Source organism: Myotis myotis, unplaced genomic scaffold (assembly GCF_014108235.1).
Source record: "Myotis myotis isolate mMyoMyo1 unplaced genomic scaffold, mMyoMyo1.p scaffold_m19_p_2, whole genome shotgun sequence".
In the NCBI taxonomy this organism is placed as follows: domain Eukaryota; kingdom Metazoa; phylum Chordata; class Mammalia; order Chiroptera; family Vespertilionidae; genus Myotis; species Myotis myotis.
Window position 1 is genome coordinate 5,305,770 of NW_023416324.1, and position 141,753 is coordinate 5,447,522.

At 55.0% G+C, this 141,753-nt stretch overlaps 1 protein-coding gene across 1 annotated transcript; it reads left to right on the forward strand.

The window, feature by feature from the left end:
* The first annotated feature begins 15,600 nt into the window (after nt 1-15,600).
* On the forward strand, nt 15,601-61,296 carry DISP3 (dispatched RND transporter family member 3). Its single transcript, XM_036352655.1, has 21 exons — nt 15,601-15,853; nt 33,254-34,340; nt 34,989-35,208; nt 38,079-38,215; nt 39,097-39,231; nt 40,005-40,165; nt 42,171-42,310; nt 44,141-44,289; nt 44,550-44,711; nt 45,508-45,669; nt 48,125-48,238; nt 49,788-49,924; nt 51,040-51,224; nt 53,127-53,257; nt 53,330-53,502; nt 54,276-54,402; nt 54,887-55,032; nt 57,569-57,728; nt 58,528-58,641; nt 58,996-59,162; nt 59,978-61,296. The coding sequence occupies exons 2-21, from the start codon at nt 33,257-33,259 to the stop codon at nt 60,338-60,340; spliced, it is 4,167 nt and encodes a 1,388-aa protein (XP_036208548.1). The 5' UTR covers nt 15,601-15,853; nt 33,254-33,256; the 3' UTR covers nt 60,341-61,296.
* The last annotated feature ends 80,457 nt before the right edge of the window (nt 61,297-141,753 follow it).

Consider the following 141,753-nt stretch of genomic DNA (forward strand, 5'->3'; position numbering starts at 1 on the left):
GAAGTGGTGGTGGCCAGGCACTCCCGGGTTAACCCGTCTGCCCTGACAGCTGCAAGTAGCCTGGCTCCTGAGTTAGTTTCCTAGGGCTGCTGTAACAGAGTATCCCAAGTGGGGGGGAGGAGACGCTTAAAAAAAACAACAGAAATTTATGGCATCACAGTTTTGGCCACCAGAAGTCCAATATCAAGAGGTTAGCAGGGCCACGCTCTCTCTGGAGGCTCAGGGAAGGCCTTCCCAGCCTCTCCAGCTCCTGGTGGTGGCCCCAATCCTGGGCGCTCCTCCGCTGTGTCCCTCCAGCCCTCCTCCGGCTTCCCGGGGCCTCTTCCCTCACGTGTCTGTCTTCACGTGGCCTTCCACTCCCTGTGTCTCCTTCCTCTTCTTATAAGGACACCAGTCACCTTCCATCAGGGGCCACCCTACACCAGTCTGACCTCGTTTTAATGAATTACATTTGCAACGATCCCATGTCCGAATAAAGTCAGTCACCGGTCCTGGGGGTGAGGGCTTCAACATACCTTTCTGGGGGACAGAGTCAACCCATAGCAGCTCCCATGGCTCCCAGCAGTCAGGTCCCTGCCCTCCCCTCCGAATCCACCTCTCATCACCGCCCCTCACACACCTGATGCCCCGCCATCCCGGGCCACACCCTCCTATGTGCTGCCCCCTCTGCCTGGGTGCCAGACTCCTGTCTAACGGCTCACCTGCCGCACCCCAGGGTGGTCCAGCTGCTGAATGCCTCCTCCTCATCCATCAAGGTGAAGCTCGGCTGTCACCACCCCCGGGAGCCCTCGCTGGCCCTCTGCCTCTAGGCTCCCTTAATGCCCCGTGCTGACCTGCACTGCGGCTCCTTACCCATGTGCCACTCCTCCTCAGGCCCTGAGCTCCCAGGCTCCCAGTGGGCGGGATCTGCGTCTTACCTCGGCACCCCTAGCACACGGGTGCCCAGGAAATGAATGACTGAGTGAAGAGTGCTATCAAGCAGCATTCATTGAGCACTTACTGGGTCCTCATGCCCGGCACTGTCCTAAGCCAGTGGTCGGCAAACTGTGGCTCGCAAGCCACATGCGGCTCTTTGGCCTCTTGAGTGTGGCTCTTCCACAAAATACCGACTTCTGCGCATGGGCCACAAAGTTTCAATCGCACTGTACGTGCGCGCCCGCACGTGGTATTTTGTGGAAGAGCCACACTCAAGGGGCCAAAGAGCCGCATGTGGCTCACGAGCCGCAGTCTGCCGACCACTGTCCTAAGCCCTTTTCTTACATTAACTCACTTAATCTCCGCAATAACCCTATGAGCGAGGTGCTGTGGTTAGCCCCATTTCACAGATAAACAAACTGAGCTCAGAGTAGTTAAGCAACCTGCCCAAGGTCTAATGATTGGTAAACCGCAGAGGTGGAGATTTGAATCCGGCAGCGTGAATGAGGACCCTACCCCACCCTTGGAGGGCCACGCAGCTGAGCAGACAGGAAGGTTGGACGTCAGGGTCCAGGGAGAGACCCCGAGCTTCGGTGTGGGAGAGGCCACGGCCCGCAGGTGTGTCCCTGGACGGAGGAGGTGGTGTTCTTGCACGTCACCATGCTGGGGCCCCGTCATTTGATCATGAGACTGTGAGCTCCCTGGGGGCAGGACTGTGAGTTCCGACAGAGCCCTGCCCACAGCGGCCGAGCCTGGCATCTCCAGGTGGGGGTCCTACCCAGCGGGGCCCTCTGCATCCTTCTCCATCACTCCAGAGCCGCCGTTCCATGAGGCTCAGAGAGAGGCAGCTGCAATGTGCTCCAACCCGCTCTGACAGGAGGGAAGCGTGGCTTTGGGGTCACCGACTGCTCTTTTCCTCTCGGGGCCGCCACATGCCAGCTGTGTGACCCTGGCCTGGTCACTTACACTCTCTGGGCTCTCCTTTCCTCGTGTGGACGGGGGTGAGGTGTTGGGGGGAAGACAACGCGGAAAGCTGTGACAGACAGGTAGGGAGCAGCAAGCTAGCAGGCAGTCGATGGCGGCCATTACGCCTCCCCCGTCTCTTCCTCCATGGTGTGATGGATGCAGCTTCCAATTCCTTTGCCTTTAACTCACTTACTTAAATTTTAACAATTCGTTTAAAGAAATGAAGCAAAACACAGATAAACAGCCATTTAGAATCATGGCTCCATAATCGAGGAATTCTCTTCGCGGTGCAATCTGTTCAGTAATTGTTTGTGAAGTGGGAGGGAGAACCTTGCGCAGCCGGAGGCTCCCGGGGAGGGGCGAAGGCCCTGCATCTCCTGGTGGGTCTCTTCTCCCCAGAAATGTCACTGGGCGGCAGCCTAGCGAGGTACCTGAGAACCAGGTGCGGTGCTGGATGGATTAGCAATGTCTGCTGGGGGAGCCCCATGCGAGGGCAGCAGCCCTGGTGGGGCCAGTCCCCTGGTTTACACACGTGGGAACTGAAGCCCAAAGGGGGCGTCCCTCGCCCAAGGACACACAGAGCCGAGGATACGGGCTCCTCTCCCGATACGGGCTCTTTCCCCTGTACAGATGGTTCTCGAACTTGAGGGAGCAGCTGAGTCCCCTGGAGAAGCAGGAGAAAGCACAGATTCTGGGCCCCGCCCCCAGCGTCTCTGATTCTGAAATCTGCATTTCGAATGCCCTCCCAGTGATGCCGCTGGTCAGGTGACCTCACTGTGGGAACCACTGCTCTCCACCGACCTGCTGGGTTGAAAATCGAGGTTCATTCTGAAAAATGGGGCTAACCGTCCCCTCCTGAGCTGCTCGGGTGGCAGGGAAGGGCATGTCAGGTCAAGTTGGGGGGTGTGCTCTGCAGGTTAAAGCAGAGGCCTGCACCTCGGCTGCACGTTAGGTCACCTGCTGCTGGACCTGGAAAAGTCCTGCTTGAAAAGAAATAGTAATTGTGTGACATGGCGGAGGTGTTAGTGATGCTGCGGTGTGAATCATTCTGCAACACATCAATGTATCAAACCAACACGTTGTACACCTTAAACTCACACAAGGCTCTATGTCAATCATCTATAGTAATAAAAGCGTAATATGCAAATTAGATTGAACGTCCTTGCTGAGGAAGCCGGGGCTCTGAGGGAAGCCCGGGTCCCGGGTGCCAGACGGAAGCCGGTACCGGCAGCTGGGGAAAGGAAGGCCTACTCTTGCATGAATTCCGTGCATCGGGCCTCTAGTACCTCAATAAAGTCCTGCTGCTCAGGCCACAGCCCAGACCAATTAACTCAGAATCTCTGGGGTAGGTCCAGGCTTCAGTGGTTTCCAAGCCTCCCTGGTGATTCAGTCAGTAGGTCCAGGAAGAGGCTGAGAGTCTTCCTTTTAAGCAAATGCCCAGGTGATGCCAGCGCTACTGGTCCCCAGACCACACTTTGAGAAGCAAGATCCAGAGAGAAAGAGCCCCTGCTGTTATCACCTGAGCCTGGGCACCCTTCGCGATGCTTTAAGGAGGCAGGTAAGGGTCCACCCTCAGGTTGGCAGCCCCCCTCCTTGCTACCAGTGTTAGCAGCATGCCATCCTGACTGCACTGTTCCCACTTCCCTGCAGTCCTGGCTGGAGGCATGGGGGATCCGGGACCACTCCAGAGCTCATGGCCGAGCGCAGCCCCCGCAGGCCCCATGCTGCGTTGTCAGGCGGGAGCCCAGCACACCATCCACCACCACTCATTTGCTTCATCTCCATGCTGGTCTTTAGCAAACGGCGTCAGAGATGGTGGATTTTTTTTTTTTGTTTGCAAACCCAGCCTCGAGGCTGGAAATTGACATCATCCTCTCTCCTGTTGCATCCTTTGTGCCCCGCTGTCTTTTTGCCCATGATTCCTCCTTGCCAGTTGCCCACAAGGTATTTCAGCTAATTCATGCACTGGTTGAACACCTACTGTGTGCAAAGGGGATAGCAGTTTGCTCTATGACCTTGAACAAGTCTGTTACTCACCCTGAGTGAGAAGTTTATGGGTTGGGATCTCGTCTTAGCCACCTTGGTGTCCCTGGGGCCTGGTACAGTACCTGGCAAGTAGGCAGTGCTCGGCCAGCACCTGTTCAGTAAACGCTGTTGAAGGGATGAAGCCAGGACTTCTCAGAGCCTTTGTTTCTTTGCCTATAGAACGGCCTGTTTCATAAGAGTGCAGTGGGGCTTATCATCATCAGGGAGGCTACCCGTGTGCAGGTGGGTAAACTGAGGACAAGATATGCAAGCAGTAAGGCACTGGAGAAAGCTGGGCGAGAGCCTGAGTCTATGACACTCAGGAACCTCCATCTGGGGCAGAAGAGCCATTTGCCTTTGAAGGAAGAGCGGCCAGACCAGAAGTGAAGCTGGATGCAGGATGGGGTTGTGTTTGCCCTCTAGCACTTCTGCCATCGCCAGAAAAAGAACATAACCTGTGCACAGGCGGCAGGCCCTGTGCCTGCGGAGGAGCAAAGCCAGTGGCGCCCCAGCAACTGGCAGAGGGAAGTGGCCCAGGAGCCAGGCCAGCCATCGGCACTTTTGAGGACTGGCTTAGCAGGTAGAGAAGCCGGGGTGAAGTCTGAGCCTTCCTCTCCCTTCCTGAAGTATCTGCTCAGAAAGCTCAGCCAGCAGCAGTGGGCACTGGTGCCAAGCTGGGAGTTGGCCACAGTGGGCCAGGCGCCTGGCTCAGAGGAGTCCAGTCTGGGGCAGCCTTCTCTGTCAGCCAGATGCAGCCCTGTGGGGGGGCATCTGCACCGTCCACCTCCCTCAGAGCCTCCCTTGTGCTTCCCAAACCCTCGTTTGCAGCAGCTTCTCCTAGCAACAGTGCTTGCTCTGTCCCGGGCAGCTCAGACCCCATCTCCTTCTTGGGTGAGGGGATGAGAGGGCGCCATGTAGAAACACAAACATGAAGGGCTACAGGTTGGTGCCATTGCTGAGACCAGGGAGCTGGGAATAGGTATCTCCTTGTACCCAGCTCACCCAGGCCAGTGTACAGTCTGGTATCTGCTGCCGCAGGAGCTCCTGGTAGAGGGCAGCTGTGCAGGCTCCAGTGGGGTGTGTAAAGGCATCTCGGTCTCTCCCCTCCTCTACACCCATGGCTTTGGGCCTCTCCCCATGAGATTCAACAAATTTATCATTCTAAGCATCCTTGGCTCTCGGTGTCCAAACTTCTATGATTATAGGGCTCCAGTTTTATGTAATCAAGACTCTCAGTTGCAACCAACAGAAAGCCTGGTCTCAAAGCTGAAAATTCCAAAAGCAGACTAGGACTCCAGGCATAGCTTGGTCCAGGAGCTCACAGCAAGTCTATCTCTGTGCCTCGGTTCACGGTGAGGTTGGCACACTTTATGCTTGGAATAGACCTGATGGCTAGTGGTAACCTTCCTATCCTCTCAGTTTCAAGTCCTGCAGGACAAATAGAGTCTCTTCCTGGCTTCCTCTGACTCCTCATATCAGGCCCAACAAGCTGACAAAAAGTCCAGGACAGAATTCTGACTGGTCTGTATTTGCCATGAGCCTATTCCTGAACCAATCACGGGAGCCCAGGGGACAATGGGATACTCTGATTGGCTTAGGCCTGAGTCACATGTACATCCCCCCACTCCCATCCAAATCACATGGATTGAAGGGGAATAGTGATTCTCTATTGAAAATTGGTGAGTTGCTATCCAAAGAATGGCATACAGATTCAGGAAGCAAAATTAAAAGTATTCCCGCACTGAGGCTCTGAGATGAGTGATGATGCTCTGAGACTTGACTCAAGGTTTCGAGGAGTCCCTAAAGCTCACCTCTCAGATTTGGGACAACGGGTGGTGCCAGAGGTGGGGGTGAAGGTAAGTCTCCCCCACTCTCCGCTCTTCCAGAGTTAAACCATGTGTCCCTTTACTTTTCCTTGACATCTAATGCTTGGAGCCCAAGTATTCTCTTCGCATTTCTTCTCTGTTGTTATGTTGCAAGGAGTGGCTTCGGGGGGACAGTCAGCTGTCAGTTTGAATCTGTAGGAGGGAAGGAGGAGGTACAAAAACAGCACAGAAGATTGAATTATTGATCCCAATTCTTCGTTCCCCTGGAGTGGTACTTTATATTCATACCTTTGCCGTGGCTACATGGTGAGGCGAGTCTACTTGGCTTTGGGCTTGGCCAGGTGACTTGGTCTGGCCAATGGGATGGTAGCAGATATAATGAGAGAAGAGGTGTGAGATGTGTGGTGGGGTTGTGTTTGCCCTCTAGCACTTCTGCCATAGCCAGAAAAAAGAACTTAACCAGGTAGCACGGCCCCTTACATGACACATGGAGCAGGCATGAGCTGGCCACACCTGAAGCAGAGCTCTCCGGCCAGCTTCTAGACTGTGAGCAAAATGAAAGTGTTACTGTCGAATGCGGCTGAGATTTTGAAGTGGTTCGTTATGCGGCATTACTGTGGCAGTAGCTGACGGATGAAGGTAGCAAGGAGGATAAGAGGCTCTGGCTGACCAAGAGAGTGTGGGATCAGCCCTGAAACTGGGGCTTTGGGGACCCCACAAAGTCAGGAGGTGGGAGCCCGGGTTCTGGCATCTTCCCCCAAAGTGCCATAGGATCATGGGAGGTCATCCCAATAACGAGCCTTGACTGTCCCTCTTCTAAAATGAGAACAATGTCTGACCCTGACTTCTAACCTCAGTAGCCAGGTCCTGGAGCAGATGGTCCCAGAAGTCCAGGCTCTGCTACTGCTTGTGACCTGCCCGCTCCCCTGGCCCCAGCTCTTGCCTGGGAAGTGGCCCCCCTAAAGAACCTTCACGCACCCCCACACCCTGTGCACCCTCACGCAACAGACTCTATATAGAAAACAAGTCAGACTGTGATGGGTGCAGAAATAGACGTGCGAAGTTGTTCTGGGAGCAGAGAGGAGACAGAGCTGAAGACTCTGGGGGAGAGAGTGGGGGTGGGTGGGGGTGACTGCATCATAGAAGCGAGGAGTTGGGCCTGAAGGATGAGTAATGCTTCAGCTGGTGCACAAGAAGAGAAAGCATTTCAGGCAGATGGAGTGACGTGAGTAGAGGCGGGGGCATGACGCAGCCTGGTGTGTTTGAGCGATGATGGCAGCTTGGCAGCTAAGGGCTGAGTCAGGGCTGTTGGGGGTGGGGTGGGGGCTGCCGTTTGATGAGGGTGGAAAAAGGCCTTCGAGGAGAAAAAGGCCTTGAGTGTTGGGGCTGTGCCCTGTGGGCAGCGGGGAGGGTGTGGGCATGGAGCGCTTGGAGCAGCAGACCCTCCTGCCGGGAACAGTGGGAGTCACTGAGGGTTCCTGGATGTCCCGGGTGCTCTCCTGGCTTCCCCAGCCCCCTGTACTATCCGCAGGAGAGAGCAAGGCCTGGGAGCCCTGCAAAGTGAGCAGGTTTGGGGGCGGAAGAGGCAGGGACTCTGAGGGAGTTGAAGAGGAGTCTGCTTGAAGTAGATGATGACCAAGTGGGGAGCAGTGGGCTTCCAGCTAAGACTAGAGGAAGGAAGAGGGCGGGGCGGTGAGCTCTTCTGGGTCACAGCATCGAGGGGGCTGACTGAGCCTCTGGTGTGGCCACAAATCCTGTCCTCTTACACCGCAGACCTATGGTTGCAGCGGGGCACCCTAGGTCCAGCAGTCAGTCAGACCTGGGTTCAAATCTTCACTCTGCCATTTACTAGCTGTGACTTCAGGCTAGGGACTTAACCTCTCTCAGTTGCCTCTTTTGTGAAGCAGGGACTATACTATCTGCTTTCTGGGATTTTTGTGGAGATGAAATAATAACAGCTGGCGTTTACTAAGCATTTATCATGTGTAGACTCTGACCTCAGTGCATCCCTTGAACCCCTGACTCCTCAGCACAGCCTTAGGATGTAGGTACCCTTTACAGATGAGAAGCCTGAAGAACAGAGAGGTTATATGAATTCCCCAAAGTCACACAGCTAATAGGTGGCAGAGCCGGGATTTGAACCCAGGTTGTCTGGCTCCAGGGCTTGTGCCCTGAACCCGTGTGCTGTATCTGAGATGACATGGACAATTCACACATAGGACACATACAAAAAAGGCTGGGGATTCCCTTGTTATCTAAAAATCCTACCAAAACTATTTGGGAGAACAAACAATTCTTGGGAGATGAGTTGCAGGGAGCCCTCCACAGGTGGGGAGAAGATCCTCTGAACCTTGACCCCAAATGAGACCAAGCAGGACAATGACCTTGCCCACGGACTGTTGCACGCCAGTCACACTGCATATGCCATCCTCACAACCAGCCCTCGAGGCGAGTCTTGTCTCCCTTTTAAGGTAAGAAAATTGAGACTCAGAGAGTTGAAGCAATACCACCTGGCCAGCAAGTGACGCAGCTATAAAGGGACTCAAGTCTGTCTGACTCCAAACTCCATTCTATTAACCACCTGCCCTGCAGGCCCCTCAGTTATTCATGGATTAAAGTGATAATGATCACAAAATCCTCCGGGGATTAGCACAAGTCCTCTGCTCTTGGTCCGGTAATGCTGGGTCCCACGTGTACTGCTCTGGTTCCATTTTCCTGTCTTAGCAAACGTGATGAGTGTTCGCTGACTCCAGGTGGCCTCTACATGCACGGGGAGGAGAAGGGTTGGAAGGTACAGAGAACAGAGCAATCCAGGTGAAATCAGCTTAGAGTTTTAAAGAAAAAGCAAAAGAAAGAAAGCATCTACCCCACAATCCATCCAAGGCCAAAAGAGACTGATCGCACCCCCTCGGGCCCCGTCACCCACAGGTGACGAGGTGCTGTGGGCCCCAGCAGAGCATGGGTACGGGAGAGTGTGGGCTCCAAGGTCAGCTGGGCCTTACACACCCTGGCCCCTCTGAGCCATGCTTTGCTCATTCATAAAAGGGAGATGGTTATTCTCCAGGGGCTGTTGGGAAGATAAAAGAGGATGGTGTATGTAAAATGTTTATACGGGGCTTGTCACACAATAAGGGCTCAGTAAATGTTTATTACGGTCATTATGAAGGAAGGGGATATGCATAAAGGAGAGAAGGTGGGGAATTTAGGAATTTGGGGAAAGAAACAGGAAAGAAAACAAGAAGAGGAGGAGTGGGGAGGAGAGGAGGAAGAGGAGGAGCAGGAAGAGGAAGGTAAGGAGACATACCACCGGCCCAGCTCCCCAGCACAGCCAGCTGTGCTGGCCTGGCCCAGGCTGCTCCCCCACATGTCACTACTCCTGCATTCCTCCTGCATCCTGCTGCCACGTCTGCCAGGCAGAGCCCTGGATGCCAGGGAGAACAGCTGTCCCCACACGTGCCCAGCTGCAAAATGAGGACCCAGAAGTGTTGTGAAGGACACAGAGGCCTTGGGGGGATGCCCCAAAGGGCAGTGCTGTTAGGAGGCAACCACACCGCTGCAATCACCTACCCTGGGCCTCAGGCTCCCATCGGTAAGTGAGAAGTCAGGAGATGACCTGGCATTTTCTGTGCCAATCCCGTAGGGTGTTCACAGCCAGGGGCCTGGGCCCCTGCGTCTTGTCCTGGAAGGGGTGAGTACAACCCTGCCCTCCTGGGTCCTGGGGATGTCCTGCCATTTTGCAGTATGGCCTTTCTAGTTTGCATGGGCGAATCTCATCAGACAAATCAATTCTCGAGTTGGGATGTGGGCTGGGTCGAGAATCCTTCCCTTAGCAGATTTGGGCTCAGAGAGAGGAAGTGACTTCCCTGATGATGAATTGGGAAACTAGCTTAGCTGTGTTTTAGACATGAGACCTGGTGCCACAGTAGGGGCCTCTGAGAGTGGGCACCCAGCAGGGACCTAGTTCAGCCAGGAGCAGTACAGCGGAGCAGATAAGTGTGGTATCTTTGACATCAGGCAAACCTTGGTTCAAATTCTTTCCATCGCTGACTCTTTCTGTAACCCTAACAAAGTCCCTTAACCTCTCTGACCTTCCATTTTCTGTCTGTAAAATGGGAATAATAACATGGTAAAGAACTTGGACTATAAACTCAAAGTGCCTGGGGTTGAGTCCTCGGTATTTATCTGCTGTGTGAGCTGAAACTTACTCTCTGAGCCCATTTTCCCACCTGGAAATAAGGATGGTAAGAGGACACCTCATGGGGTGGTTGTGAGTTTAAATGAAGTAAATAATGCATGTGTACAGGAACTGGCACTCAATAAAGGCCGGCCATTCATTATTATTGATGCTGATGCTCTTAGTAGCCTCCCTCGCTGCCTAAAAGGCATCCTATCCGCCTGGCACTGACGATCTATCAGCCAGTCCTTTATTCCAGCTCAGAGGCCCGGGCCACAGAGTCCTCTGGCACAGAACATTCCCTCCCCTGCCCACACGGAATAAGCCAGAATAGGAGCTGGCAGTGGGGCAGCCCATCAGAGCTGCACAGACTCCTAACTGGGAAAGTGCCAGAAAAGCTCTTTCTTGCTGTCACTGCAGAGGTCCAGATGGAACCTGGTGGTCAGGGTTAAAGCTGGCCTGGCTCTGGCGCCAGTGGGCCAGCCAGACTGGCTGGGGCAGGGCTAGGTGCTGGCCAGCTCGTGCCAGGAAGCTGAGGCCAGAGGGACAAACAGCAGGGCTGGGTGAGAAGATGGGGCTGAGATTCCGTGCTGAGTCATGAATGAGCTCACACAAAAGCAGGTACACCAGGAGCCCTAGGTATTCCTGAGGAGGGGCGGGGGGTCAGGCCCTGTAGATCACCCTGCTCTCCAATGCTTGGGCAGTCCCCTCGGGCACTCAGAGACCTCCACCAGGAGTGAGTTATTCTTGAACCTCAGCATTACTCACAGAGAGCATCACACCACCTCCAAGGATTCAACTCAGTGGCCAGCTCTATGCTTCTCATCCCTTTGCCCTCACCTCAACTGTGGATCGGGTTACACCAGAATTAGCCACTGTCCGTGGTCCTGAAACGCCCCACTAACAAGGACTGCTGGTGTGTGTGGGTGTGGGGGGCGGGGAAGGTGGACTTCTACCTAGCCGCTCCTGGGAGTTCTGAAGCAGGTGATGGTTTCCTTTCCAATATCTGTGATCCCTTTTACTAATACAGAACCAACAAATTCTCGACTTTAGGCCTAACTATTTATGTAACTGGTTTCGTGTCCTTTTGATGTTCCTTAACATTTACCTCTGCTGCCATTCATCCCTTTGAAACATTGGGAAGTCCATATTCCCCAAGGCTTGCCACCCATTCTAAACTCATTCCCTCTCCCCATACTCTCCTGGGAGATCACGGTTAGATCTTTAGCCTCATGTCATCATTTGTCAGGTCAACACAGGCCAGAGTGGGAAGGGCACCAAGACCACAGTGTAAGTTAGAGCAAACCTGGGCCATCACATAGGTCTCCTGACTCCCCATCTACCTCACTCCCCATTACCCCACACGTCTGCTCCCCTGCCAAGGGAAAGGGGACCCCCAGGCAGCATGGAATCTCCTTCCAGGGCCCTTTCCACAGAGAACATCATAGCTACCATCTATTTCCGCTCCGTGCAAGCACGGTGCTTCTGCATAGGGTCTCCCTCCTCCGGGAGGTGTGATCACTGTCCCCAACTTACAGGTAAGGAAATGAGCTCAGAGACGTGAAGGGATTTTCTCAAAGCCACACAGCTAGTGTGCGACTGACCTGAGATTAAAACCTTTTTTTTTTTTAAACCAGAACTTATCGGCTATTTCTGACCTTTGCCTTTCAATCCAGTCGTATTAATAAGACCCTCGGGGAGTCTGCTTTAAAACCCTTAACTTGGAGGTTATATTCTCTCCCACACGATGGGCTGGTCTGGTCTTTGGCTAATGCTGTCCTGTCCAGAACTTTGACAGGGTCCTGCTCTCCCCTGCCAGGACTTTGGCCCTACGATGTGCGAACACCCTGGGGTCCTGATCCCTTATTGACTTCCACTCTTGAAGGCCTCAGCCATAGCCCGTCTTCTCCAGATGTTGGGGTCAGACCAAGGCCCCTGAGAACATGGGTGGGAGATGCGGGGGTCATCTTGTTGGGAGAGCATTATGTGGCAGCGTGAATATTGATGAAGCTGTAATTGGCTCCCTCTTTCAGAGCCAGGGCGTCTGCAGGCCCAGGCGCCGGGGCTAATTGTTGCAGGCAATTAATAACTTGGATTGTGTTCACTCTGGCGCAGGCTGCCTGCTTCCTTGGAGGAAGCAGGCAAGGCTGGGAAAGGAGTGCTAGGCCGGCTGTTTGCAGAATTCTGGAGGAGGCGGGAGTGAAGGGCTGCCATCTGCTCAGCCTCTCTTACCCCAGCCTGGCCCTATCACCTCTCCCCAGATCTCTCTCTCCTCTCTTGAATTATTGCCCCCCTTCCCATCCTCTTTCCCCTTCAACTCATACTTGCCCCCATGAACAGAGCGCCAGGAAGAACGGGGCGTGGAAGAGGAGAGATGGTGACTTGGGAAGAGCTCAGGATTGAAACCCGGGAGGCCTGGGGCCAACTCAAGCTCTTCCACTAACTTGCTGCATGACCTTCAGGTGGAAATTCATTTGCCAGGAACTTGGGCGAGTTTTCTGAGCTCTTTTGCATCTATTATATCACATGAAGTGCAATCAACCCTGAAAGTCATGGAAACAAGGACTGGTCATTCTATCATAATCTCTCTAACTCTATAACTATAACTATATCACTACATACATATATGACTAATTATCACCTATAAATCTGTGCTCCACCTCAGCTGAAAAGATCATTGCAGGCATAGTATAAGCAGAGGTCATTAGACTCCCATTTTGCAGTTGGGGAACCTGAGCCTCAGAGAAATGAAATGATTTACCCAAGGTCATACCATTAGTAAAAGACACAGAGAAAACTCACTCAGCCTTGTAAATCTGAAGCCCTTTCCCGCACACCTCAGCCACTTGCCTCCACTCACTGGCCAAGAGCTCCAAGTCAGGGTGTAGCCAATTGAAGGAGGGCTACTTATACATGTGGTTACTCTATTCCCTGATGCTGGGACAATGAAGAAACTGTCTTAGTCTATGGTATTTTAACAGATAAACACCCAACCTTCCCCATATACTCTTCCCCTCAGCTATTCAACCATCTGGTGGGAGGACTTGATTCGTATACAGTCCTCCTCACCAGGGCTGGGGCTAGGAAGTGAGAGGTGTGATGGTCACCGCTAGGCCATCTCTTACCCAGCAGGTAAGGAGAAGAAAAGAAGAAAGAGGAGGAGGAGGAGGAGGAGCTAGTATTTATTTAGAGTTTGGTTTATGCCATGCCCTGTGCTAATGGGTATTTTTGCACTGAGTTTATTTCATTTAATATATCTCTGTAACCACTGCTATGAGGCAAGTGCCTTTCCAATCCCCATTTTATAGATGAGATGACTGGGGCTCAGCGAGGTGAAGTGACTTTCCCAAGGTCACATGGCTGGTAGGGATGGAACCAAAGTATGGCTGTGCTGGGATCCGTGCTGAGCTCAGAGGCTCCACTTCAAACACAGTCGGAGAGAAAACAGGAATAGAAATAAAGGGATGGGAGCTAAGGACAAAGCAGCCCTTTATGGCTCAAACCCCTTACAGAAGAAGGCTTTTCAATTAGCGGTGAAGACAGAGTCCAGGGGAAGCCGCCTGTTGGCGCCAAGAGGCATGTAAAACAGACCCGGAAAGAGCTTCCACCAGACAGCTCTGGAGTGGAGGGTCGGGGGGGGGGGGGGGGGGGAGACAGGATCTTATACTCTGCAGCCTTTCCATTGGGCAGGTCATTTGGGCGCTGGAGCGATCTTTAATTAGCATCTGGAGTTAAAGGGGGCTACAAGGTGCCCCAGGTCGGACAGGGATCTCTGAGTCCAGCACCCCCAGGCCTCCATAAACAGACGTCCTGCAGGCAGAGTTGGAGCAGGGGGAAGGGAGTTGGACGATGAGGCCCCAGAAGGAGGATTCTCATGACTTTCCCTGCCCGCGCCAGCTCCCGCTGCCACCACCAGCTCCACTTTATGGCAGGCATATTTCAAAGGCCCGGTTCCATTTGCATTTTTAAAACCTCGCTGATGGCCTGGGAAAATTGTATTTTCCCAATGTTCCTGGGTACCACACTCCTCCCCTCCTCCCCCACTCCACTGGGCCTCCATCTCTACACCCTCCGTTCTGGGAAGGCTCCCCAATCAAGGGCAGAGCAAGCCCAGCCCCCATTCGGGATCATCTGGAGGTCCCGGGAGGCCAGAGACAGCTTCTGGGAGGGTGTGGAGAAGGTGGCCACAGCTAGGACCCCGATCCACTAACTCTAGTTCGCCAAGGAGTGGGGGCGGTGTCCCCCGCGGAGGGCGGAGGGTGTTGGGGCACCACAGGGCACATCACTGGCTCTCCCTGAGGGTTTGTCAGGCTGAGAGGGTTTGTCAGGGCAGGCGCTTTGAGGAACTTTGAGGAGGCTCCTGGCAGCAGCCTTCACACCAGCTGAAAAGAGTAAGCCATTCACGCAGCAAACAAAACACTTTGCTCTCAGCTGGGCTTGGGAACACACTCTGTCTCCCTATTGCTCCTTTAAATGCCAGTCTTTTCCTGTTCTTCCTCCCACCCTCTCCCAGGGCGCACATTCTCGGCCTCCCCTCTGAGATGTGCCAGGAGGGGCTGTCCTCTGCACTCAGATGTCAGCTTTGGCCTCTGATGTCGGAGCAGCAACACATACGCTCTCCACCTTTTGGGTGAGGACTCCGGTCTCTCTCTGTCCGCCCTCACAGCTCAGGGCGGCACCCCTCATGCCTGGAGCTGCTCCCAACACTGTTCTCCAGGCCACCGGGAGCTTCTGGAGTCCCCTACAGACCTGGAAGCCTGGCAGTGGCTCCCCTGGTGACCCTGAGCACATAGGGAGTGAGTGCTGGGGCAGGGACACGGCCTCAGGCCATTTGCTTCTGCACAGATGTGCTCCCCAGTCTTCCCTGTTCCTCCCTCAGCACACACTCCGTGGATGTATGACAAGCTCCCGGCTCACCCCTCACACAGCAGTGGCAACGGCCTCCCTTCTTTCTGGCTTCCCTCGGTCCTACAGCTGGGGACTGGCAGCTGGTCCTCTTTGGAGGGATCCCCGTTGGATCTCCCTGGGTGACACCAATGCCAATGCCCCCTGAGCACTGATGGAGAGAAATGGGCCAGACACTGGCCACCGCTCCCCAGCTGCTTCTCCTGTGGTCCTCTGGCCAGGGGTATCAGGACAAAGGGGTGTTAGAGCTGGAGGGATGCCGGGGCCAGGAGTTGGCATGACTCTGGGCTCTGGTGCCAGAGAGGTGAATGGAGAAGGAGGGAGGGAGGGACGGTGCCAGGAGCCTGGGCTTGGCATCTCCCTCTGGGGAGACCCAAGGATGCCCTCGAATGTCAAGGAGGCTGGTGACCTGCCAAGGCTGGGTGACTGGGAGAGGAACCTAAGAAACTCCTGGGGAAGGGAAGGCGGCCCCCGGCCTGAGCCATTTGCAGAAGCGAGGACTGACCCCCAGGGGTCGCTGCGCCGCTCGCAGCCCCGGCCGCTGGCAGTGGGAGCCCGGTTGTACCACCGCACGGCTCCCGCAGGGGGAGCGGCGGCCACCGTGGCGCCTGGCGGCGGGCTCGGGAGACAGCAGTGCGCGGTGGAGCGCAGGCCCTCTCCCGCCACTGACGCAAGGCCGGGCGGTTCAGAGGCCGGTGGCGCCGATGGCTGGGGGTGGGGCCCGGCTTCAGAGCCTGCCCTGGACACCCCCACATCCCGTGGTAGAAGCCGAGACCCAAACAAAGGCGGGCGGCGAATAAAAGGCGGCGGCGCGGAGAGCTCGGGGTTGCGCGTTGGGGACCAGATTCCGCACCAGGCTGTACGCGGTCTGTGCGCTCTGGAGCGGGACTGGGAACCCCGGCCTCCGCAGCTCCGAAGAGCTTTTCCCTGCGGCTTCCGCGAGGAGACCAGTCCGCCCCGCTGGGTGGCTGCAGTCCCTGGCCGCTCCGGCGCGCCTCCCTCCCGCGCCCGCGGCTGAGCCCGCTCAGCTTGGCCAGCCGAGGTGAGTGCGACGGCCGCTGGGCGCCATCGGGGTGTGGGCTGGGGGATGCATTGCTGCGGGAGCGGGGCAGGTCCTCCGCGCCGCCCCTACCCCGGCCTGCGCGGGGCCGTGTGTGAAGTTCTCCCGAGCCCCAGCCAGCCCGGGATGCGGGCGTCGGAACCCACCAGCTCGGGAGAACCCAGAGCCTGTCCCCCGCGGCCGCTCTCCAGCTCCGCACCAACTCCCCGCGGACCCAAGCAGCCTCGGTTCTGCACGGGTCAGTTTGAGATCCAGAAACCACGAGGCATCCGACCTGCGGGGCGCCTTCCGACCTCTGGCCCCCTGCTCGTCGCGGCGGGTGGATGACTGAGTCCATAAAAGTTGTCAGCCTGAACCTGTCCCGAATCGGGCTCGGGGCCGGGCTAGAGCGGAGGGAGGGGTCAGAAAAAGGTTTGTGACCGCCACGCCACCTGCTCGCCGCCTGAGCGCACTTACGCTCTCAGCGGGACATTTCCCGGGAGCCGCGGCCCCGTTAGCCGGGCTGCAGGTCCGGCGGGGCGGGCGAGGGAAGCCGAGTGAGAGTGGAGGTGGGGCGGGCAGCGGAGCAGTGGCGCGCTGAGGATCGGGGAAGATTTCTGGCGCGAGTGGTGCTGAGTCCCGTGAGTCAGCCCCGCCTCTGGGAGAACTTTTCCCAACTCCCGGGGGTGGGGGTGGGCGCAGCTAGGCTTCCGGGGCCCCTCTCTGCTGAGGAAGCCCACGCCAGATCCCTGCAGTCCCTCGGGAGGCGTGGTGAAGAGCCCCGCCCCTCCACGCCCTGGGTCAGCACCGCGGACAGCGCCTCGCGGGGGAGCATAGCCTCAAACCCCACCAACCCACATGCACCTTCACGCAGATCTACAGACCACCCGCAAACAGCCCCCACCCGGATTCACAGTCCGTTCACGCAAACCCATATCCACCCACCGTCCGCACAATCCACACGCCCGGGAAGGTCCATCCACACGCACGTGGACAAGCTCATATCTTCCCAGGAGCCCCTGCAGCCTGGCAGCCTCTTCACTCCAGGTCCAGTTGTCTCCGGACCCAGAATAAGCCCAACTCCAGAGCTCACTGCTGAGTCCTCACAGGGATGCCCAGGACTCAGAGCCCTCACCACACACACACACACACACACACGCACGCACACACGCCAGTCCTGCTCCTGCCAGGGGAGCAGAGCACACCTCCCCCCCCCCCCCCCCCTCACTCCAGTGCAGAACTGGGCAGGAACCCGGGCCTTTGCCAAATGGAGGGAGGAGCTTCCCGCCCAGTGGAAGCTTAGCTGCGGGCAGAAACCCAGCCTCCCCAAATCTTGGTTTTAGGCTCAGTGCGTTTTGCTGAGCCCCCCTTCTTCAGACCTTACCCCAGACAAACCTCCTTCGACAACCAGGGTCTGTGCCCCTCGCTCTCTGCATCATTCTTCACTTGCACTTTCTGTGTCTTTGTTCCCCTGTGCTGTTCTCCTCCTCTGTGTTTATCTTTCACACACACACACCCCTCCTCTTTCTTTTGCCTTTTCCAGTTCCTCCTTCCCAGGCACCTTTACTCTCTCCCCAACTTTCTTCAGTCAGCCCACTCCCCTGTGGGTACAGCTGGCTCCTACGGGGAGCTGACTCCATTCTCCTGGCAGATTCTGCACCCCTACTTTCCTCTTTGGGAGTCTGGCACACACACACACCCCTTTCCACCCATGGCCTCAGCAGCTTCTGCCCCTCCCCAGGAAAATGTCCAGGAATAGATGCACCCGAGTCCCCACGGTCTCTCCAAGGGGCCGGGATTCCACACCAAGTGGCTCCATCCCCACCTCCCTGGGGACCTGACTTTTTGACAGGCCTGGTGCCCATGCCCTCGCTTGCCCTTTGATGCTGCTCCTGCTGTCGCCCTTAATATCCAGAAACTAGGCTCCAGCATGATGTGGTGGGAGGAGCTCTGAGTGCAAGTGGGGAGGCCTGGGACCTAGTCTCAGCTTGGCCACAGATCAACTGTGTCCTTCAGTGAATTCCCTTCTCCGAGCCTCAGGCTTCCGGTCTGTACAAGAACAGGGCAGGTTGAGGTGACTTTCCGGGTCTCTTGTTGGCCCTAGTAATGTGGGACATTGACTGTCTCATGAGCCTCTTGAGTGTGGGTGGGAATGAAATTTTCGGTTCTAACCCCAGAGCTATTGTACCTTTCCCCTTCCTCAGAGCACCCACCACTAGTGAAGTCATCCTGTCCCCTGAATGAGGGATGTTCAGATGATTTCCTTTATAGGACCAGAGATGTCAAGTAATTTTCTTGGGGTCACACAGCTGAAATGCAATCTCCATTGGGGCAGGCAGTGATTCCACTGTCTGTATATCCTCTGTATGAACCACAGTTTTTGTGGTTGGTGGATGCTTAGTGAATAAATGAACAAACGAATGAATGAATGAAAGCATGCATGCATGAATGAATGAATGAATAAAAGAGTGGAGACTTAAACCTGGATCTCCCGATCCCCAGAGCCTTGGGGCCATGGTTTAAGCCATTTTCTCTATAGTTTAGACATGTTTTCCTTGTCCCCCCCATTTCCCTCCCACTTGCCTGGTCATGCAAAGGCAGGTGAAGTTGTCTAAGACTCTTTCTCCCCAGGACTGACTCTGATTGTAAATGACCACGGAGAAGGGACCAGCTGAGAGCAGCTTTAGAGGGCCTGCTGGTGGGTAGGGCCTTGGCAATCAGCCCCAAGTCCCTAAGACACGAAAGTAGGCTGTGCATGGGCAGCTGGCCAGGATCTGAGGCTGGGAGAGAAGACAGTCATCCTTACCATTTGGCTAAGCAGCCACTTCCCACAGCCCCATGAGCTGTAAAAATCACCTTTACAGATGAACAAAGCGAGATGCTGGGAGAGAAGGTGGTTTCCCTAAGGGCAAACAGCCCGCCCACGGTCAGCCATAAAAATAGGCACCCACACATGGAGGAGGTGGTGGAGGTGGCTGATAATAGCACTATCGCTGTTGATAATGATGGTAGCATCATCATGATTGGAAGTTCAGTGATTGGCCTCTTTGGTTCCCTTTCTCCTCTTTGAAATTGTCTCCCCATGGGAACCTCTTATGCTCCTCCCCCACCCAAATGTGGAGAAACTGGGGGCTGGGACAGTGAGACAGGGGGTCTGGTTGTCCGTTAGTCCCAGCCGAGGAAGAGGGCTTGTCATTTGACATCCTCCTCCTCCTGCCCACCCTCCCCCACCTGCGTGCGTCTCTGCCGGAGAACCAGTGTCCGAGTCCGTCAAACACCCCTCCTCGCTGGGTTCCACATGCAAGGCGCAGGGAGAATAAATAAAGAGCAGTGTTGGCCCGAAATAGACTCACAAATATGCATGTTTTCCCAAAGTCGCATTTCACGGGCAAACATTTTGATCTGAAGGAAGGAAGAGCCCTTATTTTGCCCAGTGCTCTCCATTATTTTATTTATTTAGGTTTAATCCTCACCCGAGGGTATGTTTAGAGGAAGTAGGGGGAGAAACATGGATTGGTTGCCTCCCATCTGCACCCGGGCCAGGGACTGAACCCACAACCTAGGTATGTGCCCTGACTGGAAATCGAACCTGCAGTCATTTGGTGTACTGGGTGACGTGCCCAGCAATGGAGCCACCTGTCCAGGGCTCTGCATTATTTCTGGTATTCGTTCATTCATTCATTCAGTAAATATTTTTTTTTTTGTGAATGTAAATTCCTCTGCTCCCTGAGTCAGAGGTGAAGGGCAGTACTGTCACCTGACGCTGGCTCTGGCCATCTCTCATGGGCCCAAGGTGGGGACTCCAGACTTCTGAGCTAGGGCCAGAACTGACTTCTGAGCGAGGGCCCGAACTGGGTGCCTCACCTTTGCATCTCGGGCTCTGTCTCCAGCCATGAGAGCTGTAATCCGTTTGCCTGGGGGATGGGCTCAGGCAGGAGTCCCACTGTGAGGCTTGGGCTAGAAAAGATCTTTAAACTCTGTAAGAGGCCAGGGCTGCACCTGGGGATGTTGTTTCAGGGAGGCAGGTGAGCTGCCCAGCATCACACAGCTCGTTGGCCGCAGAGCCTGCATCTCAGCGTCCCAGCCGGGCATGCCATGCCACGAGGGGAAAGGCAGCTGGCTCCCGCTGCCCAGGGCCTCTCCTCCGCGTCCCCTCAGCATCGAGCCTGACCCTGTGGCCTGTCCCAGGTCCCCAACTATTCATCATCACGAACACTAGCACATACAGAACACGTGCCATGTGCCAGGCACTGTGTAAATGCTTATATTAATTGATGCGATCCCCACAACAGCCAAAGTGTGCTTGTTCCACTTCACAATGGGAGGACCAGCGGCTAGAGAGGTTGACTCCCCTGCCTAAGGTCACACAGCTGGTAAAGAGGCAGGGGGGCCCACAGGGCCTCCATGAGCAGGTTCACTCTGGGGGTGAAGGAGATTTGGAAGCAAAGCCGAGGGAGGAGGAGCAAACGGACAGCAGCAGGCTATTTACTCGACCCCTCCTGCCATTGCTTGCTGGCATTTGTGCCGGCAGAAGCGGTGCCTCTGCCAAATCCTGGAAGGAAGAATCCCAGTGCGGGGTCCTGGGGCCAACCCCTGGGGGACGTAGGGTCTGGGTATTTCTCCCTGAACTCAGGGGAGAGACTGAACTAGGCATGCAGAACCCCGAGCATGCGCTTGACTCTGACATCTGCTTCCTCCCTCTGAGGGACCCAGAGTGGGGACCTGGGCAATTTGGAGAGGGCCATTGGGTGGCAAATTAGGGTCTTGCTGTCTGCAGTGAGCTTGGCCACTGGGGACGAGGAGGTGGCGGGGGCAATAGGAAGGACTGACTTGGATTTAGATGCCAGTGGGAACCGTGCAGGTCTCTTATAGGGGAAGCTCTTTGGAACCCAGAAGTGATGTCCCAGGAGACAGTGCCCAGAGGTTTAAAAAGCCTTCTCCTCAATCCCCACCCCAAGTCCCTGCCTAGCAGCCCCACTGTGCGCCAGGCACTAGACATGCGGAAGTGGGGAAGCCTGCCTCTGTCCCTGTAGAGCTCACCAGTCTCGCATCCCCGCCCCTGGTACCTTTTGCCCCAGCGGAGGTGAGGGATGAGAAGGGATGGCTCACCCAGGCCCCCCACCAGAAGTAGACGAGGGACCCATGTGTCCCCTGGGACTCAGAGGACATGACCCAGGCACGTGGTCATTCCAGGGTCAGGAGAGACGTTTCCCACGGTGGTGCCTGCAGGACAACTGAGTGTCCACCCCTCACCCCCCGCCCCGGCTTGATGTCCTGGTGGGGGGGGGGGGTGCAGCAGGGAAGATTCACACCTGTCCAGCCATCTGCCCAATGCCTCCGGCACACATACTGGCACCTGGACCACGCGTCCTTTGCCAGATCGTGTTAATAAAGGGGACATGACTTCCAGCTGGAAGCCACTCCTGTCCTGAAGGAGAACGTGGTGATCTGCTTGTCTCTGGGGAAGCAGCTCAAAGGGGCTTGGAGTTGGGGCCGCTGTGGCAAACGTGTTCCCAGGATGTTTGGGGAGGAGTGCCGCGTGCTCCCCTCCCGCGTTGGCCTCTGCACTTCCTGGTGGGCTTCTCGCGTTCTTAGCCGGGAGAGTTCTGCAGGGTGATCGCCCGGAGATAACGATGATGACAATAATGGCCAACATATTTTGAATGTTTACTCTCTGCCAGGCACCGGGCTTAGAGCTTTATAGGTATTATCATCCCATCTTCATCCCAGCCCTATGCAGAGTTGCCATTGTTATTTCATTTTAAGGATGAGAAATGAGAACCATAGAGAGACTGAGCAGCTTGCTGGTAAGCCATGGAGATAGGAGTCAAACCCCAGGCAAGCTGGCCCCGGGGATGCCATAACCACGGCCACCACAAGGCAACTGAAGCTCACACTCTGACCTTCCTATCAACTTGATTTGGGTCTTTAAAGATGAGTGTGATTGAAACCCAAATACCTTTGGGATCCTTCAGTAATCTGGGTAATTTGTACATAAGGATTTGAGCTACATCCCTGTTGACTGGGTGATGTGGGTTGACCGTTTGCCTCTTGACTGCCGAGCAACCAAGCAGATCCCTTTTCAGATGTCCAGATGTGGGCAACATCTGGCAGACTGGCAGGCCTTTTCTGGCAGTCATCCAGATGTTTCCCCTTTTCGTTTCATGTAGACACAGCTGGGACTTGCATCCCTCCAGATATGCTTCCATGTGGGAAATTCCTGGTTGAAAGCACTTGTTGGTTTAATTTTATTTTAATACTAGAGGCCCAGTGCATGAAATTCGTGCAATGGCGGGGGTGGTCCCAAAGCCCAGCCTGCACCCGCTCACAGTCCAGGAGCCCTTGGGGGATGTCTGACTGACGCGGAGGTGGGAGAGCCTCCCGCCACTGCCACCTCAGCCGTGAGCTCAGCTTCTGGGAGCCGTGAGCTCCCCCTGTGGGAGTGCACTGACTACCAGGGGGCAGCTCCTGCATTGAGCGTCTGCCCCCTGGTGGTCAGTGCGTGTCATAGTGGCCAGTCATTCCACCACTTGGTCGATTTGCATAATAGCCTTTTATTACATAGGATTGATTTTTAGAAAGAGGAGGAAGGAAGGAAGAGAGAGAAAGAAACATTGATATGAGAAAGAAATACTGTTTGGTTGCCTCCCACCTGTGCTCTGATCGGGGATCAAACCTGCAACCCTGGAGTGTGCCCTGACTGGGAACGAACCCACCATCTTTCAGTGTACAGGGTGACGCTCCAACCGACTGAGCCACACGAGCCAGGACCATTTGCTGGTTTTAAAGCATCACCTAGTGACTTCACAAAGGCAGGATGGTGGCGTTGGTTCCTCTCTGCGACCCAGGCCTGAGAGCCTGGGCTAAGCTGGAGGAAAACCGGGCTCTGGGGAAGTGGCAGCAGGTAAAGGAGAAAACCTCCTTCCCTTCTCAGCCCGGACGCTGGGGCGAGGCTGGCTGGTGAAGGGCATGCGGGCGAGTAGCCGTTGCACACTCCCTGAGAAGTTCCTGACTTTCCGACCCCGTCCTCCGGAGGCTTTGAGCAGATGGTCCCCGAGTAGCAGCAGGAATTGGTGATGAAAAGAGACATGTCGGCAGAGAGGCATTCTCGGGCATTAATGAGCATGAGAATAGATCTGGGGTGAGAAGGTTCCCAGAGCCTTGGGGAGGAAAGGATTTCAAGACATTGCAAGTTAAGATCTTGAAAATGTAACAGAAAGTCCTTATTTTATATAGCGAGCACCAACCAGTGAAGGAATTAAGACTATGAATGACTAAGGGAATGAATGAACTGGTAAATGTAGAATTGGTGAATGAGGCTGATGGACTTGGACAGCCAGGGCCTTGATTGGGTGGGGCCTGACCTGGTTCTCAGTACTGACAAAGGGAAGGGTCCTGTTCTTGTCCCCCTGGAATCCCCTTTAGCTCAGGGTCAGAAAGAAATAGGATGAACCCCTGAATCTCATCTTCTTACTGTGCACCGCACCCCCCATCCTGTTCTGCCCCGGTCACGGGGCTCCTCTGGCTCCTGGCCATGGCAAGGTTGGAACCCCAGGTGGCTGCAAAGCTGATGGAGGCTGCAGTTTCCACACCCCGAGAAATCTGCAACCCTCGTCACCTTCCCAGCTGCTCCCCCAGCCCTAAGTCCCCCCTCCTCTCTTGTCACATGTCTGTGACTGGACCTTTGGGAACTCCAAATGACAGAATTGGGAGGTACCTGAAAGCTCATTGAATCTAGCTCTCCCATTGGACAGACAGGCAAACTGAGGCCCCAGGGAGAAGGAAAGACTTTCCCAAGGTCACAAGCAAATGGGAGACAGAGCCCATTATTGTGGAAGGACTAAGGAAGTTCCCACCAGATAGGATAGCACCGCGTCACTGGGCAGGGGCAGCAGGGGCCTGGGATTCTTGGGCCCAGGGAGCGTCCTTGGGTCACTCCTGGACTCTGGGGCCAGAGTCAGTGGTTCTATATTTCTGGGGTCCTGAACTTCCCAAGCATCTTGTGGGAAAGGCGGCAGAGTTGGGGGGTGGTCCTTGGGGATCTGCCCGCCACCCTGGGCATCCTGTGGCAGCTGCTCAGCTCCAGCCCTGACCCCTGTCTCTAGGCAGCGGCACCAGCGTGGAGGGTGGGCTGAGGCTGAGGCCAGTGTTAGACACCCCACCCCGGCAGGGGCCTCTGTGCTGGCCCTGGGTGCGAAGGGGCTGGTGGACTTTGACATCCTCTCTCCCCACTATGCACACCTGAGCTGTCAATCAACAGTGTAGCCAGGAAGCCCTTTCCCCGAGCCACTGACCTGTGCGGGCACAGGGGTGCGTTTCTACCTGGACACCCAAGATGGTGAAGTTGGGTGTCAGTTCCTGATGCTCTTTTCTCGTCCCCCTTTCCTGGAAGCTGCCCCACAGGCTGGGCTGTGCCCAGACTGTGGCCAGAATGACTCCAGGGGCAGGCACTGAATGTGTATGTATGTGTGTGTGCGTGCGTGTGTGTGTTTGCGCGTGTGCGCTGAGTGTACGCATGATTGTGCATGTGTGCAGGCCAGCAAGGTTTAGGAGGGCTGGCTCTAGAATTCTGGGAGTTTTCAAACATGTAAGATTCTAATACACTGAGAAGAGGAATCAGCTTATCAGAAATCAGGTTCAAAGAAATCCCTTTTCTTAGCTTCAGTTTTCTTGTTTGCAAATTGGAAATAATCCTTACGACTGGAAACGTATAGGAACATGATCTCCAGTGCCGCATAGATGCAAATCCTTCAGTCCCCCAGGCCGAGGGGAGGGGACAGGAGATAATGGCTCTGACCCGGGAACCGGGACCGAGGGCCTGAGCAGCCTCCAGCATCTCCTTGCGGTGCTCCTTTCATCAGTGCTAGCCTCCTCGACCCCCCACAAGCCCAGGCGGCTGGGGCTGGGGGAGCCCCGAGTTTGCAGAGGGGGAGATTTGCCCTAAGGCTTCTCCCTTTCTTTCTAGGCAGTGAGGCTGGAGGTACAGTCCCTTCTCAGATGCCACCCAAACCAGTCCTGGTGGCCCCTTGGGGGGCTTGATTGCTTTGCATTAAATGCCTTTTTATCTTTGCGCTTCCAGCTTACCCTCAAGCTTCTCTTTGGTGGGGAGACCCAGGAGAGTCTTGCAACATCCTGGACCCACAGATGTGTCTGGGTGTGCTGCGGGGAGCAGAGGGAGACAGGCCTCCAAAGCTCCCCCTGAGCTAAGAACTGGCAGGCGGCCACCTGCCGTGTCCCAGTGAAGCCCATGGCATCAGCACATACTGGTCAGCGGACCTGACACGTGGAGTGATGATACAGCAGGACCCACCCTGTGTGCTCCCCAGTTAGACAATAGCTTCCGATTAGGGATGAAGGGGAGGCCACTTTAGAGAGCATCTCCCTCTAGATGGGGGACCATCCATCCAGAGATGGGACTGACTTGCTCTGGGTCACCCAGCAGGCTGGTGGCAGGGCGGGGCCCTACTCTAGCCTCAGGGGGCCCCTTGGGCTGCCCCACGCACCCATCCCTGCTTCCTCTCCTCCCTGCCTCTGAGCCTGAGTTCCCAGGAAGAGCTGGCTGGAGCTGAGATGCAGAGATGCCCAGGGAATTGTTTTACATATTTGTTAATCGGGTCTCGGAGAGAGAGAAGGGCCCCGAGCTCATCAGCCAGGAAGGAATCCAATTTGGCTTTTATGGCCATGGTTATTGGTCTTATTTTGCAGGGATCTTTTTATTTGTTATTAACGCAGTGATCTGGGGGCTGGGGAGCTGACTGGCTGCTGGGTGCAGGGGGTCCTGTGGGCTCACTCAGAACTCCAGGCAGCGGCCGAGACTCAGGGGTGGGGGTGAGGGGGTGGGAGGAGGCGGCCTGGACAGGTTGGCCAAGGCATGCAGTGAAGGTTTTCCGGAACCTTCTGACCCTGCAGACAAGGGGCGTTTGAGGGGCTGGCTATAACTCGCGGTTCTGTATGTTGCCGGTTTTATTAAGCTTTTATTGCCTTTTCCTCAGAGATGCAAGTCTGCCAATAGGTCTGGGATGTGAGGCCTGAGCTGTGTAGGCAGAAAGGGGTGGAGAAGAGAGGGCAAGAGTGGGCCAGCTGGGGTGCAATTCCTCTGTCAGAGCAGTGGCTACAGGATGGGCTCTGACCGGCCTGCAGAGGCTCAGGTCCCAGCCCCCCAAACTGCCTCATGGAGCTGAAGCTGGAACAGAAGTGGCATTAAGTAAAGGGCCCAGTGCTGGGTGGGCACACAGAGTGCTCAGTGGGTGGGCAGCTCCCACCCCAGCTCCTCGAATGGGGCCTGGCAGGCAGGGAGCCGTGGGCCTTCTATTTTCTTCCACTGCCTGGCCCCACCAGGAGGAGCTGGTTGGCAGATGTGGGTGGCCTGTTTGTGTGCCCCACCCCCCGGGAACATGGTCCTGTTCCTGGTCCAAACGTCATCATTTCTCCCCACCCACCCCCACCCCACCCCCATGGCTGGAAGAAGAGGCACTTCAAGGCATGAGTCCTGGACACAGATCCGGAGGCTGAGTCTACTCCCAGTGCCAGGGGGTAACCAATGTGAGCCCCGGTGGAAGGCAGGGCAAAGGCTAGATCATGCTGGGGGGGGGGGGGGGGACGGAACAGGGGAGAATGGTCCTGGACCATCTGCAACAGAATCCCCGAGGAGATGGTGTAAAGGGATGCCCCGTCCCCTGAGTCTGGTTGGCTAGATCTGGTGTCTGTCCCAGGCGTTTGCATTTGCACCAGGGACTGGTCCCCATCCCAGTCCGAGGGCCGATGTGGTAGAGAATGAGAGTCAGCTCTGGCCGACTTGCAGACCTGCCATGAGCCGGGGCCAGATTCAGGCCTCTCCCCAACTGCGAAGCTCACAGTGATCATACTATGTGACTCAAAAGGTGGGGTACCACCATCCCCACTTTACAGATGCGGAAACTGAGACTTGCCCAAGGCACCCAGCTAGTGGCAGAGCCGGGTGTGAAGCTAGGCCCATCTGACTACAAAATCCATGTTAGCACCCTCCTCCCCCTTACAATCAGGCCCTGGTGCTCTGGGTGCCTGGTATACCCTCTGAGAGTGGGGGGAACAGTTCTGGTCCCCTGAGCCCACTAGCCAGAGAACGCATGGAACGGGGACAGTCACAGTGGCTGTTGTGACCATTAATGTTCGTTCCTCTGGTGCCGACTGGTTCCCCGGGTGATATATTGGCGGGAGCAACGCTTGTTTGCCTGATATATATGGAGCTGTTGGGCTTACGAGTCAGTGCCCACAGCTTCCTCACCAGCTGTCAGCCCAGGGCGGCCATCTGTCCTTTAAACGCTTCATCCCCACAGACTGCCCTCCTTTGAGAAATGAGGGTCCAGGGCAGGACCACCACAGAGCCCTTGCCCAGCTCTCTCCCCTCTAACCCCCACCTGGGCTCCCAACAAATAAGTCCAGATTTCATTTGAGGGGAGGAGCCCTTCTCTGAATTTCTCACCCTCTGCTGGCCACGGTAGCCCATAAGAATGGTATGGATTCCTTGCGGGGAGGGGGCAACAGGTCTGATGGGAGAAGGTGCAGGTACCTGCCTCAGCTGCAACCACAAAGCAGGTTTTCTCAGGGCTGGGGAGGCAGAGAGGTGGTAGATTTAAGATCTTCTTCTGGGGGAAGGGCTCAGACATGTGCTCGCAGTCACCTGGCCAGGCCCCTTTCTCTACAGGGCTTCTCCTGGCTCTATTGCCATTTTCATTTGAGATCTAAGTAGGACTTGGGGCTTCTGGAGATAAAACTTTAGGAGGGGCCTAGGATGCAGCTGCTAGGAGGGCTCCCTGCTTCACCCCCACTTTCCCTCTGGGATGCTTTATGTCCCTTTGTATTAGTCAGGGTTCTCCACAGGAACGTTTAAAGGACAGATGACCAATAGAGTATAGAAAGATGGGTGGATGGATGGATGGAAGGATGTGTGGATGGGTGGATGGATGGGTGGGTGGATGGAAGGAAGGAAGGATGGATGGATAGATGGATGGATGGATGGATGGATGGATGGATGGATGGATGGAAGGAAGGATGGATGGATGGATGGATGGATGGATGGATGGATGGATGGAAGGAAGGATGGATGGATGGATGGATGGATGGATGGATGGATGGATGGATAGCAAGGAATTTGTTCACATGATTGTTGAGGCTGAGACGTCGTTTCTGCAGCTGGCAAGTTGGAGCCCCAGGACAGCCCATGGTGCAGTTACGTCTGTGCTTGGGGGCCTGACCACCAGGAGCGCTGATGCTTCGAGCTCCTCTTGGAAGCCAGCAAGGACCAGGAGCAGCCGATGCTTCAGTCCGAGTAGAAGGCTGGAAGCACCGATGGCCCAGCCCCAGCAGTCAGCAGAGAGTTCCCTCTCACTCAGCCGCTCTCAGGGCTTCAACTAATTGGATGGGGCCACCCACACGAGGGAGGACAAGCTGTTTTACTCCGTCTGCACACCCAGAATTGTGTTCGGTCAAATGTCTGGGCACCCCTGGCCCAGTCAAGTCGACACATAAAATTAACCATCACACCCAGGCTCCCACCAAAGGGAAGCTAGGCTTCTGAAACTGGTAGGCTTCCTTTGCACCATGCCCTACAGAAAGCAGAATTGCCGAGGCCTGAGTGATCTCCGGTCCTGTGAGGATGGTGCGGGCTTGCTAAAGGGCAGTGGGTTTCTGACATCTCAGCTCTCAGGGAACTCAAGCGCTGCTGGGAGTGGGGCAAAGAGCGTGGGCTTTGGGATGGGTAAGTCTGAGGTTCAAATGCTAGTTCCACCTCTATTAGCTGTGTGACCACAAGGGAGTCACTTTACCGCTCCTATTGTTTCTTCCTCTGTGAAATACTCATGATGCTCCCTTGCAGGGCTGATGTGAGTATGAGAGAGGGTGGACAGAGTGCTCGCGCACAGCTCATTATTATGCTACTAGCGGCCCAGTGCACGAATTTGTGCACCAGTGGGGTCCCTCAGCCTGGCCTGTGGGATTGGGCTGAAACCGGCTCTCTGACATCCCTCGAGGGTTCCCGGATTTCAAGAGGGCACAGGCCAGGCCGAGGGACCCCACCGGTGCATAGCTGGGGCTGGGGAGGGACCATGGGAGGGCTCCAGGGCGAGTCCAGCAGCAAGCTAACCTACCAGTCGGAGCGTCTGCCCCCTGGTGGTCAGTGCACATCATAGTAAGCAGTTGAGTGACCTTAGCATATCATTAGCATATTACGCTTTGATTGGTTGAACAGTCGACCAGACGACTGGACACTTAGCATATTAGGCTTTTATTATATAGGATGAGTCTCTTAAAGGATGCCAGAGTTTCTGTATGGAGCTAGCCCAGCTTTGGCTTCACCCCATCTGTGTGATTTTGCCCCAATTTGACCTCCATGTCCTCAACGATTCTGCAGCCTCTTGGCCCAAGGGGGAGTGCTGGGCTTCTGAGAAGAATTTGGGATTCTGGGTGGTAGGCACTAAGCCAGGGCATCTGAGTGGTGCAGGCCCTGGGGAAATAGGGAACTAGGACTAAGATGCCTAAGAGGGACAGGACCCTCCTCTTCCCATTCCTGCCTTCTCCTACTCAGATGAGCTATATTACCAGAGGGCAGGGCAGACCCGTACCCAGGAGGCAGTCAGCGTTCAGGGGTAAATGGAGCTGCTCGACTCACAATATCTCATTTTGAACTTCCACTCACTCAATCTCTCAGCCCAAGGATCAAAGGCCCCAAGATGTTTTCCCAGGAGCAGAGCTGAACCAGGGAGGCAAAACACCCCGAGACACGAGACAGGAAGAAAAAGCTGATGAGCTCCTAATTGCCATTAAATTATAGATACATATAGGTATTTTAAGTTGAATCTGCATGTCTAATGTGATTTTTTTGGATTACATTTTCATCATCTGGCTGGGGTGGGGCATAAAGAGGGAGGGTTCCGTCACCCTTTGGTGGCAGGGAAGTTGTAAACAGGGCTGCAGGCAGGCTGTGGGTGGGGCCACATCCCCAGGGGGCTGCTCTGGAAACAGCCAGGCCAGGAGGGAAGCTGGGGGTGTCTTTGAGGCAACACTGCCTCCCATCAAAGCCCCATTGTGTCTAGATGGGCAAGTCCATCTGGCTGGTGACTTGAAGAATGCCTTCTTCCTTAGACCTCCAACTAGCTTCCCTTGGGGTGGTGAACACACAGTACAATGTACAGATGATGTTTATAAATTGTACACCCGAAACCTATGTAATTTTATTAACCAGTCACGCCAATAAATTCAATAAAAATATTTAAAAAGAAAATTAAAAAGATAACTCCCCAATTATGGCTCTTTGGGTCCAGATGTCATCTTCTCCTGGGGTTGCCAAAAGCTCCTCCCAGAATCTGGTGAGGGAGCAGATTGCACACTCCTTCGAGCCAAGAGTCCTGGCTCTGCCACTGAAATATGACCTTGGGCAAGTCCCTTCTCCTGGCAGGGCCGCGATTTCCCCGTGTGTAAACGAAGGCGTTCCACTGGATGTGCCCGGATGTCTCCTCTGGGTCCCGTGGGCCCTGACCTGGGTCCTGCTCATTTTACAGAGCCCTCTCTCCAACGGGGAGCAGGAGGCTACACGCTCATCCACCCACTGGGCCTTTGCCAACTCTCTCCCCAGGTCCTCCTGCTTTCCAACCGGGATCTCCCAGCCGCCACCTGAGCCAGCTGGGCTTGTTTCTCTCCTTGGGGGGACAGAAGCTCCTCCCACGCCTATTATAGGAGCTCCTCAAGGAGTTGAAGGCTCTTCGCAAAATCTCTTCCACACACAGGCACACACGTTCTATTTTTAAATAACATTTATTTCTGATTCTAAAAGTAAGACTGTACCTGCTTATTGCAGAAAAAGTGGAAATAGGCAAGTATGAGAGAGAAAATAAAAATCGCCTGCCATCCTCCAAGTGATAACCACTGGTCATGGGTTTTCTTAAATGCATATATTTGTGGATTTATTTTTTTCTGTTATAAGATTGGGATTATGCTGCAAAGGTGACTTTCGAGGCGACCACGCCTGGCCCTTGAAACTGGGTCAGGTTCTTCCTTCGGAGGGTTGCTGCTGCCTCTTAGGCGACTTCCCCACTTGCTTTTTCCAAGAGGAGGGGACCTTGTTGTGTGGACGAGTGTCCACCTCGGTGCATGGGCCCCTGGGAGGCCCAGAGTTTAATTTTAACCACTTCTGAGCATGTGTGTGAGTGTGGGTGTGTGTGAGTGTGGGTGTGTGTGTGTGTGAGAGAGTGTGAGTGTGTGAGAGAGAGAAACAGGCAGAGGCAGAGGGAGGGACAGACAGCAAGAGAGCACACGGGTCGGTCACTGAGCAGGAGCCTATGCCAGGGCCCACCCAACGGGAGAGCATAAGGCGTGATCACAGTCCCTTTTGATGAGCCCTACTTCGGGCTCTTTGTCTGAGCCAACAACAGGCACCTTGCAGCAGCTGGAGCTCCTTGCTAAGCTAATCAATTCCTGTCATTTGAGAAAGGAAGACAAATTCGAGATTTGCAGCCCATCCCATGGAGGGGCCTGGGGAGGTGGTTGTCGGCGAGGCATCAGAGTCAGACCCCGCCCACCAGCGGGGCCCCCCTTGGGAGGGAGTCCTCCTCTCCATTCCTAAGTCATCTTTACCCGGCAGCACTGGGGGGCAGGGGGAGTGTGTTCAGATCTGAGAAGGCTTCTTGGCAGAGGTGACTCTTGAGTACGGCCTTTAAAGATGCTTTAGATTTGGGCAGCTGGGAAAGGGAGTAGCATTCTTAGGGGAGCAGCAGCGGGATAGAGGGGCCCCCAAGTCACCCAAGGAGTGCTGCTGTGACAGACCCAGAATCCTGGCCTTTGGCATCCTAACAGACGAATGCATTGTAAACCTATACCCTGAAAGGAGGCTGAGACTAGGGATGGGGGGGGATGGACTTGGTCCCCAGAAAAAGTGGCCCCTGCCCCTCTCCACTCTCACCTCCAGCTTCCTTTGAAGGCTGGGAATGGGACCCAGGCTCCACGGGCACCTCCACGTGCAGCCTGGGTTTTGCTCTTCGGAGACAGAGTGAGTGGAGCCACCTCCGGCTCACAATCAGGAGTTTCTGCTAATACAAATCAAGCCTCTGCGGTTAGTATGTCTTCGTCAGGCTCGCTTTAGGGCGCCGCAGAGGGGAAGTTTAATTATTTCATGGATAGGAACCGCGCAGAGGACCGGAGCAGTCCCGCCCCTTCCCGGCCTCTCTCCCTTGCAAGTCTTCTGCTTTCCTAGTTCCTCTCCCACCCACCGTCCTGCTCACTCTGTTAATCTCTTCCTTTGTTTTTCTATTTGCATCTCTATCGCCCCCCACCCCCCACTTCCCCTCCCCTCTCTGATCTCTCCCCTGTCCTAGTCTCTTTGTCGGTTTCCTTCCTTTCCCCTCACCCTCTGTTCCCCACTTTCTCTGGGCTAACGGCAGCCCCCTCTCTACCCGGACAGACTGTCTAATTGAAATGAAGCACTCCAGAGAATGTTAATAGGAAAGGCAGCATTAATTAGCCAGCTCTGGCATAATTAGCTTCCTTCTCTCACTGCCTGACATCTAACCGGATAATGAGTCTCTCTCCATCCAAACAGAGGGCAGGCAGGACAAGGGGGACAGGCCCTGCCCAGGGATGCCAGGAGGCCTCCTTGCCTTCAGGCCACCCTGCTGGAGTCCTTAAGCTGCCCGGCCCTGCCCTCTCCTGCCAGGCCCCCTCCCCCACCCCCCCTGCTGCTTGTTCCCAAGTCACAGGGAGACAGATGCCTGGCCCCTGCCTGTGCCCAAAGGTTTGCTGTTGCTGGAGCTGCATGTTAAGTGGTCTGAGCCTGACAAACAGTGGCTGCAGCTGCAGCGTCCCACAGACGGGGCGGGGAGGTGTTGAGAGGAGTTCTTGAGGAGAGCCGTGGCCTGCATCTAGCCCTGGCACAGCTGCATGGGCAATGGACGGGCACCTTACACTCCCCAAGGGGTGGGGGTGGGGGACAAAAAATCTGTTTATGTGACAGAAAATAATTAATGTACTACACAGACTGCAGAGCGCTTCCACCCTGCCCCCACCCGCCCCCTCCCCGCCCATGGTATGAGGCAGGAATGGCCATCTCTCTTTTACGAAGGCTCTGAGGTTCAGAGGTTCACTGTCTTGCCAATGTTCACACTGCCGGGACCCAAACCAGGGTCCATCTTGTTCCAAAGATCAAGTTCTTTCCCTCTCCCTTCATACTTCTAGAAGGTACTTTATAGTTGCTCAATATATGTTTTGTGCACATGTGGTTGAGTTCAGTTCTGTTGAACTGAACTGCTGGATGCAATTCCATTGCGGTATTTGTCCGTGTCTATGACCGGGCAGGGTTAATGCCCAGGCCTGGGCGACTGCAGCCGGGGCCCCCTCCTCCCCTCTCTCCAGCCTGCTGACCCTCTCCCTCCTCTGTAGGCTATGGACTCAGAGGATGACCCGTTGTTGCAGGATGTGTGGCTAGAGGAGGAGCAGGAAGACGAGGAAGCAACGGGTGAGGCCTTTAGGAGAGCCCAGAAGCCGGGGCCCCAAGCTGGGGCAGAGGGACAGTGTTGCTGGCGCGGCTGGACCTTGCCCTCCCGGCCCCCAGCCTCCGGCTTCTGGAGCACCTTGGGCTGGGCCTTCACCAACCCGTGCTGCGCGGGGCTGGTGCTCTTCCTGGGCTGCAGCATCCCCATGGCCCTGTCGGCCTTCATGTTCCTCTACTACCCGCCGCTGGACATCGACATCTCCTACAACGCCTTTGAGATCCGAAACCACGAGGCCTCCCAGCGTTTCGACGCTCTCGCTCTGGCGCTTAAGTCCCAGTTTGGCTCCTGGGGGCGAAACCGGCGCGACTTGGCGGACTTCACCTCCGAGACGCTCCAGCGCCTCATCTCCGAGCAGCTGCAGCAGCTGCACCTCGGCAACCGCTCGCAGAGGGTGGCCAGGGCCCCACGCGCGGTCCCGGCCGCCCCAGGGTGTGGCCCAGGCCCGGGGCGGGACACCGCCACCGCCCGGAAGCCAGCAGCCAATCAGAGTGGGCGTCTTCGAGACGCATCGACCCTGGCAGATCTGGCAGCCAACCACAGTGAAGCCCCGCTGACCCAGAGGCTGGACCGGAATGGGCGGGGCCAGCTGGGGACCCCGCCCACCCTGGCCAATCAGAGCCGTGCCCGCCGGGGCGCCTCGCGGTGGGACTACTCCCGCTCCTACGTGAGCACCAACACCCAGACCCACGCCCACTGGCGCATCGAGCTCATCTTCCTGGCCCGTGGCGACGCGGAGCGCAACATTTTCACCAGCGAGCGCCTGGTCACGATCCACGAGATTGAGCGCAAAATCATGGACCACCCCGGCTTCCGGGAGTTCTGCTGGAAGCCCCACGAGGTGCTCAAGGACCTGCCGCTCGGCTCCTACTCCTACTGCTCCCCGCCCAGCTCGCTCATGACCTACTTCTTCCCCACGGAGCGGGGCGGCAAGATCTACTACGATGGATTGGGCCAGGACCTGGCGGACATCCGGGGTGAGCAGGACAGGGTGCGGGGTGTGTGTGTGGGGGGGGGGGGACGGGAGGGGGGTCTGTAAGGGGCAGGGTTTGAAGCAGCCTCGGGGTGGGACTTGTAAGGAATGGGGCCTGAATGGGACTGGGGACAGGGTTTGGAGGGGTTGCTTGGAAGGTTCAGTACTTCAGGGACTGGAAGGAGGCTGGGGAGGGACTTGGCTGTGAGACTGCGTCAGGCTGGGGCTGAGCGCTGGGCAGGCCTGAGGGCCATGTGAGAGAGGGTTGGTAGCAGGGTTGGGTGTGAGATGAGAAGGAAGGTTTGGGCGCGTGCCTGGATGGAGGGGGATTGGGGGTTAGTCTATGAGCCTTGGAGTTAGCTGAACCTCAAACAAAAATGAAAATGTCAACTAAGTGGGAGCTGCCCGCCCGTGGGGTAGGCTCAGTCTCCGCTGTCCCGCCTTTAATCTGCCTAGAACCTGCCCACGCCCCCCTTAAACCATCCCTCTGCCCCATTAGGAACAGCTTGGGGCTGCTCGAGGGGCAGTTTCCCATTTCCTTCGAAGGGGCGAGGTGTTGAGGAGGGGAGGGGGACCCTGATGCAGGGCTGGTGGGAGCTGACCTGCTGAGCTCTTTACCCGCTCCCCCCCACCCCCACCCCTGCACCTGCAGGTTCCCTGGAGCTGGCCATGACTCACCCCGAGTTCTACTGGTACGTGGACGAGGGCCTGTCTGCAGAAAACCTCAAGAGCTCGCTCCTGCGCAGCGAGATCCTGTTTGGCGCGCCCCTGCCCAACTACTACTCCGTGGACGATCGCTGGGAGGAGCAGCGGGCCAAGTTCCAGAGCTTCGTGGTCACCTACGTGGCCATGCTGGCCAAGCAGTCTACCAGGTAGGCGTCCGGCCACCCCCGTGAGTGCCTGCCCGTGCGTGCACCAGGGAAGGGCTATATTAGGATAGGCCAGTGGTCGGCAAACTCATTCGTCAACAGAGCCAAATATCAACAGTACAACGATGGAAATTTCTTCTGAGAGCCAAATTTTTTAAACTGAAACTATATAGGTAGGTACATTGTTATTCACTTAATTAGGGTGCTCCTAAGGCTTAGGAAGAGCCACCCTCAAGGGGCCAAAGAGCCGCATGTGGCTCGCGAGCCGCAGTTTGCTGACCACTGGGATAGGGAATTGGTTTCCAGGTGCTTCTTTCTCATAAGCCCCAGATCCCCTTCCCTGCAACCTTTTCCCTAGGAAGTCTTTCTGTCCAATCAGGGGCAGAGCCAGACATAGCCTCGCTATCCTTCTGACAGGTCAAAGGCTCCTCTTCTTGGTCATCACGAATGGTTAGTGAGCCTGACAGCTCTGGAGGAAGTAGGAAATCCCAGAACTCTTGCCCTGGAGGTCTTGGGTATTGATTTTTTTTTCTCCCTGCAGTGGTGCTTGAGGGCTTTCTGAAAAGAGTATTAACCGGGGATTGAGGAGTTCCTCTCTTCCTCTATGTCCAGGGAGATAGCTAACAAGTCACTTCACTTCTCTGGGCCCGTTTTCCTACTTGTGTAATGGGGGTGACGAGTGCTGCTACCCTTCTGAAGTCAGGAGGAAATGAGCTAAGTAAGAGATTGGACGGCGGGCGGTCCAAAATTACAAGGCCCACAGGAGGTGGGATGGGGTTGAAACCCAGGCTCTCTCATTCAAAGTCCCCACCCCTGGGTTTTCTATGCCAGTTGCTGCGTTAGGAGCTCCTCCCAGCCCTGCTTCTTTGCCAGGCAGACCCCCGTGTGTCCTCTAAGATCCAGCCTGGGAAGATTCTTCCCTGAGGCTTGGATTAAATGCCCTTCTACCCCCTGCCACAGTCCCCCTCCTTCTCCCCAAGGGAGGCAATAAAGAGCGTACACAGGCTTTGCAGTCAGATCCCAGTTACTCCACTCAGCTGTGGGAGTTTCAGAGACGTATTTCACCTCTCTGAGCTACAGTTTCATCATAGCCCTTGCCCATCTGTATTTCAGTCGTTTAATTCCTTGTCACTCGAGGTGCGGTCCTCAAATCAGCAGCACCCGCAGTTCCTGGGGCTTGTTAGAAATGCAGAATCTCAGAGTCTCCAGGCCTTTCCTACACCTACAGGATTTCCAGGTGACTTGTTTGCACATTAAAGTTGGAGGAAGTTCTGGTTTAATTATGTCTCACTAGAGTGTGAGTTTGTTGAGGACTAGGATTGCTCCTGGCTCATTTCTACAGGCTTAGCCTCTTGCACAGCGCCAGGAACACCTTAGCAGGGGTTTGTCTGGGGGAGGGAAAGGTACTTGCCTGGGTTGGGAAGCTGGGAGGGGCTGGCTGTAGAAGGAACTTCAGGGTTTCAGATACCAACGCCTCTGCCTGATACGCGCAGCTGCTGAGGCAACACACCTGCTCTGGGTAAAAAGGCTCTCTCCCCCTTCCTGTCCTCCCAGAGCTTCATGGGAGTAGTGACAAGCAGGACCTTTGTAGACGTGACTTAGCACCTTCCTTTGGATTAATAAAATCTTTTTTATTATTCTATTATTGGTTACCCAAGAGATGGTAACGTGCACCTTGACTTATTACAGAATAATACAAATTGTCACTTTTACTACTTCCATGATAATATTAGAATCTTAGAACACGGTTCACTGCATTTATAACCCTTCAGCCTTTTGCATTTTTGTTGCATGCATTTTAATTCTATATGCATTTTAAACCTCATAAGACACTACAGTATTGTTTTACTGAGTCAATTTTCATTTATATTTACTCACATATTTACCTTTTCTGTTGCTCTTCATTACTTTCTACAATTTTATGTTTCCCTCTGGGATAATTTTCCTTATATCTGAAGAACTCTCTTTAGTATGTTTTTTAGTACAGATTTTCTGGTGACAAATTCTCCTTTGGTTGCTGAGGAAACTTCTTTTACTTTTATTTTTTTTTTATTTTTTTTTTTTTATTTTTTTAAATATATTTTATTGATTTTTTTACAGAGAGGAAGGGAGAGAGATAGAGAGTTAGAAACATCGATGAGAGAGAAACATCGATCAGCTGCCTCAGGCACACCTCCTACTGGGGATATGCCCGCAACCCAGGTACATGCCCTTGACCGGAATCGAACCTGGGACCTTTCAGTCCGCAGGCCGACGCTCTATCCACTGAGCCAAACCGGTTTCGGCTTACTTTTATTTTTAAAGTATATGTCTGCTGGTTTAGAATTATAAATGGGCAGTTATTTTCTTTTAATGATGTCGATCCATTGTGTTCTGACTCCCATCATTTCTGTGGGAAAGTCAGCTGTCCATCTTTTTGTTGCCCTTTGAATGATTGTCCTTTTTCCTGTGGCTGCTTGTAAGATTTCTCTTTGTCTTTGGTTTCACCAGTCTTACTGTGATTTATGTTGGTGTGGTTTTCTTTGTTCTGCTTGGGGTGCACAGAACTTCTTGAATCCATGGGTTGGTAACTGGAATCCGTTTTAGGAATTTCCTGGCTATTGTCTCTTCAAATATTGCCTCTGCCTCACTTTCTGTTTCTTTTCCTTTTAGGATTCTAATTACATGAATGCTAGCTCTTTTCACTGAGTTTCAAATGCTCTTCTCTAGTTTTTTTCTTTTATGTTTGGGTTTAGATATTCCAGTTCACTGATCTGTCTTCTGTTGTATCTAATCTGCCATTTATGTGGATAACACCTGGTGCTCCTCAAGTGTTGACAGCCATCTCTAATCCACTTCCATCTTTCTCTGTCCATGTTCCTTCCTTCCCCCAGCAAAGTCCAGGTTCTTTATGGGGGGACAGACCTCTTTGATTATGAGGTGCGCAGAACCTTCAACAACGACATGCTCCTGGCCTTTATCAGCAGCAGCTGCATCGCCGCCCTCGTTTACATCCTCACCTCCTGCTCAGGTAGAGCTTCTCTGGAGGTCTTGTCTCCTCCCAGCATGCTCCTATCTGGACAAAGCCTTCCTTCTCAAAAATGCCAGAAATAGTCTTCTCTCCACCATGTCAGAGCTGGTGGGGAAGGGTGCTCAGAAAACACTTTCCAACCCCAGGCAGGTAGGCTGAGGTCCAGAGGCAGGTGGGCCTTACCCAAGGGCTCCCACTCCCGGGACCTCACACAGTTTAACCTTTTGCCCTTTGACCATTATTGTTCTTGCTGGTAACCTTGTTTGGGGGAGTCTGGAGTATTGGAACCTTATTATGGATTATTCTGCACACTGTTTTAGTCCCAAATCAGCCACATTTCTGTCCCCCAGTGTACTTTTCCAATGCTACCTCCCCATGTACCCTAGTTCTTCATACTATGTATACAGTAGGAACTCTCTATTGCCCAAATGAAAATGAAAAAGACATTCATTCATTCATCCATGTAACAAATATTAACTGGGCACCAACTCTGCCTGATGCTCTAAGGTTTCAGGGATCCAGCGGTAAACATCACAGACACACTGCCGATCCCCACGGGGCCTTTGCCTACTGGGATGGCAGGCACAAAATAAATATGTAATGTTTGCAATTTCCTAATGGCCCTTGAGATAAGTTCTGCAAAGATGAGGGCCCTTGAGCAGACTGCCTTACTCAGAGATGGCTTCCTCTGCCCCTCGGGTCTCTGGCTTAGCCCCTTCTCTGGGTATGGAGAACTATGCTGGGCATGGAGGGGGTGCTGAAGAGTACTCCATGGTGGGGGGCAGGTGTGAGGCAGGACCAGCCATGGTCAGGGACACTAAAGAGGGGGTGTGTTCCATGGGGTCCCCCCACTGTATTCCCTGTCCCCTTGCCCCACCCAGTGTTCCTGTCCTTCTTTGGGATCGCCAGCATTGGCCTCAGCTGTCTGGTGGCACTCTTCCTGTACCACGTGGTCTTTGGTGTTCAGTACTTGGGCATCCTCAACGGCGTGGCTGCCTTCGTGATAGTGGGCATTGGTGAGTTGCCCCCGTTGCCATGGCGACGGGCTTCCCACTTGAGAACTCTGCCCCAGAAAGGGCCTTATCCCAGGATGCAAAGCCTGGCTCCTGTGAAGTCTCCAGAAAGTCCCTGTCAGACCTCGAAGCCTCAGAGTGTGGTGGGAGGTAGAATAGGGGTGAGGAGCAGAGCCCTGGCATATGGTGGTGGAAGCCCCAAGGGTGGGAGGAGCAGGTGAGTCTGCTGGATAGAGGTTAAGAATGGTGGGGGAAGTCTAGCAGAGGCAGGAAGGAGGCAAAGATTTGGAAGAAGGAACCTCCTGGGAGTGGGGTGTGGCCAAAGAGCACGGAGGATGGGGCTTGGACTCCTGATGGGTGGACCCGAGGGTCAGCTGGGTCTTTCCGAACTCCAACCTGAGAAGCAGGATTTCCCTGGAGCCTGACCTCTCAGGGCTCCCCTCCCGGTTGGGCCAGGCCAGTGATGGCAAACCTATGACAGGCGTGTCAGAGGTGACACGCGAACTCATTGTTTTTGGTTGGTTTTTCTTTGTTAAATGGCATTTAAATATATAAAATAAATATCAAAAATATAAGTCTTTGTTTTACTATGGTTGCAAAGATCAAAAAATTTCTATATATGACACGGCACCAGAGTTAAGTTAGGGTTTTTCAAAATGCTGACACGCCGAGCTCAAAAGGTTCGCCATCACTGGGCTAGGCCCAGCCTGGGTCTGATCCTGGAGACAGCAGAGTGATCCTGAGCCTGCCCGCTGGCCCGGGACTCCCTCCTGCAGGTGTGGACGACGTCTTTGTGTTCATCAACACCTACCGCCAGGCCACCCACCTGGAAGACCCGCAGCTTCGGATGATCCACACCATCCAGACGGCAGGCAAGGCCACCTTCTTCACCTCCCTGACCACGGCCGCCGCCTACGCAGCCAACGTCTTCTCCCAGGTGGGGGACCGCCCTCTGTGCCTGCCCCTGCCTCCCCGTCTCTCCCATACTCCCCTGGCCCCATTCTCTGCTCCTTCCACCGCCCCTTCTCTTGTGGCCACACAGCCTTTTTCTCAGGCTCTTGCCATGTCGGCAGAATCCATTTTTGTTACTCATCACGATTACCAGAACTTAACAAATGAGACGATTATAATAATACAAATAAAATGTATTATTGATGCTCATTAATAGTAATCCAGCATCTGCCCTGAAGAGCATTTGGCAGTTTTCAAAGCTCTTTTGCATTTAGTCCTCATGAAATACTTGTGACAAAGACGTAATTACATCCCTGTTTTCCTAATAGATAAACTGAGGCCCAGAGAGGTAGCGTGACTTCTCCGAGGTCACACAGCTGGTAACTGGTGAGCCTGACCACGTCTCCTGACCACTGGCTCTTTCCACCCATGGGCTTGGTACTGCGTTGTCATCACTCACACTGACCGTCCTTTGGCCGGCCCCATGCTCCTCTGGGCTTCTGAGTTGGGCTCAGGAGAAGGCTCTGAGTTTGGGTCGGGCTGTTGGTGCTGATAGAACCTGAAAGGCCGTGAGCCTGCTTGAGTTCCTGAGGGGTTTCATCGCCTGGGCTGAGCATCCCATTTAGAAACTGCCGAGCCAGCACGGCCATGGGTGAACCTGAGAGGGGGCGGTGAAGGATTTAGAAAAGACGGACAAGGGAATAAAGCTGGGGCTAGGTGAGACGCTGCCCTCTCTGATGGAGAGATAGCACCACAGCCTGCAAGCCGAGTCTTTATTTTATAGCCAGATTCCACGAGGCAAAGTAAGGGCGTGGTCAAGATGTTTACAATGTTCTCTCGGTTTCAAATCTACTCAATTACATGCACCGGATCAAGCTTTGTTTACTTGCTGCACCTCCGGCAGCCCATATCACTCAGCCACGTGGGACCACAGGTTCAGACCATAAAGTCAAGCTTACAACTATCGCCTTTGGCTATAATTGTGCTGGGACTTGCACGTGGCTTTGCCACAAGAGGATCGTGCCCTCTCATTAGTCCCAGGCTTGAGCCTGTTCAAATGCTGTACCCGCTCTCCACAAGAAACCACTAGATCAGTGGTTCTCAACCTTCTGGCCCTTTCAATACAGTTCCTCATGTTGTGACCCAACCATAAAATTATTTTCTTTGCTACTTCATAACTGTCATGTTGCTACTGTTATGAATCGTCATGTAAATATCTGATATGCAGGATGGTCTTAGGCGACCCCTGTGAAAGGGTCGTTCGACCGCCAAAGGGGTCACGACCCACAGGTTGAGAACCGCTGCACTAGACGCTTTGGGATAATCCAGGCCTTCCTAGAGAACCACATCCAGGAAGCAGGCAGAGCTGAGTCCAAAGCCCACCCCTGCCATTTACTGGCTGTGTGACCTTAGGCAGGTTGTTAACCTCTCTGAGCCTCACTTTCCTCATGTGTGGATTAGGCGGGGACTGAAATGAGATGACTGTGAAAGTGTTTCACAAGCAGTGAAGGCTCGTCTGCTTGTTGCCTACGGTTTTCTCCCGTGCCGGTCCCTGTAACAATTCTGGAACACACCCATTGCTCCAAGCTCCAGGCTCCCTCTTCCTGTCACGTGGCAGCGTTCGCTCCCTTCCCCCTCACTAACGTGTGGCCTGGTCTAACGGGGTGTGTCTGGCTCCCAGTCATTCATGTGATGACGGTGATCGCGCTTGCTCTATGCCAGGCACTGTTCTAGGCAGTGGGCTGCAGCACAGACAGGAGCCTTCTCTCCCTCCCCTGTTGTGTCCCCTGACACCAGCCCTTGCCTTCCAATGTCCTCCTGGGCCAGTGGTCGCCATCCCAGCAGCCTGGCCTCCTCGTCCTGCCTTAGGGAGTGGAGTGGTCTGGGGTCCTGAGTGCCTTTGGCTGTAGAGTCCGCAGGCCCCTGGGCTCCAGGCCTGACCAGCCCCACATCCTTCTGCCCCCTCATCTCTTCTACCTCTCCGTCGCCAGATCCCGGCCGTCCATGACTTTGGCCTGTTCATGTCCCTCATCGTGTCCTGCTGCTGGCTGGCTGTGCTCTTCACCATGCCTGCTGCCCTGGGCATCTGGAGTCTTTACATGGCACCACTAGAGGGCGCCTGCCAGACCAGGTGAGCTGGGCAGGTGGGGTGGGGGGCCTGTCCTCTCCCTGAATGTCCTTAACAGTCCCTTTTGATTCGTTTTTGAGCACCTTTTGTATGCCCAATCCTACGCTGCCCAGGGGACAAGGAAGGAGAAGAGAACCCTGTCGGGTGGTTCCAACTTGTGACCACCTGTGTGTGCCAGGAAGTGGGCAAAGCGCTTTGGTACTGATCATATTGACACCCCCCACCTCCCCCCGGGACCCAGGGAGCTGGTTCCCCTCATTCTGCCCATTTTACAGATGAGGAAACAAGGGCTTGGGGAGGTTAAGCACGTTTTTCCAGGTCACCCACTTAGTAGGCAGCAGAGCCGAATAAACCCAAGAAAACCTGGATCCCAGGCTCTTAGTCAGCATGTTAAATGCCCCCAAGGCTCTGGTCTTGGTGGAGAAACAATATGTAGACACAGGAGCCGTGTGCCAAGTCGGACATATGAGTCCAGAGTTGCTGCGGGAAGCTGAGGGCTCAGGATCTCGTGGGTCGGGTGGCCGGGGAAGGAAGGGAAAGAGGGAAGGAGGGACGGAGGGAGGGAGGGAGGGGAGAAAGGGAATGGGGTCTGCCTAGGCTGGGATACTGAGGAATGAGGGAGGGCCTCTGGCCTGGGGGCAGGACACACAAAGGCAGGAACGTCGGGGTGCCATGTCACCTGACCGTGTGAGCCAGGAGTGGTAGGAAAGGGTTGGAAGCCCAGCTCAGGGTTCAGACTTCACCGCTCGTGGGTGGTGGTGCGGGCTGGGCACTGCCCAAGGCCACTCCAGCTGAGGCACTGCCGTGCACTGTGGGCATTCACATCTGACTATTTATTTTCTTTTAAATGTTTTTATTGATTTTAGAGAGGAACGGAGGACAGATAGAAACATCGATGAGAGAGAAGCATCGATTGGCTGCCTCCTGCACGCCCCCTACTGGGGATCGAGCTCACAACCTGGGCATGTGCCCTGACTGGGAGTTGCACCAGTAACCTCTTGGTTCATGGGTCCACACCTAACCACTAAGCCACACCAGCTGGGCCTCATTTGACTATTTCTATGACAGTTTCAGGACAGAGGCAAAATGTCTTGGGGAAGGATGCGTTTTTTCTAATCTCTACAGAGATTACCAAATATGCGCCCCCCCCCCCATCTCCATCTTCGCCCCCAGCCCCCAGGTTGGGGCCAGGGACCAAGTGGACGCAGTGGGCAGTCTGCCCAGCCTTGGGCTCCAGCCTCAGCCTCTTTGCTCGGCAGCTGGGACCTCGGGCGTAGGATTCAACCTCCCTGCATCTCAGTTGGCTTGTCTGTTTCGGTGAAACGAGTGTAATTCCTGGGTAGGATTCCTGTGAGGATTAGGTGAGAGAATTCCCCTGGGGCTGATAGCTGCTGCCTGGCACCGAGCACTCTTTATGTTCGCCGAGCGCATTGGTCGTGTTCCTAGGGTGAGCCTCGTCTCCCCCACATTCTCTCCACCAAGGCCGTGGCCACACGCTCAGCCCTCCCCACTTCCTTCTCCTCCCGGTCAGGGCCCTGGGCCTGTGCCAGCACAGGCAGGACCCTTGCTTTGGTCACCGTGATGGGTGAGGGTCTGCATGTTGTCATCCCCGCTCCCTGGGTAATGGCTGCTTGGTCACTATTTGTCCCTCAGAGGAGTCGCTGGGGTGATGGAAGGCAGTCAGGGCAGGTTTCTGGAGTCCATGGTGAATGTGCCGGGTGAGATGTCAGTAGCGGCGTGAGACCTGGGTTCCTGTGGTCGCCAGGACCCGGCCCCAGTCTCCCCGGATACCCAGACCATCGAGGCTCACCCCTCTCCCCACTCTCTCCCTAGCTGCCACCAGAAGTGTGGCCGCAAGAGCTCCCTGCACTTCCCCGGGGACGTGTTCGCCACTCCGGAGCGGGCCGGGGGTGGCCCCGCCCAGGGCCCCCTGCCCTACCTGGACGATGACATCCCCTTGCTGAATGTAGAGGAGGAGCCAGGTAAGAGGTGGCACAGGCCTGACCCTGGCAAGACCTGGGGCTGCTCTGCCAGGGGAGTGACTCTGGACAAGATGGTTTGAGGAAGGGCTGGCCCTGAGGCAGGGGGCTGGGCCAGTGGCCTGGGGGCTTCCCCGGAGAGGGTGGAGACAGGGCGGGCTTTGACTCAGGTCTGGGTCTGGGCCAGGCCTCTCACAGGCTCCCCCTGGCGCTTCCCCCCCAACCCCCCTCCCCCCACACCCCACCCCCGCTCTGCCCGGCAGTGTCTCTGGAGCTGGGGGACGTGTCTTTGGTGTCTGTGCCCCCCACGGGCCTGCAGCCCGTCCCTGACAGGGGCAGCCGGGGCCAGCTCATCGCTCAGCTGCAGGAGCTGCTGCACCACTGGGTCCTGTGGTCAGCCGTCAAGAGCCGCTGGGTGATTGTGGGTGAGTGGACCCCCACCCTCCTCACCCTCTATCTTATAACCTCTACCCAGTGTCAGAGTGTGGGGAGCAGACTCCCCCAAAGGACATGTAGGCACTGGGACCCCACCCCGTCCTGCAGATGAGCGAGAGGTCAGAGACCCGCGTTGGCATCCACACTCTCCCTGAGCCTCACCTCCCACCTGTGTCCAATGAAGCTGGTCCTCAACAGCTTTTGTTTACTGAGCACCTACTATGCGCCAGTCACTGTGTTGGGCTCTGAAGTTAGACCAACTCGGCTGAGTTGGACTCCTCATTGTACCATGTGCTAGCTGTGCGACCTTGGCTATGTCCACCCGCCTGTGCCTCAGTTTCCTGTCCTGTGATTGAAGATAGTTACAGGGTCTGTCTCTATGGCACTTGGAAGGCATGGCACAGTGCATGGCATGCAGTAAGTGCTCAATAAACTCCAAGTGCCATTGTTATTATCCTCATTATCAGGGACAGTATTTAGGGCTGTGTGCAAACACTGGACGAGCCAGCTCTCTATAAACTAAATGCTCTGAGATGGTGACTGCTTGTCCAGGAGTGTGAGCTTGTGGCTTATAGCCTGATTCCCAAGTGACGCATAACAAGCAACCCCCACCCCTGGAGGACTGATCCCTAGCAAGCTCCACCCACGGGCTGGCATGCTGGGGTCTGCCCACTCCATGGGAGACCCTGCCCCCTGCTCCCCCATGAAGGGAGCAGCCCTTTGCCAAGGCTCTGGAGGCCTCGCCGGAGCCCCAGCCCCGCCTAGTGTGGCCTCCTTCCCTCGCAGGCCTCTTTGTCTCCATCCTCATCCTGTCCCTGGTGTTTGCCAGCCGGCTCCGCCCCGCCAGCCGGGCCCCCCTGCTCTTCCGGCCCGATACCAACATCCAGGTGCTGCTGGACCTCAAGTACAACCTGAGCGCTGAGGGCATCTCCTGTATCACCTGTTCAGGTGAGGGTTGCTGGGGTCCAACCCCAGCAGGTCCAGGGGTCCCCAAAGATGTGGACGGAGTTGGCGAAGAAGGAATGACACGGAGACAGCGTTCAGTTGATCAGCAGCCTAGCCAGGGTCTCTAGCCAAGTTCTGGTTAGGATCTCCAGCCAGGTTCTGTGTCCATGTTCTCTTGCTAGGTTCTCCAGGTTCTCCAGCCAGGTTCTGTGTCCATGTTCTCTTGCTAGGTTCTCCAGCCAGGTTCTCCAGGTTCTCCAGCCAGGTTCTGTAGCCATGTTCCCTTGCTAGGTTCTCCAGCCAGGTTCTGTCCAGGTTCTCCAGCCAGGTTTAGTCACCAGGTTCTCTTGCCATGTTCTATCCAGGTTCTGTAGCCAGGTTCTGTCTCTAGGTTCTGTGTCCTGTTGTCTTGTTACATCTGTATTTATACCAGTTGATTCCAATCCTATCAATCTCTATTCCAAAGGTTAGGGCATTTCTTATCTCCATTCCAGGGAGTAAAGATTATGTAGCTTAAGCGTGATTGTTCATAGTTAAAGTGATTAACTATCCGCCTGGCACTTAGTTAAGGGGTTTTATTCCCTCCCTAACTTCAGGGGAAAATCCCTACCTGGGGAAACAACCTTTCTCAGAGAGGTGACCTTGGTTAAAACACGTAGCGCCAAGAACAGTATGCCATATACGCCAGGTCCCTTGAAACATGTGCTGTGCAGATGTTTCTTCCCTGCAGCGACTGTGTCAAGCAGCAAGGATGGACCGGCTCCCGGCAAGGGTTCCCATCTGGGGGTCCCCTGTGGGGTCTCAAGAAGTGTTAGCCTGAAAGACGTGAGGCCCACGCTCCATGTTCCCACATTTCATTAAACAAATGCACCCTGGGTGTTGGCTACCTGGCCCTGGGGAGGCCGCAACAGGTAGGACCGGCTTCCTAAGCTCAGGGAGTTCGTCCCACTGCTGGCTGCCAGCCATTGTCATAGTAGACCTGAGCTGTGATGGAGGAAGAACAGGGTGACTGTGGAACACAGCATCATGGAAGGCTTCCTGGAAGAGGCAGCATCTAAGCTGAGACTGGAGGAATGGGAAGGGGTTAGCCAGGCTGGAAGGGAGGGCCGGTGGGGGGCTGGGGCCAGCACGCTGATGGTGGCAGTGGAGTCAAGAGACATTCAGGGAGTGAGATCCATAGGACTTAGTGACAGCGCATGTCCAGGATGAGCAAGGTGGTGAGACAAACATGGCTCCTTGCCTTAGAGATCCTGGGCCAGGCCCTCATTTTACAGAGGGGAGCCTGAAGTCAGGGTTAGGGCAGGGGGAGTCGACCCAAGGTCACCCAGCTTTGATTGGGTCGTTAGAAACCAAATGAGAAGATGCTTGGACGACCGCGCCGGCTCCTGGGAAGAGATCGCTGGCTGCTGTAATTGCCTTCGTCTAATTAGGGCGGTGTTCGCACTGACTCGGCCTCCCCTCGGTAATGGCATCAGCCAAATGCATGATAATTGACTGCGGCTCGGAGAGGTGCCCGAAGAGCCCCTCCTAGATTGGAGCCAGCCCCGGCCACATCCCGGCTCCTCTCCTGCCACCTGGGCTCACAAATTCAGCTCCGTGATCACCGCCGCTCCCAGGGCTCCTGCGATCCCTCGGGGCCAGGAGGCCACGAGCCGCGACCACTCGCCTGTCACAGAGGGACAGGCCCCAGGGTGACCCCGACGTTCCCGGGAGCAGCTGGGGAAGGACCAGAACCCCAGTCGGAGTCCAGCCCCCAGCCTCTTCTGTCTCTTAGCTCTCCGGACTGCCTCTTAAAGGGACCCCTCCTGATTGTAGCAAAAAGGCTTTAGGGGCAGACAAGCCTGGGCCCTCCTGGGGCTCTCAGCCTCTCGGCTCCTCTGCAGGTCCCCCAACCTCCCGGACCCTCCGCTTTCTTCCCCCTCCAATGGGGTTAATAACAGCGACCTCCTAGGAGTGTTGTGAGGATTAAACTTTTGGAGGTGTGACGTTTCTCTCATTAACAAATAAAACCCATCTGCAATGCTTGGGCAAAACAGGAGAGCCTCCAGCACTCCTGCGAGCTGGGAACATTCCGTTTCTAGCTGCCCCTATAAGTGCTCTAATTGAGCATCTATCGCCAGCCCCTATCGCAGCCCCTGGAGGTCCGGTGTCACCCATCTGACAGGAGGGGAGTGAGGCCCTGCGAGGAGGGGGGAAGCTTCAGGAGGCTCTGGCTGGCGGCTGCCTTTCTCTTGCCTTAAAGTTCCTGTACATTCAATATTTGATGTCTTTTATTTATTTTTTATTTTTTTTTAGTTTCACTTAATTTCTTTCAGACCCCTGACACTCCCTCTCCCCAGGCTGAGGGTCCTGGGCTCCATGTCCGTGGGGTTGTCACCGATCCCCGCCCCTGCCCGCCCCCGCCGGGCCCAGCCAGGCCGGCCCTGCTGCCCCTGACCCAGCTCGGGGGTGGGGGTAGGTCTGTTCCAGGAGAAGCCGCACAGCCTGCAGAACAACATCCGGACGTCCCTGGAGAAGAAGAAGCGGGGCTCCGGGGTCCTGTGGGCCAGCCGGCCGGAGGTCACCCCGCAGGGTCAGTGGGCGTGGGGTCTGCCTGGGGTGGGGGTGTCGGGAGACCCTGCCGTGCTAGGACGTGGGAGCCCGTGAGGAGAGCAGGCGGTGGGACAAGAGCCTGTGTTCTTGGGTCGCTGTGGAGGGACTGGGTGGTGGGTGGACTCAGGGTGAACCGGGCCCTCCACCCCTGTCCCACCAGCTGTCCCCAGCCAGCTGTGGGCCCAGCCTGTGGGCTCCCCTCCTGCCACCGCTCCGGCCAGCCTGTGGGCTCCCCTCCTGCCACCGCTCCTCCCAGCCTCTGGGCTCCCCTCCTGCCACCGCTCCTCCCAGCCTGTGGGCTCCCCTCCTGCCACCGTTCCTCCCAGCCTGTGGGCTCCCCTCCTGCCACCGCTCCTCCCAGCCTGTGGGCTCCCCTCCTGCCACCGCTCCTCCCAGCCTCTGGGCTCCCCTCCTGCCACCGCTCCGGCCAGCCTGTGGGCTCCCCTCCTGCCACCGCTCCAGCCTGTGGGCTCCCCTCCTGCCACCGCTCCTCCCAGCCTGTGGGCTCCCCTCCTGCTACCGCTCCTCCCAGCCTGTGGGCTCCCCTCCTGCCACCGCTCCTCCCAGCCTGTGGGCTCCCCTCCTGCCACTGCTCCTCCCAGCCTGTGGGTTCCCCTCCTGCCACCGCTCCTCCCAGCCTGTGGGCTCCCCTCCTGCCACCGCTCCTCCCAGCCTGTGGGCTCCCCTCCTGCCACCGCTCCTCCCAGCCTGTGGGCTCCCCTCCTGCCACCCCTCCGGCCAGCCTGTGGGCTCCCCTCCTGCCACCGCTCCGCCCAGCCTGTGGGCTCCCCTCCTGCCACCGCTCCGCCCAGCCTGTGGGTTCCCCTCCTGCCACCCCTCCAGCCTGTGGGCTCCCCTCCTGCCACCGCTCCTCCCAGCCTGTGGGTTCCCCTCCTGCCACCGCTCCAGCCTGTGGGCTCCCCTCCTGCCACCGCTCCGGCCCAGCCTTTGGGCTCCCCTCCTGCCACCGCTCCGGCCCAGCCTGTGGGCTCTCCTCCTGCCACCGCCCCAGCCAGCCTGAGGGCTCCCCTCCTGCCACCTCTCCGGCCCAGCCTGTGGTGCCCGTGAACCTGCCCTGTGCACCAAACCCATCCTGAGCGGGGGAGGGCAGGGGCTTCCCGACGCTGGGGTCGCCATCAGAGCCGGGGTGCTAGGACACGTGTCAGAATTAAGTGCCCCACAGGGCAGTTCTACATGACCATGGTCACCCCATCTGTGCCCACCATTGTCCTTAGCAGCCCCGGCCCCACCGTTCACACTGCTCCCATCACTGGTGTCACTCACTCCCCTAGTCCATGCCGACACATCTCCACCAACAGCTTCCCATCGCTGCCACTCCCTCCGCCCATGCCACCACCCGAACCGCTGACCGCCACCTCGTTCCTCACTGTCCGTGCAGCCACCTCATCCTGGTGACCACCACCAAGGTCAGGGCTCGGCTCCTCAGTCAGCAGAGGGAGGACTGCTCCAGGGTCAGGGGGAGCCAGTCCCGGTAACTCGGCCCCTTCCACCCCTCTCTTGTCCCCTAGACTCCCCAGGCACCGTGTACGTGTCCAAGGTGAAGAGTAAAGGCCGCCCCGCTGTCTACAGGTTCTCCCTCAACGCCAGCCTGCCTGCCCCCTGGCAGATCGTGTCCCCTGGGGACGGGGAGGTGCCCTCCTTCCAGGTAAGCCCGGGCTGCCGTGAAGTGAGCCACCATGACCAGGGGAGGGGGCCCTCAATGCCTCACTGATGGGCACTGGCCGCACAGGGAAGGGGGGGGGCCAGGCCTATGAGGCTGGAGCTACTGCAGGCAGATGAGGATTCTCTCCCGCCAGTAGCCAGGTCTGTGGCAGGGACCCGCAGGGTGGCGAGAGCATGGGCTACCGAGTCAGCCAGGCCTGGGTTCGAGTCTTGGCTCTGCCATGTATACTCTGTGTCTTTGGGCTGCTTACTTAGTCTCTCTGAGCCTCAGTTTTCGCATCTGTGAAATGGGGATATGAAAAGTGGCAGCCAGGGTTGCTGGAGGTGCATGAGGTAAGGCCTGTGCATTACGTACCATCTGGAGCCTAGTAAGTGCTCAATGAGTGGTGGCTACTAGTTAGATTGTTGTTCTTGGCAGCTGCTCAGAGCCCCAGAAAGAGCCTCCAAAGGCCAGCCCAGGCCTCCAGTTTTTCCTTTTTTCATTTGTGTTTCTTTAAGATGTTACATCCTCCAAAGTGGCACTTAACACGTGTCAGCACATTTGTCCATTTGAAAGATGAGGTGTCTGAGGCATTTCCTGACTCTGAGCCTTTGCATTGCTGTTCCCGCTAGAAAGTGTTCCTTCCAGCTTAATGCATGCTGATGCCTCACTCAGAAGCATCAGCTGCCATGGAGCCCTGTCCTGGCCATCCTTCTTGGTTTGCCCTCCTCTTCCCCTGCCCATTTATCCTGTCTTATCATCATGATTGTTTAATTCCTGGCCCTTAAAAGAACCTACAGCTGTGGTAATCCCAGGTCATGAGGGCAGGGACCACGCCCATCTTGCTCACTGTGTTCTCAGAGCCAGCTCAGGGCCTGGCCTGGAAGAGATGCTCAGTTGAAGGAAAGACTGAGGCCCAGAGAGGGAAGGGAGGATTTGCCCGATCTTCCAACTCGAACCCAGGCCTCCTGTGTTTCTGCCCAAAGCTCTCTCGTCCACTCGGGGGGCCTGGACCGGGTGGGACAGGCAGAAGAGGGAGGGGCCAGAGCCTGAGGCTGGGTGCAGGCCGAGGCAGCCTCCCGGAGTCACGTGTCTTGTCTCTGTCGATCCACTGCTAGGTGTATAGAGCGCCTTTTGGTAACTTCACCAGGAAGCTGACCGCTTGTATGTCTACAGTAGGGCAGCTCCAGGTGGCAAGCCCCGCCCACAGGTGGATGGTGACGACCTTGGCCTGCGACACCAAGCGGGGCTGGAAGTTCGACTTCAGCTTCTATGTGGCCGCCCAGGAGCAGCAGCACACCCGGTAACAGCCTTGCAGATGAGCCCGCTTCCACCGGCCCCGCCCCCTCCCCTCCCTTCCCTCCCTCTCCCCCTCTCTCTGTCCCTCTAGCCAGCAGGTGCCTTTAAGAAGCCCATGTCCCTTTCCACACATCTGTTCAGATATGGCTCTGCCCAGGACAGGGGCGTGGGGACACCGGCAAAGATGGCAGCGTGGCCTGTTCCCCATCTGCCTCCCTCCCTCGCGATGGGCACGAGGCCTCCTCGCTGCTCCTCAGCAGGGCAGGCAGCTCCCGTGCCAGAGCCTTTGCGTTTGCTGTTCCCTCTGCCTACAATGCCATTCCGTTCCCCAGCTCCTCGTGGGGCCGACTTCTTCTGAAGAGTCAGGCCTCAGCCCCCGGGAGAGGCTGTCTCAGACCACAGCTCCCTCCCCAGTTAAAATAGCCACACCTGGTCTCTCATCACTCTCTGGCCCCGTCACCACCTGGGATCTTACTGACCTACTCAGGAGCCTGGCACACCCAGCAGTGGGCACTGTTGGTCATCCCGAGGCAGCTGGGGCATCCTGAGGCAGCTGGGGGCATCCCGAGGCAGCTGGGGGCATCTGGGGCCAGCGGGGGGCATCCCGAGGCAGCTGGGGGCATCCGGAGGCAGCTGGGGGCATCTGGGGCCAGCGGGGGGCATCCCGAGGCAGCTGGGGGCATCCGGAGGCAGCTGGGGGCATCTGGGGCCAGCTGGGGGCATCCTGAGGCAGCTGGGGGCATCCGGCGGCGGCGGGGGGGGGGGCATCCGGAGGCAGCTGGGGTGTCTTTTCTCAGGTTGCATCCCGAGTTCTGGGCCAGGCCCCCGCATGCACTTGTCCAATGAGCTGTAGCAGCCGAGGGCCTCTGCTTTTCTCCATTCATTCATTTAGCAAACACTGCACACCGACAAGCCGGCACCGTGCAGGTGCTGGGGGTACAGGGGGTGCAGTGGTGAATGAGACAGCTGCCCGCGGCCCTCGGGCCCACTAGCGGAGGCAGCCGCTAACAAGTCAACCTTAGTTTCATTACCAATTATGACACGTGCTCCGATAGGAGGAGCCAGGCTGCCATGTGTGGGGCCCTGCACGGGGCTGTGGTCTCTGGCGGCCTGGCCCCAGGACATCCAGCCCCCACGCAAGGCTGAGATCCTCCTGGGTCCGAGGGGTGAGGCGGGAGGCAGGGGGTGAGCAGGAGGGCTTGCTGGGCCCTTCCTCTGGGCACCTTGGCTCAGGGACGGGGGTCCCTCTGCCCACCCTCCCCCGAGCCCAGGGCTGGGCTCACTCTGCATGTACACAACAGCAACTGGGGGAAGGCTTCCTGGACGAGCTTAGAACATTCTAGAAAGAACCTTGAGCTATATCAGGTCCAGTGGCCAGCAAACTGACCGTAGAACCCTTTCTTCAAGGCAGAATCTTGAGTCCCCTTAACTGTTGAGGTTGAGGTGAGGTGGTATCAGGGAGCTCCTGAGCAGGGACCCTCAAGGCTGGCCTTGGACCCCTCTGTGAACTCTTGCACCCCCTAGAGGGCAGTTTGGAAACTGTTGGTCTCCTGCACCCCTCAGGCCACAGGTGGGGAGACACTCATGTAGGGGAAGGGCCTTGAGCAGGCCCATACAATGGGCTTTGGCCTCCAATCCCCAACCCCCAACTGGAGGCCAAATCCCTGTGCTGGGGGAGCCCCATCTATCCCCTGCATTCTTCCAACCCCACACATGACCACACTTGCCTCGCCTCCCTGAGTCCTCCCAGCCTCCCTGGCTTCAGTCCCAACCTCCCTGGCTTCAGTCCGGCCTCCCCGAGTCCTCCTAGCCTCCCTAGCTTCAGTCCGGCCTTCCCGAGTCCTCCTAGCCTTCCTGGCCTCAGTCCAGCCTCCCTGGCCTCAGTCCGGCCTCCTTGCCTCCACAGGAAGCTGTACTTTGCACAGTACCACAGGCCGCCTTTCCACGGGCGCGTGTGTGCGACGCCTCCCGGCTGCCTGCTCAGCTCCAGCCCTGACGGGCCCACCAAAGGCTTCTTCTATGTGCCCAGTGAGAAAGGTACTTGTGGGGAGACCACAGTGGGGCCGGGGGGCTGGTCCCGCCTCCGGTACAATTGTGACTCCCCTGCAGGGCCCAGGGCCCGCCTCTCGGCCACTTTCGGCTTCAACCCCTGCGTGAACACGGGCTGCGGGAAGCCGGCGGTGCGGCCGCTGGTGGACACGGGGGCCATGGTCTTTGTGGTCTTCGGCATCGTGGGCATCAACCGCACTCGACAGGTGGACAACCACGTCATCGGGGACCCGGTACGTGGACCAGGTGCCCAAGGGCCCGACTAAGCAGTGTGCCAACGAGTAGCAGCCCTGAGGCCACCCCCCCAGCCCTCCACACGCCCTCCCCTGGCTGGCAGGACCCCCGCAGCCCCTGGCTATCGTTTCTTTTGAGGACTGAGCAGAGTTGAGGTCTCAGAATCACCCAGGAATCTGGATACATTGGGGGTCTGAGTTGGCTGTCCTCACCATGGGGGCTGGTGTGGAGATGAAGATAATACAGGTGCAAAGCTGCCTGCCCTTCGGCTGCAGGGGTCCCCGCCTGTGGGGTCTCTCTCTCCCCTCGTACGCGTTTGTGTTCTGTGCTGGGCTCTCGGGCATTTGAAGGGAGAAGGCTGATGGGGCTGTGACCACGTGTGTTCCTGGCGCGCAGTGGGAGCGGGGCATGTGGGAGGAAGGACGACGTGGCGCGATCAGGCCGCTGCCTTGAGCAGTCAGTCCACCTGCGAGTCCAGAGTCAGACAGGAAGTCCTTTGGGGAGCCGGGGCGGGGGTGGGGGGCGGAGATCTGTCTGCTCAGGCCAGCCCGAGAGTTGTGGTGTTCAGAGGAGGCTGGGAGGCTGGGAGGAGGACAGGCCGCCTGCCAGGGAGGACGTGAGGGGTTTGGCTGTGGGGAGGGGGAGGAGAAAGCAGGAAGCGGGTTGGGGGTGGAGGGGCTGTGAGTGGAAGCAAGGAGGTGAGACTAAGGGACCCAGGGCTGCGTTCCCGACTCACTGAGCGGCCTGCACCGCTTGTGTCTCCTTGGGAAAGGGCAGCGTCATCTATGACAGCGGCTTTGACCTCTTCAAAGAAATTGGGCACCTGTGCCGCCTCTGCAAGGCCATCGCGGGGAACGTGGAGCTGGTGAAGCCAGGCGGGGCCCAGTGCCTGCCCTCAGGTGTGTGGGGAGCCAGGCCCTCAGAGGGAGGAGGGACTGGGGGCACCGGGGTATCTGCAGACATGCATGAGTGCTTGAGTGTCCGCACTGGGGTTGGGGGTGTGCGAACATTTGTGTGTCTCATGTGTGATGGGCTCATGTGTGAATGGGAATTGGCCCAGAGGTGCCGTGTGTGGTGACATGTGTGGGCACACCTGCAGGAGTAGCTTTTCTAAAATTGGGGGCACGGGCTGGCCCACAGGTGCCCCCAGGCCTCCCTGAGAGGGCATAAGACGTCACTCTCCACCCTGGGGGCAGATGGGTGCTGTGGGTTCCCAACGTTGCCAATGGTTACACACACTTTAAACTTGGAGGTTAGAGGGAGGGCGTGTGCCCCTCCCACACGCGCACACACACAGGTGAGCACGAGTGCACGGTGGGAGGGGCGGCCGGGGGTGGGGTGCCCTCCCAGGTAACCGCCTCCCCTCTCTCCTTCTCCCCGCAGGCTACAGCATCTCCGCCTTCCTGCAGATGCTGCACCCTGAGTGCAAGGAGCTGCCCGAGCCCAACCTGCTCCCGGGGCAGCTGTCGCACGGGGCCGTGGGCGTGAAGGAGGGGCGCGTGCAGTGGATCTCCATGGCCTTTGAGTCGGTGAGCCCCCGGTCGCCTCCCGTGCGCCCCCCTGCTCCCTGGCCCTTGTCCCAGAGCAGAGAGCTTGCTCTTCAGAGGGGGATACAGGCCCGGAGGGGTGCGACTGCTCGTCCAGGTCGCCGGTGAGTGAGCTCAGGTGGAGGCCAAACCACAGAGCCAGGGCTCGGCCTTTCTTTCTTTTTTCTTTTTTTGTTAATCCTCACCCAAAGATATTTTTCCATTGGATTTTAGACAGAGAGTGGAGGAGAGAGGGAAAGACAGAGAGAAACATCGATGTGAGAGAAACACATGGATTGGTTGCCTCCTGCATGAGCCCTGACCAGGGCCCTGGCCGGGGAGGAACCTGCAACTGAGATATGTGCCCGTGACTGAATTCGAACCTGGGATCCTTTGGTCCACAGGCCAATGCTCTATCCACTGAGCCAAACCAGCCAGGGCAGAGCTCAGCCTTTCTACATGCGGGCGGCCAGCAGCTCCCTGCACCCTCTCTCCCCACCTGCCTGGGTCTAGTAGTTTGGCAGCCTCTGGGCTGCAGGGACAGGTGGGGTGGGGTGGGGGAAAGAGCAGGATGTTCCCCTTTGCCATGTGGGGGGGCTCCCCCTAGGGGGCCTGGGAAGCCAGGGGACTGGCCATCCCATAGCTCATTGCTTCCTCTCTCACCTGGACACTCCTGGGCTCTGCCCAAGGAGGCACACATGTGCGCACACACACGCACACACACATGCACACACATGCCCTGGGCATCTGCGGGCCTTGCCCAGCTGTCCCTGCTGCCTCCCCTGCTGAGACCTGGGCCCAGTCCTGCTCTGACCCCCATGGGCTCTGTGTCCCAGAGCAAATAGCTCGTCCCCTGTGGCAGGGTCACAGATCCCTGCCCTCCAATGGCCACCGAGAAGCAGCAGGGACACCACGTGAGGGCGTTGGGGAGTGAGAATGACAGTGACGCGGGTACAACTGGAAGCCGATTCTTGTTCTCTGTCCCCAACCCTGCTTTCCTTCCCGCCCCATGTGCCACTCACGGCACAGGTGACCGCCACCAGCGAGGGGTCCCAGGGACCCTCCCAGCCCTCAGTGAGCCCCAGGCTAATGCAGACACCGGTTCAAAGCCGAGGAAGTTGTTTTAACTGTGGTGAAATATGTGTAAGAAAACTGACCATCTTGAATGTATAGTTCAGTAATATTAAGTATATTCACATTGTTGTACAACCACCACCCCATCTATCTCTTAACTGTCCGTCTTACAAAACTAAAGCTCCGTCCCCATTGAACACTAATTCCCCACTCCCCTCCCCCTGCCCTGGCACCCACCACCCTCCTCCCTGCCTCTGTGAATCTGGCTCCTCTGGGTGCCCACAGAGGTGGGATCGCACAGGACTGGTCTTTTTGTGTCTGGCTCATCTCGCTTGGCATACTGTCCTCCCGGTTGGTCCATGCTGCAGCACGAGTCAGAGTGTCCTTCCCTTTTTAAAAAAAAATGTTTTCATTGAGCAGAAGGGAGAGGGAGAGAGAGATAGAAACATCAATGATGAGAGAGAATCATCCATCAGCTGCCTCCTGCACGCCGCCTCCTGGGACCGAGCCTGACACCCGGGCAGGTGCCCTGACCGGGAATCAACCCATGACCTGGTGCATAGGTCAGCCTTCAACCACTGAGCCATGCCAGCCCGGCAGAATGTCCGTCCTTTTTAAGGCTGAAACCTCAGACAGTTTCAGAGAGGAGAGGATCCCTGCTCAGGCTTCTCTGCATGACAGATGTCACGTCCAAGCTGACCACCTCCACCCTACCCTCAGTGCACACACACACACACACACACACACACACACACACACGTGCACAGACACACTGGACATGTCTGTTCTCAGGGAGTGGCCGGTGAGCCCACACAGGGGGAAGGCCCAGAGGAGGGGGAGTGCCGTGTCTTCTCCCCCCACAGCTCCCAGCGCTGGGCCCTGTGAACCAGACAGGCCACGCTCGGCCTCCCTAGACGCAGTCCAGCCAGGAGGCGGGCAGGTTGCCGGGCAGTGATGAGAACTACGATTCAGAGTTTGGGTGCCCTCCTGCTCAGGGGCATCAGGCCATTCTCTGACCCTGAATCTGGGCCACTGAAACAGTAATGATAGGTTTCTCTCAATAGGTTTCTTGCAGAGGGCAGAGGCTGCCCACCTTGGGGTATCCCGGAAGGCTTCCTGGAGGAGACAGGACGTAGAGAGCCTTGGAGGATGAGCGGGAGCTGGCTTGCAGGCCGAGGGTGGGACACAGACCACAGGGGCGCTGGGAGCTGAGGTGGCTCTGGGAACGGGGCAGCGACTTTGGTGCCCTGGAACTGGCCGTGGCTGTGAGAATCATACGTGTCCCCAGAAGCCGGCGGGCGGTCATCTTGGATTGGCTTGCCCTCCACTCCCCACAGACAACACCCTCTGTTCACAGGTGGCCACGAACTGGCTGCATCTGCCCCAGGAGTAGGACCAGCCGTGGCCTGGGAAGGGCGAGGGGGCCACAGCCACCCACCCGTCTCACTGGCTGTGTCCCCCACAGACCACGTACAAGGGCAAGTCCTCCTTCCAGACCTACTCCGACTATCTGCGCTGGGAGAGCTTCCTACAGCAGCAGCTGCAGACCTTCCCGGAGGGCTCGGCCCTGCGCCGCGGCTTCCAGACCTGCGAGCACTGGAAGCAGATCTTCATGGAGATCATAGGCGAGCAGCCGCCCGGCCCTGCCCCTCCCCCCCAACCCCCAGGCTCCCGGTGGGGTGGGTGGTGGCCGCGGACAGGGAGGTGACCGGGGCAGGGAGGGCAGGCCGTGGCCGTTCTGAGCCACACTGTCATCCTCTCCATCCTGGCCTAGAGCCCTGGAGGGAGACGGGAAGAACCCAGCGGCCGGGAACACCGGTCAGCAGCCGGAGTTTGGTCCCCCTGCTCAGGGCTTCTGGCCACATTCTCTGGCCCTGAACTTGGCCACCTAGAAAGGGAAAGCAATGGCCATATGGCCGCCTGGTATCATTTCAGTGCCGGGCCCTGTGCTCCTGGTCTGGGCTATCTCTTCTTAAAAATATATATATTTTTATTGATTTCAGAGAGGAAGGGAGAGGGAGAAAGAGATAGAAACATCAATGATGAGAGAATCATGGATCGGCTGCCTCCTGCACGCCCCATGCTGGGGATCAAGCCCGCAACCCGGGCATGTGCCCTGACCGGGAATTGAACTGTGACCTCCTGGTTCATAGGTCGATGCTCAACCACTGAGCCACACCAGCCGGGCTGTGCTATCTCTTTAAACTCCAAATGAGGCCTGTGGGTTAGACACTGTTATTGCCCCATTTTACAGATGAAGAAATGGAGGCTCTGGGAGGTCAAGTGACTTTCCCCGAGTGACACAGCCAGCTGTGACTGTGCCCTCGGTTTAACCCCTGTGACCTCTGAACCCTGAGGGTGAGGGAGGGTTGTGGGCGTCCCACCTCGCAGCCCAGCTGAGGACCCCCTTCTCTCGCCTCGCAGGGGTGCAGAGCGCCCTGTACGGCCTGGCCCTCTCCTTGCTCATCTGCGTGGCCGCGGTGGCCGTGTTCACCACCCACGTGCTGCTCCTGCTGCCGGTGCTCCTGAGTATCCTGGGTATGTGGCCGGGCCAGGACCCGGCCGGGTCCCGCTGGTGGCCGCCCATCGGCAGCTTTCTCTCAGCCCTTAACTGTCACTTCTCCCCAAAGATGGCTTCCTGGCCAACCCTACCCTGACCCCCGGCAAAGTGCCCCTCTGCTTGGTGTTGTCCCGGCAACAGGGGTTCATAGCTGTGGGCCCAGGGACACCCAGTGCACCTGGGTCCCCCCAGCTCTCTCTGGCCCTGGCCCTCCTGCCACCAGAGGTGGTAGACTTCACCCCATCCCCCAGAGGCCCTCTGAATCCCCTCAGGCCCCCCGGGACTGGGTGGTGGGCAGGTCTGAGCTGCCTGCTGCTGCCCCTGCCCCGCAGGCATCGTCTGCCTCGTGGTGACCATCATGTACTGGAGCGGCTGGGAGATGGGCGCCGTGGAAGCCATCTCGCTGTCCATCCTCGTCGGCTCCTCTGTGGACTACTGCGTCCACCTGGTGGAGGGCTACCTGCTGGCCGGAGAGAACCTGCCCCCACACCAGGCCGAGGTGAGCAGCCTGCCTGCCTTACGGCTCCCCATAAGCCTTCCCGCCCCAGTGCAGCGGAGGGACACCTCCTTCACGCCCAGGTGTGTTCTAGAAGCTGTGGCTCCCAGGGCCCATCTCCCAGGGGACGTAAGCTCCGAGGCAGCTCCCCCAAAGCAGCGCTGTGGGCCCGGGCGGGTCCATCCCTCGGCCTCCCTAAGTGAGCGTGAGGGGCGGACCAGGCGGCATCCAAGGGCCTTTACTGCTTCTGGGCTCCTGAGTCCGCGTCTCATCCTGCAGTCCGCGGAGCAGGGCTGGGTCCTCGTTCATGACCCCGAGGCCACCGGCTGGCCCTGTGTGGCTTAGTGAGAACATGCCCTTGACTCGGGGCCAAAAACAGCTCTGGGTCAGAAACTTTTCATTTCATCCTTGTTCGGAATTGTATTGATGTGAAAACACTCATAAATAAGTTATTTATACATTTAGCTTCTTTTGGTCAAAAGAAGGAAATCAGTTCCAGTTAGGGTTCCCATTTATGAGGACCTACTGTGCAGATCATCACCATCTTGGTTGTCATAGCAGCACTTCATGCATCCCCACTGTGCACGGAGCCGCTGGGGGGGAACCATGTCATCCTCACCCCAACCCTGTGGAGTAGCCGCTATAATTATCCCACTTACGGAAGCAGAACCGGGGGCTCCCAGGGGCAGGGCTGGCCTTGGGCAGGGGTGCATGTTTACCCAGCATCCAAGCCCCCAACCCTGGCCCCAGGCAGGGAGGGACGCCGGGTCACGTCAGGTCCCTGCCCCCAGCTTCTGCTCTCACCCGCCCCCACCCAGGACGCCCACTCGCAGCGCCAGTGGCGGACGCTGGAGGCCGTGCGGCACGTGGGCGTGGCCATCGTCTCCAGTGCCCTCACCACGGTCATCGCCACGGTGCCCCTCTTCTTCTGCATCATCGCCCCGTTCGCCAAGTTCGGCAAGATCGTCGCTCTCAACACGGGCGTCTCCATCCTCTACACGCTCACGGTCAGCACGGCCCTGCTGGGCATCATGGCACCCGGCTCCTTCACGCGGACCAGGACTTCCTTCCTCAAGGCCCTGGGCGCCGTGCTCCTGGCGGGGGCCCTGGGGCTGGGCGCCTGCCTCCTGCTCCTGTGGAGTGGCTATAAGGTCCCGCTGCCCAACGGGACCTCCCTGTAGCCCGGGCCCCGGGCCCTGACTGGCTCACTTTGGTCCAACGGGTGGGGACGAGACCCTGGTCCCGTGACCCCAGAGGGACTTTGTTCCCCAGCTCGGCTCCAGCTAGTTTCTGTTCCCACCCGAGGCCCACACTGCCTTCATCCCAGTGGCCAGCCGGAGCTGGGTGGTGAAGCCGGCTGCCACCCTGCCCTGCCAGGCTGCTGGCAGCCACACGGGGTTCCCCCTGACAGCAGGAGAAGCCAGCCCTCCTCCCATGCCTGGGCACCACGGAGGTCTCCCTCCCACACTGCCTCGGTGCGCACAACTTGCTGAGGTGGGTGCGACAGGGCTCCCATTCTACAGATGTGAAAACTGAGGCACCAGGAGGCAAAGTGACCGACCCGTAGCTGGGTCAGTGGCAGAGCCAGAGCTACTTCCTGAGCCCCATGCCTCCCTTGGGGACTTTGCAGGAAGAGCAAGCACAGTGATTTCAAGGGCAGGGGCCTCGTATACCCCCTGTCCCTCCTCCCCCACTTCAGCTTTACTAGGCCAGTGCTGGGTGCTCCCGTGGTCCTCCCCAGGCCTTTTGGTCCTGGCCAGAGAGGACACAGGGACCAGCCTGGGTTCTGCATGTCCTACCCTTGCCCCCGGCCTTAAGGGGCCCTTTCAAGACCCTCCCCGAGGGCTTTGTGGCCCCAGCACAACCTTCCTTACAGAGCCGCCGTCTCCCTGACCTGACTCTAGGGGTGGAACCTGGGGGAGGGGCAGCCCCGGGAGGCCAGCTGGCCGTGCCCGCTGCCTGCTCACAGCAGATGGTTTCTATTAAAGTGAAATGAAACCGCAGACCGCCGCCATTAACACGAGAATTTTAAGCACCACTGGCTGTATCATGTTTTTAAAGTTGAAATAACTCAGTGTCCGCATGCTGCCCAGAGCCTGGCATGAGGGGTGGGGCTGGCCTGGAAGGAGACGGAGGTAGGAGGAGCGTGCGGGCCGCTGGGGCCCAGGGCCAGGGAGTGCTCTGCTGGCCCAGGGCAAGGCTGGGGGCCTTTGGGGCTCACTGGGTGCCCCTTTGTTTAAGGGGCCCATCTGGCTCCCCAGTTGGGACATCTTTACATGCCGTTGGTGTGCCTGGCCTTGTGCTGGGCACTGACCTTTCTCGTTGGGGCAGACATTGCCCCTGGGCTCTGGGGAGCTGGACACGGGCTGAGCTGGGCCTGAGCCCTGAGAGTGGGAAAGATGTCATCAGGGTGGCCTCCAGGCCAGCTCACCTGGCCGTCTGTGAGCGTGAAGGGGGCTGAGGACGCAGGACGTGGGCAACGCCATGTGCCCTGCCGAGCGCACACCTGGCACCGAGGAGCTGCTTGGTATCTGTCGAGGGAACGTCACACCTACAGACCCACCATCCGTGGTGAGACATGCCAAACCAGCCATGAATGGTACAAGGTGACACAGATGGCATTGTGCGGGGGGTTGTGTGAGTCGGCTGGAGCTGCCATCACACAATGCCACAAGCTGGGCGGCTTATAGCCACAGACATTCACTCGCACACAGTCCTGGAGGCTGGAAGTCCAAAGTGAAGGTGTCGGCAGGGCTGGTTCCCCTGGAGGTTCTGAGGAGGGTGTGTTCCGAGCCTGGCTCCTGGCTTCTGGTGTTGCCAGCATCCTTGGCGTGCCTTGGTGTGCGGACATCTCTGCCTCCGCCTTCTCCGGCCCATCTTTTCTGTCCTGTTCCCATCACCGCCCCTCTCAGAAGGACACCGGTCGGCTTGGATTAGGGCCCACCCTGGTGACCTTAACTCCATCACCTGCAAAGACCTATTTCCAAGTAAGCTCACAGTCACAGGTACCAGGGTTCGACATATCTTTGGGGGTTGAACGTGGGTCAGCTCATTGGTTAGCCTTAAGGAGTAGGTGCTGTCATAGGCATGTCACACATGGGGAAACCAAGGCTCCAAGAAACCAACTTGGCTGGGTCACTCGGGTAGTGATGGTGGGGCCAGACCGAGCCCCACCGCCTGCCTGCCTGCCGAGGGTGCACCCCCTGTTCAGTGGGCAGCCTCCCGGAAAATTAAGGTTGGTGACAGCCGCAGGAATGTTCAAGGTTGGTGCTTGAATCAGGAGGCCCGTTCTTAGAACATTTGGAATGAAACCCTTGAGTTTGTACAATATCTCACACTGAAGCATTTTCCCGTCAACCTTGTATGAACCTGAGCCCTGGGAGGCCCAGCGGAGAGCGCTGTGGCTGAGGGTCAGGGTTGCCTGGGGACCACACAGTCCCGAGGGGCTGATCAGGGATTCAGGTGGTCCCACCCAGGGCTCCGGCAGCCCCCTCATGTGGCGGGGGGAGGGGGGGGCTGTGGGAGTGACAGCTTCTCCCCCGCCCCTTTCCCACTCCTTCTGGGGACCACTGTGGCAGGAACAGGAAGTTGTGGGAAGAGGCCAGGTGGGAGGGGAGGGGTGAAGGAAGGGCTGGCCAGTGGACAAGTCATTCCAGAAGGTGTTGAGTGAAAGGACTGTCATTTCCAAGTCCCTGTCCAGAGACCTTCCCAATAAACTAGTTCTAATGTGGAGCCAAAGCTATTTGCATATCACTTGCATGCCTTCCAAACAACGCCCATTTGTAAGGAAACCCTCACTCGGCCCATGTCCTCTCCCTTCCCCTTGGCCTCTGTCTGCCCAGCGCGTGGTGGGGTTGTTAGGTCTGCAGGTCCCCTGACCCCCAGGTCATAACCTTCCCGGGAGCTGGGTTCCATCTTACAGTGGAGCAGCCTGGGGCCCCAAGAGGGGGCAGCAAGTGCAAGCAGCACCCCACCAGGCAGCCTCTGGCCAGGGCCCGCCCACTCCACCACCTGCCAGCCGCACCCTCTGCGATGGCATTCTCAGCTCCTCATCACGGGCCCTGCGCGGTGATGGCTCTGCCCAGCTCCCGGCAGGTAATTCCCTCCCCGGGCAGGTCCCGGCAAGGCTGGGGTGCGGATGTGCGTGCCGCTCGTGGAGCTCCGGAGAACTCTGGGCACACGGCTGGCTGCCTATTGCCTACAAATGAATGCCCTCCGTTCTGTGTGTGCATATTGCACCGCAGGTCCCAGGGGCATTCACTCCCATGAAGAGAACCTTGACCTTCCTTTGCAGCTGGTGCACAGCTCACAGTCTTAATGAGCTTTCACCGAGCATTAATGAGACGCTCTTTGTTTCCTCGGCACAGCAGCGAGCCAAGCCGGGGGCTGCTGGGATGTGCAGGCATTGGGGGCGGGGGCGAGGAGGGGCAGAGCGACCCCTGCCCCCGGCAAAGGTTCCCCGGGCCCCTGCTTCCCTCTGCCCTTCAGTGATAGGGCGCTCTCTTGGAGTGCCTCCCCTGCCCCAGGCCCCAGCCATGCTCTCTCAGGACCCTCATGTCATTCCTCAGAAGGAAGGGGTTTATCCTATTTCGCTGCTAAGGAAATAAGCCCAGGGAGGTGAAGCAGCTGGCTTCGGAGTGTGTGCCTCCCGGCACAGGGTGAGATCTGGCTGGCAGAAGCAGCCAGCGGCAGCCAGCCGGGCAGCCAGGGTCCTCCCCGCACCGCAGCCACCCCCCTGCCTGCTCCTCTGAGAGGAAGGGACCCAGCCCTAGAGTTGGGAGTCTCAGCTCCAGCCCTGCCTGGGTGACCGTAATCAAGCCACCGACACAGATTTAATCCCCTGGAAAGTGGGGCAGGGGGTCTGACTCCCTCCACTGCTGTGCTGCCTGGATTGGATTCTAAAATGAAGCCACCCCCAGGGCCCACCCCCGTGTGAATCTCCCTTGTTCCCGTCATTGTTCACATCCGAGCAGCAGGAGGGTGCTCGCTGGAGCTGTTGTCTATTCCTTTGTTTATTCCACCACTGTTTATTGAGCATCTACTGGTGCCAGGCACTGTTTCCGTCCTCAGGGATACAAGGGAGCAAGACCCTGACCCCAGAGGCCTTATAGTCAAGGTGGGGAAAATACCGTGAATAAAAGGATTCCTCAACTATATAACCACAAACCAGAGGACTTCGAGGGTGAGGGCACAGAGCCAGGTGGCCTGGCTGGCAGAGGGGTCCCCGGGGAAGTGGCTTCTGTGCTGAGATTTCAAGGAGGAGGACACGTTTCCTGGCCTCTGGGGAATGGACCCCATCAGACACAGGCCTTCTTGAGCCAAAAAAGCAGAGGCTGATGTTTAGGTCTAAAAGAAGGGACTCGTGTGTGAGAGGGGACGAGGCTGGAGCCTTTGGGTCGGTGGACAGGGAAAGGGACAGCTCACGGGGCCAGGAGAGGGCATCTGGCCGCCTCAGGAGCTTGGCGCTCATGCCTACCGGACTCAGGGTCACACACCCACCCACAAAGAAAATGGGGAGCGACAGGCAGGCTCATGGAGTGGCCTCTGCGCGAGATTCGCAGACGGGCCCCCTCACTCTGTCGCTGCAGAGAGAGCTGCCAAGATCAACCGAGTCTCCTCTTCCTCCCGGGGCCTCCAGGGGGGTTCGGAGCGGCCTTCCCACCCGATCCCTAGCCTAAACCCCGTGGCCTTTGGCACCCGGGGCTCAGTGCAGCCCCGTGAAATGCCAGTCACTCCAAACGGACTTAAAATATGGGCCCAGCAATCAATGATTCTCCCTCATCGTTGATGTTTCTATCTCTCTCTCCCTTTCCCTTCCTCTCTGAAATTCATAAAAATATATTTTTTTAAAATGGGCCCAGCAGCGGTGGGGAGGGGGCTCCAAACACCACTGCGCACACACCACCTGGTGGTCTCAGACGGGCGTGGGGCCTGGTCTTTGCCCAGCCCTGTCCTGCCCTTTAAGGTGGTCTGGATTTGCCTTAGGGACTGGGTCTGCAGTCTTTGCTGTAGAACCAGGACGCAGCAGCTGGTGTAGTGCGCCTCTTGGCCACAAGGAGGCGCTCAGGCCCCCACCCCAGTCCTTCAGAGGGAGCCTCTCCTAGTGTCCTCCTCCTCTTCCTGAACTGTGTCCTTCCTAGTCTCCCCACCTTTAACCTGTTCCCCAGAGAAGCCTGTTCTTCCCTCTGCTGGTCATTGCACCTTGATTTTAAGGGTCCTACCCCAACCCAGGTTTGGTGGTGCCATTGAAGCTGAGGACCTAGTCCTGACCAATCAGTGCATTCCGTCTTCCTGGCCATAGGAATGGATTGAGGATGGGCACCTGACCCAAGTCGTCCAATGAGTGTCTTCCTGGGGACTTGCCGAAGTTATGGGGAAAGGTGCACTCTCCTTGGACCGATATTTCCAGGCGGTGGAAGGAAAGCTTGGAGCCTGCCTCGGAATGAGGCCCACAGAGGGAAGCAGAGCCCAGGATGAAAGACAAATTTCCGATGACATCTCTTAAGCCCCTGGATCTAGCCATGCCTGAAGCTGACTACCCCTAGGTTTTTTCATAAACAAGCTGATCAGTTCCTTTCTTCCTCAAGCCACTTTGAGGAAGGTTCTCTTTCACTTTTTAAAAAATATATTTTTATTGACTTCAGAGAGGACGGGAGAGGGAGAGAGAGATAGAAACGTCAATGAGAGAGAATCATTCATTGGCTGCCTCCTGCACACCCCCTACTGGGGATCGAGCCCACAACTTGGGCAGGTGCCCTGGACTGGAATAGAACCTGGGACCCTTCAGTCCGCAGGCCAACGCTGTATCCACTGAGCCAAACCAGCAAGAGTCCCAACTAAACACCCACCCACCTCACAACCCTCTCAAAAGGCTTCATGGCATCCTATCATTTACAGGTTAAACCCCCATGACATTCAAGGCCCCCTGTGACCTGACCCAAACCCCCTCCAGACTCATCTCCTCCTAGGTCCTCTGGCCTCGCTGGGCTCTTCACCCTCCCCAGACATTCCCAATGTCCCTTCTAGACTATGCAAACATGTCCCCCACCCCTCTCCCCCCTCAACACCTGTCAAACTCTCTCTCTCAAGCTCAGTTCAGATGCCGCCTCCCCCATGAAGGCTCCCTTTTCTCTCACGTGGCTCTTTGCTGGAGCGCCAGCCCAAGCTATAGTGGGTTGTGTCCACATCCACCTTGCTGGCTGACCATGTCCTTTCCTTGAGTGTGGGGGCCCTGACCAGGGTGCGCCGGAGGCTCAAGGCCCACTCGCCACACGCATGCACTGACACGGCAGTGTCACTGTGTTAAAGGCCCCTTTGCCCTACGCATGCCGAGGGCAATGCCTCAGCAGTAGCACTGTGCGTACTGCGCAAGCGCGCCCTTGTGTAACCTGCTTATGTTCAGGTAGCACAAGCCTCACTAATTGGCACGAGGCCTCCTTTGTTTGAGCGGGTATAGAAGGTGCCACCGACCAGCCAATTGTTGGCTGCTTTGTTCATAATAAAGCACGTCCCACCTACCTACTGTCACTCGCGTGCTTTTGAGCAGGAGACCATTTTATGCCGATCCAGTTTGTACAAAGTATAAATGTGTGATACCACACTGTCGGCAAGGCTGCGGGGAAGCGGGTGGGGGTGCAAACTGGCTCACCAGCCAAGGAGGGGAATTTGGCGGTCGCCATCAAATCACTGCTTGATCCTTTGGACTCAGCAACCCTGCTCCTGAGTTTATCTGCTGATAAACTTAACCGTGGCCACGGGTGGAAGTGACTCCCTGGAACTTTGTCTGGAGCCCGGAATCCTCCCTCTGCACAGGGGCTGATGAGATGAATCGCAGCGGTGAGGGCAGAGGAGGAAGCTTTCTAAGGGCCGATATGCTGACAATCGCCAAGCTGTTTTCAATGTTGCAAAACAGTGTGTACACGATGCTGACTATATGCTTAAAAAATGGGCAAGTGGGCCCGGCTGGTGTGGCTCAGTGGTTGAGCATTGACCTATGAACCAGGAGGTCATGGTTCGATTCCTGGTCAGGAGACATGCTGGGGTTTCGGGCTCGATCCCCAGCGAGGTCCTGCAGGAGGCAGCTAACCAATGATTCTCTCTCATCATTGATGTTTCTCTCTCTCTTTCCCTCTTCCTTCCTCTCTAAAATCAATACCTATAATAATAAAAGCATAATATGCAAATTGACCAAACGGCTGAACAGCAGAACAACCGTCCAGACGACCTTCTGGATGAAGCTGGGGCCGCGAGGGCCGAGCCCCTTGCATGAACTTCATGCATCAGGCCTCCAGTATATTTAAAGACCAAAACGGGGCAGGTGGGAGAATCTGTGCTCCTTTTTGCTTGTATATGCATGAAGAAACTGAAGGAAACATGAAGAAAACTAAAACAGTGGGTCCCTGTAGGGGCGGGGTGGGGTGCTGGGTGGGAGGCAGCCGTGGGAGGAAGGCTTTGGTTTTGTACAAATCTTTGCACACCTGAGTTTCTGACTGTAGGAGTTTTTGAAGCCAGAGAGAGAGGTGGCTTTCAGTGGCTCCTGAGAAAGCTGGCTGTGGGAGGACCGTGGAGGCAGGAGAGCCATGAGGAAGGAGGGCGGGGGCGCACCTCCACCCCAACAAGCCATCAGCAAACGTCAGCTGAAGTCCTCTGACCCAGCACTGCCAGGAGCTGGTGGGGCCCGTAGCAGCCTCCCGGCAGGCCCACCTGTGCCTTCTCTGAGCAGATCTGGGACCCTCAACCACTCTGTGGCCAGCGTGCCAGTCAGAGCCCTTAGAGTGATCAGGAGCGTGGTGTGGCCCCAGGCTGCTCGCTCCCTCCCTCCTTGTGGCTGAGCGGCAGAGGGAACGCTTGGAAGAGGCAGCCCAGGGCAATAGAATGAGCCTGAAGTGGGCCATGTGGCTGTGCTGTTGCCAGAGAAATCAGGGTTTGCATCCTCATTCTGCTCCCATTAACCGCGACTTTGGGCAAATCGTTGGCTCTATCTTAACCTGTTTGCTGACCCATTCAATAGGATAATGGTGTTCATCACGCATGGTTGTATTTTAAATGAAGTGATACCTGTCAAGGGCTCAGCCATGGAGATCCCTGCTAAGTCATCATCACTGCCATCATCCTTGTTCTGAAATGGACTTCTCCCCGCTCTGGGTCGCGTTTATGTGCTTGGAGTTGCAAAGCGCTTGAGTGTGCAGGAGCTATTCTCTCCTTGACTAGGTTCTCCCCGACGGGGCTGGAATACATTTGCTTTACCCATTAGGATGTCGGCCAGAGTGAAGCCAGCAGAGTCCTGGGAGGGACTTGCCCTCTGGCCTCTGCTTCTCCGTGGGAAGAACGTGCCCCGGGAGCCCGCTGGTTCCAGGAGGCCGAGAGACACTAGCCTTGACCCAAGCCCAGCAGGTCCTGCAAAGCACAGGTCACCTGACTCCAGCTGACAGCAATATAGCGATTGTTGTTTTAAGCGCTGAGTTTGGGGGATTTGTTATGTGGCGTTATGGCAGCGATCACTGGTGGAAGCCTCCTTTGTTACTCCCAGAATAAAGGCGAGGGGCCTTCCCACCGCCCTCAAAGCCCTTTGGGAATCTCACCGACACTCTCCCTGCTTTTATCTCAGGCTCCTGACTCCTTCACTTTGCACCTCGGACCTCAGCCAAACCAATCTTCTCTCTGTTCCTGCTCCGGGCAGGGCTGTGGCTCAGCTCCAGACCTCCCGGGAGGCTGCCCCTGCCTGGTCCTCACCGCGCTCCCTGCTGTGCCTTCATGGCTCCTCCTTCTCCGTCAGCACTCAGCTTCCTCCAGGAGGCTTCATGGTGCCCAAGTCCCGTCAGTTGTCCTGGGATGGGGTTCCACAGCGCTCGGTACTTCCTGGGCCCGTATTAGTAATGACCTCCTACTCGTCTGGGTCTCCCTGCTAGGATGTGCCCCAGGAAGAAAAAGACTCACAACTTTGTAAGTCAGGCTTATTGCCAGCCCATTTTACAGAGGAGAAAACTGAGGCTCAGTAAGGTGAAGTGCCTTTTCCCAGGGTCTCTCAGCCAATGGTGAAGCTGAGACAAGACTCCTAGCCATGCCTGGATCACCGAATTCCAGAGTCCCACTCAGGGACTTTGACAAGTCTGATCTGTCGGGACACCTCTTTTCCCCACAGTGTGGTAATCAGACCAGCAGGCTGCCTGGGTTCCACCTTTAGCTCCGTGACCTTGTGCAAGCCACACTGAGCCTCACTATATCAATCATTTATTGTTGCCTCTCAAGCCATCTCAAGACAACCATTTATTTAGCTCATGATTCTGTGAGTTAATGACACTAAGCTGGGCTCATCTGCATGGATCTTCTGATCCCAGAGGGCTCCCTCTTGTGTGTGCACTCAGCTGCAGGATAGCCGAGTGGTTCTGCTCGGGGGCTTGGCCGGCTGTCGGGCTGTGGGGAGAAGGGGAACAGGGCCACATGTCACTGGCCAGGCTTGTTCATGAGGCAGAATCAGGGCTTCTGAAGGTAGTGCATGAGGCCTCCTTTTATAGATTAAACATGTCTCCTCCAAAGTCGTATGTTGAAGCCCTAACTCAGTACCTCAGAATGTGGCCTTATTTGGAAATAGGACCTTTATATTGTTTTGTTTTTTTTTAAATTATATTTTATTGATTTTTTACAGAGAGGAAAGGAGAGGGATAGAGAGTTAGAAACATCGATGAGAGAGAAACATTGATCAGCTTCCTCCTGCACACCCCCTAGTGGGGATGTGCCCGCAACCAAGGTACATGCCCTTGACCGGAATCGAACTTGGGACCCTTGAGTTTGCAGGCTGACGCTCTATCCACTGACCCAAACCGGCTAGGGCTGGAAATAGAACCTTTAAAGTGGTGATTAACTTAAAATGAGACTGTTAAGGTGGGTCCTAATCTAATCTGAGTGGCTTCCTTATGAGAAGAGGACACACAGAGAGGCACCAGGGATGTGCTCACACAGAGGGATGACCATGTGACGAGGCAGCAAGAGCGGGGCCATCTACAAGCCCGGGGGCGAGGCCTCAGAAGAAACCAACCTGCCGGCACCTCCACCTTGGACTGCAGCCTCCCGAACTGAGAAAATGAATTTGTGTTGTTTAGGCCACTCTGTGGTTCCTTGTATGGCAGCCCTAGAAAATTGACATGACTGGTGTCCTTATAGAAAGGGGACGTTTGGACACGGACACGCACAGAGGGCAGACGACGTGAAGACACACAGTGAAGACGGAGGGTCGGAGCAAGGCATCCTCAAGCCACAGCAGGTCACAGGCTGTCCTCAAGGCGCCAAGCCCGGAACAGTGGGAAAGATCCTCCCCTCTGGGTTTCAGAGAGGGCATGGGCCAGCTGGCGCCTGGATCTTGGGGGTCTGGCCCCCAGAACTTCGAGATGATAGATGTCTGTTATCTAAGCCACCAGTTGTGGTGTTTTGTTCTGCCAGCCTAGGAAATGACGCCGCCTCCCAGGGCCTCCATCCAAACCAGCACCTCACCTGCACTTTACTGTCAAAGTCAGTCTGGGTCAGCCCAGACCCAAATGGTGGGAAACAGGCTATCCTATATAATAAAGAGCTAATATGCTAATTAGACCAAACACAGAACCACCATCCGGACGACCTTCTGGACGAAGCCAGGGCTGGGAGGACCGAGGCAGCCACGGCTGTGAGGGCTGAGCCCCTTGCAGGAATTTTGTGCATCGGGTCTCTAGTAATATATACACACACCCCTGGAAGGCAGGGGCTGCCAAGTCATATTGCAAAATGGTGGGGATACAGGGAGAATAATTGTGGCCATTTTTTGCAAACTACCAACCACACTTAGTTACTCCATCTGTGGAATGGGGCCGGTGATCATGTCCAACTCAGTCTTCTGGTGAGGAATCAACAAGGCAGTGTAGATAAAGCACTCAACACAGAATGGGACACAAGTAAGGGCTCCATAAATGCAAGGGATGGTCCACCAAGTGGGCATTTCTGAGCGCACGGTCCTTGTTCACTCAGCCCCAGGGCCTGGCATGGAATAGAAGTTCAGGAGGAGTCTCGTGAATTCCAGCTGGTTTGGTGCGGCGTCCCTGGCTGCCTGCAAGGGCTCACCCAGTGCCACGTCAGGGAGGTGCCCAGTCCACGGTGAAGAAGCTGCCACATAAGCCAACAGCCTCATTGCTCCGGCAGCTGCTGGGGAGAACACAAAGGCCACTCAGTAGCCAGGCTCCCTCTTTCCGGAAGCTGCTTCCTGAGCACAGGTTCTGGTCTCCTGGTCCAGGCAGAGGCAGTGACTGCAGCAAAGAGGGCCTGGCCACCTCCACCTGAGCCAGGCAGAGTGAGCTCAGAGGCGGGTCAGCTCTCCCAGGTGCACGACTCTGCGCCATCCTCTTCCCCACATTGCCACTGACGCACAGAGGCGTAAGCGCTTGGCAGCATCTCTTTCCTGCTCCAACTGTTCTGAACACCGAAGACATTTGAGTAACGGAGGGTTTCAAGGTGTCAGGCTGTGGAACAGAGGTCACAGGGCCATGTGCCACTCACCAGGCGTTCTCACAAAGCAGTGTCAGGGATCCGGGGACATGCGTGGGCGTGCACATGACCTCCTGCTATGGGTTGAATCCCAGAAGACGGGATTTTCAAGCTTCGTTTTAGAGAAAGAGGGAAAGTGAAGGCGGAGGGGAGACATTTGCCAACCCCAAAGTGCAATTTATAAAACGAAAATCGGGTGTGACATTCAACTAAATTAGCAATTTATAGATAATTCACAATGCTCATATCATTAAGCAAATGCACTTTAAATTGATTTCAAATTAGTGTCCTAATGATTTCCTCCAGGTCCAGTCTCCACCAGCCCCCAGCGCAGCGAGTTTAATGGAAGATAGGTGTGCAGTAACAGTCTCTTTATTCCATAATTGAAGCCATAATTGAACTTGAGGTCATATCCAAGGGCCCTATTGATCTACACAGAGAGGGAAAGTGCTGACAGTGACCGTCTTTAGGCCTGAGGGGAGGGGCGGGGCAGGGGAGAATCCTGCAGTGGCAGATTTGGAGATCACCTCCTGTATGACCTGCAGGTAGCCTTGATGGCTGATGAGGAAGTTCAATCACCTTGAGGCAGGCAGAGCTCTCCATCCCAGTCCTGCAGGGACTCCCTAAAAGTGATGTGAAGGGTCTATGTGACTCTCCAAGATTCCCAGAGCCCCAGGGTGCACCCCTCACCCTCTCTTATCTCACCATGCCTACCTGCTCCCCAACTCTCCAGGTCAAGGGAATCTAAGCCAAGCTACATCAGAAATGTGTTCTACTTTCCCTTTCTCCTCACCCTAAGTTTTGAGTCCTTTAACCCTCAGCTCAGCCCAGAACTCCCCAACTCCATCTCAAGAAGGGAAGGTGGAAGATATTTGGTTCTTTCTTTAAAAAAATATTTTTATTGATTTCAGAGAGTAGGGGAGAGGGAGAGAAAGATAGAAACATTAATGATAAGAGGGAATCATTGATCGGCTACCTCCTGCATGCCCCCCCCTACTGGGGAATCGAGCCCACAACCCAGGCACATGCCCTAACCAGGAATAGAACTGTGACCTTCTAGTTCATAGGTCGACACTCAACCACTGAGCCACACAGGCCAGGCGGTCTTTGGTTCTTGTTGGCATAGGTCTGATTGCTTTCATTTCATGAGTTACAAGACATTGCCCTCTCTATTACTATCTCTAAAGGGGCTATAAGAACCTTTAGCTTCATCTCAAGAGAACATTGGAGCCTCATCTTATTCTACACCAGCCATTTTGGCTGTTCTGAATCCAGGGGTCTTTTCTCCAAAAGTATGCCAGATGAGTAAACATGGGAGGAGAAAGAGAGAGGGAGAAAGAGGGGTCCAGAGGAACGGAGTGAAGAGAGTGATAGACACCTTGTGTTGAAAAAGGAGAGTGGGGAGGGAGGGGGAAAGGAAGAGAGAGAGGTTTCACAGAGGAGTAAATGTGTAATGGGAAATCTCATGATGCCAAAGTCAGCGAGAACAGCCAGACTGTGGGCACTGGGTCTCCTAATAAATGTATCAGTTTAGGACAATCTGAAAAATACTCCATGTGCTTGGAGCTTCCAGGACTCCTCCATGGCTCCAGGGTGAACACCATGCTCCTAGCTCAGCCGTGGGCAAACTACGGCCCACGGGCCGGATCCGGCCTGTTTGAAATGAATAAAACTAAAAAAAAAAAAAGACTGTACCCTTTTATGTAATGATGTTTACTTTGAATTTATATTAGTTCACACGAACACTCCATCCATGCTTTTGTTCCGGCCCTCCGGTCCAGTTTAAGAACCCATTGTGGCCCTCGAGTCAAAAAGTTTGCCCACCCCTGTAGCTCTTCCTGGCTGGATTCTTCTCTCAGACATGTCGCAGCCTAGGGTGTGGAGAAAGAGGGGGAGTTGCCCATTCTAAACTCTGAATCATTATTGCATTCAGATTCCATTACAGGAGTCAGTCGTGGTGATAGCCAAAGAGAGGGAAGGTCCGAGGGAAGAATGTCTCTGGTTTCTAGGAAGAGATTAGTAGGGAATAGTCATCTAATCAATATTGATCAATAAAGTGTTTCAGAAAACCCTAAATCCACATTATTAAACAGAGCCTTCCCCAGAACATCTTCTCTGTTGAGCAAGAGAATGCATAAAAGGCAAAACCAGGAAGAAGAATTTAATTTGTTTTTTCAAAAAAAAAAAAAAAAAAGGAAGACGAACTAAGATGGCGGCATAGGTAAACACCGGGAAATTATCGCCTCACACAACAATTGAAAATTACCGCAAAGGACTGAGCAAACATCATCCAGAACAACAGGAAGGCTGGCTGAGTGTAAATTCCACAACTAGAAGGAAAGAAAAGCACACTGAGAGCCAGAGGCGCTGCGGAGGTGAAGTGCAGAGGTACGGCGGCACGCGCGCGCGAGGAAAGGGGGTAGCACCTGAGGACGCGGCTGACTTTTTGAGTCACAAGCTCCTGACTGCTCTGAACTCCGGTTCCGGGAAGTCTCTGGGGACCCAGGACTCATACGGGGAGAGGCTGGTCTGTCCGGCAGCGAGCGAACTTGAGGGCGGCTTTCCCTCAGAGGTGCTTGCAGCCGTTACCGGAACACTGAGACGCGCGACTCCGGGCGGAGAATCGGCCATGGCTGCTTTCTCCGCCCTCTGACTCCCTGAGACCCCGCCCCACCCAGGCTGCGGCAGAGGCTTTTGCATGTGAATGTACCTAACTGCAGCCGAACCAGGCAGACCTGGAACTTCCAAGAGAAGGCCCAAGGCCCCGCAGCGGCTTGCATTGCTTCACAGCTGAGCCTCTTCGTGGCTCCTGCTGTGTGGCCTCAGGCAGAGGCTGAATTAGCACCTCCTTAGATCCAGGAGCCACTGTACCCAGTGGTCAGAGGGGGTCCATCCAGACTGCAGCTCCTCAGATCCATAAGGGACGCACTCAGGGAGCAGACTCAGTGAGCACCAAAGCCCCACTGAAGCAAGTCTTGCCCCAGAAGGGTGTCTTCAGCACAGAAGTTCTCCCACTTTAGACACAGCTGATTCTCACAGCCAATTGGCCTGGAGGTCAATTCCTCCCAGTGATTCTACAACAACCAAGGCACCAAGAGTGCACCAAGTGTGTCCACCCCAGGTAACTGGGGAGGCTGAGCTACTGGGCCCTACAGGACACCTGGCGCACAGGGCCACTCTATCAACACAGGGAAGCTGCCAAAATGCGGAGACAAAGAAACAGGTCACAAATGGCAGAAATGGAGGAAAGCAAATGATTGGATATAGAGTTTAAGGCCACGGTTATAAGGTTTTTCAAGAATTTTATGGAAACCGCCGATAAATTTAATGAATCCCTCAATAAGTATAGGGAGACCATGGAGGACATGAAAAAGGACCAACTAGAAATTAAGCATACACTGACTGAAATAAAGAATAATTTACAGAGATCCAGCAGCAGAAAAGAGGATCCCAAGAATCAAGTCAAAGATTTGAAATACAAAGAAACAAAAAATACCCAACCGAAAAAGAAAAAAAAGAGATTCCAAAAATATGAAGATAGTGTAAGGAACCTCTGGGACAACTTCAAGCGTACCAACATCAGAATTATAGGGGTACCAGAAGGAGAGAGAGGGCAAGATATTGAAAACCTTTTTGAAGAAATAATGACAGAAAACTTCCCCTACCTGGTGAAAGAAATGGACTTACAAGTCCAGGAAGCGCAGAGAACCCCAAACAAAAGGAATCCAAGGAGGACCACACCAAGACACATCATAATTAAAATGCCAAGAGCAAAAGATAAAGAGAGAATCTTAAAAGCAGCAAGAGAAAGACAGTCAGTTACCTACAAGGGAGTACCCATACGACTGTCAGCTGATTTCTCAACAGAAACCATGCAGGCCAGAAGAGACTGGCAAGAAATATTCAAAGTGATGAATAGCAAGAACCTGCAACCAAGATTACTTTATCCAGCAAAGCTATCATTCAGAATAGAAGGTCAGATAAAGAGCTTCACGGATAAGAAAAAGCTAAAGGAGTTCATCACCACCAAACCAGCATTATATGAAATGCTGAAAGGTATTCTTTAAGAAGAGGAAGAAGAAAAAGGAACTCTTACCATTTGCCATAGCAGGGATGGAACTTGAGAGCGGATAAATACCACAGGATCTCACTCATTTGTGGAATATAATGAACAACATAAGCTGATGAACAAGGACTGATCCAGAGACGGAGAGGCATTGATTGGACTGTCGGGACTTGGAGGGAAGGTAGGGGAGGGTGGGGGTAAGGGGGAAAGATCAACCAAAGGACTTATATGCAAGCATATAGGCCTAATCAATGGACATGGACAACGGGGGGGTGAGGGCATGAGCGGGGGTGGGGGGGGGGTGGGGGGTAGAGGGTAACGTGGGGACAAGGACACATATGTAATATCTTAATCAATAAAAAAATATATTAAAAAAAATGACTAACTTAAAACAGCCACTTTGGCAACATATGTACATTGTGACCAGCAATTCCACTCCTGAGTGTAGACTCAGCATAAAGAAGTGCTTTGTCCATAAAAAAAAAAGGCCTGCACAAGAAGGTTCACAGCTTTATTCAAATTAGCCTCAAACTGAAAACAACCCAAATGCCTATCAATAGCAGAATGGATCAATAAACGGTGGTGTTTCACACAAAAGAGTATCATAAAGCAAATGAAAAGAATAAACTAATGATATGCAGCAACATGGGTGAATCTCAAGAGATAATGTTGAATGCAAGAAGTCAGACACGGCGGAGTTCATACTCGATTATCTCATTTATATGAGGTTGAAGAACAAGAAGAACTTATCCATGGTGACAGATGTCAGAAAAGTGCTCACCCTGGGTGGGAGGTGGCACAAGGAGGTGGTGCTGAAAACGTTATGTATTTTTATCTGGATGGTGGTTACACACACACACACACACACACACACACACGCACACACACACACACTTAAGCTATATAGTTAAGATGTGTATACTTTATATGTTATACCTCAGAAATGTTAACACATATTTTTAAATGGTCACTCCATCACTCCGAAATGTCAATCATCATCTGTCACTCACTTCTCCAGGGCCATGAGATTCACAGAGCTTTGCTTTCCTTTGCACCTGAAGGGAATCGGGGACATGCCTGCCCACTGTGCAAATGAGGAAACTGAGGTGCATAGGATCTTTAGACAGGGGCACCCCTACAGACCACTAGGCTACGGCTGGACTGACAGGTGTCATGGCGAGTGCCGACTGTGACTCATGGTCTGTGGCACCTCTGTCCTTTCTCACGGCATCATCGATGCGGTTCACAACGCCTGAGGCTGGACACGCTCCTCAGAGCTGCCAAAAGGGCTCATCATCCCATAGCCCGGCCTCTCCCTAGAGCAGAATAGGATGGCTGTGGCAGCAGCTCCTAAATAGCTTCAAGAGATACCAAATGATAATTGAATTATAGTTCAGCCTTGTAATTTCCAGCAGCTATCATTTCAGAGTGACCCAGCTATGGCAGGGCCCAGTGACCACACGCCCCAGGCAGCTGCCGGAGCTGTTTCAGCACCTCGGACAGAGGCGCCCTGCACACGGCCCGTTCTGTTATTCAGCACCCGGGACAGCGACTCGTTCTTAACATGAGTGTGGAAATAGACTGGGTTGGCAAAACGTATGTGCGGAAAATAATCTTCCCATGGTTTGCTATTTGCTCCCAGCTTTGTAGGACAAATTAAATTCTGACAGCATTAAAAATGTACGTGTGAGGAGAAGACTGGTTTGGAAACCACCCAACAGTTACCTCCTTTCCACCTCTACCTCCTTCCTCTAACCCAGGTGTTGCCCCAGGGACTTGTGCACCAGGGAATGCCCAGGTAAATGGAGTTTCTCATATTTAGAATTGTCAGCGTAGTACATGAGTGGGAAAGCAGAACCCCTGGCACCCAACTTATTTTCCCTCTGAAACTTAGATGCAAGAATACCTTCCTCTCTGGGAGGGGAAAAAGGGGGGGTTACTTAGAAATCTTTCCCTTAAAAGATGCGCACCATCAATTAATTCATCCACTCAGCTACTAGTCATTGGAGTCCTATTGTGGGCCAGGCCTTGTGCTAAGCACTGGAAATAGAGGGACCAGCCAAGTAAATACCCTGCTCTCGTGTGGTTGACATTCTAGTGGGAGGGAAACACAACAAATGCATAAGCATATCAGTAATTGGAACAATTTCAGTTCGTTGTAAGTTCTATGAAGAAAGTAGGCAGAGGGATGGGCCGGGTAGTGTCTGGGTGAGAACGTCTCCAGCTAGGAGCGTCAGGGAAGGCAGCTCTGAAGAGGTGATGTTTGAGTTGAGACTTGAACAATGAGAAGGAGCCAGGCTTGTGAAGAACTGGCCGAAATTCTTTCCAGGAAAAGGGTGCAGCAACTACAAAGGTGCTGAGGTGGAAACAGGTATGGCCTGTTCAGAGGACAGAAAGGAGGCCAGTGGCTGGAGAAGGGTGCCTGAGGGGAAGACATGGAGGAAATAAAGTCTGAGAAGTTGGTAGAGGTCTGGTCACGTGGGCCCTGCAGGCCAAATAAGGAGTTTGGATCTTAAGCTTGGGAGAAATGTGACCTGATTTATGTGCAAAACAGCCTGCTTTTTAAGCTGCTATGTGGAGAATGGACTGGGGGAGTGAGAAGGGAAGCTAGGACACCAAGCTAGCTGTTGCAGTTGTCCACTGAGAGACGGTAGGGATGATAACCCCTCCTCACCTCCCACCACATGCAATTGTATCTCCAAAATTAAGGATGCATTTCTCTGAGTCATGCTCCTTTCCTCTAGTCCCTCTTGTAACCAGTGCCACACATTTGTGAGATAGTATGAGAGAACATGCACAGGGTGACGTGTTGTGGCTTATTTACTGTTGAATAAATGAATGCATGGTGGCATCACTTCAGAGCCACCTGGCTCATCTAGAAATATAATCTATAGGCTTTTTATGCCCTTTCTTCTCAAACTCTTTCTACTAAGGGCTACCACTTGGGGATGAGGGCATGCAGAGCATTTAATCCACTCCTCAAGGCTCCTCCTCTGAGAAGCAAACCTCGTCACAGCCGGGGGGAGGTATGGGCTCATGTGGATGGGATGCTGATGGGGGAGACTCTGCACTACCCATTATGCAGTGAACAAAAGCATCAATACATATGACATTTAAAGCATTAATACTGCAGGGACATCACTTCCCATCCAGCCAGAGGACCCAGGGAGACCACAAAATGCAGTGTGCAAGCCCACGCTCTACCCAACTTGGCTCACCAGCCATCGGAGCCTTGATAATTCCTCCCAATATGACTGCCGGGAAGGGAGCAAATGAACAATGAGGGGGGGAAACAAGGACCGGCTTGGCTTAGCATCAGGGTCCCTGGCACTTGGTCTCATCTCATTCGCTAACTCACTCAAGGATGTCAAGCAAATCCCTTCCTCTCCTGGGGCCTCAGTCTTCTCAACTGTAAAATGAGGAGATTTGCTTGAACTGCATCACCCTCCAGCTCAAGTAGTCTGTTAACGGCCCTAAGACCCACATTTCCCACACTCCTTTTGTATGTCCTCTGGACCTTGAAAAACCATTATTGTGCCCATTTTTCAGGATGGGAAAACTGAGACCTCAAGGACACAAGGACTATTCACAAATGTACAAACTGAGCTACAGGAGGCTTAGATTCCATTACAACTCACCCAGGTAAATCCTAACTCTTACAGAAGGGGCTGACAGCAACACATTCTGTAAAACCTTGCTCTCCTCACTCTCCAGACATCCCTTTCCTCGCCTCCCAGACCTTCAAGCTCCAGCTGGGCCCTGCGACCTCTCTGGTCATCAGCAGGAAGTGCGCTGGGACTGCGAAGATGCCTGTGTGCCACGCAGCCTCTCGGTATGCATTGCTATTTCAGTTTCAAGACCACTGGCAAATTCCATCGTGGCCAGGCCCTTGCACTGGGCTCGTACCTGGAATCTGTTCAGCTCATTAGCATGGGGAAGGAGAGGAAGACACTCTGGGCTTTATTCTCTGGTCTTGATTTAGCAGGTGTTCCCTTTGCAGCGCCTTGGGCCTTGGAGGAATCTGTGACCCGCCTGCGTGTGCCTGTGTTTGTTATGGAAATTACCACTCACCACACATATAAATCTGCATGAGAGTCTCGTCATTTCTAATAGTTCCACAGGCTGCACCGGGAGGAGCCTGGGAGCGGCTGAGGCTATTGGGAGATGCTAAGACCTCCATCTTTGTGCTAACCTCAGAGGAATCTTCATCCCTACAGAGTTCACGCAACACGCTGTGCCTGGCACTGTGCTCACGGTTTCCCATGCACCGCCACATCTAATCCTCTGATAACCCTCTGACCTCCATGGTTTAGATGGGAATACCGAGGCTCAGAGAGGTTTGCTCAATACCACAGGAATGAACAGCAGCTACTCTTGTTACCCAACTTCAAGGTCATCTCCATGATTCTTGGATTCTCTGGGGTATAAAATTGTGGTTAGAGGAAAGGAAGGAATGGCGGTATTATACCCCACAGAAGGTGGAAACCTTCCGCCCCCCCCGCCCCCCAGCAGTCTCCCGCTAGTCTCCCCTGGAAGATATTCTGCCTTCCTCTGGAGGAAGCTTTTCTCCCCCAGAATGAGCCTTGGGGCTCAAAATATTAGTCCTTTACTCCCATGCGGTACAATCATCTCTCTCCCTCCCTTGCTCTGTTGTTGAGAATGCTTTTGGTTGTGCCAGAAACATGAAAATCCAGGGCAAAACCTGACTGGGGGCACGCCTCTACCCCAGGCGCAGGCAGCGTTGTTAGAACTCTGTGTCTCCAACTCCCGGCCCTGCAGCTGTCCGCTTGAATCCTTCTGGAGGTAGACCTGCCACAGCTGGCAGCGAAGAGGGTCACCACGGCCCCAGAACCGCATCCTCCCAGAAAATTCCTCTCTCAAGTCCACAGATCGACACCAGGGAAAACTCTAACGACCCTGCTTGGGGCATATATCCACTCCCAAACATCTCGCTGTTGCCAGAGCCTGATTGACGAGCCTAGACAGGTGACCACCCCTAGGGGAACAAGAGGGACACCATAATGGACAACCTTACCAAGAGGGTGTGTGCGTTGTATCTTTGTCTACATGGCCCCCACAATACCTCCATCCCACATGCTCTTTTACAATGTGACATTGACATTCCTCCCATCTCATGGTCGAGTTTAAGTCCCTTCCCCTTAAATCTGGGCGGACTTTGTGGCTGCTCCAACCAATAGAACATGGCAACAGTGGTACTGCCCTTGTTTCCTGGCCAGCCCTTAGAAACTGGCAGCTTTCACTTCCTTCCTCTTAGGACACTGACCTTTTTCAGAAAGTCAAACCCTCCATGTTGTGAGGAAGCCCAGGCCACATGGAGAGGCCCAGGGCAGGTGTTTGGACTGGCAGCCCCAGTTTAGGTCCAAGTGGACAACCAACAAGAACCCACAGCCATGTGAGTGATGCTGCCTCAAGACGATTCTTGCCCCTAAACTGGGTCCTCCTCAGTGAGGCCCCAGGCGTCATGTGTAAGCAGAGACAAGCCATCCCTGCCATGCCCTTTCCCAATGCCTGACCCCCAGAAGCTGTGAGCATAATAAAATGGTGGTTCTTGCCCTGGCCAGGTGGCTGTGCTGGTTGGAGCATTGTGCCATACACCAAAAGGTTGTGGGTTCAATTCCCAGTCAGGGCAACACCTGGTTGTGGGTTCAACTCCCAGTCAGGACACATATGGGAGCAACTGATTCAAGTTTCTCTCTCACATCAATGTTTCTCTCCCCCTGCCTCCCCCCCCTCCCCCGCCGCTTCCTCTCTCTCTCTAAAAATCAATAAAAACATTTGGGTGAGGATTTTTTTAAATGGTGGTTTTTAGCCACTAAGTCTATGGTAATGGGTTATGTAGCAAAAGATAATTAGAATCGTTATCTTTTCTGTGTGTGTGTGTGTGTGTGTGTGTGTGTGTGTGTGTGTGTGTTGGGGAGGTTGCTCCCCACAGTAATTAGGAGGAGAATGGACAAGTACATTAGACAGACCAGCACCATATCTCACCTGAAGGCCTGCCCATGGTGCCCACCCCTTTTAAATGCACGAACTGTCATTACCAGGAGAGTGATAATTCGATAAAGGCCATGAAAAAGCCCGTCCATTCCAGGCCGAGCCTCACATTACCCAGCTAGCTTGGCAGAGTGTTAAAGCCCTTGCTAGGTTCGTCTGTATACCTTCCTCTTATTCTACCCAGGGGGCTCGCTGCCCCTCAAGGCAAAGTGTCCCTAAGCAGGGTCTCCACCCTGTCCCAATCCAGGATTTACCTTCACCTCATTTTCCTTGTAAAGGGCCCCCCCCCCCGCCCCACCCTGCCGCCAAGTTGCACCATGTCAGTGGCATTGACCTTAAAATCTCTGTCCCTTTCACCAACCAGACCCAGGCCAGTCATTCTCACAGCCCCTGCAGCCTTTCCTAGGCTCCTCGCACTCCCCTGCTCCCCCTGCAGCCTCCTGGATCCTGACGCAGGAGCCCCCTCCAAATTCTGCTCCTCTTCTTTCTTTTCTGCACTTATTTCTCCCTTCCAGGCTCTGCAGAGCTGCGCTGCCTTCTTCTCTCCTCTTTTCCAAATGCTTAGATTCTAGAGAAGGCTCCCTTTTCTCCACCCTCTGCTTCCCAGAGTCACCAACCCCCAGGAAGAAATGAAACCGCGCTCCCCCGGGGGCCGGGGGCCGCTGTTAAGATGCGGGCTCTATGTCAGCCACCTGGCTGGAACTCCTGGCTCTGCCACCTGCCAGCTCTATGCCCTTTGGCACATTAGTCAGTTTCACCACGTCTCGCTGTCCTGTCTGCAAAGGAGAGATGACAATAGCGCCCACCTTGTGGGGCTGTGAGAATTAAGCAAGACAGCCCGGGTGAAGAGCTCTGCACTTTGCTCCTTGGTGATGGAAGGAGACAAAGGCTCTCAGACTCCTGTTGGAATAAGAATCCCAGCAGGCCCCGCTTTTGTTCGCGCCCATTCCTGCAGGGGAAGAGGCGTGCCCACCCTCCTCCTCTGGTTTCCCAAAGACAACTGGCGAGTACTTCTACCTTCCGGAAAACAAACAGCCATTTCAATATCAGTGCCAGGGTAATAAATGATTGAGCAAAAGGATCGATCGGGATCTTGGGGGTTTTCTCTCGAAGAGTGCTTACCACGGGCGCTGCAATCACCTCCGGAGGCAGGGCGCCCTGTAAGCTCTTTTGTTAGCAATAACAGGTGCAAGGATGGATTTTCGCCGCAGCCTGGAACCAGCTCCTCTTGTAGCTGCAGGGGCAGTGGAAATACGTCTTTACTGCTTATCTCGCTGAGATTTCTTTCACCAGCCGTCAGGACTTAGAGTTTCAAGACTCAGTGTTGGAATTAGTCTGCGGGTAGGGGAGCGGGCGGGTAGGGAAGCAGGCTTTGGGAGGTCAAAGCTTACAAGATAAAAAAGAAAGAAGGCAGAATGGTGTTCTTAAATGAAATGTGAGCTAGTGGACCGGTTTTATTCCTACATGGGCACATTCAGGACATGTTCAGCACCCTTTCTGTCTTTGTTCTTAGGACAGGTAACCCTAGGAAAGCCAGCATGTGAAGGCCAGTGTCGCCGTGATGAACGTGGCGCAGTCTAGCAACACCCAAGTTATTTTAAACTATTTCAAATTCTTCTGCTGCATGTCTCACGCCTTTCGAAGGGGCGCGTGCTCAGAAGAACTTCCCCGCTGCCTTGTCCCCTACCTTCCTTGTCTCTCCCACCTGCTTCCCTCTCGTTCTACATCGGATTCCAGTGCCTCCTTCCTCCCAGACCGCCCCCCCCTTCAGCCCTGGCTCCAACACCCGACCCTCTTTATCCAGCGGGGGTGGGGACAGGTGGGGACACGCCAGAGTAATCCTTGGTGTCCAGGCACACCCCCACGCGTGTGACAAGGACCCTCGGTGGCTCCTGTCTCTCTCCTTCCTAGCAGCATCAGCATTCCCAATGTGACGCTCATTACACGTCACCCCAACTCCAGTCCCCTAGGACTGCAGCAGATCAGACTGGGGGAGGGGGCGGATGACGCAGGAGAGAGAAGGTTCCGCTTCTCCCAGCTCAGGCTGTTCACGGCACCAGGCCTGGAACATTGGGAACCAGCCCAGTGATGCTGCTTTTTTAATCTCAACCCACAGCCGGAACGCTGGCCCTGCCACCAACTCCCAGGGCAACTGGGCATGAGTTGCTAGAGTCTCCCCTGCCAGCGCAGCCAGGCCCAGATCAATGTGAGGCTCACACATGGCAGCACTTTGGAGGCCTCCCTGCCCCTCCCCCCAACCAGAGATCCTCCCTCACCAGCCTCCACAGGCCCAACACACCACCATTCATCTTCTTTCTTCCGTTCAAGAAACTGCCTCTGATGGGAGAGAGCTATAATACTACCAACAATAAAAAATATATTTAATTTAAAAAAAGAGAAATTGCCCCCGAGACATTTCCTGAGAGCAGCAACCTTTCGGCCCTGGGGGATGAGTGTATTGGCCACAGGAACTTTGTCTGGCACAGAGTAGGTCCCCAATATAGGGAAGTCGAATGAATGAATCCGCGCCCACTGATACAAGAACGTAGACTAAGTTAGATCACGTTGCTCACTGACCCTTGGCAGAGAGCTAGTCTTTGAAGGGACTGGATTCAAAGGTTATTCATTCATCCTCTTGGCAAATCCTAGCTGAGCCTGCATGCCAGGCACTGTGCTAGGCACTGGGGTGTAGGTGAACAGGCAGGAGCTGTCCCTGCCTTTGTGGGGATGAACAGAGCTTCCCTGGTGTGATGTCAGAACACCCCTGCCCCACTCAGAGCAGAACTTACTCGGCGCCACGGACCTCGTCTCCAGAGAACCAGCTCTCTCCAGGTTCCCCACTGTCCTCCCCTCCCTCCCCCAGGAAACTTAGAAAGAGAGAGACCAGAGGTGAGGGAGCCAGCGTCACTGAAAATGGCCATCATCAGGTTAGACAAACCCCAGGTCCCCAGCCAGCAATGCCCACAGCCCCAGCTGCCAACCAAAGGGATGAAAAAAACTCATCCGTATTTCATCACAAGCCCTCAGCTCCCTCTGCTGCCACAGCTTCCTCCTGTGGCCCATTTCATGCCTCCCTGCCCTGGAGCAGGCTCCAGATCAGAAGGGACATACAGCCCCTGAGCCGCCAGCAGCCCCTTTGCCCAAATCTCTCTCTTCTCTCCCTCCCCGCTGCCCCCTTCTCTCTCTCTCTCTCTCTCTCTCTCTCTCTCTCTCTCTCTCTCTCTCTCTCTCTCTCTCTCACACACACACACACACACACACACACACACACACACACACACACATATTCTATGATGGACTCAGGTCCCTCTCTGAGCCCAGCCCCCACTTTCTGTTCCTTCCCACAGGCCAGAGGAGAGCCATTCACCCTTCATCAGGCAAGGCATCCCTGCCACCGGTGTCCCCACCTCCCCTGAGGGACCTGGCCCTGTGCCCGCTACAGACCTGATGGGTGTAGGCAAATCAGCACAGGGATGCCGGAGCCCACCTCCAGCCCCTGCAGGCGAATCTAGGACAAGACCGGGGATTTTCAAACATGAAAAGAACCTCAGAGTTGACGGGCTGCTGCTCATTTTCTCCCTCCACCAACAGAGTGATCTGCATTCCTCTTTTCCTCCCTCCTTGCAGAACCAACTAAAGTCACCGCAGGGCTTGGCGGGATGCAACAGTCTATGGAAATCACAGGATTGTATTAGCTTGGCCACCAAGAGGCCAGGGGAGGGGGGAGTCAGCAGAAACACAGCCCGGCTGGGTCTGGGGAAGACAGGAACGGGAGCGGGGACCGTGACGCCCCGGGGACACGGGGGAGCCTCGTTCTCGCCCAGCTCTGCCCTGGTGACCCTTGGTTTCTCTGGACTTAGCTCACTCGGTTGTAAATGAAAGAATTGAATCGGAACAGTAATTCAAGAACGAGTGCCGACTCGCCCCTCCGGAGTGGGGCTTGTTAGCAGCCCAAGCTCCAAATGAGGAGGCAGCTTCCGAGCAGAGCTTTGGGGTGTCCCCAGACTAACCCAGTGGTCCCCAGAGGGACCGGATCATCTAATCAAGAGGGCCCCACCCACCCCTCCAAGCCCCACTCTTCAGGATGGAGGGCCTGGGACCTGCGTTTTCTAAAAGCTGTTCTGCTGAGTCTAGTCATGAACCAGGTTTGGAGACAGCTGAGCTGGAGGGTTGGGGGACGAGGTGGGGCAGGGACTCTCTGAGCTTCCACAGCAACGAGCAAGGAGTACGAGGGCCCAGGCTGTCTGGGGAGCACCTCCCCTGTCTCCCCTCAGGGAGGGCACAAGCAGGGACAGGCATTCTCTGCCCACCCACCCCCCACCCCCAGAGGGCCGGTGCCAGATGGGCCTTAACTGCCTCCCTGAGGCTTCTTGGCTTCTTTGTAGACACAGCAGGTCGAGGGCTCCCCTGTAGCGCGGAGTGTCTGTTTACAGTTCATTAGCCATTTGACAGAGAGGCTCCCAGAGCAGGAGACATAAAGAGGAAGTGTCAGGGCCAGGCTGCGGCAGACCCGTCAGAAATGAAGATAGAGCTGCTCTGAGATGAGGAGGTCTGACAGTGGCAACAGCAGCTCGGCAGACACCCAGCCTCGCAGGTGAACGCAGGCGAACGCAGCAGCTCAGCCACCTGCCCAGGGGCCGGAGACCCTGTGACCGGCCTTCCCAGGATCTTGCTGCAGGATCTGATCTGCCAGCTCCCACAGCTACGCACGACCCAGGAACCATCAACATGTCTGGCAGGAGAAATAATGCCACAGCCCTCCCTGAGGTTTTATCTGGCCATTCAAAATTATATTTACAAGAAACTTGTCATTTTGTGGGGAAATACTTATCTACATACTAGAGGCCTAGTGCACAAAATTTGTGCACTCAGGGGGGTCCCTCAGCCTGGCCTGCACCCTCTTGCAGTCCAGGAGCCCTCGGGGGATGTCCGACTGCTGTGGAGGTGGGAGAGGCTCCCACCACCACCACTGTGCTCACCAGCTGTGAGCCCAGCTTCTGGCTGATCAGTGCTCCTCCTGTGGGAGCACTCTGACCACCAGGGGGCAGCTCCTGCATTGAGCGTCTGCCCCCTGGTGGTCAGTGTGTATCATAGCGACTGGTCATTCCGCCGTTCGGTTGATTTGCATATTAGCCTTTATTATATAGGATATGAAAGCCTAAGCGACCGGCCAACTGGCTGAGCGTTTGACCATCTGACCAGTAGCTATGACATGCAATGACCACCAGGGGGCAGACACTCAACACAGGAGTGGAAACCACAGGCATGGAAGCATGGAACAGACTGATGAATCTCAGAGGGAAGGAGAGAGGGGGGAGGGTGGGAAGAGATTAACCATAGATCTTATATGCATACTAGAGGCCCGGTGCACGTGCACCGGTGGGGTCCCTCGGCCTGGCCTGCGCCCTTTCGGAGAGCCAGTTTCGGCCCGATCCCCACAGGCCAGGCTGAGGGACCCCATCAGTGCACAAATCCATGCACCAGGCCTCTAGTATGGTATAAAAGTAAATATGTGTGCGGCAAGGGAGCAAGATACAAAATTGTGTGAACTGTATCAACCCTGTGAAATGAAAATCACACATAGGAAAGCAAATGAAATTTTCCAAAAATTGTTGATGATGATTACTGGGTGCTGGGTGCCCTCCTTTTCCACTTCCTTCTTTTCTACATTTCCCAAAATTTCTGTCCTGAACGTCATTGTTTTTGTCATGGCAGCAACAAACTTTATGATTTAAAGAAAAAGACTCAGTCATTTACCACCTGAGCTTGCTCCACCTTGCCACCCACCGGCTTAGGACAGGCCTGATGGGAACATGGGATTCATGAAGTCCAGCCTTCCCTGCCCCAGATCTGGCCCCCTCAAGCCCCAAGCTCATGCTTCCTGCCTGAACTGGGTGAGGCCTGAGCCCATCCTCAGCCTGGCAGCCCCAGGCAGAAGCCGGCTCTTGGAGAGAGCGGAGGGAGGCCCAGGGCGCCCCGTCCAGGACCCTAATACATGACAATTATATGCAGGTCACACTGCAGAGTCCACAAGTCAAGTCCTATTAGAATACAGCCACACCTGCTTGTTTACATATCGCCTGTGACCGTTGTCCAATGATGAGAGACTTGGAGTTCCAACAGAGACCTCCAGCCATTTCCTCTCCGGCTGTTAGAGGCCTGCTCGCCTCTGACCTAGCGTCTTGAATTCCCTTTATCACCTTGCACAGCTGTTTAGGCACCAAAGAGCTGTTTCACCAAAGACCATATTTCCCATGCTCACTAGGCATCATGAGGAAGGTGGGGAGGCCAGAAGAGTAGGCTGCAGAGACTGTGTGGGAGCCCCCGACTTAGAGACTTAGAAACTCCAAAACGTAGGCACCCAGGTTCCCACTGGCAAGTGAGAGGACCCAGAGGACCCCGGGTGGATGAGGAAAGACAAGGCCGTTTTTTCACCTTCTCTGCTTCTGACCTGGCGGCGGAAATGTGCAAGCACAAGGGTGGGAAGCAAAGGTCGCTGCTCTCCCCTCCCGGCCTCCCCGGTGCCAGCACTCCCGGTATGCGGGGCCCCAGCCTCGGCGTGCCGTGGAAATCGGTTCCCTTTAAGGAGGGAAAGCTATTTTCAAAAGGAAATTCTGTTATTCTCTTAAAGCAAAATCTCAAATGAGTGAAGTCTCCAACCCTGCAGCCACACACAATGGAGAAAAGTCGCCAAGTAAACAGCCACTAATCAGCCCTGACCCACTTCTGGGTCTCGCCTCGCTAAGCAGCCTCGTCATGCTTCTCTCTCATTGCCCCAGTTTTCCTCCCTGGGTTCCCAGGCCGGCTTCTCTTCAGCCCCAGGCAGACGCAAACGGTGTTATTTAAAGTCTTGCATGTGCATCTTTGAGCCTTTGGATTACAGCTGTAGTCGGTTAGCAAACGCAGGCTGCTCAGAGGTCGTGCCGCTGTGCGGGCCGGGCCCCGCCCACCTTTGGGGGTTCTGCTCACACTTTGGGGTCCTAGGTTTGTCTATGAACGAGGAAGACTGTCTACCAGGTGGCCATACCTTGAGGAAGGGGCACCGTCCTTGAGTTTGCCCCTGAGCTGGCTTCTGAGGAAACAGCTGTAACGCCCCCCAGGAGTCACTGTCCTCTCAGAGCGCACAGTCTCGTAAGGAAATCAGACACTGGAGAGGAAATGACAGGGGGACAGTGAAAGGGAAGGGATGGCCCGGCCCGCATGGCTCCGTGGTTGAGCGTTGACCTATGAACAGGAGGTCAGGGTTCCATTCCCGGTCGGGGCACATGCCTGGGTTGTGGGCTTGATCCCCAGTGTGGGGTGTGCAGGAGGCAGCCGGTCAATGATTCTCTCTCATCATAGATGTTTCTATCTCCCTCTCTCCTTCTCCGTTCCTCTCGTAAATCAATAAGAAAATATATTTTTTTAAAAAAAAAGAAAGGCAGGAAAGGATTGAGGTGGTACTCTGGGAAATTTACTTGTGGGAGATGGGGATGTAGGAATCAGCCAGGTGACAGGGCGGGGGAGGGCGGGCCAAGAATGTTCCAGGCCAGGGAGCATCCTGTGAAGAGGCGGCAGCAGGAGAGAGCATGTCCTCCCTCTCCAGGAGGGTCCTAGCCGCCCCTCAGGGCAGCCGGCGTTCTGTCCCCGCACAGGAGCGCGTGTGCTCGGCCCCAAACATCCCCGAGAGGAGCGGTGTCACGCCTCGATGGAAGGAGAAGGCAGAACATTTCGGCTTGTTCTGTGGTAATGACCTGCGTCGTGGAACTGGGCCAATTTGTAAGTACACTTGCGCTTCGGGCTCAATCACAGGTGCCCGTGACCCAGAACACACTGCGTCTGGGAGAATGGACGTGGGAATCGAGGGGGCTCAGCAGGCAACTCAGCCAGACCCGGCCCAGGAGACAGGCCCAGCAGGCTGCCGCCCGGGAAGGAGCCAGGGCACCTGAGGTTCAGCCCCACCTCATCCCGGCCTGTCCTGGGCTGGCAGCAGGCCCAGGTAGTACTTATGAGCAGAGGTTGCCTGTGTCTGGACTCACCTCTGCCAGCTCTGAGCTGTGTGACCCTGGGCAAGTTACTAAACCTCTCTGAGCCCCGTCTATCAAATGGCATCATAAGAGAACCCTCCTCATCGTGTCATTCATTCACTCACTCACTCCTTCAACCATTATGAATGAAGTGCCCTCACGCAGTCCAGGTGTCTTGTAAAAACCCAGGAAGAAAACCCACGTGCAGGTGCAGCACGGAGCCTGGCCCACGATGATCTGCGTGGCCACTTTCTATCCGCAAGCTCCCCAGACAAAGGCAGGTGGCAGCGCATCTGGGGGCAGCCAGTGTGAGCAGAGAGGCAGTTCCAGGGAACCGCCGGGAGGCAGATGTCAGGGCCCTAATTCCCGATGGAGGTGGAGACGGGTCACTGGCTGCTTCAACATCCGGGTGGCGGATTAATGTACTGGGATGCTGAGTTGTGTTGTGTGAGTCTCTCTGTCTCTCTGTCTCTCTCTCTCTCTATTTCTCTCTCTCTCTCTCTCTCTCTCCCCCCCCTCCCTCCCTCTCTCTCTTCCTGGCCTTTCCTTAGAAGCAGTGGCTCAGTGGATAGAGCCGAAGGGGGGCCAGAGGGGAGAGTAGGGTGGGGAGCTTAGCTCTGCTCAAGGACGCATACCTAGGTTGCAGGCTTGATCCTGGCTCTGATTGGGGTGCATGTAGGAGGCAATCAATCAATAAAAAGAAAAAAAACAGTGGTGATTCAGCCGGAGTGGGGGTGGCAGACATACCTCGGGACAGAGGTGACCTCTGCCCCAGCCTTTCAGAGCCACTAGTGGTGGCCGTAGGGTCATGCGTGAGCTCTGAGAGTTCCATTCAGCCTGTTCCAGTGGCCACAGCAGGGACCACACTTGCCCAGGAGCTGAAGTCTGGGCCACGCAGAACCAAAACGATCTTTAGAAATAGCCCCCCTGTGATGCGGGTTAATGCGGACGAAGGGAAATCGCAAGCTTGAGATCAGGAGGCTGGGCGGGGGGAGAACAGCCTTCTTCTGGAAGACCTGGAGCTACCTCCCCCCCACTCTCTCCCTGCCCCCCAGGCAGCTCTGGCCAAGGCCGGGCATCAACCCTGAGTCCCACCCTTGTCCCCTCCAATGCAGGGCTTTTTCATGTACGGGGACCAGGGGTCGCTGACCCCATCTAGACCTGAGACTCTCTAGATGCTCAGTTGGACGTGTCTCACAATTAAAAAAGCAAACCAATTATTCTGTTAGCGGAGGGTAATGAGGTTTTGATTTTTTTCTCCTTCCAACATTTCCTTTCGTTCGTCTGTTACTTTGAACTGTCGCACTTACGACGTCCTTACCCCGAGCCGGGCACTCTGCCCACATTAATCCTTGAAACGCTCACAGCAGTTCTCCGTGGGGTCGGGACAGAAGAGGGAGCCGAGGCTCAGAGAGGGGGCACGACTTCCCAGGACCACACAGCTCGGAGGGGACAGAGGCCGGCTGCTGGGTCCGCGCCCCTGGCCTCTACTCCACGCTGCCTGTCCTTGGGCCCTGGTGCTAGGAGGGTGGCCTGGCAGGCAGTCTACTCCTGCTGGCCGGAGGGATACTTCCTTTGGCAAGATTAGGCCACTAGCACAGTGGTTGAGCATCAACCTATGAACCAGGAGGTCACGGTTTGATTCTTGGTCAGGGCACATGCCTGGGTTGCAGGCTTGATCTCCAGTGTAGGGTGTACAGGAGGCAGCCGGTCAATGATTCTCTCTCATCATTAATGTTTCTATCTCCCTCCCTCTCCCTTCCTCTCTGAAATCAATAAAAATATACTTTAAAAAATGATTAGGCCACTAGAGGTGCTGACATTCCAATTCAGGGTGACTCACTCCTGCTCAGGACGAGCTCAGGGCACTGGGTTACCTTCGGTTCACCCACCCTTGGGCTTGAGCTGTGCGTCAGCTCTCGTCCATCTGCCTCTCATCCAGATGTCCCTGCCCCTGTGTCCCTCCCGCCCCTGGCACCCAGGTCAGTCACCTGTCCCCCTGCACTGGACTCCACGGGTCAGGCAGTCCTCTGGGGGTGGCTGTGTCCATGTCCTCCGAGGGCTTTTGAGACCATTGCTCCGTGAGCCCCATGGGTCCTACTGTCGGTGTCTTCTCATCGTCTAACAATGTGGTGACTTCGTGCCCTGCCAGTCTTCAGCCACGCTGGACGAAGGCCGGCCACTCCCTGCACGGAAGGGACTTCTGTCCTTGCTCGTCCCCAGGCCCCTGCCTTTCTCCCTGCTGATGACAGTGGGGGAGGCAGGGTACTGTCACCCATGAAATGAAAGAGACTGCACTCCAGGAATGCAATGGCTGCAGCCCAGGAATTCAGGAGACGACATGGGGGGAAGAGGTGGTGCTCCATGTCGTGCCATGAAAGTCCAAACATTTCCCCCAAATGCCACCTCGCTCACTCGCTGGGTCAGACTTGCATTTGTGGTCATGGTCGCCGAGGTTCAGTAACAACCCGGGAGAGAGTCCGCAGCGGGCAGGATGCAGAGGCGGCGCTGGGCGATGCGTCTCCGTGAGTGATGCTCTCAGAGGGCGGGTGGATGGCACCAGGGAACCGCAGCGATGAAAAGACCTATGTTGTTCCGGCGACAGCAGGTTCCAGAGAGCCGGGCACCCTGCCAGGGTCTGAGCTCCATGAAGACAGGAGCTTGCCTGCTATATACCCTGAGCCTAACACTGTGCCTGGAACAGAGCAGGTGCTCAGTGGATGCTTGCTGAGTGCGAGAATGACCCAGCAGAGCCTGGAGGGAGAGAAGCCGTGGTCAGCTCGGTCCCTCCTCTCCTCTCGCCCCTGGTCCGTGTCTGTAATGTGCCCACAGCCACTCCGTCGCTGGGCACGGATCTGGGTCTCCCGGCCTTTGATTCTGTGGCCGGTTAGATGTTTAGAACATCTTTTCTGAACCACTTCCATTTAGATTTTCTTGGAGCATCTGATGAAGGGAAAACCACAGTGCCCACACAGAGCTGTGCTCAGGCGGTGGGGGATGGCTCCATGCCACTGCTGGGACCAGCAAAAGGGCATTCACATCCAAGACAGGCCACGGGAGGGGAAAGGATGGAAGGGAGGCGGCCAGGACAGAGAATGGGAAAGGAGAAGATAAATGCCTGTGGTACTATTTTTCATTGCCTCTGCACTATAGCAAGAACAATGGAAATCGAAATAGAAGGTGGGGAAGAAAGCATCCACAGTCCTGATGCCCTCCACAAATCACGCTCTGACATATTTATCTGTGAGGACAGGCCTTGGACAGGGCTGTGGGCAGTGGCTCCAAGGACAGAGCAGGGGACCGGGTCCAGGGCTGCCCCCGAATTCTCAGCCTCGCTGTGATGACGCCACGTGAGCTGTGGCAGGTCCACCTAGGTCCCACGTGGAGAGAGGGACAGAGCTGCCGGAGCCTGCAAACACGAGTGGCGCATCCAGGAAGAGGCAGGTGCTGCAGTGAGATGAGAGGGAGCAGGGAGGGCACCAGACAGGGAGTCGATCTCAGTTCCACCCTTCCTGGCTGGTGAACTCAGGGAAGTTACTTAACCTCTCTGAGCCTCTGTTTCAGCCTTTGCAAAATGTGAATGCACTTATCTCACTAGTTATTGTGGAGAGTAGATAATACAATGTTTAGACATTTATATCCATATATTTATGTATAATCTCTCTCTATATATAAAAGCCTAAACGACTGTAACGACCGAATGACCGGAATGACCAGAACGACCGGTTGACCAGTCGCTATGCATGCACTGACCACCAGGGGGCAGACACTCGACGCAGGAGCTGCCCCCTGGTTGTCAGTGCACTCTCCCAGTGGGAGCACCACTCAGCTGACCGACCTTTCCTGGTGGCCCACCAACCCGGCGGCAGCCACTCATTTCCTCAGCAGTCCTGCAGGTCCAATCTCCTGAGAACAGGCCAGGCACTGACAGACGAGTGCTGCCAGCCTCCTCTGGGGCACCACAGCCACTTCCCCTCCCTAGATGCACCGCAAGGAAGAAACAATACAAAAGCAGCTGCCAGGTGGCTCCCAACAACTGGCGTGAATGTCAGCAGGACAGATCCGGATCGCGGGCCGACAAGGGTGTCCCTCTGCCCGCCCGGAGGGCCGATCGCATCCCGGGCCACCCCCTACCCACCTCGGGACTCCAGGCCTCTAGTCTATATATATAAAAGCCTAAGCGACCGAACGACCAGTTGATCAGTCGCTATGATGCGCACTGACCATCAGGGGGCAGACACTCAACACAGGAGTTGCCCCCTGGTGGTCAGTGCACTCCCACAGCCAACCTCCCGCAGCCCCCATCAGCCTATGGAAATCGAAATAGAAGGTGAGCCCTAGCCAGTTTGGCTCAGTGGATAGAGCGTCGGCCTATGGACTGAGGGCTCCCAGGTTCGATTCTGGTCAAGGACACATGCCCAGGTTGCGGGCTTGTGGGGAGCGTACAGGAGGCAGCCAATCAATGATTCTCTCTCATCATTGGTGTTTCTATCTCTCTCTTCTTCTCCATTCCTCTCTGAAATCAATTACATATATACTAGAGGCTCGGTGCACAAAAATTTGTGCACTCTGGGGGGAAGGGGGGTCCCTCAGTCCGGCCTGTGCCCCCTCACAGTATGGGACTCCTCAGGAGATAACGACCTGCTGGCTTAGGCCTGCTCCCGGGTGGCAGAGGGCAGGCCCAATCCCTAGGTGCAGCCCCTGGTTGGGCTCAGAGCAGAGCCGATTGGGGAGTTGGGGCGCCGCCCCCTGTCATGCACAGAGCAGGGCGGATCGGGAGGTTGCGATGCCACCCTGTCATGCTCAGGGTAGGGCCGATTGGGAGGTTGGGGCACCGGCCCCTGTCACAGTCAAGGCAGGGTCAATGGGGAGGTTGCGGTGCCACCCGCTGTCACGCACAGAGCAGGGCCAATCGGGGTTGGGGTGCTGCCCCCTGTCACTCACAGAGCAGGGCCCATCAAGGGGGTTGGGACTCTGTACCGTCACACACAGAGCAGGGCCAATCAGGGGGTTGGGGCGCTGACCCTTGTCATGCACAGAGCAGGGCCCATCGGGGCGGTTGGGGCTCTGTACCCTGTCACGCACAGAGCAGGGCCCATTGGGGTTGGGGAGCTCCCCCCTGTCACGCACAGAGCAGGGCCCATCAGGGGTTGGGGTGCCGCCCTCTATCACCCACAGAGCAGGGCCGATCAGGGGGTTGGGGTGCCGCCACTGTCACACAGCAGGCAGGGCTGATGGGGAGGTTATGGCTCTACCCCATCACACACAGAGCAGGGCCCGTGGGGGCGGGGGGTTGGGGCACTGCACCCTCTCACACAGCAGGGCCGATCAGGGGGTTGGGGAGCTCCCCCCTATCAGGCACAGAGCAGGGCTGATCAGGGGGTTGGGGCACCTTCCCCTGTCACGAACAGAGCAGGGCCGATAGGGAGGTTGTGGCCCTGCCCCCCGTCACACACAGAGCTGCAGGGCGATCAGGGGGTTTGGGCGCTGCCCCTTGTCACGCTGATCCCGGTGCCGGAAGGCCTCGCAGCTCCACTGATCCCGGTGCTGGGAGGCATATTACCCTTTTACTGTATAGGATAGAGGCCTGGTGCACAGGTGGGGGCTGGCTGGTTTGCCCTGAGGGTGTCCTGGATCAGGGTGGGGGTCCTGCTTGGGTGCCTGGCCAGCCTGGGTGAGGGGCTGAGGGCTGTTTTAAGGCTGGCGGGTGACTGAAGCTCCCAACTGGTCCTTTTTTTCCTTTTTTTTAATTCTGGGCCAGCTTTAGCTCTGAGGCTTGGCTCCAGCTCTGAGGCCTCAGCTGCTGAAAGCAGGTATCTGGTTTGTTTGGGTTCTATAATCGAAACACTGTTTCAACTCCAGCTCTGAGATCCCGGCTGGCTGAAAGCAGGGATCTGCGTTTGTTCTATAATTGAAACAATGTTGCGGTCCTGCTTGCTGAAGCCTGGCTGGCTGAAAGCAGGTTTCTGGGGTTTTGTTTAGCTTCTATATTTGTAACATTGTTTCAAACTGCAAGCTCAGAGGCCGGCAGTGGCAGGTGGGGAAAGTTGGAGTCCTCCGTCACTGAAGCAAGCAAGCTTCATGTTCGCTTCAAGCTGCCTGGCTGCCGGCCGCCATCTTGGCTGGCAGTTAATTTGCATATCGCCCTGATTAGCCAATGGGAAGTGTAGCGGAGTGACACCAATTTGCATGTTTCTCTTTTATTAGTATATATATATATATATATATATATATATATATATATATATATATATATATAAAAATACCCATGGTGTTTGCTGGCCAGGCCAAGGGACGCCACCCATGCCCGAATTCATGCACTGGGCCTCTAGTAATATATATAAATATATATATACATATGTAATAATATATACAGGCAGTCTTCGGGTTACATCGGACTCGACGTACGTCGTTTCGTGGGTACGTCGCCATCTCCCATTTATTTATATAAAAAAAAGTTCCATCCTTTCAACGTACATACATATGTGCTTTATGTTTTTTATTATTTATTTACCACAAGTAAAGGTCAGGAATTGCTATCTTTCTTTTAAATGTTTTTTTACTGTTTCACTTCATTACTGCTGTGTCTGTGCTCCACGTGAGTGACGTAGGTGCTTAGGTAGGCTTATGGAGAAAATCGCCTTACATCGCGCCATAGGAATAGATCTCTGACGTAACCTGAGGACTACTGTAAATGCTTATACAATTCAGCACATCTGTATATCATTTTGCATATGGAGTAAACCCTCATCAATAATAGGTATTGCTATTACTACTGCTGCTGCTATTATTATTATTATTATTATTATTATTATTATTATATTAAGGGAATAGCAGAGTGGAGAGAAATCAAGAATGAAAATGCTTTTCTTCCTGTGCTTAACCAACATTCTGAACCCAGTAGACGGAGGAGCGACCTTCTTTGGAACTTATTCAAAGTGCAAGAAAATGGTTGTTTTCCAGAAAGAAAGAAGAAAAAGCATCATGACTTATCACGCACGCACACATATTCGCTCTAATCAAAACCCCGCTGACGGGAGCCGCTCCCCGTGCACTGGCCTCCGCAGGCTCCACGGGCAGAGCTCCCACCGCAGAGTCTAAAATCCGCCAAGTGGGGAACCGACAGCTCAGAAAATTGCAAGAGGCCTGTGATTTAAGAAACATGCGGCACGGGAGGTAAATAAGCTCCTGATTCTATCTGCCTCCCGTTTCTTCACAGGCGCCCAGAGGGAGCACAGCTGTGGGAGGGATGGGAGGCAGGGGGCGGGAGGTGCGAGGGGACCGCACAGGCTCTGGGTCCGAGGCCCAGCCTCCTGCCCCCCTGGATGTGTGTCACCCTAAGCCAATCCATTGACATCGCCAAGCCTCCACTTCCGTCTGTAAACCGGATCACCGGAATCTCCTCTCCCTGGGCTGGTGTGACTAAGGAGATGGTGGGCAATCAAATAGCAGGATGACTGGCAGGTAGGGTGCCCTGGCAGAGGTGCTGTGGGCGCCCCTCCAGGCCCACTGGTGCTCCCCTTCCTGCAAAAGCCAAAGGCTTCCTACTGCAGCCCTCGCCCTAGCTTCACTCACTGCCCCAGCTCTTCCCGATCTGCAGGGATGCCGGGCAAGTCGGTGGATAAACACCTGGCTCTTTGCCCCTCCCCTGGGGCACCTCTAAGGTGTGCTCTCCGAAGGCTCCTGGGGTCCCCAGGGGAGTGAGCCCAGTTGCCCACAGTGGTCACCTGCTCATGAACACACCCTGTCTGGCCTCCTACCTCTTCCAACTTCACTCCTACCAACCAGTGTTTCCTGGGATCACCCTCGAATGCACTGTTGGCATTTGTGTCTCTGTCCCTGTCTCTGGGGAGACTCAGTCAATGTCAACTTTCAAACAGTAGGAAGGGGATCAGGCAACAATGTGGCCACATCTTGAGTCTGAGGTCCCAGCAGAACATCTAGTTCATGTCCAGTCTACCGCGCCAGAGAGAAGGCGGAGGAGACGACTGGGGACCCCCCACGGAGACCAGATTGGGCTTTGGGCTCTTGGTTGTTTGGTTCTGATTTTCCAAAGACTTTTAGAAGCAGAGACGAGTTGCTCAGACCCTCGTTCGGGTGGACTGAACCACGCACATACATCCCTGAAGGGAGGGTAAGGCAGGTCTTGATAACGGGATCTGCAGCCAACGCTTCCTCCCCCTTTGGGGGTGTGCGTGCTAAGAACTACCACCTCGTTCTGTCCCCCATCTGTCCGGGGCTCCCGGGAAGCAGCAGGAAAGCGCCTTCAAGCTGATCTTGAAGATACGCTTTCTGTTTTGTTCCCGTTGGTGACATCTTGGCTGCACTGAGCGTGAACCATTTCCCCGTGAGGTCACAGAGACGTTAACAAGGTCTGAGGGTGGCGCCGCCACTTCTGGCCGCAAGTCTGAACAAGGAGGGTTATTGCTCACTCACTGTTTATCACGTGTTGATTTAGGGCCCAGGAGGAGAGGGACAGGGCGCTGGGGGCTTTTTGAGCAGATGGCAGCCAGAGGGAGGGTGTTGAGCAGGTTTCACGCAAATTTACAAAGGGACGTCGGGAAAGAAAAGAAGGCGCTGGACAGGTAGCTGGGGGCACAGACATGTGGGGGGCAGGTGGGAAGAGGGAACCTGTGCCGAGGTTGAGAAGGAAGCGGAAAAGGCACAATTTCAAAGAGGGGTGGGGCCGGGTAGGAAGATATTTCATTATCAAATTAGGGGGAAAAAGTGGATGGCAATACCCAGTGCTGTGGAAGACATGGGGAAAAATACACTCCCTAACACAGTGGTTCAACCTTCTGGCCCTTTCAATACAGTTCCTCATGTCGTGACCCAACCATACAATTATTTTCGTGGCTACTTCATAACTGTAATGTTGCTACTGTTATGAATCGTCATGTAAATATCTGATATGCAGGATGGTCTTAGGCGACCCCTGAGAAAGGGTCGTTCGACCGCCAAAGGGGTCGCGACCCACAGGTTGAGAACCGCTGCCCTAACACGACTCGTTGGGTGTCATTTGATGTGGTTTTTCTGGAAGGCAAGTGAAGAAGGTGTGTGCCAAGTCTTTAAAACACAGACAGCCTCTCCAGTAATCTGGCTCCCAGTCACTCATGCTTAGATTTCATTTCTGAAACGCTCTTCGTCATCTTGTTTCCAATCAGGGAAAATTGGGAACCATCTACAGTAATTCTCAAAGGTCCCAGGCACAGGTCAGAAGGTTGGGGTTCTCATGGTGGGATGCGTGCCTTTGTAAGAAGAGGCACCAGCAGCTTGCTCCCAGCGCTCTTTCTGCCACAGGAGGACACAGCAAGAAGGTAGCTGTAGGCCAGGTAGGGAGCTCTCACCAAGAACCAAATCGGCCACACCTTGACCTTGAACGTCCCAGCCTCCAGAACTGTGGGAAACAAAGGTCTGTTGTGTAAGCCACCCGGTCTGTCGTATTTGGCTGTAACAGCCTGAGCTGATGGATGCGCGTGCATTTCTGGGTTTTATGTGGCAAGCCAGACTTCTGAAGTCCGATCCCCTCCCACTTTTTAAAGGTAAGCTCTTCTGAACATGGACCTCCACGGGCGTGGCTGCGTTGGCCGTTTCTGTCGGGTGGCTGTAGCCCCATTTATGGGGAGTTCCAGGGACCCAGAGTCCCGAGGCAGGGCTCAGGGTGGCAGCTTCGTCCCAACTTAGCAGCTGGGTCGGGGTGGCGGTGGTGGTGGCGCCGGTCACGGTGAAGGGCAGCCCTTCCATCTCCAAGAGACGCTTCCCGGCCACAGGAGCGACAGCCTCTCCCTGTTGGTGGCCCAGCTCTGCTTGTGGCGGAACGAATCGGACCGGAACCTGGGCCTTCAGCCCCCAACAACTCTCTGGGCTGCTGAAAACTCTACGGAACGCGCCTTCACCCTGACACCGGCCCGAGCGTCCTCACCTCATTTCAGGGGCAGAGGGAGGCAGAGTTGGGCCGGCCCTTCTTCTTGCTCTGTCTATGTTTATGGCACAAACGCCACACCCAGCTTCCCCGGGGGCCTTCCCTTTTGGTTCTAACAGTGACTTCCCAACCACTCCTGCCTCTTCGTGCTCCGGCCATAATTAATCCTGGTGCCCGACCAGGCCCAGGGGTCTACAAGGGCCTGCAGGGAGAGAAAGTCGCAAACATCTTATTTCAAAGATCTAGAACCCCGTAACTGGATGTGTCTGATATTTAGAAATGGTTGTGTGTTACTGATAGATAAAGAAGTTTCAGAAATAAAGGTGAAACATATGAAGGCGAAATAAGAGGTAGCAAGGGAAGCATTGGGGGGGGGGGGGGTACGGAAAGCCATTGGGGACAAGGGAACAAACTCTATGAATCGGTTCCCTGGGAAGAGGAGTGGAGGGTTTGCCCACTGGGTCCCCTAGATGTGTGCCATCCGATGCCGTGGCCGCTCGCCACACGCGGCTACTAGGCACCTGAGAGACGGTTAGTCCCAATCGAGATGTGCTCTACGTGTAAAAATACCAGATTGCAAAGTTGGTACAAAAATAAAAATAAAAAGAATGTGAAGTAGCCCATGAATAACTTCTCCATTGATTACGTTTCAGGTTGCAGTGATAATAGTTGGGATCTATTGAGTTAAATGAAATATATTATTAAAATCAATCTCACCTGTTCTCTGTACTTCTTGCCTGTGGCTGGGGGAAGGTTTTACATCCCGTATGTGGCTGGCATCCTATTTCTACTGGATGGCACTGCCCTGGAGCATCTTGGGGAAGCCTGAGTTTGGGAGCCAGGGAGTGACTCGATTAAGGGGACATGAGGGACTTGGGGCAAGAATTCAGACAGTTGGCGGTGAATTAAAGAGGGAGCGTGGTGATGGTTTGAGGGGAGAAAGGGTCCAGGGAATGATTTTAGGATGGGGAGTCTGGGGGTACAAGCCAGAAATTAGGGTCCAGGAGAGGGAGGGCAAGTCTGCCAGAGAGAGGATGGCTCTCTGAGCCAGCCCAGAGTGGGTTGGAGGACAGGGGCAGACTCTGAAGAGGAAGCCCTTCTCGGGCTGGTAACACAATAGGATGTGAGCAATACATCGGGTGTCATCGGCAAAAGACGCAGTCAATCCCAAAATGTCAGCGCTCTCTAGGGAGGGGGACGACCATTTCCCTCCAACTGGGTTTCTCTGTCTTCCTAGTCTCTATTGTACGGTGCTGGTCTTATCATTAGCCACCTAATAATTGCTTTCTTTTAAGAATCCAGCGTGACTCAGTGGTTGAGTGTTGACCTAACCAGAAGGTCACGGTTCGATTCTTGGTCAGGGCACACGCCCAGGTTGCAAGCTTGATCCCCAGTAGGGGGCATGCAAGAGGCAGCCAGTCCATGAATCTCTCTCATCATTAATGTTTTTCTCTCTCTCTCTCCCTAAAATCAATAAAATACATATATTTTTAAAAATAATCCAAGAGGCCTGGGAAGCTTCTAGGTCAGAGAAGGACACACAGAGGCCGTTGTTCTGAGAACCCTGAGGTTCACCCCAGGCCCCACCCGGGCTTCTGGAGTCTGAATCCTGGGGTGGGGGCTCCCGGGATTTGTCGAGGAGCCCGGCTCAGAGCCTGTGGCCTTGCCGCACAGCCCGTAAAGCTGCCTGGAGGCACCACGAGGCTTTAATATACAGACGTGGGCTCTGCTTCCAGGCGGTGGTGTCATCCGTCTCTGAGATCGATGGCCCCTTGGGGTTGCTGGCTCAGCAGCCAGTTCTCAGGCAGCAGCTAGAAGTGAGGGCTGCTGGGGAGCCTCCCAGCCAGACCTGAGCAGGGGGAGGGGGGAGCGGGCGGGGGTGGGGGGGGAGAGAATAGGGTCAGCCACCACCCCAGGGGCCCTGCACACCACAGGTGCCCAGAATTGCCTATTGCCATCAATGCCTCAAGCCCTCTGACCTTCATCCCCTGCTTCCTGCAAGAGCTGGTCTGGGCCATCACTTTCCACCTTGAGCTCAGGATAAAATGAGCTCATAACTCATGTCGGGAGCGCCGTGTGCCCGGCACTGGGGAAGCGCTGGATGAGCCTCACCCCCCTGAACCTTCACACCAAGCCTGGAGGTGCTGGCCTATTACCCCCCCATTTTACAGATGAGGAAACTGAGGTGGGGAGAAGGCAGGCCATCTGCCCAAGCGAATGAAGGCCCGGGCAAAATGAGAACCCCGCGGTGTGCTCACTGCAGAGCGACTCTGAGCTTTCTTGTTTACCTGCCTCAGCCCTCAGCGTGCACACCGGAGAGTCTCGGGCAGATGCAGGGTTTGGACTCGAAGCAAGAACAGAATTTTGCATCTCTCTCTCCATTACCCAGCAGCAAGGTGGAGGATGCCTGGGGCTGGCCTCCTGGGTGCCAGAGAGGGGCCCAGAAGGCACTGTTCTCCATGCAGCATCATTTCCAACCTGTCGGAACTTGCCAAATGAATTACAAAATAAAGCCCCAAATGACAGAATAATGAGCCATTCATTTGAAATGTAAAACAAATAGGTAACTCTCCGGTGAGCAGGCAGAATAAATGGCATTTGGATGACATTTGGTGATTAAGTTAAACAGTAATGAACTCCTGAATAATGTGCGAGAGGCGGCTGGGGAGGGCGATCTATTCTTCCCAAGCTGAGGGTTTCGGGCCCCAGCTGTTCTCAGGAATCCAGGAGCCCAGCTGGGGGTCAAGGGCTCTGGGATTGGAAGTGGGCAACCAGCCCACCTACTTCACCAGAGAGCCGGCCCTGAGAGAGGACCAGCCTGTGCGTCGGGGAGCAAAGCCCAGGGCACGGGTGCCAGGGGAACCTTCGAGATCGTCTAGTCCACGTTTATCATTTCATACCTTGGGCAGCTGAGACCTAGAAAGGTCTAGAGCAGTGGTTCTCAACCTGTGGGTCGCGACCCCTTTGGGGGTCGAATGACCCTTTCACAGGGGTCGCCTAAGACCATCGGAAAACACATATATAATTGCATATTGCTTTTGTGATTAATCACTATGCTTTAATTATGTTCAATTTGTAACAATGAAATTGGGGGTCACCACAACATGAGGAACTGTATTAAAGGGTCGCGGCCTTAGGAAGGTTGAGAACCACTGGTCTAGACACTTGTCCAAGGGTGACCCACAAAACCAGGACTGGGTCTTCTGACCCAACGCAGAGACCTGGGAACTCACTTCACAGAAAGAGAAGTGTGGCCATGGGCCCAAGCTCATGGGCTCTGCTGGTCTCACCATGCCCCCCATCCGGAAGCAGCTGGCTTGGTAGAACCGTGGAATGGTCTTTTGAAGACTCATCTACAGCGTCAGCTGCGCGTCGAAACCTGGCAGGGCAGGGGCAAGCTTCTCCGAGGGTGGTTTGTGCTCTGGGTCGGTGTCCAACAGAGGGCGCCATTTCCCCAATAGCCCGGACTCACTGTCCCCCTCTTCCAGCCTCCTGAGCTAACAGACAAAAAAGGAGTCACAACGCTGGCTGGGACGATAGATCCGGACTCCCAGGGGGACGCTGGGCTACCACTCCACGATGGCAGTGAGGGAGAGCGGAAGACAGGAGATCCCTGCAGATGTCTCTTAATGAATGAAGTCAGTGAAAAACGACAACAAGCCAACCCAAGCAGGACTGCAAGTGGCCCGGGCCCTTCTGGGATCTGAAGCATGACCAGCTGAGGTGCTTTCCGAAGGCCAAGGGCGCATAGACAGGTAGTTGGAGAAGGTACTTGTAAATAAAACCAGCTATGACCACGTGACCAGCTACCGAAATCAGGGCTGTAATTGCCATGACTGTTTCCTCCTCCTTTGTTATGAACATGTTTGTGTGCACATGCACATACACGAAGCAGATATCTCTATTTTCTTTCCTCTCTTACTCCCTTATCATCCTATATGATAAAAGCCCAGCGACCATAATGACCAGAACGACCGCTCGCCCAGTTTCTATGAGGTGCATTGACCACCTCTCGGTCCCTTTCCCCGGCCTGCAGGCTCTGATTGCTGGATGGCAAACGGGGAACCAGGGTGGGTGGCGTGGAGGGGCAGGACTGGGGACTGGCGAGCGGGTGGAAGGCAGACCTCTTGGTCCCTCCCCCCGGCCTGCAGGCTCCGATCACTGGATGGCAAACGGGGAACCAGGGTGGGTGGCGTGGAGGGGCAGGACTGGGGACTGGCGAGCGGGTGGAAGGCAGACCTCTTGGTCCCTCCCCCCGGCCCGCAGGCTCCGATCGATCAGTGGTGGCGGCGGTGGGGCGGGACTAGGGACTGGTGAACGGGCAGAAGATGGCCCTGATGGCAGGCTAGGCTAGGGACCCTACCTACGCACGATTTGGTGCACTGGGCCTCTAGTGTAACACAAGATGCACTGACTTCATGTCCGTGTTCACGTATTGTTCATTTTACATAGAATTTAAGCCACGGGATATTGGGAGGAGAGCAAACATCACTCAAGGACTCTACCTCCTCTTCTGGGGAAGCAGTTAGTACGGCTTCAGTGTCCGCAGCACAGTTCTGTCTTGTGAGGTGGAATGAGGATCTTGTCATTGTCCTTATTTGGAGATGGAGTCTGGTTTAAAGCAGGCGTGGGGCGCCGAAACCGGTTTGGCTCAGTGGATAGAGCGTCGGCCTGCAGACTGAAAGGTCCCAGGTTCTATTCCGGTCAAGGGCATGTACCTGGGTTGCGGGCACATCCCTAGTAGGGGGGGTGCAGGAGGCGGCTGATTGATGTTTCTCTCTCATCGATGTTTCTAGCTCTCTCTCTCCCTTCCTCTCTGTAAAAAATCAATAAAATATATTTTTAAAAAAATTATTAAAGCAGGCTTGGGGATGTCTGGCCCACAGCCCCTATAAGGCCTGCAAAATCATTGGGTCGGGCCCTGCCAAGGCATGAGGGGTGAGTGAATTAAATGTTTGACCAACTATAGAGCCTAATTTTTAAGCTGATAATTTTGTATGGCCCACAAGTGATGTTATGACTATCCAAACGGCCCTCAGCAGGAAAAGGTTCCCCACTCCTGGTTTAAGGGATGCATCTGGTGCCAAGTTGACAAGGGGTGAACTTGTGGTAGTTAATTTTCTGTGTCAGCTTGACTGGGCTAAGGGGTGACCAGAAAGTTGGTAAGACATTATTCCTGGTGTGTCTGTGAGGGCGTTTTCGAGAGAGATCAGCATTTGAATGGGTGGACTGGGGGAAGGTCACCCTCCCCCGGTGGGTGGGCACCCTCCACCCCCTCCGAGGCCTGGATGGAGGAAGGGCACAGTCCCTCTCTTTGCCTGAGCGGAGCACCCGTCTTCTCCTGCCTCGGACACCAGAGTTCCTAACCCTCAGGCCTTCACACTCAGACCAGGACTGACACCATCGGCCCCCAACTCTCAGGCCTTCGGACCGGACTCGGTGACGCCACCCGCTGTCCTGGTCTCCAGCGTGCAGACGGAAGACGGTAGAACTCGGTTTCCACAATCGCAGCAGCCAATTCCTAGAATAAATCTTCTTATATATATCCCATTGGTTCTGTTTCCCTGAAGAGCTGACTTCTACAGCTACTAAATCTGGGGCAGTTTCTTACACAGCAATTTATAATCGCCATACAACTGACTTTTCCAAGACGGCACAGCCGTTGTCAGAAAGTTAAACTCAGTCCCCTCGCTCGGAGTTTAAATGTGGGTTAAACTTGACCTCTAGATCTTCCGTGAGACCCACCCTCCCAGGCCAAGGGAGCCTGTTAGAGGTCATGGAGAAACGGAGTCTCTGGTTCATTTGCTCATTCATCCAACAGACATGAATTAAGTGCCATCATGTGAGCAGTAAAGAAACAACTGGGCGAGAACCAGACACTGATTTCAGGCTTTCGGGGCTGACAGTTCCGCAGGAAAAACAGACACCAATCAAGTAACCTTGAGGGTCAAGCACAGGCTGCCACCGCCGCCACCTCATCGTCCAGCCCTGATGACCTCAGAGGAGATGACACACGAGGAGGGACTTGGGATCACTGTAAGTGGGCGGAGCTTGGTGCTCAGTAAATGACTGAGCGGTTGTTTTTGTTGTCTTTGTTGCCACTGTCATTCACAGATGTGGAGGCGCTTTACAATGTTCTCCTGTTTCCTCCCCAAATTAATGGGGGTCTATCCAGTCTCTTCTCACCGCCTACTTGGTAACCCACCTGCACCTCGGACGCTCTCCAAGCCCCTGAAACTTGATGTCCCCACATCTGCCTCCTCTCAGTTTTTCCCCCCAACGCCACCATCCTGGCTTCCCAGCTCTGCCAGTGGCTCCGGGATCCGTGGCTTGGGGACACTAAGAGCTGGGAGAAGGGACGGGTGGAGGTGGAGAGTAGGCTTCCAAAAGCCCAGAAGAACAGGTGAGCACCCCCTATCTGCAGCCCTTCAGAGTCCCTGGCAGCAGCCGCATCTCCCAGGCGGGAGCCTGGATCCGCTCCCAGAGGCAGGAAACTAATTTCTCACTTGGAATTCAAGCAAGACCTCACTCCTCATTGTGCCAGAGGCGGCGGCCAGGTGGCTGCCCTGGGCATCGGTCAGTCTGTGCTGTAGGGGTTGAGGCAGCTGCAGGACATCTGTGTTTTAACCACGATCCCTTACATTTCAGGATGACTCTCACCTTTCTGAAGACTGTTCAATGCTAGGAACCCTCCCAAGCCTCCCTCCCACCCGCCCCCACCCCCCTCCCGGGGCCACCCGCTCCTGGCAGAGGCTGTTGGTGCCCATGCATGCCACTCACCTCTATAGCCAAAGCTGCTTAATGCAAACACCTGTGACCCATTCCCCATGTCCTGGAAGCATGGCAGCCACTCTGGCCACACCCTGAGCACAGCGTCCACAAGGATCCTTGTGGGTCAATGAAGGTGGGGTTAAACTTGAACTCTACGTCTCCTGTGAGAACCACCACTCCCCAAACCTTATCAATAGCACTAGAGGCCCAGTGCACGAAATTCGTGCAAGGGGCTCCACCCCTCACAGCCCCAGCTTCATCCGGAAGGTCGTCTAGACAGTCATTCTGCTGTTCGGTCTAATTAGCATATTAGCTCTTTATTATATAAGATGATTTACTCAGCCTCATGCACCTGACCCCAAAGCTCAGAAGCCAGAGCCAAAGTGGAGGCCACCTCTCTGTTCATTCATTCATTTAAGACCATTTACTGAGCCAGGTAATGAGGGGTACGGGGACTACAACAGTGAACCAGACACCCTCAATCCTAGGTGTGCTCTCGAGGTGAGGTCTTAGGAGACAAGTGTGGCAGAGCCAGGCTGGGTGCTCACCAATCCCCTTTCCCTCTTCCAGGGCCCACAGGAAAACTACATTTCCCAGCTCCCCTTGCAGTCGGGTTGGGGCCTGGCTAGGTTCTGGCCAATGAGATGCAGAATGAGTGTTGGGTGCCACAGGTAGGTCCACCCATAAAACCCCCTGTATTTTCATCTACATTTTCCCTCCCACTTCTACACTGACTTCAAAGGCACAAGTTCAAGATGGCAGCATCACAAAGTGCAGAGAGCCAGAATCCTCATATCCTGCGTGTAAGACGGCAATCAGGTGTCAACAGGTGTCGGCAAACCTGCATGGATGCCAACTAGAGTGAGAGATATGGCTCCCTTATGTGAAGCCACTGAGATTCATGGCGGAGCCCGCCCACCCTGACTATTAAAATACACTGGTGGCCGAGTGTGGGAGGAATATTTTCCAAAGAGGGATGAGGCGATATCTCCCATCCACACGACTCTCCTGTGATGTGACCTCAACACTCCTCCCACTGAGTCATGGGGTCTATGAGTTCCACCCCCTTGAGTCTGGAGGACCTCTGTGACTGCTCCAACAGGGGCGCTGCTCTAGGACCTCCACGTCTGGGTCCTAAAAGGTGAGACAGGCTCCACCTGGCTCCCTTGGGACGCTCTGTGCCTGGTTGTGACTTTCATCCCTGGGAACAGGTGTCTCTCTGAGCCCGAGTGTCCAGCCACCCCCAGGACCTCTGCCCCGGGGACGGGAAGGGCAGGATTAGAGGGGAGGTGCCCATACACAGAGAGCCAAGGGCAGGGGCTCCTGGAGAGGCTTGGCCAGGGGGAAATAAGGATGCTGAGCTGGGACCACATCGTCGCAGAGTCACAGTGACCAACAGACAAAACAATGTTTTCTTCTGGGAAGTTGGGAGGCCCTATACCCAAGCCCGTTCCCCAGACACCACACGTGTTCATTCCCACCCCACTCCCTTCTGCCCGGATGTCTGAACAGGGTCCCTCCAGCCAATCCCAGCTGCGGGAAACAGGGTGGCCAGGGGCAGGGCCGGGGGTGGGGTGGGGGGGGCTTTAGAACAAATGAGGAACGAGCCAAACATCTGCCAAGACAGGGAGCTGACTGCGACCTCCGTTTCCCCAAAACACCTGGAGGTTGCTGGGAAAGAGGAAGAGCAGGGAGGGGAGTTTGGGGCCTCTGACTGTAGGCCTGCCTCTACCCCTAAAGCCAGTATTGCTAAACTGGGGGGGTGTCTGCTCCTGTCCCCCACCTCTGCGTGGGAATGTTATGAGGCTAAAATAACCTAACTGGGGTGAAAGCTTTCTGGGATGGAGGTGTTCCGGCACTCTCAGGCACTGTGGCATGGAGGGGCCTCTGCGATTCCAGGTAACAGCTCTATGAAGGCACCGGGCTATCATTATTGAGCGTCATCATGAAGGCACTTTATGTCACTGAACTTCCCTCGCATCCTCCCCCAGGGACAGACAGGAAGGGATTCCAGAGCAAACCCTTGGGGGGCTGAGAGTCCTGACTGAGGGGTAGGGGGACCCTCCTTTTCTCTTTCCCTAGAAGAGGCTCTTGACCTATATGCACTGGCTCCTTCTTGACCTAGAAATTATGGGAGAGAGGAAAAATATTTCCACTAGTGAATTTTCAAGCCTCTCTCTCTAGCCTTCAGTGAGGGACTTTTCCTCGCATGGGTGTGGGAACCAGGAACACTCCGCTGACTCTCATTAGCCCCCAGGTATGTCTGTCCTGAGGTACCATTAGCCTCCAGCACAGGGGCATCTGTGCTCTGACCTCAGGGCCTTTGCACATGCTGTCCTTCTGCCTGCATGCTTTTCCTCCACAATATGCACACAGTTTACCTCTCATTCACTCAGATCTCTATTCAAATGCCCTCTCCTGAAAGTGACCCCCGCCCAACCGCCCTCCTAAAAAACATCCCAGTGCTCTTCATTGCTTACCTCATCCAGTCTTTCTTCCTAGCTCTCAGCACTGCTCATCATTACATTATATAATCGTTGGTTTGGTCACAGCCAATCTCACCCACTGAAGCCTAAGTTCCCAGATATCGTCTCGCTCACCACTGTGTTTCCAGCACCAAGGACAGAGCCAGGCACAGCGTATTTTCCGATGAAAACGTGAAACGGATACCTATGCTTTTTATTCATTCCTCACCAATTCTCCGAGTGGCCTCTGTCCCAAAGCCCCGGAGATATAACAACAATAAGATCCAGTTCTGCCCTCCGGGGGCTCACAGCCCAATGGGAAGCAGAGGCGTGAGGGAGCAGCACAGCGTGAGACCCAGCAGGGGACCGGCCTCACATTTATCAACTAGCATTCACGTCTCCAGCCCTGACACCCCTCTTGAGCTCCTGTCTCACACATCCAGACGCTTTTCTTGAAATGTTCAGCAGGGTGGGAATTCAAAAACAGAAATCTCAATTTTCTTCCACACCTGCCCCTCCCTCCTGTTCCGGGCTCAGTAGCTCAGGCACCAGCCTCCACTCCTCTCTTGGTCCTGCCCGCTGCAGCCAACTGGCTAGTCCTCTGGGCTCTGTCTCGAAAATATACCCAGCGGTGAAGGCGCTGGAAAGGCCCGGCGGGAGCTTCACCAATGCCAAGGGCAGGCCAGGGACCTGGCCAAGCCCAGTACAGGAGGACTTCTAACGCCCGCCCTCCATCAGAGCATTCTGCCAACTATCTTTCAAGGATGCTTGTAACTTGGCTCTCGGACTTGTTTTGGCTCAGGTACTGACGAACGGCAGTGGGCTGTCCTCCCGTGTGTTCTATGGCCCACCCGGGGTTTCTCACCAGGAGGAAATACAGCCGGCACCTCGCTCTCGCGGGCAATGACATCTTTATGAATCTAAAGGTCGTAATTCATGCAGTTGACCTAATGTCACGTTTTATAGACGTTTAACATTTATTAATTTCCATTTCACAGTTTGCTCTGCCCATGGTGGAGCCAATAAATATTTTAAGGGCTCAGATTTGTTAGCAGGATCCTGAAAAGCCCGGAGGCCCACAGAGGGAGTGTGGCCTGGAGGAAGGAACTGAACTTGCCTGGTCTCGGTTTCCCCATCGTGCTCTCCAAGGCCCTCCCAGCCAGCAGTGTGTCCTGCAGAGCCGGCCCACCCCCAGCAGCAGCGCCAAGGCCAAGCCCAGCAGAGGCTGCGGCCTGGGACGGAGCGACCCTCCGATCCTCACAAAGATGGAGGCAGAGACCTCCCTCTCACCCATGAAGAGCAAAGCAATAAAAGACGCTATTTTGCAGTCAGTTGAATTTCATTTGTGTGGTTCGGAGTGACTTTCTAGGTAATGAACCTGCCACGCTTATGTCCTCCATGGAGAGAAAGGGGGACAAGAAAGGGGAAAGGCCTGCACTATTTCCCCTGCAGCCCCAGCCACTGAGAGCGGCAGGGCTGGGCAGAGCCGCCCAGCTGTGGATGCGACAGTCAGGTCAAGGGCAAGGTCCCTGGGGACGTGCTTATGCATGCAGCCTGAGTGGCCTGGGTTAGGCCTCGGGGAGAAGTCCCCACCCCCACCTCCAGGCATCTTTCCTGAGTAAAGGTGACCGGGTCTGCTGCCGCCTCTGCCAAGCAGGCCGGAGGCTGAGAACTGACCAGTGCCCTCTGCCCTGTAGATCTGGAAGAAGAGGCCAAAGAGACTGGCACATGCCCAGGGGAGGAGGAGAGGAAGGGATGCCCCTGGCAGACTTCTCCACCTATGAGTGGCAGCTTGGATCCTGAATGATCCATGACAGATGGGACCAGCGGCTCTGGCTACATACACACACACACACAGGCTCCCTCTCCTTCCCTTAGCCCAGGAGGGAGGAACCAGAGGCCCCAACCTCTGGGAATAAGCACCTTGACTGTTGCCCCAGCAGGGGGCATCTCCACCCACACTGGTCAGGAACTGTGGGGGCAGAAACAGGAGTGCTTTGCAAGGTGGCAGCAGGGGTGGGGAAGCCAGTCCCTGTCCAGCTGGGGAAAGCCCTCGTCCTCTCCGAGTTCTTCCTGCAGCACCCAGGCCCCGCTCACCACCCGGCTAACCTGTGCAGTAGTGACCGTGTCCTCCTCCACCCACGCACACACACGTATTCGCATCCACTGCACGCAGGCGGGGGTGGAAGGGACACCGCAGCCACCCAGGCAGACCTCGGCCCTGGGCCCTTGGAGCTCACAGCGCTGCTGGAGAGATGGACAGGCGCGGCAGTCACAGAGGGCGACCCGCGCTCTGACGGAGGAAATACGGCTGCCTGGGTACACCTTACCAGGTTGGGGGAGAAGTATCCAGGAAGACTTCCTGGAGGAGGGGGCAGCTCAGCTGGGAAGGAGGAGGGAGTTATGAGAAGAAGCCTAGAGCACAGGATGGTGCCTCTGTCACCTCCACCCGAGCCAGGCCAGGCGGGCAGAGGTGTCCCTGAGGGGCTGGGCGGGGAAGCCAGCCCCTGAGCCTGTCTTGGGCTGCAGCAATCACTCAGTCAATGGGGCTGAGGAGGGGAAACAACAAAGCCAGTCTAGGTCCCCAGTTTCAGGCTGCCCGGGCCTCCGATCTGCCACTTTCACAGCAGCATGCGAAACTGGCAGCAGACAGCAACCAGGCCTCCTGGGGGCTTTGCATTTCCAGAGGGATCACAGCCTAGAAGGAAAGGCCCCCCACCCCAACCCCACCCCTGTCAGCTCACTCTCCCTTCTCGCCCCCCTTTTGAAGCTTGCCTACCCCTCCCCCCTCCCAAGCCTCCTCTCCTTTCCTCCCTCTGGTCTCCAGACCCAGCACCCATCTTCTGGGTGATCACCATGGTAACCCCACACTGGCCTGGAGCACACTGAGTCTCACACAGCAACCCCAGCCTTGGCTGAGCCAGCACGGAGCTCAGTGTCTCTCAAAGGCTATGGGGCCGGACAGGGCGGGGGGGGGGGGGGGGCCGGGAGATGGAGGGTGAGGCCAGGAAAGGAGGACTATGGATTACACATCCTCTAATCTGGTAAGGCCTTCACATGGTAACAGGAATGTCTAGAATCAGTAACGCCTTAGCCCCAAGGAGAGGAGAAGGCGGTGACGCGGAAGAACCCGGTCAGGGCACATGCCCGGGTTGCAGGCTCCATCCCCGAGCAGGGAAGGGCAGCCAAGGTTGCAGCACTGGTAGGTGTCCTGGCCCCAATCTGCATCCAAATCTATCTCGTTCCAAAGGCTGTGAAACAAACTCTAGGCCATCAGGCCACAAAAACCGCTAACACCTGCCAGGGCTGAGTAGATGGGGGGTTGGGAGGTGGGGGACAGCACCTGCTAATGGGTTCTGTTGGGAGTTAGCAAGCGCAGGCCCATCTACACAGATGGCCCAAATCCTGCTCCAGTTGGCAGCTGCCGTGCGGAGATGTAGGCCCCAGGTGGCGAGGACATCTAATTTCCCAGAAAGCACGAGCCCCGGTCTTTATACGAGAGCCTCTGGTTTGTAAACGTTATCTAATTAAAGTACATTTGATCAGATGCTGTGTAGATCAAACAAGACACGCCTACCTCCCGTTTGCATGAACGCAGTTAATAAATATTTAATGGACACTTACTACGTCACAGGCCGGGTAGCCACCAAAAGTCCCGCATCCTGGGACCCCCTCGGTCCCTCAGACAGGTGCTGAGCCCTGACGTTTTCTTGCTGGAATATCTCCCTGCCTCTGATCAAGCCTCTAAACCAGCGGTTCTCAACCTGTGGGTCGCAACCTCTTTGGCGGTCGAACGACCCTTTCACAGGGGTCGCCTAAGACCATCCTGCATATCAGATATTTACATGACGATTCATAACAGTAGCAACATTACAGTTATGAAGTAGCAACGAAAATAATTTTATGGTTGGGTCACAACATGAGGAACTGTATTGAAAGGGCCAGAAGGTTGAGAACTACTGCAAATCAACTGCCACTTTGTAGGGACAAGGGACTATGTTCGATGACACCGTTAAAGATGCAATCAGAAAACTTCAGACAACTGGAAACTCTAAAATATACACAATTCAGCTTGTTTGTTTTTAATATATCGGCCCTCCCAGCTCGTGGCTGTGTTTCACTAGGTGGAGATTTTTTAAAAATATGTTTTTATTGATTTGAGAGAGAGGAAAGGAGAGAGAGACAGAAACATCAATGAGAGAGAAACATCGGCTGGCTGCCCCCTGCACACACTCACGCCCCAGGGATAGAACCCGCAACCCAAGCGTGTGCCCTGGCCGGGAACTGACCCTCTTGGTGCATGGAATGACACTCAACCAACTGAGACACATCTGCCAGGCCACAACGCAGCTTTTTCACCACATCAATTGCAAGGAGAGAGGGAAAGGGAGGGGAGGCGGGAGGGGCAGGGAGGGGGAGGAGGCGCAGGAGATGGAGAGAGAAATGACGTGTTAACCTACAATAAGGCTTAAGAGACATATCAACAAATTGCACTGTTCAGATTATCGTGTAAAGTTATTTCACAAACTATTTAGAAACTTTTATACGATGTATGACCACGGCTTGGATGGAAGAGAACACGCAGACCAGTCACTGTGGGGAACTGAACTGGGCTGCAGAACCGAGATGCGGAAAAGGTGCCCCGAGGCTGCAGAGGAGAAGGATGGGGAAGCGAGTAATGAGAGAGAGAGAGAGAGAGAGAGAGAGAGAGAGAGAGAGAGAGAGAGAGAGAGAGAGAGAGAGAGGTGATGGAAATCAGCGAGACTGTAACCTACATACGACGGGTGTTCGGTGTTCTCGAGGAAAACAGAGCAAATGGGGCAGAAGCCTCAGCCAAGGGTAACGCGAGAGGATTCTTAGCTGAATGAAGAAGCCACCTGAATCTGGAGATGGGCAGGAAGCCGCGGTGTTCCAAGCAAAAAGGCAATAAAAATAAATGGAAACGTTGCTGTTACAAAGTAAATGTCTGAGCCAGTGGGGAAGATGTGAGCGCTGACGGGATGTTGAATGACGCCGAGGGAATATGGTTTTATTTCTCAGGTGTGATAATACTGCTGTGATTATGTTTTGGGGGAAAAGTCTCTTTATCTTTCAGAGATAATGCTAAAATATCTACAGATTAAATGACAAGATGTCTGGGTTTCGTTCCACAGCCACACAGAGGAGAAGTGGGTAGAGCTATAAATAAAACAAGACTGGTCGTGAATGAATAATTGGATCTGAGTGATGGATAGAGGGGAGGTTTATTGTTATTATATTGTCTTTGCTGTTGTATCTGGTTGAAAGTTTTCCAGAATATCCCGGCCAGCGTGGCTCAGTGATTGAGCATCAACCTATGAACCAGGTCACGGTTCAATTCCTGGTCAGGGCACCTGCCCGGGTTGCAGGCTCCATCCCCAGTGTGGGGCGTGTAGAAATCAACTGGTCAATGAGTCTCTCTCATCATTGATGTTTCTATCTCCCCCTCTCCCTTCCTCTCTGAAATCAATATGTATATAAAGAAAGTTTTAAAGAATAAAAAGTGAAAACAAAGAAAACGGGATTTGGGGTGAGAACTTTCTAGGCCGAGGGTATCAGCCATCACTGAGGCCCTGAGGTGGGTGTGCATGCGTTTGGCCACCTCCAGGAGGTCACTGTGGCTGGAGCACGATGGCCGAAGGCTACGAAAGTCAGAAGGGGTCAGACACACAGGAGGTGGCTGACCACACAGAGCCTCAGGCCAGTGCCATGAGAGAGCCGCGGGCTGGATATGGAAGCGGTTGCTCTATGCCTCTAAAAGATTTGGCTCGGGGGATAGAGCGTCAGCCTGCAGACTGGGGGGTCCCGGGTTCGATTCCGGTCTGGAGCACATGCCCAGGTTGCGGGCTTGGTCCCCAGTGGGGGTGTGCAGGGGGTGGCTGATCGATGATTCTCTCTCATCATTGATGCTTCTGTCTCTCTCTCCCTCTCCCTTCCTCTCTGAAATCAATAAAAATATTTTAAAAATCTATTATATAAAAAGCCTGTGGTTGTCACGCCATCACACCATAATGACCAATCAGCAGGAGGCTGTGTGCTCCACAGGCATGCACAGGTGGGCAGGGACATGCTGTTTGTTCCCTAAAGGTCAGAATACACAGACATTCCTCCGATCCACCTTCCTCCCACCGCCTCCTAGCATCAGCTGCATCTGTTTGGGAGGACCTCAGGGAGCACTGGTTCCTCTGGGCTGGTCACCTGCCCACTGTCCTTTCTCCCGGCCTGTTTCCTGACCGCCCCCCCCAGGGCAGCCCAGACCCTGGTCAGGAAGTCCTTCCTTCAACTGACCCAGGTTTCCCCTGCGGTAAATGCACCACTGCCCGTGCAGTGCACTATCGGACGGGTGTTATTTTAAACCCATGGACTCATTTTTATGTTGTTCTGAATTTATGGCTATGGACGCTGGTTGGCCGTTTCTGGTGGTGATATAAAGTTTCCCTCTAAACGAAATCTAAGTATTTTTAAAGTGAGTGCATGGAAATCAAACTGGTAAGTAAATAATAAGAACAAGCAGTATGTCAATGCGGCCCAAATAGAACTGAAGTGGCTGAGGTTTTAGAAACACTGGATCCGTTGAAATGTCACCTGCCACCGTTCGACCTGCCTCCACTAGGCCTGCCCTCCGTGAAGGTGAAGGCCAAAGGACATAGTCCCGTGTGTTACGGAGAAGTGTTGACTCCCCCACCTGTGTCTGGCTTGGAGACTCATGGCCCAGGTACCATGGCCTGTCTGGCCACCTTTCCCAGAATCCTCCAGGCCCTGGAAAAGGTCCCAGCACCAGGTCAGGGGTCCCAGTGTCTACCAAGCCAGCATCTCCCCAGGACCCACTTCCTCTCAGGCCTCCCAGAAGCGGAGTCCTGTTTTCCCACCTGGACCACCCACCAACATGGAAATAAGCCATTTCCCGCACATAAAGGCCTACGAGGTAATTAAAACCCAGGTCATTTAACTCGGCGGCAATATCCTCGCCATTAATAAGCTAGCTAAGCGCCCCGCTCAAATTAATAACTCGCAAGTGACCCAGGAGCCCTGGCTTCATGCCTTCGTTAAAAAAACAAAAACAGAATTTAAACAGTAAAGTGATTTTCACTTATGAGCCAGAATCATTATTCATAACTGGAGCCCTGTAAGGAGTAAAAGCTTTTTCCACTTAATTAAAATCTTGAACATCACAGGGAAAGGAGACAGCATCGAGCACAAGGGATGAGGAGTGCGCATCAAAAGGGAAAAAGCCGCCCCCCACCCCGCTGTCCCCACCCCCCCCCCGCCCCCCCCCATGTAGCTGCGGGTCTGCACAGCAGGACCTGGGTCTGTGCATCCACCGCAGCTGGAGAATGGAGCGCTGGCAGGCACGTCACGTCGGAGGCTGAGGCTGGCAGGGGAGAGACATGCAAAGACGCCAGCGTGTCATATCCGCGTCCTCAAGACACGCTGAAGCCTCATCTTAACAAGGAAAGCTGAGACGCCGGAAGGGAGAGAACAGAGGCAGCGAGTGGAGACGCAGAGGCGAGATGACAAGCCGCACAAAACCCGCATTTTGGGACAGGTAAGGAGGGAGAGGGCGGGGGACTTGCCCTGGGGTCGTCCAGCTGGTGAGTGGCGGAGCTGCCAGGCAAATCCAAGTCCTTCTGATTGCATGCCAGGCCGGGCCACCTAGCCATCAGCCCCTTCTGTTTGCACAGCTGTCTGCTGGGTTCATTCTCCCCTCTGCCCTCTCCTTCAAGCCCCCCAGCCTCCTGGTCAAGAGGGCACCATCCTCACAATTCACAGATCTGGGAACGGAGGGTGGGACGAGCTGAGGGCCAGTCCTGGCCAGAGCCAAGGCTGGGACTTGAACCCAGGCCTTGGACTCAAAGTTCAGCGCTTGCTTCATACCAGGGCACAGACATCAGGAGGGCTGATGGTTCAACCAAAACACACCAAGCTGGGCTGGGCCCGGGCTGCCTGGAGGGCCAGTACCCACCTCCTCCCGCCCTGGAGCTTGGGGGGAATAGTCAGTAACTGTATGGACATCACTGACACAGTTCACCTCGATTATTAATGACACCAGCAGCAAGAGTCGCTCTTTTCAGAGCATTTGCACGGGCTGGGCACTGTGCTGAGCCCTCTCCCTGGAAATTCACTGAGGACTCACTCCAATAAGTAGACACTGTTCCCCTCCTTCTAGAAGTGGGGGAACTGAGGCCTGGGGAGGTCAGACATCAAAGTCACATGGCTTATCAGTGGCTCAGCCCCCAGAGGCCTGCTCACCACCACTCGGGGACACGCCCTCGTACGAATACACTGACAGCAACGCCAGTGTAGCTAAGTGCTCGGTGAGCACTGCCCTGAGGCCTCGGTCGTCATTAGATCCCGGGAAAGGTGCTATTGCCATCCCCCACTGGACACGTGAGGAAACGGCACAGAGAGGTGGAGTGGTTTCCCCAAGGTCACACAGCTGGGGGGAGGCTGAACTGGGGTTTGAACCAGGAAGAGAAGCTCTGGGGTCTGTACCTTTGGCCCCTCCCCCTCTGGCAGTACCAAGGGGGTCCTGGAATTGTGGATCCCGGAGGCGTCCTGTGGCTTCTCCCATTTCTACCCCGTCACCCACCTCCCCTGCTGAGCTCTTGCTTTCCTACATCCACGTCACCAGGTTGGCTGGGGGACTGAGCTGCCCACTGGATCCTGTAGGCTGAACCCCTCCCTCCTTCTCCAACATGAGCAACCTTCCCATCGCCTTCCACAGCTCCCCACTGTGGCCTCTCTCCCCAGCTGAGTCCCCTCTAGGGCTAGGTAAGAATCAGAATGCCCGAGCTCCAAAGCCCTGACAAGTCATGGCATCCATTCCCACACCCATTCTACAGGTGGGGAGACTGAGGCCCCGGAGCGGATGCCCTGACTTGCCCAAGTTCACAGACTGCTCCCATTTCCCTCTCCACTCAAGCAGCCTGTGCCATGGGCTCCTGGGCCCACCCCAAGCCCACAGCCTCATCGCTCCCCCGCATCTCATGCCCAGGTGCTGGCGTGGGCTGAGACCTCCTGACGATGCCCCAACATACTTCAGCTGGCAGGCCTGGTCCCCATATGGGCCACCTCCACACGTGGGCACAGGGCAGTCACCACAGGAGGCTTATGGTGAGTGTGGGCTCGGCAGGTACTGCCTCTCCAATTGTGTGCCAGACAGGCCTGTTCGCTGCCCAGCCAGCAGGGGAGGCCGGCGGTGCCGCAAACAGAAGCTAGGGCATTGTTCCCTTTGAGGACCCAGGTTCGGTAGCGGTGGTTCCCAAATGCCAGCTTATGAACCAGCTCCGTCGGAATCACTCCTCAGAAATACAGCTTCCTAGGCTGCACTCCCAGGAGTGTGATCTGGCCGGGCTAGGAGAGGGCCCAGGAGTCGGCACTTGAAAAGCCCTGCCCACCCTGCTCACTCAGGCAAGCAGGCTTGGGAGCCACTTGATTCACACAGGGTCACATTTGGGGGCAGCTCTGGCCCAGGCCACCCATTGTACGGATGCAAAAACTGAGGCTTGTGATGGCTCAGTGGCAGTGCTACGACTCAGACCCAGGTGCCCTGGCTCCCAGGCTGAGACGCTTGCCCTGCTGTTAAGCCATCTCAGGGAACAGCGGGGAAGTCCTTCTCGCTCAGGGCTGAAGGCAGGACCTTGGTGAAGTGTCTGAGGGGCATGAAGAACATTGGAAGGAGAAGATAGTGCCTGTTTCTGCCCCCTCTCTCCCTGTTCCATGAGGCCCTAATGGAGCTTAGTCACAGTGCTCTGCGCAACACACACACACTACACACACACACTACACACACACTCACACTACACTCACACACTCACACACACACACGCACACTCACACTCACACACTCACACGCACACACGCACACTCACACACATGCACACACACACGCACACTCACACGCACACTCACACACACACACTCACACTCACACACACTCACACACACTCACACGCACACTCACACACACTCACACACACTCACACTCACACTCACACACACTCACACACACATACACATTCACACACACACTAACACACACACTACACACACACTCACACTACACTCACACACTCACACACACGCACACTCACACACACACGCACACACACACGCACACACACACTCACACTCACACACACTCACACACACTCACACACACATACACATTCACACACACACTAACACACACACTACACACACACTCACACTACACTCACACACTCACACACACGCACACTCACACACACTCACACACACGCACACACACACTCACACTCACACACACTCACACACACTCACACACACATACACATTCACACACACACTAACACACACACTACACACACACTCACACTACACTCACACACTCACACACACACATGCACACTCACACACACGCACACTCACACACACACACACTCACACTCACACACACACACACACTCACACACAATGCAGGTGGGTGGGTGACTGAACCCAGCTGTCAGAATTCTTACCCCTCATCACCACGCCTCCTCCTCTTGGGACTTGTGAGAAACAAACTGTGTTACTAATGGCAATTGCCTCCTGATCACCACGCCTAAATAATAACACAACTGTATTTCAAAGACCCCTGAGCCTCAGTTTCCCTATTAATAACCTGGGTCGCATCCACCCACGCTGCCTCAGCGGGTCTCGCAGGAATGAGATGTGATTATGCCTTAAAAAGCCTTAAACTACGAGGGCTTGCACACAAGACACAGCGTACCCGACCCAAAGGCAGACCACAGAAACACCCCCCTCACATGGCCTCCAGACCACACCTCTTTGGAGCGGGTAGGGCCCAGATGATCAGCCCTCTCTCCAGATAGGTAAACTGAGGCGCAGCAAGGTAAATGACTTCCCCAAGGACATACAGCGGGTTCTCTGAAGATCCAGGCCTGGAAAGCAAGGCTTGGGAGAAGGTGTAGTACAGACCAGAGAGCGGATCTTGGAGGAGGAGGGGTAGCGGGTAGATGGGCACACGCCTCACACGAGCACACGCCTTACCGATCACCCGCATGGATGTGCACACACGTGATCACACCCTCTCCTACCAGCGCTGGCAGAATTAGGAAGGCGTGCGGTGTGGAGAGGACTGGCTAGTCAATTAACCTGTCACTCCCGCTCCTAATTCTGCCTCCTCGTCCTTGGACACAATTGGGAATCTCCTTTAGGCTCCCAATTAGGCTCCTTCTCCAACTGGCATTGTTTCCGCGCCTCACCACGTGACTCCCCCTCCCCAAGCTTTTCCGCCACAGCCCAGCGAAGCCACACAAATCCTCCCTGTAACGTGTATGTCTCAGGCTCAGAGTAACCTCCCCAAATAACATAAAAAGCCTTCGAAGTGATTCCTTTGGACTCAAAGGCTTCTGTGCACAGCGGCATTTTAGCGTCTGTTTTCTCCCCTGGTCATGAACGTTTCTCATCCCCGGTAGCCATTCAGGCCACGCCCAAGGACAGCCAGGAAGCCCATTGCTCCAAAGACCCCCAACAACTGAACCACAATGACTAGGCACCCCCACCTTCCCGCCTTGAGTGCGCTGGGGGAGGAAGACATCTGGTCTCTTGTGAGGATAGAGAATAATCATTGCAGTCATTGTCAATACAAGTAATTGCCACTTACCATATGCCAGGCACTGTTCTGAGCACTCTGCACTTATTAGCTCATTTGGTCCTCACCCCAGCTCCATGAGACGGGTAATATCCTTGCGCCCATTTCACAGATGGGGCACTTGAGAAGACTGAGGCCACCTGACGACCAGAATCAGCATCCTCACGTGGCAATAATCATTGGAGCAGAAAAGAAATGGCTGCCCCTTTAGGTGGAGCATGCACACTCCAGTTAGCCACAATCCCCACCACCCCCTATTGTATTACACCCTGTCTGCCTGGCTCCTTTAAGTGACTTGCTCCATCCCAGCAAGTGCCTGAGCTTTCAACTCCGCCCCCGCGCTGCCCTCCCCTGTGCTTCCTCCCCCCGCACCTGGTTCTGAAGAAATCAGGATCTGAGACCTGCAGATCTGCAAAAGCCTCCACTCCTCTCTGTCCTTTAGGCCCACCCCTCCAGGAAGCCTTCCTTGTTTCATCATCAGCTTCGCAAATGCCGGAGCTGCAAGGGTTCTTGGAGGTCATCTGGTCCTAACCCAGCAGTTACAGACGAAGAGATGAGGCCCAGGGAGCCATGAAGTACATTCCTCCCTCACCCGGTCATTAAGCCGTCCCACCAAGTCTCCGCGCCCCTTCCTACCTGTCGGGGAGGTAGGGCTGGTGCTGTTCTCATACCCATTTGACAGACGAAGGAACTGAGGTGGGACACTGGGTCTTTCTCTGCAACATACGAGGCGGCTCTCACTTCTAAGGTCTCCCTGCCCACTAGTCACAGCTGATTCCCTCTCCTGATCCCTGACTCTCCTGTTAGGCCTCCTTGCCTTCACCTGGACACAGGCCACAGGTAGCCTGAGCCTGATGCCCCCGTCAGCCCGCCTCCTCTGAGACTGGGACCCTTCATTCTGCCCCCTACACACAGCTCACACCCACCCCAGCAACGTTCTCCTTCCGGCCCAGGCTGGGCCTGATTCTGCCCCTAATTCCCCAGCAGAAGAAGGCGCATCACAGAGGCTCAATGTGACCCAAGTCACAGCTGCTCCTGGTAGAGCTGAGACCAGCACCTGATCCCTGACCCCTGACCCCTGACCCCTCTTCACCGTGTTTCCCACTCCACTCTGCTTGCCCTCCCCCTTCCCCCCAGCCCGGCCCAGAAGCCAAGAAGGGACTCTGTGATGTCACTGTGACCATTCCCCTTGCTTGGACCTCTCTCCAAGCACCCTGATCACCTGGGAGTCACCCCCTTTTCTGGGTGGGCAGTGGGGTCTTGGACTCACTCTGAGATAGTCATTTTCTCAGCACCTTTGCTACACAGGTCCTGGCAGATCCCTGAGCTCCCCTTCCTCCTCCTCCTCCCCAGGACCCTGCCTATCTCTGGATGCCAGCACTGTCCATACAGCTGAGCAGGTGGCACACTGCCCTTCCCCCTCCCCCCTCCCCACCTCCCCCCAGCAACGTGCTGGCTGCAGTCGTAATTGTCACTCACCAGGCATCGCCATTCATTCTACACAAGGCAGCTGCCAGCCACAGGTCACGCTGCAGCAGCCTGCCACTCCTCAGACCAGGGCGCCCCTCCTTCCCCACCCCTGTCCCCCCAGCCCCAGGGCCACTCAGCTCAAGCAACTCTGGCCGGACCTGGGGCCTGGCAGGAAAGGCCCCCTGAGCAGGGGGAATCTGGCTTGGCTACAATTAAATTCCGTCACCGCACAGGCTGCAGACAAATGGGAATCCATAATAGGATTAGAATTGTCATAAATTAAAATCCTGAATTCAATCAATGCCTTATCGGCCTCCCTCTGAAAACCGCTGGGCCACAGTGGCTGCCTTTGATAGGCTTCACGGAGGGGCCTTGGAAAGAGGGGTCAGTGCAACCAGGCAGCCTGCAGGCGGGCGAGACGGGCCGGACTGCCAGCCCAAGTGATGGGGCCAGGGCAGGGGTCCTTCTCCAGAGAAGCCTCCTGCAAGGGCAGACCTGCCCATAGTGCTCCAGGACCTGCCGGGCTCCCATCACCCCCACGATCTGATCCAGCCCAGCTCTTCACCAGCTGACACACATCTCTGCCACCCACCACATGGGCACCCATTGCATGGCCTTAGGCCTCCAATGGGTGGTGTGGTTGGATATATATCGACACGGCAAAGCTCTGGGTTTGAATGTGAGTCCAGCTCAGGGAGTCAGGCATGACCTTGGACAGGTATCTGTGTTCAGGAGCATCTGCCTTCCCGCCCACCCTGAGAGTACCATCCCCCCACCCCTCCACCCATCCTCACATTCCGCACATCGTTACAAATTCCTGACTGAGTACCAGACTACGCTAACCACTGGGGGAAACAGCAGTGAGCCAGGTCCTCAAGGTCATGGAGCTGCCATTCCAATGGGGAGACAGACATAGCAGGCAATTTCATGAATAATTGACTGCAATTGCAGAGGGGCCACAAAGGAAAAGCTCAGGAACCCAACCAAACTGGGGAGGAGAACATGCAGTGAGAGATTTATATGAAGGACTAAAGCTCAGGCTGAAGGATGGACCAAGAGGAGAGGGTGAGGGACGTATAAAGAGCTCTCAACATAGGGAGGCACATGTGCAAAGGCCCTGGGGTTGGGACAGCAGGGGGACCTGAAGTTTATACAATTTGGGTGAGGGCAGGAGCTTCTCTTAAAAAAAGAATCTAAGAGATGCAAAATTGAATTCTTCATTCAAAGGAATGCAAAATGGGTCATGAAAGTTAATGATTATTTAGAATTTTTTAAAAGTGTTAGTAAATTACATTTTCAAAGCTAAAAAATTACACCAACATCACACAATCCAGGGGGGGGAATATTTTTATTAACTGCTTAATACAACTCTATAGTATTTTCTTCTTACACTTTTGGCTGCATGCTCTTGGATTCCCTCTTCATATGTCAAGATTTTGTAACATCATTTTCTACAGAGAAGATAGAAAGATAATGCCTGCACTGGTCAGCAGAATAATTGCCTCCAAAGAATTCCATACAGATAGAATTCTAATTCCCAGAACCTGTGAACATGTTAGGTCGCATGGCAAAAGGTGATAAAGATTGCAGATAAAATTAAAGGTATTGATCAGCTGACCATAAAATAGATTACCCAAGTGGGCCCAATGTCATCACAAGGGCCCTTAAAAGTGGAAGAGGGAGAAGCAGAGAGCTGGCAGCGTGAGCAGTATTCTGTCCGACATCAATGAAGGAAGGGGCCACAAACCAAAGGATGTGGGCAGCCTAGAAGCTGGAAAAGGCCAGGAAACCTAAGGCCTCCAGAAATGAATGCAGTCCTGACACCTTGATTTTAGCCCCTGATCTGAGACCCATTTTAAACCTCTGACCTCTAGAACTTTAAGATAATAAATGTGTATTGTTTAAGCCACTACGTTTGTGGCGATTTGTTACAGCAGCAACAAGACAGTAATATACCTACAAACACATGAATTCTGATCAATTCTATGTTACATGATTACCATCAAGAAAGAAATACACACAGACACACACACTGCATTTCTTTGTAAACTAGAGGCCTGGTGCACGACATTCATGCACTGGCAGGGAGGGGGGGTCCCCTCAGTTCGGCCTGCGCCCTCTTGCAGTCCAGGACCACTTAGGGGATGTCTGCCTGCTGGCTTAGGCTCGCTCCCCAGCAGGCGGACATCCCCTGAGGGGGTCCTTAGCCAGCCGTGAGCCTGGCTTCTGGCTGAGCGGTGCTTCCCTGTAGGAGTGCACTGACCACCAGGGGGCAGTTCCTGCACTGAGTGTCTGCCCCTGGCGGTTGACTTTCTAAAAGAGGTCAGTGCAGTTGTTCCTCCGTTCAGTTGATTTGCATATTAGCCTTTTATTATATAGGATGATGCCTCCTCATGTGTATTTCTGACTGGAGAGAACACACTCCTCTTTGGATAAGGCCTCAATAAAAACCTCCACTTAAAAATTTCCACATCAGAGAGGCTCCCCACTCCGCCTAAGTCAAACCTTCTGGCCTGGGCACTGAAGGGCACGTACACCTCCTGCGTCGACCCCTGGCCCTATGTCTTCACGTCATGAGCTTGGATGAGTCATGGGCGGGGGGTAGGAGTGCTCCTTGACTAGTCGCAGAGACCTTGAACCATGTGTGTAAGTCCCATTGAACCCTCACTAAATGAACCCCCCACTCCACTTGCCTTAGATGGATCCCAAAACTGCCCTGGCCCCACCAGCACCCCTGCCCCAAGGGCAGGGAAGACGGAGAAGTCTGAGTGGACAGAGGCAATAGGCTGCAGTCTACGTTAGCAGAGCCCTGAGCCTTGAGTGCTGGAGCTTGTGGCAAATCCACACTTACCCTGTTGAAGTAACTCAAAGCAGGTACGTGCCTGGGGCACAGAGAGCCTGGAGGGGTGATGAGGGCCCGAGGTGGGCCTAGGGGAGGGGGCAGGCCAGGCAAGCAGGGCCTTGTAACTCAAAGCGGGGCCTTGAACCCGTCTAATCCACCCCGTCCAGGCCACCAATGGTGAGGTCACAGTAGCTGCTGGTGGTGAGGGGCTGGAGGAGGAGGGCCTGGTGTGGGAAGGTTACTGCAGGTTCCCAGGAAAAGCTCGATGGAGCCCCATGGAGGCTGAGGAGGGAGGAGGGGGAGGAGGGGGGAGGAGGGAGAACCACCTAGAAGGCAGCAGCCACAGGATTTGGCGACAGGTTAGAGGTGGGCTTGACAGAAAGGCGATGTCAGGGGTGACTCCAGACTTCTGGATGAGAGATGGGAGGTCCCCAAGGGGCAGGACTCCAGGAGCAGGAACTGTGAGGGGAAAGAGGGGACCTGTGTGCGCACCTTCCCTCCCCACCCCCAGCCCACAGGACAAAGAAGGAAATCTGACCTCACTTCCCCTGAAGCCACCACACCCCCACGCTGGGGTGAGACCAAGACCATCCCGCCACACAGCCATGCTAACCGGGCCCTCAGCCCAGAAGGCAGAGCAAAGAACCGGCAGAAACAGACACAGGCTCTTTCCTGTGCACAGCACTTTCACAGCCTCTCAAGAACCCCATTCCCAAACCAGGTGCCCCCCCACAACCTCTCAAACCCCACCCCTGGCCCTCTGGAGGGTCTTCATCCCCCACACACCCAACTCCCAAGCCAGGGCTGGAGTCATTGCTAGCGCTGATTAAGCCACTAATTAATTGAATTTCCCCCTCATTGCATGCTGTTAATTAGTTCCTTGTAGTAACAGAGACTGTGATTCTTGGAAGTAATAACTTTGTCCAGGAGGCAGTGTTAATGCTACTTCTAATTGCTGGAGGAGGAGGGGTCCTGAGCTCAGGTGGGCAGGGCCAATTCAGGAAAACTGCAGCGATTCTCTTATTTACACTAGTGGCCCAGTGCACGAATTTGTGCACCTTGAAAGGAACTGTGGGCCACAGTGAGCACAGGGGCGGGTCTCTGCCCATCCTCTGCACCCCCACCCAGCCCCTCCCACCACAGCCCCAGGTTCCCTGTCTGTCAGCAGCCCGGCTCCCGCTGCAGACACTCCCATGCACTGACAGCACTGGCCCCACTCGCACCCACTGACAGTGCAGAGTGATTAGGGCTGGCTCCAACAGTGGGTGTGAGCAGTGGCTCCAGCACCAGCAGCTGGTGCAAGCACCGGGCGGGACAGCAGTACGCAAGAGCAAAGAATTTTTAGTAACCACTAGAGGCTCACCCTGATGACAATGACTGGCACCCTGCCTTGGTCTGGCGCCCCTGCTCACCTGCTCCACCATGTTCCACATGCACCCCCTGGTGGTCAGCACACATCATAGTGACCAGTTGTTTGGTTGTTCACTTGTTGCACTGTTCAGTCTATTTGCATATGAGGGTTTTATATATATAGATGACTTTTCGTTTGTCTTAATGTTGTTCTGTATTTCCCAAATTTCCTCCACTGGAAAGCACTAATTTTACAATATCAAAAATAAAACAATATAAATAATCTAAAGCAGGGAAGGCCTTAGGGTGTTTAGGAAACCTGTGCCTGGGAGAACGAAGCCACAGCGCTGGCCTGGGGCCTGGGGCGTGGCTGCCCTGGCTCCACAGCTTCTGTTCCAGGCTGTCCTTCTCTGTTCCCTCCCATGACCCCACAGCTCGGGAGCACCAAAACCAGGGTACAAATCAGGGCTCTGACTGTGAGCCGGGGACTTGATGCTGACCCAAGCTGAACTATAAAAACAACCGGAAGCCTGGCCGGCATGGCTCAGTGCTTGAATGTTGACCCATGAACCAGGAGGTCACTGGTTCGATTCCTGGTCAAGGCACATGCCCGGGTTTCAGGCTCAGTCCCTAGTGGAGGGCATGCAGGAGGCAGCCGATCGATGTTGTTTCTCTCTCATTGAGGTTTCTCTCTATCCCCCATCCCTCCCTCTCGCTCTAAAAATCAATAAAAACATATTATAAAAAAAAAAATAGCTGGGGGTAATATCTTCCCCAGATCAGGAATTGGAAATCAAGATGTGTTGATGAGGAATAAGAAACATCTGGAATTGCTGAGGCCCTCTTGCCTCAGTTTCCCTGAGCCTGCATTCTAGTAAAAGAAATAAAGAAATAAGTAAACAAAAAGTAAACTAAAAGGGGAAACTGTGGGTGCAAAGGAACGTACCATGTACATGGGATGGTCGGGGTCTCCGTGAGGGGATGACATTTAAGCTGAGATCACAGGGATTGGGGGGGAGGGGAGTTCCAGCTGTACAAAACGGGTATTCAGAGAACAGGTCTGCGTTCACCCCTGAGAAGGGGCCTCAGTATCTGCCCTCCACCAGATCCCTGTCTCGTCCTCAGAGCAAAGCAAAGAGCTATCACTCACACCAATAAAAGCACAGATTAACCTTGAGCAAGACCTCAATTAGCTGCAAGGTCTTAACTCCATCATCAGCCTGGATGTGAGAGCGGAGGGGAGTGGGAACCGCATCTGATTCCCAAAATGTGATGTTGAAAAGTGGCCAGACAGAGGCCGGAAACCCCTGCCTCCCTGCAGTGGTGTGCTGATAAATGCTTGACAACCAGCTCTAACGGGGGAAAGCCCTGAACGGTAGCATCTGCCAATTGCCGTGGTGTAAATACTCCCCCCAGGGCCAATTGCAAACTGCCCACCCGACGTCAGCAGCAAAGGCCCAGCTGGTGAGAGTCTGCTAGGTACATCCCTGCTTTAAGTATGACCCTGGGCAAGTTGCCTCGTCTGTGAAGTGAGGGTTGAATGAGATAGGTGAGTAACCTTACCATCTAGAAGGGCCTGCCACAGGTTGGTGCGGGTTAAGTAAGGGTTTCTTTCTGCCACCCGAGGAACGCAGAGGAGTCCTGGTGCAAAGCTGGGAAATATCACCAGAGGATTTAGGGAGTGGCTGTCTTGTTTAACCATCTGGGCAGAGATGGTGTGAGTGGGTTTGAGGTGGGGGTGGGGCGGGGGTGGGGAAGGGGTAGGGGGGGCCGGCCAGAGAATGTAGGGATGAATTCCCACCCCCAGCCCGAGCCCCAAACAAAGTCTCGCCTACTGAGTGGTAGCAGATGGAGGGACAGTGTAGCACGTCTTGGGCTCCCCAGGACAGGGACCAGGTTTGACTGGTTCACCCTTGTATGCCCAGCCCCCGGCCCAGTGCACAGCGAGAAACAGAAGACATTTAATACATGTTTGCCAAATGAGTGAATGAATGAATGAGAGTCCTGTCCAAGTGGAGGGTGGCAGCCTCCTCCCTCTCTCAGCCCACGCACACGCATGCCAGGCCGCCTCCGTGGTGGGTTAGCAGGCAGGCAGCCCCTGGGGCACTGGGAAAGTGCCTTGGGGACTGCGGATGGGCCTGTGAGAGCAGGTGAGAGACAGCCCTGTGATTAATCGCAGCAAATGCCCAGGAAATAAGTATTACACTGCCTGGGCCCTTCCCACCTCAGCCTCTAATATCCTTTCTGCAGGAAGAGGCCTTATTATTCAGTGCCCGTGGTGACAGCTAACGAGTGAATCGGTGCCTGGAGATTGCTCCTGGGGAAACCGGATGTAGTTCCTGGAGGCGGGTGGGGAGGGGGGGTTCTGCAGGGGCTGTGTGGGAGGAGGGGGGTCACTTTGGGGAGAAGTGGGGCGGGGTTGGGTATGGAGAAACTCCCTGCCCATCCTCCTGCTTCCCACCCGCTGGGGAGCCCCACCCTCGGTGCAGTCACTCCCCAGGTTCTCATCTGATTGGCAATGCCCCGCCATTGCTTGCCTTCCTGAGACAGAACCAGAACCGGTCCTTTCCAGAGCCTGCCCCCCAGGCCCTAAATCCTGGACCAAAATCCACCCTCCTAGGCTGGAGAGGTGGAAGCATGTGTACCAGTCACGGTGATAAGAGACCAGAGGGTGGACACCTCATTCTTTGCTGTTGTCCTGGCATATCATAGCCCCTCAATAAATATTCGTTGTATGAATAGGTGAATAAACAAAGTCATGACGACGTGGTTACAGAACAGAACGGGCAAGGTGTGCCCTTTTCAGCCATCTCTCTGCCTCATTTTGTTCCTGATTTTCCCAAGGGCACACCACCTTTTTTCGTCGCAGCAGCAACATAATTCACTGGCTCACACTCACTTCTAGTCTCTTGCTTCAAAGTGCTGCTTGGTTCTGCTTCCTTTCCTCCTGCCGTCAGAGTGTCGCTCCCCTGAAGTCCTCTCCCCCCTCCAGATGGTGGGTGTCATAAGCAAATTGGCCCGTGTCCACTGACCTCCTGGCCTTCTGCATCCCTGCAGGCCCCCTGAGGTGCCCTTCATGGTCAGAATTCCAGATGCTGGACCAGGCCAGGAGCCACTTTGAGGGCAAGCGGGCTTTCCTGTTGCCTTGGAACTTCATGGAGGAGCAAGTTTCTAGGGGCGAGGGCCACCAGGACTTTGTAGAGAATGGGAGCCATGAACTTGGTAAGAGTGAAAGGCCCAGTCCCAAGTTCTTCCCGAGGTCAGCAGGCTGCAGCAGCGCCAGCCCCGCTGTCTGCCACTCTGGCGGATCTGTCTCCTAATTATATCTGAATTATGCAAATCAATACCAGTGTCAATTTACGATTTCCTCTAACAAGTTGAGAACAGGCAAGAAGTGAAGACCTGGGGAGACGGAAACCCATCTAATTAGGAATGAGTTTCTCTGTTTTTCTCTTGGCAGAGGGAACAAAAGGCTGTGTGACAACCCCAGGGAGGGGACGGGTCCGGGGACTAAGCAGGCAGAGGGCAGACAGAGCAGGACGGTGGGATGTGGGCTGGAGGGCTTGGGAGGTTGGGGCCGTGCTGAGAGCGTGGTGGTGTAGCACCAATCACAGAACAAGTAAGTCATCTTGGAAATTCTCTCTCCACTAAGCAGCTTAAAGTCCCCTGAAGCTGGAAGTCGGAGACCCAGGAACACAGAGCAGGCACAGTCTCTTCCCCCAGACATGGGCTAAGAAGGAAATAGTGAATGAATGAATGAATGAATGAATGAATGAATGATACAGCTACCGTCATTGGACCTTTGCTAGGTGCCTCTGTGAAGCGCTCTACCTCCGTGTTCTCTTTGAATCCTCAACACGCTGAGTTAGGCGCTTACATGACCCCATTTCAAAGATGAAGACAGTGAGATCACAGAGGTCAAATGTCCTGCCCAGGGTCCCATGGCTGTAAGTAAGATGCTGGACACCAACTCTAGTGGTCCCACTGCACCCCACTGCTTCATTAATTCAGTGCACCTGAATGGGGGGCCATAGGCAGAGCATGGATAGGCAGGGAGTTGCTGATGGAGGGATGGAAGAGGAAGCAAGGACTCCCGTCTGGAAGCCATGGGGGCCTGGGGCACAGGGACCCCTTCCTGCCGCCCCCGCATGTGAGGAAAAGGCACCAGCCTGAGCTCCCAGCACAGGAAGGTCAGCACGGTCTGGCTTAAATCCCTTTGGAGTTTCTGCCCGAACACCTTGTTGTGGCATCTTCTCCTGAGACAGAGCCCGGGACACACCTGACCAGCTCTTCGTGTGTTTAGTGAACAAACATTCTCTAAGCTGAGGGCCCAGCGTGAGGCGCTATAGCATAGCGGTGAGGAGCCCGGCCTCTGCAGGCAGACTGCCTCCATCCGAGTCCCAGCTCTGCCCCTGGTAGCCACCCGGCTTATGACAGTTACTCCCCAGGCCTCAGTCTTCCCATTTCTAAAATGGGCCTGATGACGGTGCTTGATATATAGTAAATGTTCAATACATGTTAGCTGTGTGATTGCTCTGGACAGGGCACAGGGTCTCAAGATATATGAGACTTTGAGGAGCTCATACGCGTAAGGGATGGGGAAAAGATAGCGCTGTGGTAAGAAAGAAGGGTTAAGAAGGAAGTAATGGTGCGTGGTAAGTCAGGGAGGTGACTAAAGGGCCATGGGAGACCAAGAAGATAGCACTTACCCTTGTCCGGCTCAGGGCTTCGAGGAAGCATGGGGCAGTCAGGGAAGGCTCCCTGTAGGTGGTGACACCAGGGCTGAGTCAGGAATGTTAAGTGGTGCTCACCAGGTGGACAAAAGTAGCCGCAATAGCTTTGCAGGAAGCAGGCTCAGCCCGTGCAAAGGCCTAGAGGCATTCCGCAGATGGAGGTGGCAGCTTAAGCTGGAGAGGTGGGCAGGGCCTTGTCTTCCTGAGGCCTTGAATGCCGGGCTAAGGGGTTGAGATTTCATCCCAGAAGTGCCAGGGAGACCCTGAAGAGGGACAAAATGAGCCCTGCACTTTGGAAAGGTTGCCCCGCCTCTGAGCGGAGGCTGGAGAAGAGGGGACGAGGCAGGAAGCTGAGTCCTGGGGCCCAAGCCCCACGCTCCCAGCTCCCAGCTCCCAGCTCCCAGCCAGACTCCCTCCGCCTCCATGGGGGCTGCGGTGGGAGCCGGAGCTCAGCAGGACCGGAGAAGTTATTAATCGCTCCACGATGCCGCAGGCCATGGTCCATTTGCTGCTTTTCTTGGTCTGTTTTGAAACTGTGAAATGAGCCCTAGTCTTTAAGGCAGCCATAATAACCATCCCGCTTCTGACATTTAAATTACAGATGGCATTTTCAATTAAACAGGCGCGCTCAGCAGGTTTAATTTAGCTATCAGTTCTGGTCTGTTCTTTAAGTGCTTAAAAAAAAAAAAAAAAAAAAAGCCAGCAGTGAATTCTAGAGCTCTTTCCAGGAGAGGGGGGGGTCTCCCCGACATGACACCAACTCGAACCTACTGGCTCCCCCGGGGACTCGCACACCCTCCTGTAAGCAGTCACACTCCGCGGAGTTCACCCGAATGCACACCCAGGGTCACTCACACCCAGCCGCTTTGGCATCATCGTTGCCGAAAGGGTGCAGAGGCTGTGCGTCTCCCTCTGATCAGAGAGACGCTAAGAGACTCTGCGCTCAGAAAGGCCTGGATCGAGGTCCATGCTCTACCATTAACGAGCTATGTGGCCTGGAGCAGCTTACGTAACCTTGCTGAGCCGCATTTTCGCAGCTGTCACACGAGAAGGAAGATGAGGCCCCGTTGGAATAATATATTCATGTCCAGCACTGGTTCTGGCTGGTAGAAGTGCCCAGTAATCCTTGTGCCTTCCCTCTGTCCTGCCTTAGACTATGTCACCCCAATTCGGGATTGAAGCTGCCTCATTCAGGATTTCCAGTCCTGGGGTCTCTGGCTTGTTGGCATCAGGGTGCTGTCCGTGGTGCTGAACCACACCAACCAGTTCTGTTATATATCTACTAGAGGCCTGGTGCACGGATTCGTGCACCAGTGGGATCCCTCAGCCTGGCCTGCGCCCTCGGGAGATGTCGGAGAGCCAATCCCCGCAGGCCAGGCAAAGGGCCCCCACCGGTGCATTAATCCGTGCACCGGGCCTCTAGTATGCATATAGGATCTTTGGTTAATCTCTTCCCACCCTCCACCCTTCCCTCTGAGATTCATCAGTCTGTTCCATGTTTCTATGCCTGTGCATTGAGCGTCTGCCCCCTGATGGTCAGTGCATGGCATAGCTACCGGTCAAATGGTCAAACGGTCGCTTAGGTTTATATATATATACTAGAGGCCTGGTGCATGAAAATTCATGCACTGGAGAGGGGTGTCCCTCAGCCCGGCCTACCCCCTCTCACAGTTCAGGAGCCCTCAGGGGCAGGAGGCGAGCCGGCAATCAGGGCAAGGTGACACACCCATCACACCTCTGCTGCTGCCACTGCCAGCAGCGCAAGCCTCAGCCAGCCCTGGTTACCTGAGCCTTGGGCAGCCCTGGGCGGCTGGGCAGCTGACATCCAAGGCTTGTTTGCACCTTGGGCCCAACCTGGACACTGGGCAGCCGACATCCAAGGCTTGCCTGTACCTCAGGCCAGCCCTAGGCAGCTGGGCAGCCAACATCGACGGCATGCATGCACCTCAGACATTGGCTAGTCAGCTGCCATCCAAGGCTTGCCTGCACCTCAGGTGTCAACTGGGCAGCCGCCATCTGAGGCTTGCCTGCACCTTGGGCTGGCCCTGGGCGACTGGGGGGCAGAGGGTAGGTCTGGCCACATCATGCCCCTTCCGCCCCCCCGGCTGGGCTAAAAGGTCTGTGGGACTCCGGCAGCAGGCACAAGGAGTGGCTGGACCTGTGCCTGCCACCCTCCCGGCAGGGCTGAGCACTGCCAACTTGTGGCTATGGGGGCCACCGTCTTTGTGGTGGTATGGTGGTCAATTTGCATATTACCTCTTTATTAGCTAGGATATAGCTGCCCCCAACGTGGTCAGCTTGTTCTGAGACTCTCACCCCACCCAAGGCAGCCACTGCTGGTGACCTGGGAGACAAAGACCCAAGTTTTCCCTGAAGGGTCTGCCTCTCCATATTCCAAAGTGAGTAAACCCCAGCCGGGGGCGGGGGAGGGCAGTAGAGGCCCCCAAAGGAGCAGTATGGCTGGCCCATATTGATACAGAAAATTCCCACCTTGGGCCAAGCAAAAGTCTGGCTTCGGGACTCTGGCAGGTTGTGCTGGAGGGTTTGTTGCTCCAGGTTGACCCCTGCTCTCCCTTCAGTGGTTCTCAACCTGTGGGTCGCGACCCCTTTGGCGGTCAAACGACTACTTTTTATCTCATCCTAATCTCTAATTTATTATGGCAGTTCTTCCAGAACACTAGTATTTTGCTGAAGTTTTTTCAGTATTTTTCTCTGAAGTTTTCCCTGCCCCTTTACTTCACCATGGACTGCACCCACTCTACAGGGACTGTCATGTGTTAAAAGCACAGTGTAACTAATAGAAATAAACAGTGCAATGCCCCCTCCCCTAAGACACTCCTTCTAGATGGAGTCTCTCACGGATGGTCAAAGACAATCAACAGGGTAGATGGATGGTAGAGGGTTCAGTGCGAATGGGTAGCAATTGGAGACACAAAACCTTAAAAGAATGGTTCTTTCTCTTGTTCTTTTCGCTTTCTCTTTTTGGAATGACCCACCTGTTGCAACTCCAGTGTGATTGGTTGAATTAGAAGGGACTGGGATCTCTCACCTGTAAGAATGAGCTTCCCTTTTGAAATGCTCATCTACTAAGACTTTATGAAACACTGACAGTGGGGTGGGAGGGGGAAGACTGCTTAGACCTGCCAGCAGGGGAGGGAAATCATGTGGAAAGGGAGAGGAAGGTGACGTTATGTCCTTCTTGTGAAAAAGTCAGCCCTTAAATTCTGAGAATATGGGGTTCTCTTAACAGAAATAGGGTAGATGAGCAGCTTGGAAAGAAAGGTTCTGAGTTGGATTATATATATGTTGATTTTATTAATCTTTTTGCTGGACATAAGTATGTGGATTGTTGGTTCCCAGGAAACTTCTCGTTGAAAATACCCTTCATAGCTCACTGCTTTCTCTGGGGAATCCTTTTTCTTTCCCCCACCTTCCCCTCACACCTACACATAAAGCAAAAATGCAGTCATGTGATTTGTCTGGAAGCAGCCATTCTCTTACTTGACCCTGTCTTCTTGACTTTTATCATGGAATAAGAAGAGCACTTGATTCATGGGGGACCTCTCTTGGTCTCCACAGTGATTGGATCTGGGATTGACACATGACTCAGCCTGAACCTACGAAATAAGGGTGTCCCAAAATTCACGCAAGAACTAATTTTGATAGAAAACACAGGTTTATAATTAAAAATTGTAAATGTTTTATTGATTCATAAGGTATACAGTGTAGGGTTATGTATGGAATAGTATATTGGGTTAAATGGATTATCATGTCGCAATAGCAAGCACCATTAACTGTTCTTGCCTGACCAGCCGCATTAAAGGGTGACGGCATTGGGAAGGTTGAGAAGCACTGTAATTAGACAAGAGGACCAGAGTGATTATTTCCATCCAATATGACTAGAACCATGACAAAGAGAAGCACGGGCTGGCACTGGGCCCCGGGGGAGAGGACCTGGCACAGACAGGAAAAGGTATTAGAAAGACTCTCCTGGAGTACATGCCCTTGACCAGAATCGAACCTGGGACCCTTGAGTCCACAGGCCGACGCTTTAGTCACTGAGCCAAACCACTCAGGGCTCTTCTCCTCTCTTCTTTTTCCCTAGAAGAAGGAAAGCGGAAAGGCAGAGGGTTTTGAATCCTTACCAAAAGGAGGGAAAAAGAACTCTACATGAACACAGAGCAGTCCAAGTAAGACCCCAGAGGCTTGAAATAGTGTACAACTTGGGGGATTAGGATGTGTTCCAACTATAAAGTGAAAGAAAGGATGGAAGGAGATGAGGTTGGAGAAAGGGGGGGTCCCAGGCTGTCCTCACGTGGAAGTCATTACAAGGCCTCTCTTTCCCACACTCCCTCCTCACTCTCTTTCTCCCTTTCACCAGGTCACCTGTTTGCTTTCAGATAACCCCTCAATTGAAAATTGAAAACAATTCAGGCCTTCGTCAGGATTTTCACCTTTATCCTGAGATCAATAGGAAACCATTTGGCAGACTTAATTAGATGAGTGGTCAGAGCAGGTTTTCTTTTTAAGTTGATTCTCGTTGCTGCATTGAGAATGTTCTGAGAAGGAATGGACAAGAAAGATTTGGACGCCGAAACCGGTTTGGCTCAGTGGATAGAGCGTCGGCCTGCGGACTGAAAGGTCCCAGGTTCGATTCCGGTCAAGGGCATGTACCTGGGTTGCGGGCACATCCCTAGTGGGAGATGTGCAGGAGGCAGCTGATCGATGTTTCTCTCTCATCGATGTTTCTAACTCTCTCTATCTCTCTCTCCCTTCCTCTCTGTAAAAAATCAATAAAATATATTTTTAAAAAAAAAGATTTGGACAGAGCAGTCAGGTGGTGATAGGTAAGAGAGATCACGGTGAACTGAAGTGGTGGGAGCAATAAGATAGAAGGGGTATTGGACAGGTGTGGAAAGTATTTCCAAGGTAGAATTGATAGGTCTTGCTGATGGGTTGAATGATCTTTTACCCTCTCTGCATCCACCCCCTTGGGCTTTTAACTTTGAAGTATCCTCTGCCTCTGTCTCCTGACTTGACCCTGTGCCTGGCTCTGGGTGATACAATGAAGCAGAAGTGCAAGTGTGGTGCTTCTAAGTCTACACCTCGAGGGCCTTGCTCTTTCCTGTGCTTCTGTCATCTCCATAAATAAATAAATAAATAAATAAATAAATGTGGAAAAAAAGAAAACATTTCACGGAGATACAGAAAGGTAGACACTTGCCCAAGGCTGCCAGGCTTGCTAATGGTACAAATCAGATTTGAACCCAGCTCCTCGCTGACTCCCTTTTAAGCACACTGACCCTCAAAGAGGAACATTCATTCCCTCCCCCAACGTGGCCTCAGTTTCCGCATCGGTCACTGGAAAGGTGCAGGGCAGGGGCTGCCTGGAGAGCAACCCCTAAACAGACCACGGCAGCAGCACCCCACTCTGTGGTGGGTGCAAAGCAAGATGCTCATCTTCTCCGTCCCCTCCTCCCCGCCCCCCACCTTGATCCCTGGGGCAGGTGGCCACCTGCTAGAGGGGTCAGAATCTCTCAGATGGGGCTGGGAGGTGGGGAGTATAATATGCAAAGGCAGTTACAATATTATAACATGACTTGATATTTGGAGGAAATAAAACAGATACCCAGTGTTTCCATAGTGCAGAACAGAGAGAACCAACTTGGCCAAATTGTCCTGGACGCTGGGGTATTTTCTACATGGGGAGGGGCAGGAGGAGGGCAGGGGCGAGCTCCGCTCAATCAGAGGCCCAGAGCCCCCTCGCCCCCTCCTCAGGCCCCCAGGCCTCTCTCCCCGTCCAGGCCTCCAGCCCCTGCAGAACCCCAGCCTGGACCAGAAGCCCCCACCCCAGCATCTCCCTGGGCCCAGCTCGTTAGCCCTGAAAGCCTGCTCAGGTCCAGGAGGAGCTCCAGCTCAGGCTCCTCTTCCCTCCCTTCCCCACATCATTAGTGAGAGTGCAACCTCTGCAGCTCCCAGGGCCGCGGGGGTGACGAGGGCCCCTCCCTGGGGACCCCCGGGCAGGCAAAGGGCTGAAGGCTGGGATCTGGCCTGGGGGTGGGCTGGGGGAGCAGATGAAGCCATGAGGGAGGCAGAGCGAATCCGGGCAGAGCCCCTCACATCCTGCCCAGGACACTGGCCCCGTCAGTGAACACGAGCAATCACTGTCCATAGGGCCCTGTTTAGCTGAGAGCTTGCCCTGTGCCAAGCGCTGGGCCAAACACCCCCCGATCCCTCCAGGGCCTGTGAGGCGGGGACTCTGTGTTAGTTTTTTGTCCCAGCACCCAGTCCCCCTTCTTAGGGCCCCACAGCATCTGCCCCCTTCTCTCAGCCTTGCGGTTCTCACTGGGTGACTGGACCCCAGGCCTTACCCATCTGGGCATCGGCCATCCCTCTCACCACAGGCTCAGAGGTGGGCATGTGAGTCCCCTGGGTTTACTTCTGGAAAGACATAGATGTGGGCCTGCCTGGCCCCTCCTGGGGGAGCCTGCCTGGGATGAAGCCACACAGAGACAAGGAGAAAAGCTGAGTTCGGAATACACCCTTGGAGCCTCTGGACTGAGCTACACCTGAAAGAAACCCACCCTAGGCTTTTCTGTCCTGTGAGCCCCAAATTTGCTTTTTAATTAAACCACTTTGCACTGCATTTCTCTCATTGGTCAGTGACAGAGTGGCAATCAGAGTAAGGATTTTAGTAAACCCCATTTTCAGATGAGTAAACTGAGGCCCAGAGAGGTTAAGCTACTTGCCCCAAGTCACACAGCTACGGATGGGCAGAACCAGTGTCCAGAGTGAAAAGCTCCCAACCCCAACTTATTCCATCTAAGGTTCCCTGAGGGGCCAGGAGCCAGAGGACAAGGGACAGAAAGGAAACAGACTGCCCTGCTGACCATGTCCCTGTGTGGCCTTGAACAAAACACGCACTGCTCTGAGCCTCAGGCTTGGAACAGATGTCTTCCCCTGCGGGGTGCAGACGCGCCCCTGGGGCAGCCAGGAAGGCTGCCTCCTGTCCCCACCCCAGGGGACTGTGAGCAGGGGCTTCCCCAGCCAGGGGATAGAGGCCAAGGTGGCAGTCAGACACCCCACCCCCCAATACACACACTCCACCTGCTTTTCAATGTCTCCAAGACCAAATTCAATTTGGTCTAACTCCGCCGGCTCTGCAGTGCAGAATTCATCGGATGAGGAGCCTGCTTTTCGGGGAATAATTCATTTTTCCGGTGTTGGAGAGGAGAGTAATTGATCCAGGGGGCTGATGTCTCCCTCCCTCTCTCCCACCGCCACCCCTCCCCGCCCCCCCAGGACCATCTGATTCCAAATGCAGCCCGAGACTGTTAGACCAAAGTCATAGCAATAAATAGGAGGGGGCTTCTGCTTTAATATATTGGATTATTCCACTCGGTGGTGACAAAAAACAAGATTTAATTCCCCGAGAAGGCCAGCCGAGAAAAATCATTTCCTTTCCTCCTTCTCCCTTTCCTATATTTTTTTCTTTAGGTTTTTTTTTTTTTTTTTTTTTTTTTTTTCAGAGACATCTTTGTCTTTATGGCTTGGAGGGCCTGGCGGCAGCCTCCACTGTCAGAGGCTCCCCTGCACCTGCCTGCCTGGCTAGGGCCTTCCTCCGCCGTCCCAGAGAAGATCTGGGACCCCCTGCACCCAGCCCCCTCAACCCTGGGTCCCTGAGGACAGAGACTTCCATTCGAATTTAGATGCCACTTCGGTGCTTAGTACATGGATGAATTATGACCATAAGCCCTGGGAAAAGGCCAGTGAGGACCACAGCTGTGACTGGCAGGGAGCCTCCTGGGCTAGGGAGGTAATTTAGCATCCTACCCTTCCTCAGGTCGAGTGTCCACTCACTGCCTCCTCCGAGAAGCCTTCCCTGATTGTGGTCCAGGTTAGATACCCCTCCTTTGGGCTCCCCTACTACAGGGGCTCCCCTCTCCCAGTCCTTGTACTACGGGCTGTCGTTGCCCGACTTGTTCCTTGTATTTATTAACAAACTCATATACAGCACTTTCTATGTGCAGACCCCCATCTAAGTGCTTTACAAATATTGGCTCATTTGATCCGCATAACAACCCTGTAAGGTAGCAACTGTGATCGGCCCCATTTTGCAGACGAGGAAACTGAGACACTTCCTGGTTAAGTGACTTGGTCAAGGTCACACAGGCAGGGACTTCAGACCTGTCTCCCCCTTTAGCCTATGAGCTCCCTGGGGATAAGGACCTCGTTCGCTCACTGTTGCATCCTGGGAGCGAGCAAGGTGTCTGGCGCGCAGAGGCGCTCAGTACACGCGTGGCACTAGGTGCTTGCACATATGAACCGCAGGTCTGCCGCTGAGGCTCAGCTTAAAATCCCATTGGTTCCCCTGAACACTGAGGCCCTTGCCCTCCACCAACGCTGCCTCCCACAGGACAGGACCCCCCCTGAGAGTCACGTCCTGTGGGGAAGCCCACGGGTGTGCGAGAACTCCAAGTCTCAGATGGATTTCAGCCTTGCCACGGCCTAGCGGTGTGACCTGGGGCGAAACTGCACTTCTCTGAGCCTCGGTTTGGTCACATGGGGATGAGAGTAGTACTTAAGTGTGCTGGGAAAATTAAATAAAACCATGTTTGGCCTGGCCGGTGTGGCTCAGTCTTTGAGCATCGACCTATGAACCAGGAGGTCCCGGTTCAATTCCAGGTCAGGGCACATGTCGGGGTTGCGGGCTCGATCCCCAGTGTGGGGCATGCAAGAGGTAGCCGATCAGTGAGTCCTTCTCATCATTGATGTTTCTCTCTCTCTCTCTCTCTCTCTCTCTCTCTCTCCTCTCCTCTCCTCTCCTCTCCTCTCCTCTCCTCTCCTCTCCCTCTCCCTTCCTCTCTGAAATCAATACAAATATATTCATAAATAAATAAATAGATCCATGTTTGAGCAGTGCTTTGACACACCTTGCACGTAGTGAGCACACAGTAGGTGTAAAATAGCATGGGTGATAAAATGTGGACGATGGGGCTACTTTTGCCAGGCTCTGAAAATAACAAAGTACATGTAGCAAGCTCTGAGACGTGGATGGAAGGGTGGATTTTTCTTAACAGTAGAGGCGAGATGGGCGAGTTGCCGAGAATTACTAAGAAGGATTTTGTAAATCACCCCCAATCCATTTCCTTCTGGGAGTTACCAAGATGTGGGAGAGTCTGAAACAGGGACTTACTGGACCAGAAACAGCACTTGACGGGCGTTTCATTCATCAGCCCAGCGCGTGATGAATGCCTTTCACGGGCAGGAAGCGATATGGATTCAGGGAGGAGCACAGCTTTGGGGCCTCTCAGACCCAGGCCCCGGCCCAGCTAGCTCTGCAGGTCACAGCTTTGTGACCTTGACCACTAGACCTTCCTCTCAGAGTCTTCGCTTCCTCTTCCATACATTGAGTGACAAACTGAACCCTCCCCAGGGGCTGCTGTGGGCGGTCGATGACATAACGTAGCCAGGATAAGAGATGAACAAATGTTAGCTCCCCCAGCCCCGCAGCAGTCGGCCCATCCATTCGCCTCCTATCTGTGCAGAAAGCCCCGTAGGTGCTGGGAGCTGTCTGGGAACCTTGGGCACTTCAGCTCCTCGGGACAGCAGAGCAGGTTGGCAGGTGGGGCTGCAGGTCCCATTTTGCAGCTGGGACAAGGGACAAATCCAGGTGAAACCCAAGTGTTTCTGTCTCCAGATCTATGCTCTTAACCCTGGACATGTGGCTTCCCTGATTCCTAGAGAGGAAGGGAGGAGGGGGAGCAGGTGGGAGGAGGTTGGAGACTTCTACATGCAGGGTCAAAGGTGGCCCTGGAATGGAGCCAGTGAGGCAGAGAGAGGCCACAGGGACATCCCCTGAGGGAAGGAATGCAGGGGAGGATGCCAGATGGCCTGGGATGGAGATGGGTGAGGCCAGGGGCTTCAGGGAGCAGGTGCCCAGTAGTGCAGGGGTCCAGGAATTCCCCTGGAGCCCCCTCCATGTCTCACAAACATCACCTGGGTGGGCGGTTCCATGAGCTGCACATCCCCCTCCTTGACTCCGGCCCCTCCCTCTCCCAGGCAGTTCTTCCTCACATCTAACTGAGATCTTTCCTGCTGCATCCCCGGTGGGCCCCGGGCCTGCCTACCGGATCTGCAGAGCTCCTGGCTCGGGGCACTAATCCTGCTGGCAGTTCATTGGCTTTTGTCGGAGGAGAATGAATACCATCTCATCTTAATCTTCCTCATTATTCTCCTCATTCAGCAGAGTCAACACAAGATTAGGTCTAATTTATGGTGTAAAAAAATAGCAAAGCCATTACTCACCAGGAGATCAGGATTGGATCTGCCTGGGTGGCCGGTGTTCATTGCAGGCCTGGGGCTCTGCCTAAGCGGGACAGACTGGGGGTTTCAGGACCCAGACCCACGTTTGGTTAGATCCCTGGAGACCACCCACCCTTCCTTGTCTGATAGGACTTAGACCTCAAAGGACCCAGCCTCCTAAATGGTTCTCGGGAGCCTGTGGTGTAAGAGCGGCCCCAGAGCAGGGCAAGGGGCCCAGCCTCTTCAGACCCAGACTTAGCCTCAAGCAATGGAGAGAAAACAGGCTTTGGGTTCAAATTCAGCCCTCTGAAGCCCCCAGCCCTGGGAAGAACTGGGTAGAACCAGCCCACTCTGGGTACTGCCTTGACGATGCTGCCACCTAGTGGTATGGAGAGGAACTGCTCCTCTAGGTCCACAACTGTAAACGTACCATACATACAAAAATCCAGATTTACAAAGTGAATGAATCAGAACGACGAAAGGGGACTTTTT

Coding starts and splice junctions, on each gene's coding strand:
- DISP3 (XM_036352655.1), top strand. CDS start 33,257: ATGGACTCAGAGGATGACCCGTTGTTGCAGGATGTGTGGCTAGAGGAG. Junction 48,239..49,787: donor GCCGGAGGTCACCCCGCAGG/GTCAGTGGGCGT, acceptor CTTGTCCCCTAG/ACTCCCCAGGCACCGTGTAC. Junction 55,033..57,568: donor TCTCCATGGCCTTTGAGTCG/GTGAGCCCCCGG, acceptor TGTCCCCCACAG/ACCACGTACAAGGGCAAGTC.